General features: G+C 38.1%; 5 protein-coding genes across 5 annotated transcripts; 3 read left to right on the top strand and 2 right to left on the bottom strand.

Annotated features, from left to right (window-relative positions):
* Window positions 1–8556: 8556 nt before the first annotated feature.
* Window positions 8557–9030, bottom strand: LOC131942224 (zinc finger CCCH domain-containing protein 13-like). The gene has a single exon (XM_059301966.1). It carries the CDS (start codon window positions 9028–9030, stop codon window positions 8557–8559), a length of 474 nt encoding a protein of 157 aa, XP_059157949.1.
* A 25463-nt stretch (window positions 9031–34493) lies between these two features.
* On the top strand, window positions 34494–75131 carry LOC131942229 (LIM/homeobox protein Lhx3). The gene is made up of 6 exons (XM_059301973.1): window positions 34494–35047; window positions 58159–58333; window positions 70632–70834; window positions 71532–71689; window positions 72133–72274; window positions 73516–75131. The coding sequence occupies exons 1-6, from the start codon at window positions 34951–34953 to the stop codon at window positions 73947–73949; spliced, it is 1209 nt and encodes a 402-aa protein (XP_059157956.1). The 5' UTR covers window positions 34494–34950; the 3' UTR covers window positions 73950–75131.
* Window positions 75132–78738: 3607 nt separating this feature from the next.
* Window positions 78739–94976, bottom strand: LOC131942227 (myogenesis-regulating glycosidase). Its single transcript, XM_059301972.1, has 3 exons — window positions 94930–94976; window positions 80068–82003; window positions 78739–79193 (listed from the first exon to the last, which is right to left on the bottom strand). The coding sequence occupies exons 2-3, from the start codon at window positions 82001–82003 to the stop codon at window positions 78913–78915; spliced, it is 2217 nt and encodes a 738-aa protein (XP_059157955.1). The 5' UTR covers window positions 94930–94976; the 3' UTR covers window positions 78739–78912.
* On the top strand, window positions 82498–91763 carry LOC131942223 (uncharacterized). The gene is made up of 7 exons (XM_059301964.1): window positions 82498–82952; window positions 84153–84229; window positions 84780–84971; window positions 85683–85825; window positions 86438–89361; window positions 90295–90421; window positions 91748–91763. The coding sequence occupies exons 1-7, from the start codon at window positions 82727–82729 to the stop codon at window positions 91761–91763; spliced, it is 3705 nt and encodes a 1234-aa protein (XP_059157947.1). The 5' UTR covers window positions 82498–82726.
* A 498-nt stretch (window positions 94977–95474) lies between the features above and the next one.
* Window positions 95475–129682, top strand: LOC131942221 (laminin subunit gamma-1). The gene is made up of 26 exons (XM_059301962.1): window positions 95475–95969; window positions 98951–99252; window positions 104837–104967; window positions 105122–105300; window positions 106219–106401; window positions 107078–107195; window positions 107686–107793; window positions 108022–108158; window positions 110474–110596; window positions 111037–111351; window positions 112113–112340; window positions 112741–112926; window positions 113267–113399; window positions 114353–114603; window positions 115356–115508; window positions 116160–116297; window positions 119159–119350; window positions 119711–120020; window positions 120886–121023; window positions 121226–121400; window positions 121582–121704; window positions 123025–123139; window positions 124094–124290; window positions 125209–125367; window positions 125509–125664; window positions 127717–129682. The coding sequence occupies exons 1-26, from the start codon at window positions 95555–95557 to the stop codon at window positions 127924–127926; spliced, it is 4875 nt and encodes a 1624-aa protein (XP_059157945.1). The 5' UTR covers window positions 95475–95554; the 3' UTR covers window positions 127927–129682.
* The last annotated feature ends 14497 nt before the right edge of the window (window positions 129683–144179 follow it).

Below are 144179 nucleotides of genomic sequence, written 5' to 3'. Positions count from 1 at the left end.
AATTTTTAATCAATTTTTATTGACTAGTTACGTAATTTGATTATTTGTTTACTTTTTAATTAATTTTTATTGACCTAGTTACGTAATTGGATTTTAATGAGTTTGAATTTAATTTTGTAATTTTAATTAATTTTTATAAACGAGTTACGTAATTTGATTATTTGTTTGATTTTAAATTGTTTACTTTGTTTGTTTACTTGTTGTTTATTTGTTTATATTGTGTAATTTTTATTCAATAGTTACGTAATGTGATTTTAATTATTTTTATTTTGTTTATTTTTAATTTTATTTTATTTTATAATTAGTTAAATTATTATTAACTAGTTACGTAATTTGATTTTAATTACTTTGTTTATTTATTTATTTAATATATTTCTTTTCTTTGATGTTTAATTTGTTGGTTTGTTTGAATGTATGTATGTTTAAATAAAAGACTAACACTAGCCGTGTACTTTGTGAATAACATCCATTAAAGATAACGATCAGGCGACAGCTGTTACGTATCGATCCGCGATCCTTTGTTGACACACGCTGAGCGGTTTTTAATGGGCTTTATATTGATCGCAGCCGCTGGGCCATCAAATGGTGTCCCATATAATTAAAGTTAGTCACGCATCATGCGTTTTATGCGTTGTTCGCCGACCCGATCCCACCGGGGGGTATGATAATTAACGCAAAACCAGCGTTAAGTGTGGCGACAGATGTTACCAAGCGGGTGGTGGTGGTGGTGGTGGTGGTGGTGGTGGTAAATTTGCTTAAGATTATAAACTTCAAGTTTTAAAAATCAACAACGTTATAGTACGTCGTGTCAAATGACACACAGTTTAAAATGTCTACATTTAAATTTCACCAAAATAAGGATGTATAAACTAAATATGCTATGACGTTAGCATACATATCATTCAATCTAATCATTCTAAAGTACAAATCAATAATTTTTTATTGATTAAGTGGCCGTGTTCATACTAGGGTCGGTGAAGTTTTCACCGATGAGTGTATCGGGTGGTACATAGGTTTTTTGTTTTCACCTAGGCAATGTTTTGTTGTTGGTTGGTGTAGAGTTTATACGAGGGTCGGTGAAGTTTTCACAGAGGTTGGTTTTGAACTCGAACCATGCATGTTTAGGAATTGTTAGGGACCGAGTTTATACTAGGGTGGTATGGTTTTGGTTTCACCATGGATTGGTTCAAAGTTGTTACATGTATGCTTTGGAGTTGGTAGGTTTCAAACTAGCCTCGGTGAAGTTTTCACCGAGGCAGGTTACAAAGTTGATACAGGCATGTTTTGGAAGTGTTAGGGGCCGAATCCATACTAGAGTGGGAAGGATTTTGTTTTCACCGAGTGATGTTGGTACACGGATGTTTTGGAAGGGGTTGGTGTAGAGTCTATACTACGGTCGGTGAAGTTTTCACCGAGGCGTGTTTCAAAGTTGCTACATGTATGTTTAGGAATTGTTAGGGGCAGAGTTCATACTAGGGTCGGGGGAGTTTTGATAACACCGAGACATGTTGGTACATACATGTTCTTGGAATTGTTGGCAGCCGAGTTTATATTAGGGTCGGTGAGGTTTTCATCTAGGTAGGTTTCAAAGTTGTTACATGTATGTTTTGGAAGGGGTTGGTGGCTGGTTTTTATACTAGAGTCGGTGAAGTTTTCATCGATGCAATATTATTTGTCTTTCGGTGAAGTTTTCACCGAGGCAGATTTCAAAGTTGGATGTGGATGTTTTTATTTGTATATGGAAAGATTTAAAAGTTTGGATGGGAACATTGTCACTTTTGAGAGTAAATGTCAATGTGTTTAGGAAGGGGATATTCATTGGGGAGTGGTGTCTACAAGTTATGTATCCCAGTCTGTTGGAGTGGTTTCTAGGGGGTTGTGACATTAGTTGAATAAACACTTGTCTGTAAGATTGTCCTACATCCTTTGTCTGTCCAAGGAATAGTGTGGGTAGTGGTACGATCTGTTTATCTAGCGGTTGGTATTGAGGTTAGTGTGATGACGCAAGGTTGGATGGGAGAAGGGGGAAGGGGTTGCTGACAAAGGGAAGGGGAAGGGGGAATTGTGATAATGGTTGGGGCACCGATCAGAGCGGTAAAGGGATATTTCCAACTCGGATCCAGTATTTTAAATGGTTCATTTTGATTCCAGTCATACATCTTATACAGGATACCGAGTTACCTAACTTTCAGGGACAAGTAACAAAACAATAATTTACATCAAAAATTAAAAAAAAGACCGTTTATATCATAAGTTTTTATTGAATAAATACAACCCCATCAGCATACCGTCATGGTTCTGTCTTATTTACATATTTACATTAAAGTCTCGTTAAAGTCACGGTTGGTAAACTAAAAGGTCTTATATGTCTAGGGGAGATGTTGTCACGTTGTCTGCATCTACTTGTCTTTTAATGTAAAAGTAAGAAAGTGAGTTTCTGTGTTGGGTGTAAGTGTATATCCCCGTGTTGTATGCTCTGAACCCTGTGTTTGTCCCACCACTTGGTTCCTTTGTTGTGAGGACCTGCATGAAAGATTCTTTGCCTAGTGTGTTGTGATTTTTAGATAATCCTTTGGTTGATGTTTTATTATACTCGCCAAAACAGTGGTACGTCTTGCTACATAAAGATACCATCCCATCCCCTTCATATTCTAATTTAAACAACCCCGGTGTTCTTTTTTCATAAATTTTCCTAGCCCTACACCCCAGACAATGACTATCTACCGTGCCTTTGCCGCTTATAAATTGTGGTCTATGTGAGTCGCATACTTCTGAGGGGAACCATTTGTCGTAAATGTCAAAAAACTCGTGTTCTAGTCCCGGTCTTACGGCTTTTAACAAGTCATCGGTACTTAAGGCTAAGTATAAACTGTCAGTGTCCATCTCACATAGCTGAAAGTCGGTTCTATCTATATATTTGTCTATAAAGTCATAATAAAATTCTAACATCCTAAGTTTCGCGTACTGATAAACAAAAAAGCCTATCTGAAGAGGGAGATCCCAAACTATCTTCTTTTTTAACGTTTCTACTTCGTAAACAGCGTCAGTAAGTTTTGTCATTTTTTTAAATCGTGGATTATTAATACAATTCCCTATATCCCTATCACTACAGTAGGTCATGTCCGCATGTCGTGTTTTATCCGTCAAAGTTTTACCGTAAGCCGCGTTTCCTAACAATTTCATTGTTTCACTAGTTATCGCGTATTTGTCGTCTATGTCCCCCTTTCTTCGCGCGTCTGAAACTGTATCCCCAAATGTCTTAAAACATGCAACCGGATTATATTCAACGACTTGATAAATTTTACTGACTACCAACCCATGATTTAAATACCACTTTAAAAGGGGGGTCGCTAATAAAATTTTCTCCCCTGTAAAGCTACCGATTAAAGTCCGTCTACCGCTAGTTAATAAGTTGTTATCGATCGCGTATTGTCTCATAAACGGTCCGATGTCATCGCGCGTAACGTCCGTATTTTTAAAAATAGGTGTCATCTCACTAAAATGTTCTCTTAAACTATCCGGTACTTTAATGTCGCATTCTATCAGACCAAAACACGAGTCGTCTAAAACAGAATCGATGATCTGTTTTTCAGTCAGGGGCCATTTCTTACCATAGGTCGGTGTCGGTGTCTTTTGTGATTTGTCAATAGATTTTAAATAGTCTTTAATAGTTGGGTTCATTTTTTTCTGGTTCCCCCACTCACATTCCCACATTTCTACGACTTTAACGTCAACAGTATCTGTAAGGTACTTCGTAATTTCGTTTGTCTTTTTAAATAACTCAGTCAAGGGTCTGTTACTAATGGGGTTTACTGTTCTGTCTTTAGTTAAAGGGCAGTCAGGGTGTCCATGAAAGAGGCAGCCATGGAACTGATAAACGGTTCGAGTGTTCGCGTCCCACCCGTCTACTCTTATATGGCGAGATCCTAAGCTAACTTCGCCCCCATTAAACGCGGTTTTTAAAGTTACCCCCTTTGTTTTTGAAACCCACGATAACCACTGAAAGGCCTGTTCCCCATAATGATTCGTTTTACGCGGTCTAAACCCCTCCTCACTATTTCTAATAATCGGAAACCCCGTCGGCATTTTTTGCATTAAAGACCATAAATAAAGCGCGTTTGCGTCGTACCCCTTAATTGCCTGTACCACCTTATTACTATTCCCCCTAATGAACGTTTCACCCTTTTCGTGATGTCTATGAAAAATAATGGAGGGGCCCCCTACGATATTATTTCGGATTGTTTTATGTAACTCTGATTCGCGCTCGGAACACAAAGAAAAAGAAACGTTTTTGGGAAGTGTTTTGAATAAGTATTTTAAGGTTACCCCCGGGACAGAAATCGCATCTTTAAAAATATCAACCCCTAAATTTTTGTAAAAATTAGTTTGCTGCTCGAGCGCTTCGATAAACGGTTTTACATCGATATTGTTATACCAAATAAGATAATCTTTAAACGTTTGCATCCCCTTCTCTACCCAAATTTGCCTACACGTCGCGTACTCCTCGTCTGAAATGTTACAATTTTTTAATGATGAAAAAAAGGCCGAACGCGGAGGTAAAGACGTTTCATCTAAGACGGCTAAATTTTTGACATATTCGTACGGAAAAAATCCCTTGGTCTCTTTAACATTATATGCGGCGAGGTATTTACTATAGCTAAACCCCGGTGCTAGATAATTAACTATATCTAAGAATTTTAATTTATTTGTTGATATACACATAAAATTATTATTTCTTTTAACTACATATTTAAACGGTGTTTGTTTATCTTCTACGTCGTCTTCATCATCGTTACAACTAGATCTAGGTCCCTCCTCTAACCCCTCTTCTGTGTTTGAATAAGCTAAAAAGTACTGAATAAAATACGGCTTAACGAGATTTATATCATATTTTCCTGAATTAAACCCTATAACCGGCATTTGTCGCAAATACTCGTCTAATCTACCGCTAAGAAACCTATCAAACCCTTTGTCGTTCGACTTATTATCACTACCCCTAGCTTTAGGTGGAAATAACTTCCTGATTTGCTTAAAAACAGGCTCGAACTGTTTTTTCAAAATGCCATAAGCTGCCTCGGCGATTATGTGGAGTCTGTCAATAACCCTAGTCACTAATTCTTGAGGGTCACCAGTCGAAATAAAACAGATGGGTTCGAGGAACCCATCTACGTTTGAGGCTACAGAGCAAGACAAAGGCACGTGTTTGGCTACGCTTTTTGTAACTCTACCTAACGGGGGTAACTCGGTATGGTCGAAATAGCATTCGAAATCGTAAGTTGCTCGGAAGGGATAAACAAAGTTACTATCTACAACTAACCCATAGGACGCTAAAAACTCCCAGATTGTTTGCTGTGTGTGATAAAGCCCTCCCTTATACCTATCTACGGGTTTCCCCCCATTACACCCTTTCGCGTGTCTGTTCATTTGTTGAACGGTGGGCCATAATTTGTTACACACAGAACATGCGAAAGCGTGACCCGCCCCACCTATATTATTAATGTACATAAACTGATTTTGAAAAAATAAAAGATATACAGTCTCCCTAAACCTATCACTACTTCTAAGTTTCGGAGAAAGGATCTGGTCTTCGTTAAATTCAAAAATCTCAATATTTACACTAAAACAGGACTCTAAGAGGGGAATTTCGACCAACCTAACCCCGCTAAAATTATCCAAGGTCCCGAGACCTTGGTGCGCTTGCCACTGTTTCGCGAGTTTTAATGTTGGTTTTCTGAGATTTATTATGGATGCTCCTAAATGTGTGGCTAAACATCTAAAAAAGGAAAAATTGTCTGTGTAGGGTTTGGAATGGGAATCCTGTTGTAACATGTTGATGGCGTGATTATGTTTAATAAAGTCAGGAATGTCTGTAAGAAGGCATGTGGGTGAAGCTTTGTCTGTGGTCGGGTGTAAGTCTACTGCATCTCCCCTAAGGTCGTCTACCGGAAAAATAGTGGTGTGTGAATTAAGGTTACTGTCATTGTTAGTCTTTACGCGTTTGTTGTTTGATATGTCGTCATACGTCGTGTGTCGTTTTAAGGAGTTAGTGTTGGTCGCAGTGTGGTCTGTTTGACTCGCTGATGGGGGTTGGGCAGTATGTGTGTCGGTCACTAATGTGGGTTGGTGTGTTTGTCTGTTGGTTGCTGATGGGGTGTCGGTCGGTGATGTTTGGTTGTTGTGTGCTTTCGTAAAGTGTCTTGTCAAATTGTCAAGTCGTGTAAATACTTTCCCGCATGATGTGCAGGGATGTCTTTGTCGTCCATGTGCAGAGTCTTGGTGCCTTGACAAGTGATGTTTAAGCGTGAATACCCGCTCGCAGATCTCGCATGTGAAACGCCTTATGGCTGGGTGGCTGGTAGACTGGTCGGCTTCCATTATTGATGAAGTGTGTAGTAGTCGGATGCTTGGGTAGGTCGCTGGCTGTAGAATAAAAATAAATACATAAAATAAAAATCATAAAATAAAAAACATACTTAAAACAAAATTGAAAATTGAAACGTACCTCTGGGTTTGAACGTCTAAGCTGAACGTGTAGTTAACTGTATGTGGAGATCCGAAGTGGTGTAGTTGGATGTAGTTGGATCTTTGGTTCAGTGGATGCCTCAGGGATGGGTAGGTAGCTCACTGGTTGCCTTGTTGGGTCGGTTGTACACTAAAAAGGAATACAGTTGCCTGCTTATTTAGATACATATTTATTTAAAGGGTATTTTAATGGGGTTAGCGCCCTTAAAACAAAAGTAATATTAACCTTACCTCGGTGTACGATTCAAAAGTAAAGTAATTAATTAAAAGGTATTTGAATGGGGGTTAGTTCCCTTAAAACAATACGTACTATTAACCTTACCTCGGTGTACGATACAAAATTAAATACATGTGCGTACTTATTTAATAAGATTTGATTAAAGGTATTTTAATAGGGTTAGCACCCATAAAACAAAAGTAATATTAACCTTACCTTTAATAGAATAAACACGCACAAAAGATGTGGTCCGTGTAGGGTTAGGTAGATGTGATGGTTGGTAAAGCTGGCGTGGGTTTAGTCTTAGGAGTCAACAGAGGTCGCAGGCTGGATAAGTCGCGGTGAAGCTTGATTTGAAGTCCGAAGTCGAAGTGTTTAGAACACAATTTTCGCGGTCATTTATACGATTGCTCAGCGTAATTACACCACCAGCTGTCGCACAGCAGCTGTTGCATAATGACCTACGTGGTAACAGATGTTCCCACACTTAACGCGGAGAGGCACTTAATGTACGTCGTTAATTACCATAACCCGTCAACCGAGCAGGGAAAAAAGCCATTAATCATCATGACCTATCAAACCGAGCGGGGAAAAATCACTGATGCATAATAATAAATGTAATTAGGCGGGACATCATGCTGTGATGTCCCGTGGGTTGGATCAATATAATACCCATTAATCACTACGATGCGCGTGTCATGGTAACATCTGTCGCCACACTTAACGCTGGTTTTGCGTTAATTATCATACCCCCCGGTGGGATCGGGTCGGCGAACAACGCATAAAACGCATGATGCGTGACTAACTTTAATTATATGGGACACCATTTGATGGCCCAGCGGCTGCGATCAATATAAAGCCCATTAAAAACCGCTCAGCGTGTGTCAACAAAGGATCGCGGATCGATACGTAACAGCTGTCGCCTGATCGTTATCTTTAATGGATGTTATTCACAAAGTACACGGCTAGTGTTAGTCTTTTATTTAAACATACATACATTCAAACAAACCAACAAATTAAACATCAAAGAAAAGAAATATATTAAATAAATAAATAAACAAAGTAATTAAAATCAAATTACGTAACTAGTTAATAATAATTTAACTAATTATAAAATAAAATAAAATTAAAAATAAACAAAATAAAAATAATTAAAATCACATTACGTAACTATTGAATAAAAATTACACAATATAAACAAATAAACAACAAGTAAACAAACAAAGTAAACAATTTAAAATCAAACAAATAATCAAATTACGTAACTCGTTTATAAAAATTAATTAAAATTACAAAATTAAATTCAAACTCATTAAAATCCAATTACGTAACTAGGTCAATAAAAATTAATTAAAAAGTAAACAAATAATCAAATTACGTAACTAGTCAATAAAAATTGATTAAAAATTTAAAAAACTCATTAAAACTCATTAAAAAACGCATTAAAATTACGTAACTAGGTCAATGCTTACATCACAAAGTCACTAATTACGTCATAATGTTACTAATTACGTCACAAGGTCACCAAAAGGTGACCTACTTCCCCACCACCTCCGCCAACCCCAGTTGGGGTAGTATTTTACTATATGTCTTTGCGCCACCCCCCACATCCTGCTCACCCACCCTTACCCTCCCGATGCGCCAGGCTGGGAGTATTTTACTATATGTCTTTGCGCCACCCGCGCATCCTGCTCCCGAGTATTTTACTATATGTCATTGTTCCTCACCCTCCCCACCTCCGCCAAAAATGATAACCAAAAGCGACCTAATATACTACTTTCGATCCCTACACTACTCTCCATCCCTTCACCTTTTTCTCAATCTCCCTTTCTCTTTATCTCCCCACCTTTCTCTCCGTCTCTCCACCTTTCTCTCCATCCCCCCTCTCTCCACCTTTCTCTCCATCTCTCCACCTTTCTATCCATCTTACCGCCTTTCTCTCCATCCGCCTTTCTCTCCATCTCTCCACCCCTCTCTCCATCTCTCCACCTTTCTCTCCATCTCTCCACCTTTCTCTCCATCTCTCCACCATTCTCTCCATCTCTCCACCTTTCTCTCCATCTCTCCACCTTTCTCTCCATCTCTCCACCTTTCTCCATCTCTCCACCTTTCTCTTCACCTTTCTCTCCATCTCTCCACCTTTCTCTCCATCTCTCCACCTTTCTCTCCATCTCTTCACCTTTCTCTCCATCTCTCCACCTTTCTCTCCATCTCTCCACCTTTCTCTTCACCTTTCTCTCCATCTCTCCATCTCTCCACCTGTCTCTCCATCTCTCCACCTTTCTCTCCATCTCTCCATCTTTCTATCCATCTTACCACCTTTCTCACCATCCACCTTTCTCTCCATCTCTCCACCTCTCTCTCTCCATCTTTCTATCCATCTCTCCACCTTTCTCTCCATCCACATTTCTCCCACCCCTACACCTTTCCCCCATACCCCACCCCCCTCCCCTCCCCACTAAACCCTCCTAATAACCCTGTTGACACGAACATTTCATCCTCTTTCATTTACTTTAAGACTTCCCGTCCCCGGGTTCTGTCGGGTGAAAGTAATCCCCTGCTCGCTTTGTTGCTCCTGCCCGTACCGTTCCAATCGTCTTAGTCCTGTACGACATCTAAGACGCCGAGACCGGCAGAACCGGCCCCATGTTCCAGGGGCCGGCATTGTTGGTATCGATCTACGGTACACGGAGGGAAAATTTCATCCTGGTTGTTTTGTTCAGATGTAGCGCCATCTTGGACAACCTCATCCCACACACACCAACCACACATCCTAGCAGCAACCACATGTAGCGCCATCTTCGACAACCTTATCCCACACACACCAGCCACACAACTTGACAACAACCACATGTCGCGCCATCTTCGACAACCTCATCCCACACACACGAACCACACAACCCGACAACAACCACATGTAGCACCATAGTTGACAACCTCATCCCACCCCACACCAACCACATAACCGACAACAACCACATGTCGCGCCATCTTTGACAACCTCAACCCACCCATCACCAACCACACATTCCAACAACAACCACTATTCTACTCCCACTAGTAACATCTAATCAACCCTTACCATCCCCCCAATCTACATTCCCCCACCCCATCAACCAACCACTCCTTTAAATCAACCTATCGCTAACCCCAACTAACATCCGCCTTCCTTAAATACCTCCCCCACCCTCTCATATAACAGCCAGCATTCACCACCTTTTCCCATCACCCACGAACCTATACCCCACAAACACCAATCAACACACCCCCATACCTCAAATCTACACAGTTCATTGTGTCCTATGTTTCCTACATAAATCGTCGTTGATGCATGAAGTATGTCTTGTTGTCATTTATACACAATACATAACCTTGTATAAATATTTTCAGAGCAAAGCACAAATAGCACACACTAAATATAATGTACACACAGGAATGTGTTCGTCCCAGGGAATGATATTCCCCACCCTTACGTCTCAACTCCCTATCCTACAGCACCGATCCCCACCCCATACCTCACTATGGGTCATTTGAAGTCTACCGCCCTGCTAAAGCAATTCTTCCACCAATCGAGCATAAGGAGTTACTGGCCTTGATCTAAGTTTCTTCACAGTATAGTAATAGTGGATTAGACTGGCTCAGAAATATGGGCTACATTGTCTGTCATGGGCAGCTCGATTGTTTGAATGTAGGAAAATTATGTTTTTAAAACTATTTTCACTGTTGCGTTACACCTGGTGCCGCACGGGTTTGGTGAAGTGTATACAGTTTTCAACTAAATATCTATGTGTGCATGGGAACGCTATAGAACATCTACATAACATTAACCTTAACCACAACCACAACGACAAACCCAAACTTAATTATAAACAGAAACATATCCCAATCACATTAACTATTCTTACCCGTTATTCCTTATCACTTTTCTTATCCCTTTCCCTCATCCCTTTTTCCCCATCCTTATGTCTATTGTTGCAGCTATCCCTATCCCTTTTTTAGATATTGATGGTTAGCAAGCTCCGTGGAGTAATCCTGGTTTAAACTAAGAGTACTTTAAATTTAGTCTGAAGACAGTTTTAATAACCTTTAAGATGTAGATCCAGAGTTTCTTTCAGGCATATTTTCGGAGACGCAATGCCCCCCCCCTCCCCCCCCCCCCCCCCAGCGAGAGCACGTCTACTGTAACCCCGGACTAAAGAGATGAATACATAATTTATAAAGACACTATAAGTAAGCTTGTAAACAGTGTCCATCAGCTCCCCACTGGAACTTTAATGTGCCGCTCTTTGGAGAAAAATGTACGAAAGAAACGAGGGTTAACTGAACTGATATATATATATATATATATATATATATATATATATATATATATATATATATATATATATATATATATATATATATATATACCAAGTTCAGTCATTATTTAACTGGTTATTAGTTTGAATTTAGCTCTGGCTTCCAATAGCGTACAAGCTGTCTGAGGTCAAATTATTCAAAAATTGAATAGATTACAATGTTCTACACCAAATACATGCCATTATGTGGTGTGGTCACGGTTTTACAGCGCGTTCATTCATGCGTGTCCCTGTGTTAACGGTACCTTGCGACTGTGGTCACGGTGTGGCAGTGAACTCACGCAGACCGACACGCCCCTCCAGACATTTGACTTTTGAATCGAGGGTGGCGTTTGTCACGGTACGCTGCACATGGAGGGTCATGGAGACAGCACTCTAATTCCCCCCCCCCCCCTCCCTCCCTCCCTCCCTCCTCACCCACACTACACCCCTCCCCAAAAAATGATCAGCTTTTGAATTCATAGAGGGGATGTTTTCGCGCACTCTCACACAAATGACGCCAGCTAGAGCTATCATACATTTCACTCCTCCCCCCCTCCACCACTTGAATCGAGACGTTTGGTAACGAGGCTATGTCGCTAAAATGTCGCGGCAAGGGGACTATTTATCCCATCCCCGGGGTCCCTAAGGATGTGTGTTCAAGCCCCCAATCCCCATCATCACACCCCTCTCAAATATTTTTTAATGTTTTTTCGCTCTTCGTACACAAACTCCCCCCCCCCCCCCACGCCCCTCCGGAAAACGCAATGAATTCACTTGACGTGTTTGCTCACCAACACCCTCCGCACCCCCCACCCCCCACACCCCTAATGAAAGCACTCCACCCACCACCCCTTCTCGTGTATAAATAATCTCCCCAACCTCCCCCTCCTCCCTTAGCCGTCTCATGAGTTTGACTTTTCAGCCATTTTTTTTTCCTCCATAACTCCAAGCGCTCCAGTGGGACTTGGGGTGAAGGGAGATAATTAAATTAAACATTCATATTTTTTACTCTCTGGGTCTGGATGAACGAGAACACGTTGATGGCAGTGAAGCACCAGGCGAGTTTTGTGACGCAGCTAACCCACATAAATATCGACCACTTCAATGGCCACTGCTTCACTTTAAGGCTAATCCTATTATGCTTGAGGCTAATTTTCTCAGGTTAAAGGCTAAATTGTTCAAGTTGATGGCTAATTCTATCAAGTTTTAGGCTAATTCCTTCAAGTTTAACCCTAATTCTAACAAACCGAACCCTAAGTTTATAATGTTTAACCCGAATTCTATCAAGTTTAAATATAATTCTATTAAATTTAAGGCTCAATATATAGTTAATTTTATTAAGTTTGATACTAATACTATCCAATGAAATGCTAATTCTTTCCAGTGTTTCTTTCAGACTTTTTTCTTCGGGTGGGGGGTCCACATGAAGTTTTTATGCGGGGGGGGGGGGGGGGGGGGGGGGGGAAGAGGGCGGACTAAATTTTCCGGGGGGGGCGACGGGGGACAGACACTGGTAAAAGTATACATGTTCTATATATAAATACAAGGGACGCAGTTGGCTTTCTTTAGGGGCAGGGAGGGGTGGAAGAAACTCTGATTCTATCATATGTAGGCAATCATAAATAGATTAGGTTTAAAGCTATTTCTATCCAGTCTAATCTACTATGGTTCAAGTATATCCCATTTCTTTCAATTCTGTTATTGTTGCTATTTTCTTGCATAAAGGACAGATGAATTGAATAATAAAATAACGTTTAATCTCGAGAATTAAAAGAATTATAAAATAAATTTTCTTGAATTTCCTTCCAAGGAAGTAACAGCTATAACAATAACAGTAAACATTCTATCGAAGATAAATTTCTAAAAAGAAAATCAGTACGTTTGTGAAATAAGGTTTTTATATTATGTGTTTTCTTCCAATAATTATTCGTTTAGTTCAATATTATGCAAAAAAAAAAACATTCCTTAATTCGTTACTGTACCGGAACAGCGTTCACATACATAAAGCAATTAATCATAGGTTGTTGTTTGTTGTTTTTTATGTTGTTTTTTGTGTTGTCGTTGTTGTTTTGTTGTTGTTTTTTTTTTGTGGTTTTTTTTTGTTTGTTTTTGTTTTTTAGGTTATTTATTTTTGTAAAAAATAAAAATAAACAATGTAAAGAAAAGTTAATTTACTCGATGCAAAATAAAAAACCGGTATTAAACGGGAATTGCCGAAGAATATTTTTACATCCCCACCATACAATAGCTTATCCTTGAGAGTGGGCTCAAAATAATAAGGGAGAAAAAAAAATCTGAAAATCTTAATTTTGTTCAGACGACCATAGCCATTCCTGCGATTACCCGCACGTTGGACGCCACCAACTCGACCCCCCCCCCCCCCCCTCATCAGCTTATTTATGTTGCTAATTATAGCTTTTTACCCACACAGCCATCACACAGGCCAGCTCCGCTCATACCAGACTGATCTAAAACCCCGCGTCTCGGTAAACACGTTACCCCAGTTTGGCTCTACCCCGGGTGTCTTTGCGTTTTGGATTGAGCGGACCTGTTTGAATACACGGAGAAATTTAATCCCCGACCCCCGGGCGATGACGGCATCTTGGTTTTGTTGCCGCTGCCCGCACGCGGCCAGTGTCACGCCGCTTAGGCCTCGTAAAGCACAGAGTACAAGTGTTCCACGTGGGCTCATATTCATGAATACTTATAAGCCATTTGTGCGCTGTCTGCTTAAGAACTATTAAAGGATTTATGTTCCTGTGGACGGACCGCCACCGGGCAGGATTCGGAATCGACGTCGGATCGAATTTTCGAGGCGGTACGGCATGATAAATCAAATCACATCACATTTTTTATATAAGGAATAGGAAATATTTTTAAATTAAATTCTGTAAATCATACAACAAATTTGAATTTCAAAGTTCTAGAAGTTTTATTACCGTTGTGAAATATGACTATTTTTTTTTGTCGTGTGAAGGGGGAATCGACTACTGCAAGTTTCGGAATCGATATTTCTCGCTGAAATCCCGTGTAAACACACAAAGGTACTCATCGGCACGAGATTGAACGAGATGTGGCTCACACAGTAAAGCTAAGACGTGGGAAGATTAATTTTTCTTAGCTGTAGGCCGCTATCCGTATTTAGTTCCATTTCATGTTTTAAAATAAAAGAAAGCCAAGACGAAAAAAAAAAACTCCGCGCGACATAAAAGTCGGAGCGGTGATGAAACGAAGCGAAAGAAAATCGCGAACATAAAAATCGTATATTAAAAAACTGGAGTTAAAAAGGAACGGAGTGTGAATATTTTCACCGTCAACAATACATTGAGATTACGGCTAAGGAGTCATTCGTCAAACAGAGACGGTGGAAACTCGAAAAGTTTAGACCAAACAGGACAAAATTAAAAAAGACGTTAAACGAAACAGCGTTCAATGGAGTCGCGTTAAATAGGACATGGGTAAAAAATAAATCTTTTATTTTTTTAATTTATAAATATATATTTTGGGGCCGGCGTGGCCTAGCGTTAGAGCGCTAGACTGCTAACCCGAAAGTACCGAATTCGAATCCGGGCTCAAGTGAGTAGAACGTCCTACTCAGATGTCCAACTCAAGTTAGGGAAAGTAAAGGCGACTGGGAATAGTGCCGCTTACACTATCCCCCTTATAGATGTCACAGAAACAGGTGGACCCTACTTCTTTTGCCCCATGGGCCGTGTAGCTCGAAAAGGAAAGCTTACTTTACTTTTAAATATATGTTTTAGGTAGATGTATTTAGTTTAAGACCGTCAAAGAGTGATTGTGATAAATGTGTCTCAAGATTTGTGTAGATGTCTTTTAAGACACTGGTTATATATAACCAATGTGTCTTAAGACTATAAAACCATAACTTGTGTAGAAGATACTAGTTTTTAAAACTTGGTGCTTCAAATAGCAACATCAATGATATTAAAAGTAATTTGGTCTTCGTAGCTTTTGGGTTTACTTTGAACTTTGGCAGGATGTGATGAAATTGGGAGATTTTAGAGAAAATGTTGAAAGTAAATTTAGTAGAGGGAAAGATGTAGTACAAATAGAGTTAAGTTATAAATTAGGGGATCAAAACCAACTGTTAAATTTTTTTAAATTAAATTAAAAATAGGGGACGAAAGAGCTAACTACATTTATGAATACCGTTTATATATATATATATATATATATATATATATATATATATATATGTATATATATATATATATATATATATATATATATATATATATATATATATATATATATATATATATATACATACATATATATATATATATATATATATATATATATATACATATATATATATATATATATATATATATACATATATATATATATATATATATATACATATATATATATATATATACATATATATATATATATATGTATATATATATATATATATATATATATATATATATATATATATATATATATATATATATATATATATATATATACATTAATAGTTATTTTTTTAAGTTTAAATTTTTCTGCTAGATCTTATCAAGTACTTGAGGATTGGAAGCTTGACTATGATTCTTAGCTTGGTTTAAAGCTGATATATTTATTATTAAGAGATTTCTAGTGTATTCTCGGTTTTCACGTGATGGTACAAAAGGTAGATGAAATAAAGCTCAACTGCTTCTTTGTTCTTGGCATGTGATTTTGTGGTCCGTATATAAAGGGATAGTGTGGTCTGTTTATGAAGAGACTGGGTGTAATTAGTATATAAATCAAAGTTTGAGTGGTCAGTATGTGAATTATTTTGTGGTCAGTGTATGAAAGGAGTTTGTGGTCAGTATAATGAAAGAAATGTGTGGTCAGTATAAAGAAAGGTCAGTATGTAAAGGGATAATGTAGTCAGTAAATACCGGCTGACTCTACCACTTCCGTCTTGTTTCGGGTACCCATAATGAGCTGAGTGGACTCAGCGAAAACCTATTTAGCGGAGGCCGCAAATGTAAACCGAGACTTCAGGTTACCGATCAAGTTCTCTACCACACGACCACACCGTCCCATCACCAACTTCACGCATATTTGAACAACCCAACCCAACCCAACCACAAACCCTGGCCTTACCCACTCATCTGGACTCGTGAGTGCTGGACACCGCCACGCTAAAGCCAATGTCCTCCCAGTCCCATCTGGGGAGGGGGGACTTTGTTCACCAATCTTGTCAAACTTAACAGCCACTCACAATTCGTTTAGAAAAAAAATTATTTTAAAACAAGTCTAGTCCATATTAAATCTACTCACTAGATATGGTTCAAAGATTAAAACAGTTCACGCAAACATAAGTCTAAAACTAACTAAAACTTTTTCGAGAAACAATGTACGCAATTAAACTGTTTAGAAACAACACTCACGCAAATCTCTAAAATCACACATAGAATTGAATTCTCTAAATACAAAACCACATACAGAGTCGACACAATAAGCCTATGTAATCATACTAAATTTTTGGTAAAAATCTTTAAAAATAAGGCAATCGATAAAATTATAGTGACATTTGTAAAACTTAAAGCCGTTTGGGAAACATCGATTACACTTATTTTCATATTTTTGTATCGAATATCAATTTTTAAAAAATGATTTTTTTTATTTTTGTCGGACTTTACAAAAGATTAGGTGAAATTTATTTTTTAATAATTTTTTTCTTACCAAACATAAAAATTCGAAAGGCCAAAATATTTTGGTTGCTCACATTTTGTCACAAAAAATGTAAATAATATGGCAAAACTAGATTATTTACTTCAAAAAGTATCATTTTTTTAAAAAATGTTTCGGCAAAGTTTTGAGTACAAATTATTACAGCATAGGGTTTACAGAAGATCGATCACGGAGTTTCCGTCCATCTAATCAACACTTGTCTTACTGGAGTTAAACTGCATGTTCTAATTCAGGCTTGATGAAAATAAATAGAAATATAGCTTTAATCTCAAACACACATATTTTCAAGTTCTCTGCATTTGTAAATTTTATATCAATAATTTTTAAAATATATTAAATTTGGCAATTTAAGTTGTTGTTTTTTAATTTAATTTTTTGTAACATATAGGTTATATAGGCAAAAAGACACGATTATGAATCCAAGTCAATAATATGATTGAAGGATTTTTGTCAACTCGCTGATGTCCAATAAATTTGTTTTTTAAACTCGTAGAAAAATCTCAGAACCAATCACTAATTTTATCATGATCACGTGATAATACACGATAGCTTACCCTTAGATCTCAATGTTGTTAACTGTAGAATGTAAATAATGGGGCGGGGTGGGCAACAATACCATAATCTATGTCAGTTAAAATTTAAAAATTTTTTTAACATGAATCTTTTTTTTTTTAAACTAGAAAAGTAAACGTTTGTTTTAGCACTTTCAGAAAAATGTCGGTAAAACTAACGCAGTTTATATTGGTATATATGATTTGATATTTTAAATTAGAATCACGCGTTTCTACTTTAAAAAATTGTATTTGAATAAGCTGGTAATCTTTAGCGTTTGGGGGGGGGGGGATTTTTCTAATAGGCCGCGCGGGTGTGAGATGGGGTGCCAATTATGGCCGCGATCCGCTCCCTGTTATAATGTCCATTTAATCCAGTCCAGACATTAATCCAACCGCCCTGGTCAGCTTAGCCTGTGGCAGGATTTTTTCAAGACTGACCAATCAGTGTTATTAAATACAGAAAAAAATAAACTAATCTATAAATAACTGGCCGTAATTACCGGACTTGTGGCCGGACGGAGAATTAATTTTTTGACTGCTGGTACTGGAATCGCTAATCTGCCGGCATTTTGGATGGAATCGGACTAAATATCTAATCGATGAAGATCATCCCCCACAGCGGCAATCAGCGATTGGAGATTAATCAGCCGTGCCACGGGTGGCTGAACCCACAGGAAGTGACGAAACTAATCATTTTTATATTCCGGTAGGCCGAAAACGTCACGCTGTTACTTCCGGGTATGCCTCGGGCGTTTTTTTGGAAATCGGAAGTCGATGAACTAATTTTGAACGAAAATTAACCGCATGTACAATTCTGTTTACGTAAATTGTTTTTTTTTTTTTTTTTTTTTGAGAAAAAATATTTGAAGAGGAAAATTTTGTTTGCTCTCAAAATGGAATATGGAGACTTTTTTTTAGCAATTGTTTTTTTTTTTATTATTATTTCAGAAAAAGATTTAAAATTAAATATTACTACCCAAATTGATCTGTGGAATTTTATGATTAATAGCACATATATATATGTATATATACGCAAACACAAATACAACTCAAACACAAACACAAAAGAAAACACAAACAAAAGCACAAATGCAAACACAAACACGAAAGAATAAACAAAGGCAAACACAAACGCAATGCAAATATATATATATATATATATATATATTAAACACGAAGCCTGTAGTGACATTGATACTTTAATTAAAACTCGTCAAAGAAAGTATCTTTTTCGTATCAAACGAGATTTTTCTACAAACTGACCACAAGCCATCAGACTAGACTGACCGCATTATTCTACCATCACCCGACAAAAGGAGCCCACTGCAACTCTCATATATTGCCACTGCACATCTGGTCAATTGGAGAGAAAAAAAAAAATGTCATATTATATTTTATCCTTTTCTTTTCTCCGGTCCCACTTTTTTTGTCTCCCCCACCGTATTATTTCCTTATTTTCCTTTTACCTTATCTAAAGCAACCCTTCAGACCTGGCCCCTACTCGAACCAATCAACAATGGCCGGCGATCAAGCATTGACAAGGGGACGTCACACTAATCCAATTCGGTCTCCCCCACTCGTCTCGGTTTCCACCGACTCGTGACGTGTAATTGTCTCCCCTCCACGCATCCAATCTTCTAAATGGATGGCTTGATTCACTCGGTGGCCACTTCATTCTATCCCCCCCCCCACACACCAACCCACTCCACGGCACGTCCCTGCTTCCAAACCCATGACACCCCCGGGCCTGCACCCACCGAACGGCACCCAAAACCTAGTTATTGGGTATGTATTTTTGTATTGTCTCTCACCCCCCCCCCCTGTATTTATCTCATTCGCTGACACCTCTTCGGGTCACGAACTAACAAATCACACACAAGCTAATTAAAATACTCGATGCTTATATTTACATATATATATATATATATATATATATATATATATATATATATATATATATATATATATATATATATATATATATATTGTATCCCGGGTTACGAACACAGTGTTTCTTCAAGACTTTTCTCTCTGGGGTGTGGAGGGGGGGGGGGGTGGAGGTGCACTTAAAATTTCCGGGGGGGGGGGGGGGGAAATGGGGGCGGTCACTGGTAAAGTATATATTTTCTATATAACTTCTATGTAATTCGGGGGGGGGGGGGGGTAAACGTTTTTCGGGGAAGAGATGCCTGGAAGAAAGTCAGTTCGAACTTTATCTAAATTCAGATACAGTAGGTCCACCTAAGAATAATCAACTCACGTTTTAACCGTAAAGGTTTCAATCCTCACCCGGAGTCGATAAGTAACAAATGCACTTGTTAGAAATTCGTTTGAAACATAAATGAAATATTCATGAAACATAAATCATGCTGGTAATTTAAAATGTGTTAAAGATATTAGACACCACAATTTTTTGAATATTCTTTTCACATGTTTTTTAGCCGTCGTTTTCTACGTTCATATTCTTATAACCAGATCATTTGCAATCTCTTTACGTTAGTCACATTGTACAGTATTTGCGTTGTCTGTGGGTATGTCGTGTCTGTGGTCAAATCTTGTAGCCCAGGTCTGACCAATGTCCAGTGATCAATTACTCTCCGTCGGTTCTGGTCAGGTATTGCTACTGACTTGTAGCTCATGGTTGCTGAACCAAAAAGTCCTGAGTTCGAACCCCCGGGCAGATGAGGCTCAATAGCTGAGGATAGGGAGCTATATAGGAGGGACAACTCAAATATCTTTTGCTTTGTAGAGTGTGCTAGATTGGACAAAGCTGTGGACGCAAATACACAAAGAAAAGCAGGCTGAAATCAAAGTCAAAGGACTGTATGGAGCACACTATTTAAGTATGTTGGAGGAATTACCTTCCAACATTACAATTAACAACGAAGAAGAAGAATACAGAAATGTATTTTAACTTTTGCATTTGAATGTTTCTCCGATGACTGTAAAAGAGAATATACTATTTCAGTGTAATTTGATATTAGTCGTTTTTAATCAAGATGGGAGATAACTTTGTGGTAGTGACCACATGATCAGTCTATGTGCTAAAATAAAAGGGAAGATAATATTTGTGTGGATAGTTCAAGTGTCACAAGTTACGGGTCGCATTTCAAATCAAATATTTTTTCATTGTATGGGGTGTCGATTTGATTAGCAACGATCAGAATTGAAACTAATACATGTGAAACAGGGTTCTGTTTTTAGAAGTGTTTCAATTTCTTACTGCAACAAGATATATTTGTTTTTTCATGCTATTACTTTCATCAAAATCAAAGTGTAATCTTGGCCAGTACACCTTATACTGTTCCATCTTACTGAACGGTAACATTAAAAGTTGATTAAGGTTCTAAAGACAAGTATTATTGGTTTCTTTTACAGTTATATCAAGTGATTTAAAGCCGGCAGTGGCGTAGCCAGGATTGTCTCAAGGGGGGGGGGGGGGGGTTCCAATTTTTACCCGGGGACAAACTTTCGATTTGCACCCCCCGCCCTCAAACTTTCGATCAAACTTTCGATTTGCACCCCCCCCCCCTCAAACTTTCGATTTGCACCCCCCCCCCTCAAACTTTCGATTTGCACCCCCCCCCCCTCATACTTTTTATATATACCGAGGGGTCTATGGGGGGGGGGGGGGTTATGACCCCCCCTAACCCCCCCCCCCCCCCCCTGCCTACGCCACTGAAAGCCGGTTCTTGAAATAGTAGCGACGCAAGCTTTGACGCATAAACTGAATAGAACTGTATTTCCTTTTAGTGTATACTAGACGACTATGTCCCCCGTTGGAAAAGGGACTCTCGGCTGTACTATGCCATACAAACCACTCTTTAACTATAATCATTCCGATCACACACCCTGTTTATTTACAAGAACCAACTACTACATCTAAAAAAACTTACATTGTAAAAAATATTCCAAATTAATATTTCACTACATTTCACGATAAATAGAATGTTGAAATAGTTTGAAAATCATATTCATTTTATTATGCTACCCGGACGACCATTTGAAATTGTCTAATCGGTATGTTTAGCGCAATAGTAAAGACGACACATTTGAAGTGCCCTATTCCCAAAGCGCACATTTAAAAAAATTAACAATTATTTTTAATTTCGACTTGTAGGATTTTGGCACCTAATTTTACTGATAAATTATTATAGTGTCGGAACCTAATAGAACTACATGAATATATCCTAAAGCATAGTGCAGTATTGCTTTTTAACGTCAACTTTGCCGTGTTTTGGTATCGTTGTACGTTTTGAAGAGAACTATTTCCTGCGCGTTATAAAGTGAAGTGAAACTACGCCTTTGACTTTTATAGTGTTTAGTGTTTTACATTCGAATAAGACTTGTATTTTTATTACCGTATTTCATAAAATCGGCTGTAACGTTTATTTTTAACAGAATATTTTTCTCCGCGTAAGTTTTATTCTATATACGTTGCAGATTTTCAGATCTTGAAGACCTCGACAAATAAATTAATATAGGGCCTACTTGTAAATATTCAGGAACCTACTTTTGATGGCATGCAAGATATAAATAACAAACATTAACAGCGCTTTGGCCAAAAGATTTTTCCTCAACGAGAAAATAAGTAAATAAGTTATTATATGTATATAAATATATGTATATATATATATATATATATATATATATATATATATATATATATATATATATATATATATATATATATATATATATATATTTATTTATTTATTTATTTATTTATTTATATATATATATATATATATATATATATATATATATATATATATATATATATATATATATATATATATATATATATATATAAGTTTATTATTTTATATAATATAAATAGATATAAATAATTTGAATAGTATATAATATATATATATATATATATATATATATATATATATATATATATATATATATATTCCACCACTAAACAATGGCCACCAGGGAATCAGGATGACTTATATTTGATCGTGCATTGCTGCCCCATCTACTACCAGCTTGGTGAAGAGCACCCACCATTACGTACTAGACTCTAGACAGAAATAGAAGATTGTTAATAAAACGATATATGTTTCCACTCGGTAGCTTGTTGCTTTAACATCCAGAAAAAAAAACACTTTTAAAAAATTGTATGCCGTTTTCAGACACGAAACCTAATTTTTAAAGATATTTCTCAACTTTTGCTAAAAGAATTTTTATTTTTCAATTTGTTTGCCAGTAAGTTTGTCCATCTGTCCGGAGAGAGGCGCGTGCGATGTCGTATTGAGTCGTGGATCCCTAGGGGCGGTTTGAATTGGTCGGTATTGATATGGGTAAAGGAGGGGAAAGGGCGACAACTGGGGAGGGAAATACTCAGGGGAAATTAATGCGAGTGGAAGAAGGGAGCAAACTCTGGACGATCTTCCCCCCTTGGTTGAACAGGCCCGTGTCGTCTGGTTAGGGGTGTGGATAGATTGTTAGACTGGGGTGTGGATAGATTGTTAGACTGGGGTGTGGATAGATTGTTAGACTGGGTGTAGATAGATTACTAGAGTGGGTTGTAGATAGATTGTTAGACTGGGGTGTGGATAGATTGTTAGACTGGGGTGTGGATAGATTGTTAGACTGGGGTGTAGATAGATTGTTAGACTGGGGTGAAGATAGATTGTTAGACTAGGGTGTGGATAGATTGTTAGACTGGGGTGTAGATAGATTGTTACACTAAATGGAGTGTAGATAGATTGTTAGACTGGGGTGTGGATAGATTGTTAGACTGGGTGTAAATAGATTGTTAGACTGGGGTGTGGATAGATTGTTAGACTGGGGTGTGGATAGATTGTTAGACTGGGTGTAGATAGATTGTTAGACTGGGGTGTAAATAGATTGTTAGACTGGGGTGTGGATAGATTGTTAGACTGGGGTGTGGATAGATTGTTAGACTGGGGTGTAGATAAATTGTTAGACTGGGGTGTGGATAGATTGTTAGACTGGGGTGTGGATAGATTGTTAGACTGGGGTGTGGATAGATTGTTAGACGTGGATGTGGATAGATTGTTAGACTGACTGGGGTGTGGATAGATTGTTAGACTGAATGGGGTGTGGATAGATTGTTAGACTGAATGGGGTGTGGATAGATTGTTAGACTGGGGTGTGGATAGATTGTTAGACTGGGGTGTGGATAGATTGTTAGACTGGGGTGTAGATAGATTGTTAGACTGGGGTGTAGAGAGATTGTTAGACTGGGGTGTAGATAGATTGTTAGACTGACTGGGGTGTGGATAGATTGTTAGACTGAATGGGGTGTGGATAGATTGTTAGACTGGGGTGTGGATAGATTGTTAGACTGGGGTGTGGATAGATTGTTAGACTGGGGTGTGGATAGATTGTTAGACTGGGGTGTAGATAGATTGTTAGACTGAGGTGTAGATAGACTATTAGAATGGGGTGTAGATAGATTGTTAGACTGACTGGGGTGTGGATAGATTGTTAGACTGGGGTGTAGATAGATTGTTAGACTGGGGTGTGGATAGATTGTTAGACTGGGGTGTAGATAGACTGTTAGAATGGGGTGTAGAGAGATTGTTAGACTGGGGTGTAGATAGATCGTTAGACTGGGGTGTGGATAGATTGTTAGACTGGGGTGTGGATAGATTGTTAGACTGGGGTGTAGATAGACTGTTAGAATGGGGTGTGGATAGATTGTTAGACTGGGGTGTGGGTAGATTGTTAGACTGGGGTGTAGATAGACTGTTAGAATGGGGTGTAGATAGATTGTTAGACTGACTGTCGTGTGGATAGATTGTTAGACTGGGGTGTAGATAGATTGTTAGACTGGTGTGTGGAGAAATTGATAGACTGTGGTGTAGATAGATTGTTAGACTGGGGTGTGGATAAATTGTTAGACTGGGGTGTAGATAGATTGTTAGACTGGTGTGTAGATAGATTGTTAGACTGGGGCGTGGATAGATTGTTAGACTGGTGTGTGGAGAAATTGATAGACTGTGGTGTAGATAGATTGTTAGACTGGGGTGTGGATAGATTGTTAGACTGGGGTGTGGATAGATTGTTAGACTGGGGTGTGGATAGATTGTTAGACTGCGGTGTAAATAGATTCTTAGACTGGGGTGTAAATAGATTGTTAGACTGGGGTGTGGTTAGATTGTTAGACTGGGGTGTGGATAGATTGTTAGACTGGGGTGTAGATAGATTGTTAGACTGGGGTGTAGAAAGATTGTTAGACTGGGGTGTGGATAGATTGTTAGACTGGGGTATGGATAGATTGTTAGACTGGGGTGTGGATAGATTGTTAGACTGGGGTGTGGATAGATTGATAGACTGGGGTGTGGATAGATTGTTAGACTAGGGTGTGGATAGTTTGTTAGACTGGGGTGTGGATAGATTGTTAGACTGTAGATAGTTTGTTAGACTGGGGTGTGGATAGATTGTTAGACTGGGGTGTGGATAGATTGTTAGACTGGGGTGTGGATAGATTGTTAGACTGGGGTGTGGATAGATTGTTAGACTGGGGTGTGGATAGATTGTTAGACTGGGGTGTAGATAGATTGTTAGACTGGGGTGTAGATAGATTGTTAGACTGGGGTGTAGATAGATTGTTAGACTGGGGTGTAGATAGATTGTTAGACTGGGGTGTGGATAGATTGTTAGACTGGGGTGTGGATAGATTGTTAGACTGCGGTGTGAATAGATTGATAGACTGGGGTGTGGATAGATTGTTAGACTGTGGTGTGGATAGATTGTTAGACTGGGGTGTTGATAGATTGATAGACTGGGATGTGGATAGATTGTTAGACTGGGGTGTAGATAGATTGTTAGACTGGGGTGTAGATAGATTATTAGACTGGGTTGTAGATAGATTGTTAGACTGGGGTGTGGATAGAATGTTAGACTGGGGTGTGGATAGATTGTTAGACTGGGGTGTAGATAGATTGTTAGACTGGGGTGTAGATAGATTGTTAGACTGGGTGTGGATAGATTGTTAGACTGGTGGATAGATTGTTAGACTGGGGTGTGGATAGATTGTTAGACTGGGGTGTAGATAGATTGTTAGACTGGGGTGTGGATAGATTGTTAGACTGGTGGATAGATTGTTAGACTGGGGTGTAGATAGATTGTTAGACTGGGGTGTGGATAGATTGTTAGACTGGTGGACGGATTGATAGACTGGGGTGTGGATAAATTGATAGACTGTAGATAGTTTGATAGACTGTGGTGTGGATAGATTGTTAGACTGGGGTGTGGATAGATTGATAGACTGGGGTGTGGATAAATTGATAGACTGTAGATAGTTTGATAGACTGGGATGTGGATAGATTGTTAGACTGGGGTGTGGATAGATTGTTAGACTGGGGTGTGGATAGATTGTTAGACTGGGGTCTGGATAGATTGTTAGACTGGGGTGTGGATAGATTGTTAGACTGGGGTGTAGATAGATTGTTAGACTGGGGTGTGGATAGATTGTTAGACTGGGGTGTGGATAGATTGTTAGACTGGGGTGTAGATAGATTGTTAGAGTGGGGTGTAGATAGATTGTTAGACTGGGGTGTGGATAGATTGATAGACTGGGATGTGGATAGATTGTTAGACTGGGGTGTAGATAGATTGTTAGACTGGGGTGTAGATAGATTATTAGACTGGGTTGTAGATAGATTGTTAGACTGGGGTGTGGATAGAATGTTAGACTGGGGTGTGGATAGATTGTTAGACTGGGGTGTAGATAGATTGTTAGACTGGGGTGTAGATAGATTGTTAGACTGGGTGTGGATAGATTGTTAGACTGGTGGATAGATTGTTAGACTGGGGTGTGGATAGATTGTTAGACTGGGGTGTAGATAGATTGTTAGACTGGGGTGTGGATAGATTGTTAGACTGGTGGATATATTGTTAGACTGGGATGCAGACAGACTGAAAGAATGACTCGGTGTAGATTAACTTGCGGTATAAACAGATGAACAAACTGTTTCAAAATGTAGATAGACATATTTACTTTTGTGTACGACAATTCCTTGACTTTTCTTTTTTTTTTTTACTTTAATCATGCGGCTGTTACGGGATAGTGTTGTAATCGGGCATAAAAATTGATGATAAAATGGATGATGAAAATCAATGTTTTATTTTCCTTAGTCGGAAAGCCTCAGTTTTCTAATCGTGAGTGTACATGTGTGAGTGTGTGTGTGTGTGTGTGCCTTCGTGGCTGTGTGTCAGTGTCTGTATAAAGACAATAACGTGAGTACACTTTAAGTAAACGAAATTTAAAATGGATACTATATTTAGGTTTCTATCAGCTTCTAAGCGATTTCCGACGAACGGAAATGAAACATTCCTCTATTTCGAGTTTCCCCAAAACTATCATATTCTCACAAAGCAACATATTCTCAGAACTTTTCGCCACCATACATTAGTCACAAACTTACTTACAATTTCTATAGCCCTATTCCGATTGAAGTAGCATCCGAACCCTTGATGTTACACAAGAGTATACGAGTGAGATTAGGGGAGCTTACTCCCGCTGTTTCGATAACTAACATATCTGTTTAAAACATAATAAAATAATCAATACTATATATAATAGTATTAAAAGTCAGTGGTGTCGCTAGGTTGGGTGTCACCCGGTGTGTCACTTCGTGGTGTCAACCCCCCCTCCCCCCAAAAAAAAACCCCAAAAACAACAAAAACAATGTGTGTCACTCCCACTCCCTAGTAATAAATGTCGATGTGTACTTTAAAGACAATTTAACTTTAATTAATTATTAATGGAACTGATAAAAAAGCAAGCATATTCTTCTGTACATTTTGCAATTTTTTGCCTTGATGTCACCCGTTGCGGCCCGCAACCCCCCCCCCCCCCCCCCGCCCTCGCTACACCTCTGTTAAAAGTCAAAGAGATTTTATTTTTTATTTTTTGAAATTTTAGGTCAATGTATAAACGGGGTTTGTGTGAGTACGCATTAAAGTAAATAACTGATTTAATATTTGAAAAAATATTTTCATTTTGCCAAAATTTAAAATTAAATTTTTCGATAATCGAAATCTCAAATTTCGAACAGTATGATGTTACGCTAAACGATACTGTTGATAAGACACACAAAGGTTTATTTTTAATTTTAATCTTCGAATTGAAAAAAGAAATGTAAACCTCCATTGGGACATACTAGCCATTGTTTTAAAATTTTGAAAGTTTTGGATTACAGAAAGGAATATAGATAACTTTGTAGCATTATCTTTATTTGGATAAGCATATTAAATTTTGTATTTGTTGAAACGTAAATCCTGTATTCTTGTTTATTGTGTTTGTTTTTAGAAACGCATTTAGAAAAATTATTGGACGGAGTGGTCTACAGGTAGAGAGCTGGACTACCAACCCGTAAGTCTCGAGTTCGAATCCGGGTTCAAGTCAGTAGACCGTCCCTGAGTCCACCCAAATCTGATGGGTCCCTAACTCAAGTTAGGGAAAGTAAAGGCGGCTGGGCATAGTGCTGCTTCATATGCCGAGGTCACAAAAACAAGTGAACTCTACTTCACTTGCCCTATAGACCGTCAGGTTTGAGAGGGAAACTTTACTTTACTTATCAAAATATATTTGTAAAAAATAAATAAATAAATAAATAAAATTCAGCAGTTTTGAGCTTACAATATCGTCTAAAAAACTGTGCAATGCATTTCAAAGAAATGTATTTTGAAAAAGTCGAGTTAGAAGAACGAAAACAAAATGCATTGAGGGTGATGGGTTCAAGCTATAATTTGTTCCAGTGTTCTGTTTGGTTATGGCTGTCTGTATGATTGGTTACAGATTGTGTATGTTAATCTCAGGGTTTATAGTGGGGTCACTTAAGGATGGTCGAGGGATTATCGATTGGTAGCTTCTTGGACACTGACGTAAGACAGTAAGTGACACTGTCGTCTGTCACTATGACGTGAATACCACGTGACACAGTACACTGTCTTTAGTCACTTTGACATGCGTATCACGTGACATAGTCATATTTCTGACGTGTCAATGACGAGAATACTACGTGATACAGTACTCAGTTTTTAAGTCACAATAACGTGAATGTTAAATGACATGATACCCCGCCTTGTTTCACGGTGACGTGATCATTAGTTGTCGCGTACAATGTCGTATGTTCGCCGTGACGTCAACACCAGGTGTTACGGTCAGGGTTGAGTGGCTCTGTAAAAATGGCCTGGGAAATAAATAAAAGCGTTCAGCGACTATACAAAGGTGAGTAGTCATTATGGGGTAAACGTGAATGTCATTATGGGGTAAAGGTGAATGTTAATTATGGGGTAAAGGTGAATGTTAATTATGGGGTAAAGGTGAATGTTAATTATGGGGTATATGGGAATGGTCATTATGGGGTAAAAGTGATTGTCATTATGGGGTAAAGGTGAATGGTCAACATCGTGACTAAGGTGAATGGTAATTATTGGGTAAAGGGGAATGGTCATTTGGAAACAAAAGCGAATGGTCAACATCTTGACCAAGGCGAATGGTCAACATCTTGACCAAGGCGAATGGTCAACATTCTACCCACAGTAAGCGGCACAACAACACTAGCACACGCAAACATTAAAACATCATCTACGTATTGACACTTATTAGGTACTTCTAACTATGATGAAAATATTTGTCTACTCATTTTCATTTAGTCAATATCATCTCTTTAAACTACCTGTCAAAGACGCCTGAAATAGACAGCTTGATAACATTGTGTAGAATTCTTGTTCGTGTTTTGAAATAAACTTTAATATTTTTTTATTAAAACGTCCTTAAAAAAATCAGCAACGACTTAAAAAAAAAGCTTTTTACGGCGTTAGATTTTATGTAAACGTTTTTACTTCTCGAAGTTTTTTAAGATGTTTATTTTTAATTAAGTTACAGCTTATTTATGTAAAATGTAGCTGTAATGTTTTTAATTAATGGACTTGCCATAAGTAGTCTGTCTAGTTTTGATTCTGTCAGGGCACAACTTTGTTAGGGCATAAGTCTGCTAGGGGTATACCTCTATTTGGGCATATCTGTTTTAAGGCATATCTCTGTTATGGCATATCTATGTTAGGAAATACCTTTGTCAGGGCATACCTCGTTTTTGTATGCCTATAGTAGGTTATACATATGTTAGGTCATACATATGTTAGTTTATACATAGATTTTATCTATCTTAGGTTATTCCTATTATAGTTGTGTTGGTAACATAGCTTGTCAAGGCTATGAATCGTTTATGGCAATAGAATTCTACTTGGTCATTTGACAATTTGGTCATGTACCTATTTGGCCATATGGCAATTTGGCCTTATATCCATTTGGCAATATGATTATTGGCCATGTATCTAGTTGGCCTTATGACAATTTGGCCATGTATGTAGTTGGCCTTGGGTGAAACGGCCCTTTTTCTCCTCGGCCATATTTCATCTCCTTTAATCAATACATCTGTCATGTCTAGCCCTAGCCTGTTATGTGCTAGAACCTCAATAGCCAACTGGTAAGGTATTATTAAAACTGTTGTTTCTCTGGCTTACGTGGCTTATCATTGGTACCTGCAAGACATGGATTATCTCAGGGGCAAGGTTAGTGTACCGGCTACATGGTGACTGGCTGCATGGTGACCGGCTACATGGTGACCGGCTGCATGGTGACCGGCTACATGGTGACCGGCTACATGGTGACAAGCTACATGGTGACCGGCTACATGGTGACCGGCTCGGCTACATAGTGACCGGCTACATGGTGACCGGCTATATGGTGACCGGCTACATGGTGACCGGCTATATGGTGACCGGCTACATTGTGACCGGTTAAATAGTGACCGGTTAAATAGTGACCGGTTAAATAGTGACCGGTTAAATAGTGACCGGTTAAATAGTGACCGGTTAAATAGTGACCGGTTAAATAGTGACCGGTTAAATAGTGACCGGTTAAATAGTGACCGGTTAAATAGTGACCGGTTAAATAGTGACCGGCTACATAGTGACCGGTTAAAAACTGACCGGTTAAATTGGGGACACGTTAAATAGTGACCGGTTAAATAGTGACCGGTTAAATAGTGACCGGTTAAAATGTGACTGGCTACATGGTGACTGGTTAAATAGTGACCGGCTACATTGTGACCGTTTAAATAGAGACCGGCTACACGGTAACCGGTAAAATATAGACCGGCTACATTGTGAGCGCATAATTTGCAATAGTGTTGACAGTCCCGGTGATGTAAGCGTGACGTAAACACTCCACACAGCGCGCGTGAGTTTTTATCGTGAGTGACACATCCGCCCTTCCGCACGGTTGAACGTGAGCCGTCTAACGCTGACCAGCACAGCGCGAGACGTGTGCGAAATGCTAAGACACAGGGCGGGGCGGCTGAGGCTTAGCACGAGGCCCTCGACCCCACCCCCTAACCCGCCCATTCTGACACTGGCACGTGCGCTGGTAAAACGACGGTCCACGAATCGTGAGTTGACGGGCTGCTCACTCCCAGTCGTTGGTTGGTGAGTTACGCTCATTTTCATCCCCCCTTCCCCTTTTATTTTAAACACAGAATGTTCTAGAATCCAATCCCCCTTCATCTCCAAGGATCATGTTATGGTGGGGTAAGAATAAAAGGGGGGTGACAGCTTTTTAAACCAGGGGCGGAGACGGTCGGTGGGGGAAGAAAATCAATGAATGGCTCCTCGATCTTCTAACCTGTCCCCGTGCCACTGGCATTGTTGGCGAAGATGCGATCGATGAGAGGTCATGAATATTAAGCAATTATCGATCCAGGGAGCGGCTCGCGCAAGGCGCGCGGGGCCCCTGGATACAGGGGAGTGACGTGCTGGGTTAAAAAATGAGAAAGGGACGAGCATGCGAGGATGAGGACTGGACGGAGACTGGCCCCTCCAGAACAAGCTCACGCTGTATGAGTGATCGAAAACTCATTGACAGAGCGACGCGAGGACTCGTAAAGTTGCGGCGGAGTGAAAGAACGGGACAGTCGGACGCCTTGAGGATTTTCAGCCGAGGGTCATATTCAATGTGGCTCCCACTTCGCGTTGGAGTTGGCTCTCATTAGGATAATTGAATGTGTTTTAACTTGTGATAGGTGCTAGGGTTAATGTTTTTTTGCCAAACCTACAACGTCACGTGATACATAGTTAGTGAGGTTTTTGGTTCACCCATCAGTTTTATGCTGAGCTCGTTATCTCGATATTCATTAACTGCGTGTTGGAATTGTGAAATTTGATGTACTGATTTTAATTAAATTTACAATTTCTTGCGTTAGTTAAAAAATAGTTTTAAAATAAGTGTCAGACTTAGACTGGAATACTTTCTAGCGTTCAACAAGTGGTTGTTTAATAAGATTTATTTTTACAAAAAAATAGAAGTATTCTATTTTAAACTTCAACGTTATTTATGTTTTTTGAACCAAAAGATTTTATTTTTAATGTGTAAAAACAATATTTTAAAAGCATATCATACTATTGTTGGATTTGGTCGATCATTAGCCTATAGGACTTAGAGTGAGGTTTTATAAACTGTATTTATTTTAATAAGAAAAGGTCCTAAAACATCTGATAAGATTGGATCGAAAAGCTGGGACTCTCATATTCAACTCAAGTTCAGCTAGTTAAGAGTAATAATTCCAGAAGTATCGTAAAGTTTGTTTAGTTTGGTTAGCGTGTTGAAAACGTGGAGGCGTTTTATGTTTATCTAAAGTCGAGAGGTCTTACGCCTACTTCGTGTGATTAGTTTTGTAGATTTGATCTTTAAAGTGTGTTGATTGCGGTGTTTGCTAAACTTCGAGGATTATTTTACACGCTAATTTACTCTACGATTTAGACGGCATTAAATATATAACATATTCGGTATTAGAAAAAAATACATTTAATAGCAAAAAAAAAAAACCCTCATAAAACCAGGTACAAAATAACGTGATCTAGATTAGATGTAAGTAAAGTTAAATGAAAATCGCACAGTACAAAAGTAGCGATCAGCGCTGCAAATCTATACCGCCATCCGATACCTTAGTCTCAACCCACGTCGAAATCAGTGTCAGAAATATTTCTTAACTTACATGGTGACCACAAATATAGTTTAAAATTTTTAAAAAGTGAAGGTGTCATCGTATTAAGAAATTTTTTAAAAATACTTTCCAATAGCTGTATTATTTAGAAAAAAATCATGTTTGTATGGACAAAGCCAAACCACATGTGGTCAAAGCACTGCTTACCAATATATATATATATATATATATATATATATATATATATATATATATATATATATATATATATGTTCCCTTTTACAAAATAACGGAAGTGATGTCATTATTATCTTGATAAAAATCCCATGTAATAATCTTGTAATCAAGTTAATCTAACGATCTAATTTAATATTCAATATTTTTTTTTAAACCGGTCTTTCATTTCTAACTCTGCTAGGTAACAAACGAGCATTTCGCACATCTCATTTTACCCTTCATAAAAATACTTCCCATTTTACTGGTTAGAGTTAGAATGTTCAGTGTTTTGCGGTTTAGCGTAAAGGTTGTGAGAAAGGAAAAAGTATTATCTTCCGTTCGTGTAACGTTATGTTTTATTCTTCAGTCGCTTATAATACTTTGCTATATGCTCCTAAATACTAATCTTTATTTTCATATCGGCTTTTTTCTGTCAGTAAATACTTCATTGGTATATATCTTAAATCATTCCAAAACACCAAAGCAAACTTTGATGTTAATTTTAAAAAAAAAGCAGTAATATACAAAAGAATATACCAATAATATAACAATAAAAACACGTTATTTATTTGGCATAATGTTGATTCATGTTTATTATGTATATCTACTCAAAAGCTGCGTCTTTGTAAATTAAAAAAATTCGTCTTTAATAAAATCTCTAAACTAACATTAAAGTCCCGTGTAAAGAACTTAAAACGCAGTTTCTGTTGTTACGATTGTATGTGTTTACTTATGTCCAACTTATGTCGGGTACCCGCAGTAGCTTAGTTGACGTTGATATTTCTCTATTATCTGCCAGGCCGACTTAGAACGGCAACCACCAGGGTAGTGGCCACCCGCTCTATCAAACGACCACTTGTTTACGTTTGTTTTCTAACTGGTCAGGAGTAGTTAAAAAGAAATTAAGGCTTGCGTTAGTTTAACGACTGCGGCAAGGTTCAAATGTTAGTTCTAAAGAACATCCTGTTTATTACGCTAATTCTAGGGTCGTGTTCAAGAACGCTAGTTTTATAGAAGATTGTGTTCATGAAGAAAATTGTATAGAACATCGTAGTTATAACTCTAATTCTAATATCTTGTTCAAGAACGTAGTTCTTTAGAAGATGGCGAGTTAGCGATTCAAAATTTAGTTTGTAGAAAAAAAATTTATTCTCAGCGTCAATCAAAATCTATCAAAATCTTATTTAAAATATTTGAAATATAGGACTTACAGTATTTTAAAAATAGTTTTATAATATATATTTATATTTAGTTTATATAGGCTACACTTCCATTGTGTGGTTTAAACTGCTTTTGAAAAACAAAATACATAACAAGAGTTTCATCTTCTTGTTAGTATACAAAAATGCAATTAGCATGTAATTAGTAAATTATAAATTATTTTACGTGTAATTGCACAGCTTTAGTAATGAAATATTCATACAATCCATTTTTTTATGGAATTCAAAGTCGAAAATTATTTTTTTTATACGATAACCACTTGTTGATGTCGCTCTACATCATGTACAGACCAAATTTAGAACTGTAGTTTGATACTCGAAAAACGAATACATAAGAATTTTAAGCCTAGAATTTTTTTTTATTGTAAACAGATTGCGAACAATATTAAAATTAAATATACTGTAGCCAATATTTTAAGCTTGGTTTTTTATTAGTACAAACTTAAATGTTTAGCTATTATTAACTTTAAATTTTACATAAAATATAATCGTTCTTTTAGTGTTAAGATATATATTCACGAATAAGATTAAATAAAAGTTTAATTAAATAACAGCTTAAATTAAATTTAAATTAAACAATAGTTTAAATTTGATTTAAATTTAACAAAAGCTAAAATTTATCAAAAATAGATTTTAGACAGTTTTTTTTATGGTTTTAAACGAAATTCTACTTTTTGCCAGATTTTTTCAAATTTGTGTATTGTTTATCATAGAATCCGGTTTTAGATTGACCTTGTAATTTGGTGCTTTAAAATAATGATCTTTGTGAGAATCTTCTGGATTTTTCTTCTGGAATAAACACACCAGGCTATAGATCAGTGCTTGACAGGACTTTAGTCAGTGCCAGACTGCAGTTTGGTTAGTGCTAGACTGGTCTTTGGTCAGTGCTAGACTTCGGTTTTGGTCAGTGCCGGACAGGACTTAAGTCAGTGCCAGAGTGAGGTTTGGTTAGTGCTAAACTGGACTTTGGTCAGACTTGGCCGTTGTTATTGCCGGACAGGACTTTGATCATCACTTGGACCCCCAGTGCCCCAACTTGACCCGGAAGTCATCAGTCTGATGTCAGACGACAGGTGAGACCTACCTGGACTGACCACCACACCCTCCCCCACCCAGCAGCCTGCCGGTCTGGATATCTCACGAGCTCCGTACAGCAAGTTCGCCCACAGGTCCAGCAGCATGTGGGCCCAGATGTCCAGTGTGTGTATATCGCCCGGACCCAGCCCACCGGCCGCGGCATTGGCTGATATGATCACGAGGAGTCAGTTCTTAGAAGGTAATTCAGTGGTGTTGGTGGATGTGTGCTGGGGCTAGGGTAGGGGCTAGGGTAGGGGCTAGGGTAGGGGCTAGGGTAGGAGCTAGGGTAGGGAGTAGGGTAGGGGCTAGGGTACGGGCTAGGGTAGGGGCTAGGGTATGGGCTAGGGTAGGGGCTAGGGTAGGGAGTAGGGTAGGGGCTAGGGTACGGGCTAGGGTAGGGGCTAGGGTAGGGGCTAGGGTAGGGGCTAGGGTAGGGGCTAGGGTACGGGCTAGGGTAGGGGCTAGGGTAGGGGCTAGGGTAGGGGCTATGGTAGGGGCTAGGGTAGGGACTAGGGTAGGGGCTAGGGTACGGGCTAGGGTAGGGACTAGGGTAGGGACTAGGGTAGGGGCTAGGGTAGAGGCTAGGGTATGGGGCTAGGGTATGGGGCTAGGGTAGAGGCTAGGGTAAGTCATAGGGCAGGGGCTAGGGTAGGGGCTAGTGTAGGGGCTACGATAGGGTATAGGGCAAGAGATACGGCAGGGTAGGGGTTAGGGTAGAAACTAGGGCAGGGGATAGGACAGGGTTTAGTGTAGGGGCTAGGTTAGGGGGATACTGAAAAGGCAAGGGCAGGGGCTAGGACAAGAGCTAGGGTAGGGAAGAGGACTGATTAGAGGGGAGACTATGGCAGGGTTTAGAACAGGGGCCCGCGCATGGACTATGTATATGCTAAAGTATGAATTATATTATGAAATAGTGGTAGGAGCAAATGTACAGGATAGCACAGTGCAGTGGCTACATTAGAGGCTAGTTTTGGAGCTAAAGTAGGGGCTATGACAAGAGCTATGGTAAAGGCTAGTTTTGGAGCTAAGGTAGGGGCTAAGACAAGAGTTATGGTAGAGGCTAGTTTTGGAGCTAAAGTAGGGGCTAAGACAAGAGCTATGGTAAAGGCTAGTTTTGGAGCTAAGGTAGGGGCTAAGACAAGGGCTATGGCAGTGCAATGGAAAGTACAGAGGACAGTGCAGAAGCTAAAGGCCAATCCGCTCCAATTAGGGGTGTGTTAAGTATCTAGGGTAGAAGGGAGAATTATCCTACGCATAAACAGTATCTTTAGTACATCAACTAAAAATAATATTATCCATTATGTACCGTATAATAAAACATGCGTTACATGTATATAGATAGATCTCTTTCCTTTGGTGTATTGAAACTTGCTTCTAATTTTATAAAAAAGCCAATCCAAACATATGCGAGTTAAATAATGCTTATACACAGCGGGTTGTCGATTATTTAAGTTAGACTATCGTCCTACTATCAATAACGCGACGACGTATTCTTGCATTCATTTCCCTACATTTGATAACAGAGTTAATTTCAAATAGAATGGCCCGTCAAATTCCCGAATCTATTGAGTGGTCGGTAACATTTTGCCATTTTTGTGACTATTATTTCTATAGTATAGATAAGTTAACATGGAGTAGAAATAAAGTATAGGCCCACTTTTGTTTCCTGTAATTTATTATAGAAATTTTAAATAGAAAGTTAAGAATGACAAGAACATTTTATATTTCAACGCTGTATTTGGAAACACGCCGTCTACTTTTTGTAAAATACTGTACTTATTTGTACCTGTCGGATTGAAAGCAGTGTTTCTTTCAGAAATCTTTTTTGGAGTGGCATTCGTGGCACTTGAAACTTTCAGGCAGGGGAGTGGTGGTGGGGGGTGGGGGGTCGGACTTCCCAAGTGGGAGGGGATTCACTGGTAACAGTATATATTTTCTATATTAAAATTCATTTCGTTGGATAAAGGGGGGGGGGGGGTTGGGCGGTTGACTCTGATTCTTGTTTTAAAAAAAAGTATGTACATAGAATAAAAAAGTCTGTACTTTTTAAAATATATTTATTTTTAATCTAAAATATCCAGTTACCAAATAATAATAGTTTGGATTAGTTACACAACACTCATAGGTGACTGTGTACGTAATTGTATGGCATTTTTATACACACCATTATACCACTTATTTAGCATTTTGTATAATATATCATACATTTAGAGAAAATACATAAAGCTACTTTTTTATATAACCTCCCCCCCCCCCACTACCTGTTTACAAAATTTAAAAAAAAATTTTACCAGTGTCCTACCCCTATGCCTCTCTCCCCTATAGAAAAATGTGCGAAAGAAACAATAGCTACGACATTAAATTACGGGCAAACATAAAAAATTTTGTCACGACATAACAACATATTTATTCATTTCAAGTCGTTGCAGTATTATGTTACGCACTTTTTTTGTATACTGATAAAACATTACTGGGTCAATTATTGAGCTCAAATTAATTTGTATTAATAATCATTCGTGCATTTTGTGGTTTGTAAAATTCGTGCTTCATTTATTGTTTTTTAAACGCTAAAGAGTACGATGGAGAGACACCAAGAGAGAGAATGTGTGAAAGAACAAAAAATCGTTTAAGCATGGTATCTTCATGGTCGTTGTCTTGTTTCTCAAATAAAAAAAAAACATTCTCCCCGCTTGAGATATTCAAGATTGGACAATACCGAGGTATCAACGGGACTTCTTCAGTAGTGAAACCCTTACGCCGGCTGCCGGCTGCCGGCTTTGGCCCGGCTCTTGACTCGGCTAACTCTGCCGGCAGCTTGAGCGCCGTGCACACCTCTATGAAAAGGCGCCGGCACAAAGCCCAAGTTCACGGAAGCCGTTCAGATCAAATCGGCACTTCCGGTATTCGGTTGCCATGTGAATCCGTGCGCATGCGTGCAGCTCGACAACTAGCTTCCTGTTTCCGTCACTTTTACAAGCCCCGTTCTTCAACAACTTTAGAGATGTTTTTAACCGGAGACCGGCGGATACTAGTGCGGTCAAATACGTCGATGTAAAACATGTAAAAACACGGACTAAAGTACCGGATTTTTCCGGTGTATTAGAATACAGTGTATAACACGACCACCCAACTTTCGCTCTGTATTGATGACAAATTTTATATGGCACGGCCGGACATATAAATTGTTACCAACTTGTCTAGTTTAAATAGACTTTAGGGTATACTTACGCAATGAAGACGACTCCCGGAGTATAGAAGATTTTCCTGATAAAATGGTGTGTGTTAAAGAGTAAAACATGTCGGCGGGAGGGGGATTAAAAGATAAAATATACTGAAAAGTTTTTCGAGCCCATTTTAAATATGATAAATATCTGCATCAAGTGGATTATTTAGTTCGCGTTTTCAAAAAAAAATGGTGTATTTTTCTTTCTAATATCGATACCATTATACCGTCATTACATCTAACTGTGGCTTTAACCATAACCACATCATTAACATGTGTAACACCACACGCTAATGCTGGTCATAGCTTCTGAGCTTAGCTCTGACGCTAAAATTAACCATTACTGTAAAAAAAAATTAACTAGCTGATGTTATACTGTTAAAGTTTCTGTGCTTTAACTAGAATGGCGTTTTCATGAGAGCCTTGAAAAAAAACACAATTTTAGAAAAAATAATTACAAAAAAATGATGTGAATGTTTGTAAGTTAATGACAACATTGTTTGTTTGTACCATAGTTACAGTGAGGCTTGTAGGTTAATTAAAATGTTTGGATAATAATTATAATCAGGTTTTTAGGTTAATTAAAACGGTTTTCATATCCTCGTGAATAAGTTTCATCCAGTCCAGTTATCACTGATGTGCTTTGTCTTAATAATGTGTGTTTAGAAATATTAGCTTTCACAACATACATAAATACACACAATTGCAATGTGCATTGTTTTACGTGTAATGTGTAATTAAGAAAGATCACCCTCCAACACAACCACCACATACACACACATCCAAACGTCCACACGTCCACACGTCCACACGTCCACACGTCCACACGTCCACACGTCCACACGTCCACACGTCCACACGTCCACACGTCCACACGTCCACACGTCCACACGTCCACACGTCCACACGTCACACGTCCACACGTCCACACGTTCACACATCGACACATCCACACATCCACACATCCACACATCCACACATCCACATATCCACACACCCACACACCCACACATCCACACATCCACACATCCACACATCCACACATTCGAAATGTGCAGTTCATACGTGGTTAACTAAGATAATAAAAATACGTAACAACACGCACACACACAACACTAAACATTGTCTTTACATTTTGTAGTAAATTTATAAACAACCTACACACACTCTCACACACACGCCATCCTCACACACCACTACACACTTCCCTGCCCTACTTCTATTAACATTTTTTAAAGAGTAAGACGAATGAACTTTCACGAAATGGATATGCTTTGCTTCGTTCTGTAAACATAAAAATTGCGTCTTAAGATGAATGGTTGATTACGTCTGTGCGTATCGTATTACCGAGTTCAACACACTCGAGTCAATGTGTTTTAGTTGGATTTGTTGATGGGTAAACTAGTAGTTTATTCCAGGCATCTCTACGGGCGAGTGTTAGATCACTGGTCAGACCGACTTCAATTGGCGCCATCTCCGTAGTGAGGCCTTAAGTGACCCCCCCCCCCCCCAGAGAAATACTTTTACCAGTGTCTCACCCCCTCGGAAAAAGTCCGCACCCCCCTTCCCTTCAGAATATCTCTGTTTCCTACTACCTCTGTTTGCCACTAACCTCTATTGTTGTCACTAACCCCTGATTTTGCCACTACTTTGTTTGCCACTTCCTCTGGTTGCCATTACCTCTGTTTACCACTACCTCCGTTTGCCACTAACCTTTGATGATGCCACTACTTCTGTATGATATTACCCCTGCTGTAGTAATTAACCGTTGTCATTCTATTGATCAAAGAACACCACGAGTAAATGTTATGGTAATAAAGATGCGTTCACAAAGTAAATAATCTTCAAGCTAATCTGCAATCATAATAGAGAATACACGGACTGGGAAGACTTGCCTCAAGCGTGTAGTGTATCAGTTCAGTGACAGAGTGCCATTTGGTGTAGAACTGTGAGATGATCTGCTAGCAAAGACACAGTTGGGACAATCGGAAAAGTGAGGGGGGGGGGGGGGGGGTTTGATTTGTTGTTTTAGTTTTGGTTCAGTTGGTATGGAAGCTTGCAGCATGACTCGCAAGAGATAGGCAGAGAGAGAGAGAGAGAGAGAGAGAGAGAGAGAAGGAGAGAGAATGAGAAAGATAGAACGAGAGACAGGGAGAGAGATAGGGAGAGATACAGAGAGAGAGACAGAAAGGGAGGTAAATAGAACGAGAGAGACAGAGACAGTAGAGAGACAGGGAGAGAGAGAGACAGGGAGAGAGAGATAGGGAGAGATAAAGAGAGAGAGACTGAAAGGGAGGTAAAGAGAACGAGAGAGACAGAGACAGGGAGAGGGGGAATAATTTGAGGAGAAAGAGGACAGAGGGGGAGAGAAGAGAATGAGAGAGGCAGGGACAGGGAGACATAGACCGGGAGATAGAGGAGAGAGGACAGAGAGGACAGAGATAGGGGCTAGAAGAGAGATCAAGACAAAGACAGAGAGAGTAACAGATGAGAGAAATAGCCCAATGAAGACATACTAGTGATATTGGATCTAAAGACAACATCATTGTAGAACCGTCAAAACAAATAGTTGGGGGGGGGGGAGGGAATGAGGTGACAGTGGGAGGGTGGGGGACACTAATGCGACAGAAATCTGAAGCTCACTAACAGAAGCGGTGACCCGGAAGTTGTGGGGTTTTGTGGTTGTGACGTGCGGTACACCCTCCAGGCGTACACGCATGCGCAGTGTTTCCTATTTCGTCAACGTTCACTGTTTTGTTATCTTTTAAATTGGTTTGTTTTCTTTTTCCATTTTTAAAAAAAATATGCGTACTCTAAAAATATAAATCTCGATTTAACTTGAGTCGTATTTATATTTAAAAATTCTTAAACGAAATTACAGGAAAAAAATATAGTAGAAAAAAAAGTCTTAATCTAACAGAAAAATACTCTAATAACTGCTATTAATAGAACATAGTAAAAAAATGTAGTTTAATTTTTTTTAGAAGAGTAATGTAATAATAATGTCTTAAATATCATGTTGTGTCTAACAAATGTTACATATTTTGAACTTTTAAAGCGCAGATGTGCGAGAGGGATGATAGTTAGAGTTTGTAAACCTACCCGAAAATCTGGCCAATCGTCTTTATTCTCAGCTGGTTCTAGCATGTTACTAAAGTTACTAGTATTTTGTTCCTAGAGCTTCAGTGGAGTATTTTATGTCGTCGGTTGTAGCTTAAAAATGCGAAACTGTTAAATTGGTTAAAAGGTTACAAATGAATTTTTTTTAAACGATTTAGTAATACTTTCTAATATATTTTGTTATATTTTTTAAAAAACTCATGAGCTGATTCTATTATACCTTTTCAATACATCTTTATTTGTATTGACTTCTTATAATAATCAAAATAACTTTCGAACAAAAGATCGGGGGTGGGGGGAGCGTGGGTTAATTACACTGGCAGCTACACATACATAGTTTCGTATTTTTTAAAATATTAATGTATTTATATATATATATATATATATATATATATATATATATATATATATATATATATATATATATATATATATATATATATATATATATATTCCAATCTAATTTGAAATAAAATTATTAAAATTCAACGAACTTAAAATATAACAAAAATTAAATAATATCTATCTATCTATTAATCCCTGCATAATCCGATCCAATCATATTTCCCCATTGAAAAACTCGCTCCGTATGTAGGTTTGGAAACCCATCAGGTGCGCCTGTGATATGTTGGGTATGATGGCGTGTACGCGGTGGCCTGGCGTATTCCGGTAGTTGAACGGGAATCCCCGATTAGAGGAAGCCGTGCAGGTGAGTGTGGCTACTAATAGGATTGGGGAAAATCCGATTGTACGCGAGAGAAAAAGATAATGTCTGTCGTGAAAGGATTAGTGGGCGCAGATTGTGGGTTAAGGACAAGGGAGTCCGTGGGGACGGGGGGATCTAGGGACTGGAGGGGGGGGGGGCTGGGAGAATGTGGGGAGTGGGGGTGTGGGGACTGAGGGTGGTGACTGAGGGGTGTGGGGACTGGGTTATGGTATGTGGGAGGATGTGAGGACTGAGGGTGTGGGGACTAAGGGAGTTGGGGACGGGGGGGATGTAAGGACTGGAGGTATGGGTATTAAGAAGATGTGTGGACTGAGGGTGTGTGGGGATTGGAAAAATAAAGACTGGGGGATGTGGGGACGAGGTGGGGGTTGGGAGATGGGGCTAGGGATAATGTAGGAGAGAGAAAATGGAGGTGGTGGGAAAAAGAGAGAGAGAGAGAGAGAGAGAGAGAGAGAAATGCATCCAACCTTTATAGGTACTATCTGTACGATGGGTAGGCTACATGGGAATCCTTAATGCCCATTATTAGACTCTTGTTATATAATGATTGGATCCTATAATAGTTTTCCGGATATTAATTGTCGTATTTTTTTCTCCCCCCCCCCCCCTTGGGCGTGTTGATGAGTGCTGGTGTCCTTGTGTTGATATAAGAGTGAACTGACAGGATTTAGTAGGGGAAACAACTATGAACACGAACAAAGTAGGGGAAGCAACAATGCCCACGAACAAAGTAGGAGAAATAACAATGTACACGTCCCTAACAACACTTAGAGTTGTCTGATTTGTGTTGCTACAGGTTGTGTTACTCCTTGACCTCTGAACCCCGCTGACAAAAGTGGATGGTGTCAAGTATTGTTTTCTTCTTGAGTTGTATTCATATTATGAATAGAGGTCATTTTAGCTATGACTGTTTGAATTTATACGATTTTTATTAAAATTAATATTTAATATACCTTGGGTCAACGGATGGCTTTGCCTATTTGCTTGATTTTACATAAGTTATCTTAGTTTCGATTTTGAGCGAAGGCTTCGCTTAGCGGTAGAGAGCTAGACTGTTTAACCGTAGTCTTGAGTTCGAATCCATGTGTTGGGCACTTATGGGAAATTATGATGATGATGCTTCGCTACACAGATGTTACTTTAGCTCTTGTTCTTACGCAATATAACAATGTATTTAAACTCTTCTTGATTTTTTTTAGACATTTTTTTTATCTCTTTCTTACCTCACACGATGAATTTGGCTCTAATTTTTGTTACTATTTTATTCAAGTCTTCTTCCCAGGGTACAGTAAAAAAGTGCACACGCACACACATACACACATGTACAAACGTTCTCGTCCACACATACTCATGCATACTCATGCACACACACACACTAAGATGCTTATCTACTTACATATTATTATCTCGAGAGATCAAGTACACAGCGAGCAGATAAATATAGATCCAGATAACAATATTAATTTTATATACTTCATACAAATTCTTTTTTATCTTATTTGTGTTATAAGATACTTATGCCAAGTTACAAAACTGAAATGATATACCTTGAATAAACTAAATTTCCTTTAAACAATGGGGTGGTACTTCTGAATGAGCAGACACATTTATTACGACTAACAGGTATTGCGTGATCAAAGGGATTGGCCTTGAGGCAGGAGAGAAAGTTCGCACTTTACCAGACTCAGCGCGGAATCGTAGCGTGTTGAATTAGAATAGGTCCATGCGTAATTGTGGAGATTTTTTTTTTGGTTTTGTTAGATAGTTAGGTATCGAAGCGTGTTAGATTAGAATAGGTCCATGTGTAATTGTAAGGATTTTTTTGGTTTTGTTTAGATAGTTAGGTATCGAAGCGTATTTGATTAGAATAACTCCATGTCTAAATGTGGATTTTTTTTTCGTTTTGTTTAGATAGTTAGGAATAATAGAGTATTTGATTAGAATTGGTCCATGTGTAATTTGATTTAGGTATTTCGGTTTTATTGAAGTAGGTCAAGTGTGTGTGTGTGTTCGTGTAGCTGTTGATTTTGTATGGTGTTATAAACTGTGTATGTTGTTAAAGCAAACAAATAATGTTCAGTTTAACCGAATGGTGTTAGGTTTATGTAATGTTAAGGATGTTTAACAGACCTTAGACAAGAAGAGACTCTAAGAGATTCAAGCTCTAGCTTGGTGGATTCAATTTGTGAGTTGAATGTTATATTTCTTTGTGTGTTGGTGAGTAAATGTGTGAGTTGAGTGATCTAGATTAATGTGTGTTTAGAAAATTAAACACACAAGTTGAGTGTAGTATTTCCATGTGTGTTTGGTGAATTAAATGTGTGAGGTGAGTGTTAGATTTACTTGTGTAGTTGGTGAATTAAATGTGTGAGGTGAGTGTTAGATTTACTTGTGTAGTTGGTGAATTAAATGTGTGAGGTGAGTGTTAGATTTACTTGTGTGGTTGGTGAATTAGACGCACAAGTTGAGTTGTCTATATCAAGGCGTGTTTGGAAATTAAACACAAGTTTTGAGTGCAGTAGTCTCCTTTGTGTTTAGTGAATTAAACACAAGTTTTGAGTGCAGTAGTTTCCTTTGTGTTTAGTGAATTAAACACAAGTTTTGAATGCAGTAGTTTCCTTTGTGTTTAGTGAATTAAACACAAGTTTTGAATGCAGTAGTTTCCTTTGTGTTTGGTGAATTAAACACAAGTTTGAGTGCAGTAGTTTCCTTTGTGTTTAGTGAATTAAACACAAGTTTGAGTGCAGTAGTTTTCTTTGTGTTTAGTGAATTAAACACAGGAGTTAAATGCAGCATTCCCCTGTGTGTTTGGTGAATTAAATGTGTGAGTTGAGTGTTGGATTTACTTGTATGTTGTTGAATTAGATACAAGATTTGAGTGTCGTATTTCCTTGTGTTGTTGAATTAGATACAATATTTGAGTGTCGTATTTCCTTGTGTTGTTGAATTAGATACAAGATTTGAGTGTCGTATTTCCTTGTGTTGTTGAATTAGATAAAAGAATTGAGTGTCGTATTTCCTTGTGTGTCTGGTGAATTAAACACAAGAGTTGAATGTTGTATTTCCTTGTGTTAGTGAATTAAACACAAGTGTTAAGTTCTAATTTTCCTATGTGTTTAGTATTTGGTGAGTAAAGCGGCTTTACGAGTACTATACAACATTCAGTGAATTGACTTCACGAGTTGAGGACTGTATTGTCCTCTGTGTTGGATGACTTAAGCGCATGACTTAAAAGTTGAAGTTCATGGCGAGTTGTTTTATTAACTCGATTACCTCCCCTGTGTCGGTGCCCTTTCGCCATCCACAAAATCAATTCTTTCTAATCAAGCACCACGCTATATCGATTAATACTTTAAAGAGCCTGGCTCCTAATTGACTGCTACTTAACATATACTGCCCATGATGAATGTATTGTTTTTTGTCGGCGAACTTATGAAGATATTAAGTTAAGTTAAGAACAGGTAAATAAACTGAGTTTTTGTTGATTGGTTAGCAAAATAGAAATCAATATCATTTCAATTATTAAAATCATTTTGAAATAGTTGTTAATTATATTAAAAATAATTTGATTGAATCAATCAAAATTATTGTAGCATAATTTCAATCTATTTACTTTATAATAATTAGCAACAGCAAAACGTATGGAATTGGCAAACAAAATAAATTGGATAAAATAATATTTATTAGTTTTTATTGAATTTTATTTATTTTATCAGGAGTAAAATAAAATAACAGTTTTTTTTCTGTTGCTACTATCAAATAAATATCTGTCAAGAGTTTTACGTCTCGGGTATATAAGAGTCGCTCGTACAACGTATTGTGTGTGGGGGACTTAACTTTGGGGGGAGGGAGCGGACTAGATTTTCCTTGATGGGGGTGGGTGGAGAATGAAAAAAACTATGTTTTCTTTATAAATTATATTCCTTTATATACTAACACAGACAAACCTCTCCTTTATGTACTAATACAGACAAACCTCTCCTTTATATACTGCAGACTAACCTCTCCTTTATATACTGACACAGACAAACCTCTCCTTTATATACTGACACAGACAAACCTCTCCTTTATATACTGCAGACTAACCTCTCCTTTATATACTGACACAGACTAACCTCTCCTTTATATACTGACACAGACAAACCTCTCCTTTATATACTAATACAGACAAAACTCTCCTTTATATACTAATACACACAAACATCTCCTTTATATACTAACACAGACAAACCTCTCCTTTATGTACTAATACAGACAAACCTCTCCTTTATATACTAATACAGAAATATCCCCGTGCATATATTGACACAAAAAAACTTTATCACAGACACATACATAAATCTCCCTTATAACCTCATACACAGACTAACCTCCCATACATATTTAGACAGACCTCCTCTACATACAGAGATAAACCTCCCTTAAATACATACAAATACATACATTTCCCTTACATACCCAGACATAAACCTCGCCTACATACACAAACCTCCCCTACATAATATTCTGACACAGAAGAGCCTACTCTATAGATCCACCTACAGACGAACCAGCTACCAGCGCCGCTATAAAACCCGACCCGCGGGCCTAAAACAAAGGACCCAACCTGCCGAGGTAGACGCTCCCGTAACGTTGCGTGTTTCACTACCTCCCTCCCCCCCCCTCCCCGCGGTGCCGCTAATCCCGGCCATATGGGTGGGTGAGTAGAAGACACGGTTGACTGAGCACAAGTTTCCCGACATTTCAACTGAGTTCGGCGTCTCCCCATGACATGTGGTCTTTTGTCAGTCGCGTTTCACCCCCCCCCCCCCATTTTATCCTGGTACCGTACCGTTGCAGACGGACGTGTGTGTGTGTGTGTATGTGTGTGTGTGTGTGTATAATATATGCGCCACCATATGCCGTAAATGTTACACTTTGGAGACAGCCGACAGAATGTTGTTGTTTTTTTCTCTCTCGTTCCAGACGACAGCTAAAAAAAATATTAATTAAATATCTCGGTTTTATACTCCTATTTCGTCATTTCGTCCCGTTAAAAAATTAAACCTAAAATTAGTTTTTTTTTTCGTTTTATTACATTTTGTTATATAACAATACTGTCTATTTTTTGCGTTCTATATTACATCTTTCTTACAAAATATCTTTTTTGTATAGTAAAAAATGATATCATTATCCTTCGTGGTCTGCCATTAGATTAAATTAATTGTAGCAATGTTGATTAAATCTGGCAGTAGTAGAAACGATAGCAGGTCTGATTGGTAGGTCCTACATGCATTGAATACAGTGGCGTCACAAGGTCGGGTGCCACTTCGTGTGTTAATTTGGGGCGGCACCCCACCCCCAACTTCTCCAATAATTTTGTATTTTACAGTTGGGTGTCACCTCTTAAATGGTGTCTACCGGTGCGGACCGCAACCCCCTCCCCCGCTTCCCCTTATGTAACGCCACTAGCTAAATTTTAAAATAAACTATCTGTAGATACATTTTTTTTTTCTTTACTTTGTTAATTAATAGAAAGAGGAAACAAAAAGGTTAAACATTTTCACTGAGTATCCAACGTATACGGAGATTTAACGAATTTTTAAAGTTATTTGACTTTTAAATAAAACAGAATAATCTGACAAGTGACTCGATTAAACTTATACACCACGTTTACTGATCTACAATTTTGAATAATATCATTTAAAATCTTATGCATGTTACGTACCGCGTTGTTTCTGATAAAGGACAACTCTTCGTGACTATGTTCACTACTTTTATTCCGTCCAAATCTATATATATTCAAAAGTAGCCCTCGTCCTAATCGCTAGCAACTGACCCCTGACAATCATCCACTCCAGCTTTTATACCGCATTCGACCTTGGGATAACAATACACAAACACACCGGGGTTAACAATATACTAGGGTAAACTCAACTCACACACTCCCCTAATTCTAGATCATTCTATCCTATTCTAATCTAACCTACAACTGACCCGTAACAATGCATATACAGTTGAGTTCCATTGTCAGACCAAACGATACATTGAGCAAATGAATAATGTGTTTCTTGAACTCGGCTTATGAAGGGATAGCGTGCTCAGAATCATAGCAGGTCGAGTTTAGTTTCCGTAATGTGAGTCAGGTACTCGTCAGAGCTGGATGGACTCAGGAAGGTCCCTACACCTAGTCCAGACAAGATCCGAACTCTAGACTTCCGGGTTGACAGTCGAAAGCTCTACCCCCCCCCCCCCCAACCACGCCGTCCTGTCTGACTCCTGTTACATGACGCATATTTCCTTCTGTGACACCGAACTGCTATGTGTGACACGATCCAGTAACATTATTAGGCTCGGAGAGTAGAGTGGTGGGGAGCATTTAAGATTACCAAAAATATGTATATTCTAGTTTGTGTATGGTTGTGCGTACATGTGTTTGTGTTTTTGTTTTTTGTGTATATGTTTGTATGTGTGTATGTGTTTGTTTGTGAATGTGCTTTTATTCTGTGTAGGTGAGTATTCTTCAATTGAAGAGACGTGTCACTGTGTGAACGTGCTTTTGTGTGTGCTTGTATCGTCCTATCATACAAGGACATACACATATGTCGTGTATGTCAACATTACTGTTGTATGACCAACTTATCAGGGTCTTCACGTCTACCATGACAATTATCTCCCTGAATATATTTATCTGTGTACTCGTCTAAACATGGGGCGGCGTGGATTAGTGAGTAGAACGCTATACTGCTAACCCGATAGTCTCGAGTTCGAATCCAGGTTCAAGTCAGTTTAAACTACCTAGTCCACCCAGCTCTGATGGGTACCTAACTCATGTTAGGGAAAGTAGAGGCGACTGTGTAAAGTGCTGATAACTTCCTTTCATATGCCAAGTTAAAAAACATGAACTCTACTTCATCTGCCTATGGTATAAAGACGATTCTTTACTTTTTACCTGTCTAGACGGCTTTTTTTTTAAATTATATAATAACACAAAATGCGAATCCCACCCCTCCCCCCATGGCATTTTATATAAATAAAGTAACATGTGTTTAGCTGTGAGTTTATTACTCAGATGGTCTACAATTCAACACACGGACGTGTGATAAAATATTTAATTAACACATGAGTGAGTTCTTGCCAGACGGATAAAAAAGAAACCATAAAAAAAAAGAGTTCTATTACCACCTCTTTGCCAACATAAATAGAGGTTCTTATCTCTATTATGGTTCTTTTCTAACCGCATTTTCTTCTTTTTAAGTCTTTTTTAAACATTTTTTTTCTTTTTTCTTTAGTTTTTTTTTTTTTACATTTTTTAGTGTTGTTTTTATTTTGTATGTTTTGTTTTGTTTTGTTTTTATTACGTTTTTCTTGTTCTATTTTTTTTTGTGTATTTTTTTGTGTGCTGTTTTTATTATGTATTTTTTTTTATTTTGTATTTTTGTTTTTCTTTTTTAATTGTGTGTGTTTTTTTTGTTCATTTTTAAAAATATTACGTGTTTTATTTTTCTTTGTTTTTTAAAACCGTTTAGCAACAAACAAAAAATTCAAACGTTTTACACATTTTTCTCGAATTTTGTAGCTTTGGACATAATTTTCTACCCAACCAATCAAATGGCGTGTAATTATTACCGCCGTGTGCCGGCGCTATGACGTGAAACCACGAGAAAACAAGACGAACACAAGGCGAGGAAGGGAGGGAGGGAGGTGGAGAGAGGGGGTGGAGGGGTACAGACACGAGACCGTACGGATGGGTTGACATGCGCACAAGTAACTTAACAGCCCGACAGATGTGCCGCGGTCCGCCATATTGCGCATGACATTTCAAATGATATCACGCGACCTTAAGACGTCTAGATTGGGAGACTGAAAGGTGCAGGGGGGAGGAGGGGGGAGGGGTGTGAAAAGCATTGCTTGAATACGCGTACACTCATTATCTTAGCGGTGTTGAGTCTAGGAGAAGGGTGGGGATAGTGTGGGTAAGGGTGGAGGCGGGGGTCTATTTTAAGAGTGCCATTAAAAAGTTTTCGTGAGCTCGCCTAAGCCTCTTTCTGATGCCTCATCCCAGGAGCACCCGACCGGGACAATCGTCTCACCTGTGAAAGGAAAGACAAGGGCCCTAATCCTCAACATCTCACCTTGGATTAGCTCCCTTTTAATAGGGACACGATGGAGGTCACGTGCCGCCCGTCCGCTGGCCAGCCACGCCCACCGCGGGGGTAACATCAGCAAATATCCGGGTATTATAGCCTGCATATAATCCGGATTAACGAGTGATTTGTTGTTTTTTTTTAACCATAAAGATGGACTCATTAAGCATCGATATACCGACCTTAGTTGCACTCCAGGGAAGTTGAATGGTGTAATACATGTCATGAATTTTATTGGGGATAAGTGCGTGAATAGGGCTAATACTTCTAGGGTCTAGAGTGTGGCATTCGATTAGGCTAGTCAGCGTCGGCAGGGCATCTGTTAAAAATGTATTATTACGTAAAATCTAGCCTGTCGATACGTAAATGTGTGTCTATGTATAAAATGAATATAAAATTATACAATACATTGTATATGAAAGTAAATATATTGGCCTAATTAACTAGGCATATACACAACATAATATAGGACTGTATAACTAACCGTTACTTTTGTACTTATATACTTACATACTTGTAAATATATATTTTTGCGGGGTACGGCGTACCGGCACCTTTTTCAATGTTGGGGAAAAAATATTACTTTTCTTGTATTTTAACGTTCATCATTAATTTATATTATTAATTTGTTAATTGTTAATTTAGCATCTTTGCAGTTGTGATTTAGCTGGCAACGAGGTGCGAACTGGTAGTTAAAAGTTAGGCAATCCATCACTTAGAACCGGCACTAATTTTTCTACAAAAAAGCACTGTATATATATATATATATATATATATATATATATATATATATATATATATATATATATATATATATATATATATATATATATATATATATGTGTGTGTGTGTGTGTATGTATTTTTGATTCTTAAAATAATACCACTGAAACTTTATATATATATATATATATATATATATATATATATATATATATATATATATATATATATATATACATTTTACCGTTGAACATCAACCCGTAAAACTGAACTTTAACGCAGGACAATCAACATCCCACACTAACTGTTGTCCTTTCTTCTCTTAACAAAATTTAAAAGAAGAAAAAAAAAAATCGATGTAATCCCTCGATCTGATATTTTTATGAGTTTTTTCTAAAATAATCATCTTTAGAAGTTTACCCAACAAAACCCATCACCCCCAACCCTCCCTGAGTCTAGCTCTTCAAGAAAATATCAAAGATATGTCGACCTGGTCTGGTCCACCCCCCTCCCCCCCCACACACACCCACACACCCACCCCCTTAAGCTGATCTTGTAATCTTCACGAGCCTGAAAACAAATACCACACACGCTCCCGCCATTAATGCCGGTGTTGTTCCGTGTATCGACTTCCGGTAACCTTTGGTCGGAACTTTTCCCCGGCGCGCAAGCGAGCCCTCCGCGGGGGTCACTCCGGCACAAAACTGCCGGACCTTTTATTTCCCGCCCACCGGCGCGTGGCGCGGCCCGCCCTGGCGCGTGCTCGTATTATGACGTCACGTCAGTAATGACGTGGACGACATGGAAGTGACGTGCGGCCCCTTCAGGGGCGCGCGGGCGTCTCGTCGTGTGAGGGCGCGTGCGGGCCATCTGCGATCCGGGCGACCTTGTCAGAGTTACCAGCAATGGCATCTGACAGCGAATTTGATTGGTGGGTTTAAAATATGACAGTTCTTTTGATTGGTGCATTTTGAATGGGGGGACTAATTTTTGTGTTTAGTTTTGGAATAGTACAGAGTTTGCAAAGAAAAGGTAGTCTTAACATGTCTACACAACATAGCGTGAAACTTTACCGCCGTACTCTCCTTAACCAGTGTTTCTTTCAGACTATTTTCTCCGCAGGGGGGTATTTGAAATTTTCTAGGAGGGGAGGACTAAATTTTTCTGGGGAAGGGGGGGGGGGCGCAAACACTCGTAAAAACTTATATTTTCTATATAAATTATATTTTGTTCAAGGGAGGGGGAGGGGATCGAAAACATGCCTGAAAGAAACTCTGTCCTTAACTTATTAAGTGCTAGGCATTCGTAAAATTCTTGCTGGCATTTATTGTAGTGCGGTTGGTTTATCTTAAATCTACTGGCTAAGTATTGTATTATTTCGGCTACCTCCGATAGGCGATGTTCACAAAATAGTACTATAAACTAAACTACTTCTAACCAATGCAGTGTGTTATTGTTCTGGCCATCTAGATAAACTACCCAAAACCCTAACCAACTACTCACAACAGTTTACGTTGGAAAAACAAAACCGTAAAGGAAAACTATAATAGCCTATAGCTCTATTAAACCCAAACACTAGCTTGATAATTTAACAGATTTATAAAACTAATCGAAAACCTAATCATTATTGATACACAATTAGTATCTTTTCCTGTTAGTATTCAAGACACGTTAGGCAGATAAGGTAGAGTTTATCTGTTTTAATGACATCCAGGGATGCCTTCAGGCATTTCTTCCGATGGCCCCCACATCCTACCAATGAAATAATTTTTTAATAGAAAATATATACTTTTGACAGACTTTTGACAGTATCCGACCCCCCCACCCCCTCCTCCCCGAAATTTTCAAGAGCCTCCGGAGCAAAAAGTCTGAATGAAATACTGTAGAGCTCGGGATAAGCCTAGCCGCTTTATTATTCTCCGACGTCAGTCAGGTACCCATCATAGTTGGGCGAACTCGATGACGTCTTACAGACTTGAGTTCGAGTACCGAACCCGAGACTTTAGGAGTAGAAGTCATGTACACTACCACCTGACAATGCCGTCTCTAGTTTTGTTACGTAGAACACAATGCGGTGTCGGGTTTATCCGCCTGTAATTATCATAATCTTATAGACGTGACAATATCATCTGCACTATGTGGTATCACTAATGGAAGTTCCAAAACGTAATCAAATTAAAGCTAATTATTTACAGACACGACACCGTCAATTAAAAACTCCAAGACTTATTTAAATGTATTCGCTTTATATGTAGTCAAAGGGCCATGAATTATTACTTCCGCTGAAGAAAACTTTTCAAAAGCCGTAAGCGATTTTTTGTCAAAAGATGAGTATAAATTATGTAGAGCAATCCAACGCGGTGGGTGTCGGGCTTGGTGTGAGTATTTTTTTTTGCCCGGGACCTCGGGCCCGTGCACGTGCGTGAGTGCGCGTGTGGCAGGTTGTCTGACGCAACAGAAGGCCGGGATGTCGCGCGCCGCTGGAGGGTGACGGGTGAGCAGAAGGCCCGGGAGAGGTTAAGACGTTAACCTCAGGGCGTGGCGGGACGGGTGAAGGGTCGGGAGGGACACAGGGTCGGGGATAGGTAGAGGGACGGGGACGGGTGGAGGGTCCTAGACGCGTAGAGGGACGGGGACGGGTGGAGGGTCCTAGACGCGTAGAGGGACGGGGACGGCTGGAGGGTCCTAGACGGGTAGAGGGACGGGGACGGGTAGATGGTTATGGTTAGGCATAGGGTTAGGATGGGCAGGGGTCTGGTACGGGCAGAGAAACGGTGAAGAGATGTGAGTTGATATTTAGCAGTATAAAATTTAGTTGGATAGTTATAGGATTTGTAAATAGGTTACTAACTTCTCGTTTTCGTAGTTGCCAGCTTGTATTTTTTCAAATCAAGTGTGAACAGTTCGATCAAATCTCTAACAAAAATAGAAACGTTAGTTCCGGTCTTGTTATTTAAAACCCTCCTCCACCATATTCAAAAATTAAGAACGAAGAAGAAGAAGATTTAAAACCCTAAACAATGATTATGACAGACGTCGGTAGCTAGCTAATAGAAAAATATAGCCAACTTTGTGTTGTGATTATTTTTAAATAAGTGAACAATTTGTTATTATTGATTCAAATATGAAATATGTTGTCCCAAACTTAGATGTTATATATATATATATATATATATATATATATATATATATATATATATATATATATATACTTATACACACACACACATATATATATATATATATATATATATATATATATATATATATATATATATATATATATATATATATATATATATATATATCATGTTTTTGTTATTAATGTGAATCACTTTCGCAACAATTAATTTGGTTCGAAAATGTATATCCTTCCCTGGCCAACGAAATTTCGAATCGAGAGAGAACGGAACTTACAAGCCCTGTAGAAAGCATACTGAGTTTTTTTTTAATTTTTTTCTGGTAAAAAAAATATAGTCACGCAAGTGCGTGTTAGTGCGCGAGATTTTAAGGTAAAAAAAACATTGACGACTATTCAAAAAATTGGTCACTACTCTAGTCTTAACACACGCAAATACAGGTTTATTTTAACGGTTTGAATGTAAATGTTGATAGACATGGGAGGGAATAATTGCGGTCTGATTGTAATTGTACATTTAAATAAGTTTGTTTAAATTTTAAAAGATTGTGTTTGATTATATGTGTGTGTGTTAATCGAAGCTAGATGTTACACAAGGTGGTTTAAACATAAACAATATGTGAGTCTGCGTTTAATGTATCTGTGTGGGGGGGGGGGGTGGTTTTGGAGTGTGTGTGAGTGGGTGAGAGTGTATCTGTGTTCGAGTGTGTTTGATGGTGTATATACAAATGTGTGAGTGCGTAGGTATGTGAGTGAGTGTGTCTTTATGTGTGAGTGAGGGTGTCTGTGTGTGTGAGTGTGTCTGTGTGTGTGAGTGAGTGTGTCTGTATGTGTGAGTGTGTCTGTATGTGTGTGTGTGAGTGTGTGTGAGAGTGAGTAAAACAACACCACTGTAACAACGACTGGGTCCAACAAGAGGATCCCCAATGATGATCCCCCCCTCATGCATGTTTTAGCTGCCCCTACCGTAGGGCTCACGTGTTCGGGCCTCCCCTGGGGCGGGCGTAACTCGAGCGGCCATGAATTATGAACAGTTGCGTTGGTCGCCTGAAGGACGGGCGCACTGAAGCGGATCGGCCTGACTGGTGTCTGACTGGGCGTAGTGCACAGACAGTGCTCAACAGACAGTACTCAACAGACAGTACTCAACAGACAGTACTCAACAGACAGTACTCAACAGACAGTAGTCAACAGACAGTACTCAACAGACAGTACTCAACAGACAGTACTCAACAGACAGTAGTCAACAGACAGTACTCAACAGACAGTACTCAACAGACAGTACTCAACAGACAGTACTCAACAGACAGTACTCATCAGACAGTAGTCAACAGACAGTACTCAACAGACAGTATTCAACAGACAGTACTCAACAGACAGTAGTCAACAGACAGTACTCAACAGACAGTACTCAACAGACAGTACTCAACAGACAGTACTCAACAGACAGTAGGCAACAGACAGTACTCAACAGACAGTACTCAACAGACAGTACTCAACAGACAGTACTCAACAGACAGTACTCAACAGACAGTACTCAACAGACAGTAGACTTTACTTAACAGACATTACTCATCAGACAGTACTCAACAGACAGTACTCAACAGACAGTACTCAACAGACAGTACTCCACAGACAGTAGTCAACAGACAGTAGTCAACAGACAGTACTTAACAGACAGTACTCAACAGACAGTAGTCAACAGACAGTACTCAACAGACAGTACTCCAGAGACAGTAGACTATAGTCAACAACCAGCAGACTTTACTCAACAGACAGTAGATTTTGTCCAATAAATAGTACTTAATATACAGCAGACAGTACTTTATATGTATCAGATAGCACACAACAAAAAGCAGACTTTACCTAACACTCTAAAGTCTGCACTCAACACACAACAGACATCAGATGTTCTATATTGTATCTGTGTTGTCAACTCCACATTTCGGTTAGCCGTACACCTATAGCATTATCGTCGTGTGGCTTGCCTTGCAGTTTGGTACAATTTATTTCACTTTTTTTTGTATATTAAATTTAGCCGCTCAGAAAAACCGGAAATAGCTGATACGTGTTTTTTTTAATATTTAAAGGGCAGTAACCGAGATTAATCTTAAAAATGATTGTCTCCCTTGCAGATTGCTTCAAAAATTACTTTTCTTTCATGAAAAAGTAATGTGTAGCCAGGGGGGGGGGGGGGGGGGGGGGGGGAAACCTGCATGTGCTAAATATTATTAAAATGTGTGGTCGTACAGTTAAGTGTGTGTGTGGTGTATAACGAAGCTTGTGGCGTAACCACAAAACGATTCAAATCAGACACGTTTCAAAAACACATTTTCGTAAATGAATTTTAATAATCAAGACAGCGTTCCCCCTCATTAAGCCGCGTTTGTGCGATGCGGTTAATTACCTTCTTCCTCTGCAGGCGCCAATCCGCCCCTCCCAATCCTGCTCACCCACGAGGTCCACATGTGCTCACTGCCCCGCGCCCCACCCGTCCCGGGCCCAAATTGACAAGGCTCCAGCAGGCAACAGACCCCAATCCAATTTGCCATCTTGCGCTCCAAGCGTTAAATATTCGCGGCAGGGCCGGCGCCGCGCCCCTTTTTTAATCCCCGTTAATCCAATTGCTAGACAAAAACTTGACGACCTAACTCGGTTATCTCCGCCTGTCTCACGCGTACCGTGGCGGCCATCTTGGAACGCTGTGACCTGTTCCTTGACCCTTCGGTGGAGACCTTCTGAATCTCCGGATAAAAAGAGCGGAGCATTTCCGATTGAAAAGCTCATAACGCGATTTCAAAATTCCAAGTATTAAACCGAACAATACACATTGGTATGGTTTTTTTTTTATTCTTTAAAGATAAAAAATGTAAGTTCTCTATAATCAAAAACAAATTTTGAAATAAAAAGTAACAATCACCATGAAGTTTTGTCAGAAACGATAAAAATATACGAATAGCAGAAAAAAAAATATATTTGTGAAGGATATGAGTATAAGCAAAAGACAAATATGTTCCTAGTGCTGTTTCAAATGTATGTTGTCTCCGTACTAAATCTGAACCTCCAAGAATGACGTCAATAAATTCAAGTTTGCTGTGTTCAGATTGTTATTGATGATCTTGGAAATGCTAAAATGTATTTCGATAGCTAGTTTTTGTTTTGTAAAAATAAAATTAACATGAAAACTTAGGTAATTTTTGATTCAACGACATACTTTCGAGTATTCTTAGAGTGAAAGATGTTGTTTGGTGTATTTACAACTGAAATCCTTTAAAGATATATTTCTAAATTTTCTTTTTAATTTAGCAAACATGCGAACAAATAAAAAATATTGATTTTCCGCCAATTTTAAAGAACTTTATTAAAACTAAAACCCGAACAACGCCGGCTACTTTAGAAAGTTGTGACTGTCGTTGACTTCTATTCTTGTCATCGCTTGTCTCCCCTGGCCGTGTTGACATCCGACCCCAATTTCCTTGAGTCAATTAGTTGGTCCAGCCAAGTAACTCAAGCTGAAGGGCCGCACCGTCAAGTGTTTCTTCTAGTACCTTCTACTGACGGCCTGCCACCCCCCCCCCGTCCGTGGGGGGGGGGGGGGGGGTGGCACCCACGGGCGGGTCAGACCTGCGACTCGGGTCACCCCAACACCCCCACACAACCCCCACACCCGCACCGTGTTTCTTCTAGAACCTTCTACTGGCGGCCTGCTGTCACCCCCCCCCCCGTACTCCCACAGTAGGGTTAGACCTGCGACTCTGGTCACCCCCCCAGACCTCCCAATATATATATATATATATATATATATATATATATATATATATATATATATATATATGAATATATATATATATATATATATATATATATATATATATATATTCATATATATATATATATATATATATATATATATATATATATATATATAAATACATACATACGTATATATATATATATATATATATATATGAATATATATATATATATATATATATATATATATATATATATATATATATATTCACATAGATATTATATATATTTATATATATATATATATATATATATACATATATATATATATTTATATATATATATATATATATATATATACATATATATATATATATATATATATATATATATATATATATATATATATATATATATATACGTATGTATTTATTTATGTATTGATTTATTTATATATTTGCAGCTGTAACCTATCTTGCATGTTTTCCTCCATCCCCAGCCGCCATACCCAAATGTTCTGGCTGCGGTGACCACATCTATGACAGGTTTATCCTGAAGGTGCTCGACAGATCCTGGCACTCCAAGTGTCTCAAGTGTTCAGATTGTATGGCCCAGCTCAGTGATAAATGTTTCTCTAAGGGGGAGAAGGTCTACTGCAAGGATGACTTCTTTAAGTAAGTGTTGCATTAGTGAGCCGTTGTTGTTGATGTTGTTGTCGTTACTGTCGCTGTTGTTGTTGTTGTCGTTGCTGTCGTTGTTGTTGATGATTTTAGATAGGGGGGGGAGGTCTACTGCAGGGATGACTTCTTTAAGTAAGTTCTGCAGTAGTGGGCCGTCGTTGTTGTTGATTTTGTTGTTGCTGTCGTTGTTGATGATTTTAGATGGGTGCGGGGAAGTCTACTGCAAGGATGACTTCTTTAAGTAAGTGCTGCAGTAGTGAGTCGTCGTTGTAGTGGTGGTGGTTGTGGTAGTTGTTGTTGTCGTTAGAATGGTGGGGATGAAGGTCTACTGCAAGGACGACTACTGTAGTGATGTGTCAGGTTATTGTGGTTAAGGTTGTTTTCGGTGCAGTTTTTTTTTTGTTACTGTTGCTGTTAATTGGGAAATTGTACCTCAATGACTTTTTTTTAATCGAGGGCAGATTAGTCAGTCTGTTTGTTGTAATGATTGTGGTTGAAGTTGCTGCTTGTGCTATTGTTCTTATAGTGATGGGGGGTTGATTTTGTTGCTGATGCAAGAAGGGAAATGTACCGAAAAGAGAATTCTTTAAGTGAGCGCAATCTGTTCATTGATGTTGATGTAGATGAGTTATAACGTCCGTTCATGACGTCACACACCTAGTAGGGGACGGTGGTCGGCTTTTCAAACTATGGGGGGAAGGGGGGGGGGGTACAAGGTGATGTAGAATCGAAGTGTGTGGGAATTTTATCTTACGCCATCTCTAGATCTAAGATTTCTAACGAGTACAAACCTTATACATTTTTTAAATCGTTATTTGAAATAAAGAACTGATAAGCCAGATGGGGTTTTATAATATGATGAATGCACAGTACCGAACTCAGTAACCAATTTTTAAAAAAATCAATCACTTTAATGATGAGAGTCTGTATCAGCCTCACTCGCCCCCTAAACTGGCAGTCCCCTGTGGTACCCTCCGTGGGGTTCCTCTTTCTCCACCCGCACCACACCCATCGCGTTTTCGGGAAAACCCTCACGTGCGCCGACTCGCCTTAGCCGCCTCGTGTTTGTGTCGTCACGTAATCCAAATATGGAAGTTCTCGGAGAATCTCGGGCATGTCCGCGGCAGCCATGTTGAACAAACAGTGGTGACCATCTGCCCGTGATCTCTGCCCAGGATGGTCCATTCAGAGAGTCCCAGAGATAAAAACCTCATGCCCGCTTGAGGTCATCCACACGCTAAAAATAGATATCACGTGATTTTGTTTTTCTGTGTCTTTTTCAATACAACAAAAAATTCTATTTACTAGTAGAATTGTTGCAATATTTTCAATATTTTCCCGAGAAAATGTCCATATTTTTCTTACCATCTATACCTCCCCTCTACCCATAATTTTATCATCATCTACACCCTCACTCTACCCATAATTTTATCATCATCTACACCCTCGCTCTACCCATAATTTTATCATCATCTACACCCTCGCTCTACCCATAATTTTATCATCATCTACACCCTCGCTCTACCCATAATTTTATCATCATCTACACCCTCGCTCTACCCATAATTTTATCATCATCTACACCCTCACTCTACCCATAATTTTATCATCATCTACACCCTCGCTCTACCCATAATTTTATCATCATCTACACCCTCACTCTACCCATAATTTTATCATCATCTACACCCTCACTCTACCCATAATTTTGTCATCATCTACACCCTCGCTCTACCCATAATTTTATCATCATCTACACCCTCGCTCTACCCATAATTTTATCATCATCTACACCCTCACTCTACCCATAATTTTATCACCATCTATACCCTCGCTCTACCCATAATTTTATCATCATCTATACCATCACTCTACCCATAATTTTGTCACTATTTATACCATCCCTCTCTATCTCTACCACCCCCCACCCATGCACCAACCATCTCACCCCACCTCCTGCTCCCCGCCCGCCCCTCAGCCCAGGTCTCTCCATTGAATAATAGATGTCCCGCTCAGCTGGGCCGGGCAGGGCGCTCACCAGATGACACCCCACCCATGAATTTTTAACCACCCCCCCCCATGTTAGGGCTTCATTTTCTAGGCACATTTACGGTATGGTGGGGGGGGGGGGGTATTCTAGGCACATCTATGGTATAGTGGGGGGGGGGGTATTCTAGGCACATCTATGGTATAGTGGGGGGTATTCTAGGCACATCTATGGTATAGTGGGGTGGAGGGTATTCTAGGCACATCTATGGTATAGTGGGGGGGGGGTATTCTAGGCACATCTATGGTATAGTGGGGTGGAGGGTATTCTAGGCACATCTATGGTATAGTGGGGGGTATTCTAGGCACATCTATGGTATAGTGGGGGGTATTCTAGGCACATCTATGGTATAGTGGGGGGTATTCTAGGCACATCTATGGTATAGTGGGGTGGAGGGTGGCCTATTCTAGGCACATCTATGGTATAGTGGGGTGGAGGGTATTCTAGGCACATCTATGGTATAGTGGGGGGGGGTATTCTAGGCACATCTATGGTATAGTGGGGGGGGTATTCTAGGCACATCTATGGCATAGTGGGGGGGGTGTATTCTAGGCACATCTATGGTATAGTGGAGGGTATTCTAGGCACATCTATGGTATAGTGGGGGGGGGGTATTCTAGGCACATCTATGGTATAGTGGGTGGAGGGTATTCTAGGCACATCTATGGTATAGTGGGGGGGGGGTATTCTAGACACATTTATGGTATAGTGGGGGGGGGTATTCTAGGCACATCTACGGTATAGTGGGGGGGGGGGGGTAGGTATTACAAAACACAAACTGTTTTCTAACAATGTAAGAGTGGGCGAGTTATTTCTCCACATCTATTGTATAGGGGCTGGGGTATTTCACAGCATGTACTGTATAAGGGGGATGGCATTTCATCGTATCTACTATATTGGGGAGTGGAGTGTATTTATCAGCTGTATATAGATGGAAGGTGGAGATGGTGACATTTGACGATTGCGTAACTCCATGTAACAAGAATGCACTAGAAGATTGAAAAGGGTGAAAATATTTTATCAGATAATAAAAATCACGAAGTTATATTTGAAAACGTTCGAGCTTTTATAAATGTTGAGGTGATGAAGTACGGTGCAGTAGCGACATTTGTGGATTGTATTTACAATGTTAATGATGTTGGGGAGAAGGGGGGGCTTCCGTGACATAGATAGATGTGACAAAGATATCAACCAATAGGATTCTTCGACAAGCCTCGACCTCGGTCCTAAACAGAATGGAGTAAAATAATAAAGTATAAAGTTAGTAGTTCAAGTGGCGTGGTAGCTAGCAGTGTTAAATGTTTAAGCCGTTTTACAATGGAGCCATCTGATTTGAAAAGTTAGAAGAAAATATTTTAATTAAGTTTTTTTTTAATTAAGCAGTTTTAAAAAATCAAGTTAAAAATGTTAAAACGGGTAAAAGAAACTGCGTGGAGAACAAAAACCCTGATTACGCCACACGAGCTAGATATATAATCATATGTGTCAATTCAGATAAGTTTTTTGACTACGTCATAAATATTGAGTAAAATTATCAATAGATCGAACAGCTAATATTTTGAAATACACAATGGTCTTGCAAAGGCCGCCCCTCGTACCGTCTATTGTGGTGATTGTTTCATCGGATTGATATTCTGCACATCAATGTTTTTTCTCATCTTTATTGGGGTGTAGTGGTGTTGGCAGCGTATCAGTATATATATATATATATATATATATATATATATATATATATATATATATATATATATATATATATATGTGTGTGTGTGTGTGTGTGTGTATATATATATATGTGTGTATATATATATATATGTATATACATAAATACATATATATCGTTTCGGTATGTCCTGTCAGCACTCCTAACAGAATGTTCCGACGGCCCAATTGATAAAACAATACTGAAGCAATTTTTTAGAGTGCTGGGTTGCGTGTTATGAGGACGCGACCCGTTGTATTTTTTAAACTGAAACGACAGACCTACCCCAGGCTCTTCCAGTTATGGCCATCCCTCCCGCTGGGGGTTTCATCGTGGCCTTAATTAATCATGACCAACCAGATCCTTGATTAAAGAGATGCGAGGTAATTCTTTTTTTTTTAATGTCACAAATAAAAAGCGATCGCGCGCGACTCATCCGATGGTGCAGGTAAATCTTTCTTAGATTGCAGCACCACTTTCATAATTCAGTACCCCCGGCGCGGGTTTCGATAAAAAACAGAAGTTGGATATCTCTAAGCTTTGTTCCGTTTGCGTGAAAAATTTATTTCGAGTTTTTTATGTATCGCCGAGTGCCGGCCCAGCGTGCATTGTTGAAGAGCCGCGTGATTTTTAAAAGTGAGTGATTTGCTGGAGTACAGTCGCAGCAGTTAGAAATCGCATGTATAATAAATGGTGTTTATTTTTAATTACTTTAGCGGGTACCCGTCTCGGATCACGTGTTTTGGAATCGGTGGGGTCGGGTATCTGGTGGGGTGGGGTATCTGGGGTGGGGTAGGGTATCGGTTGGGGTGGGGTAGGGTATCAGGTGGGGTGGGGTAGGATATCCAAGGATTCGATGCGTTAGGCAGAGGGTTATTTTTTAATTAATTTTTTAAAGTTTTAATGCGGAGGTAAACACACACTTTGATAGTTTTGTGAAGTGCTGTCGTGTTTTTGTTGCGAATGTTAAATGATGGATACAAGATAATGGGGGTGATGTGGGGGGGGGGGGGGGGGCGGGGGAGGGAGATCATCATTACACTCAATGTGTTACGATGGAATAAGTGACATCTGTGAAACAGATTCTCAAAATGTTCCTATACTCGGCCCCCGTTACCCTAGCAAATATTTTGGCGACCGCTGGCGTTATAAAAAAAAAGTATTATGGATAAATATCTTGAACTTTTTTTTAATAACTTTATATTTTAATTATTTTCATTAAAATTATTAATTATAGATTAATACATACAAATGTCTAATTAATGAGTTCGTGTAATTAAACTTCCTACAGCTCTAGTCACCTCATCTTTCGTCATTTTTATCAGTGTAAAGTTTGACTGTTTTCTTAAAGAATACAACACATAGACCTTGGGTTGTATTGTAGAATTTAGCATGGGCTTCAATGTGTGAAATGCCGATTGACAGAGATTTGTCTAAAGGGACTGTTGTGTTAACGCTGTTTGATGATGTTAATGTTACCAAGTCGAAAAAAAAATTCACTTCAACTAGCATAAACGCAAGCTTAGCTGCTAACCGTAACCTTGTGTACTCACTCATACATACAGCACAATCATTCCTACACACATACACAAATCACAACCACTCCTACACACATACATCACAACCACTCTAACTCACACACACACAGCAGAATCACTCCTACTCACACACATACAGAGCAAAATCACTCCTACCCACACACACACAGCACAACCACTCACACACAAATGTTAACAGCACAATCACTGCTACTCACACACACACACACACATACCCAACACAACAACTTTCACTCTCAAACACACAAACACAACACCCCCTTCCCTACCAACACCTTCATCAACACATTCAACCATCATTAGCATAACCACACAACTGTTTTCCCAGACCTTCATCACCCCACTCAACCCTCCCATCCCACCAGTACTGTCCTATCACCCCTCCCCACCCCACCCAACCCTCCCATCCTACCAGTACTGTCCCCTCACCCCCTCCCCTCCACCACCCCCATCCTACGAATACTGTCCTCTCACCCAAACCCACACCCCACTCAACCCTCCAATCCTAGAAGTACTGTCCCCTCACCCCCTCCCTACCCTCAACGAAAACAAAAAGGCAAATGCACAACAAACACTAGCGTTCACGCATGATTGGGCAATTAACTTTCCGGGACAACCCAAATGGACAATTGATCGGATATTCCCACTGGAATGAAAACATACCCGGAACCTTTGGTTTGTTTGTTGTTGTTTCGTTTTATCCCCGGCAATGTTGGCCCACTTTTGGTGTAGTACTTTGTCTGAATCAACCAACACTCATCGTCGATGATTAGCTGGAGGTTTTACATTGAGTGTGAAATTATTATGTGGTGAGTAGGTCCCAATTAAACAACACTCATCTCAAATATTAGCTGGAGGTTTTACATTGAGTGTGAAATTATTATGTGGTGTGTAGGTCCCAATTATACAACACTCATCTCAAATATTAGCTGGAGGTTTTACATTGAGTGTGAAATTATTATGTGGTGTGTAGGTCCCAATTATACAACACTCATCTCAAATATTAGCTGGAGGTTTTACATTGAGTGTGAAATTATTATGTGGTGTGTAGGTCCCAATTAAACAACACTCATCTCAAATATTAGCTGGAGGTTTTACATTGAGTGTGAAATTATTATGTGGTGTTTAGGTCCCAATCATTAAACACTCTTGTCAATGATTAGCTGGAGGTTTTACATTGAGTGAGAGATTATGTGGTGTTTAGGTCCAAATCATGCAACACTCATGGTCAATGATTAGCTGGAGGTTTTACATTGAGTGTGAAATTATTATGTGGTGTGTAGGTCCCAATCAAACAAAATTCATCGTCAATGCTTAGTTAGAGATTTTACAATGATTGAGAAACATTGTGGGGTGTGTAGGACTTTATCAACTAACACTCATCTCAAAAATTAGCTGGAGGTTTTACATTGAGTGAGAATCATTGTGGGGTGTGTAGGTCTTTATCAACTAACACTTATGTAAAAAATTAACTGGAGGTTTTACATTGAGTGTCGCCCAGGACAGGGTGGAATGGCGGAGATTTGTTGCTGCCCTATACTCCACAGGGAGTGATGAGGATTAAGTAAGTAAGTAAGTTTACATTGAGTGTGAAATTATTATGTGGTGTGTAGGTCTTTTATCAACTAACACTCATCGTCAAAAATTAGCTGGAGGTTTTACATTGAGTGAGAGTTTATTACGTGGTGTCTAGGTCCCAATTAACCAACACTTATGTCAGTAATTAACTTGAGGTTTTACATTGTGAGAGATCACTGTGTCATGTGTAGGTACTTGAGAGTCTTGTTCTTGGCGCCATATCTAGGCTCGGCAGTATGCGGCTCCAGGGCCAGCAGATGCAGCTCTGTGAGATAATAAATTTGGCTCTTTCTGCAGGGCTTAAAAACACGTTGTTTATAAAAGCTCGCAAAGACTGTAAATGTAGCATTCTAATTAATGTGTTTTCTGCAGTTAATGGAGAAGGGGGGGGGGATAAATCATAACGTACTGTGAGGCTCACTAATTAAATTAGTTATGGCTGAAATCTTGTATTATTTGGACAACACTCGGTGTGTTAATGAACAGTTTTATTTCCAGTAAAACATGAAACTGTGAAGTTATGTATATATATATATATATATATATATATATATATATATATATATATATATATATATATATATATGTCTATTTCAACGTTCTAGTCACTCTACTACTCTACCATAATACCGAGTGTTACCTTATAGTAAACAATTTTCTGCAATGAAATATTTCATCAATTAACTTGTTACTATACAAACGTTTCGTGTATTTTTCTGTAGGTGCGTATGTCTGTATGTTTCTCTGTAGGTACGTGTGTCTGTATATGTTTCTCTGTAGGTGCGTGTGTCTGTATGTATTTCTCTGTAGGTGCGTATGTTTGTATGTGTATCTCTGTAGGTGCGTGTGTACGTATGTGTTTCTCTGTAGGTGCGGGTGTGTCTATATGTTGATAAGCTATTGTGTCGTGTTCAACACCCACATATTCAACACACCAAACACGACACCAAAATCACTTTCTCACCGACCTGTTAAAAATAATTTTACTGTCACCAATCAACATTTCTAAAGCAGCATGGTGTCGCTGCAAGCAGTGAGTGCCTCGTCCAATCAAAACCTCTGTATCTGGAGCTCATGCCCTAGGGTATTTTCTATTCTTATCACAACCACGACAAAAGATGTCTGCCAGTTTTCCATCAGTTTGGTGGCCGTTGTCCCTATTGCTCCCGTTCTCCAAAACATTTAATCTCTTTTATCGTCCGTCTGAAATATTATATCCATAAATATATTTCACGTTAATAAACAATATTTTTATTTATAATTTGGAGGTTTTTTTAGTTAATTTAATTATTTAATTATTTTTTTTTGTTTTTACAAAACTACTCGTAAGAAAAAAAAGAAACAAAATTGATTTTTTTTTTTTTTTTTTTTTTTTTTTTTTTTTTTTTTTTTTTTTTTTTTTGTAAGAAATATGAAACATTAGGTTTGAGAGTTCAAGCGTTCCCACTGATCAGGGATTTGATTAAATGAAGAAATTATAGATCAACATCGTGATAAATTGACAAAACATCGGGTTGAAAATTTCACCAGAGTTCAAGAAATAGAACACTCCTATCCAACCGGTAACGCCCGTGCTAATAATTCCGCTAAAGGACAGGAAACGCGAGTGCGCATGACATGCAAACGATGATTGGTTCTGACATAAAACGTCATCGTATCGCAGATAGGACGGCCCGGATGAAAACCAGACCGACCGTAAAAACAATTTGGTCAACATCATTATCTTCCACCATCTCTGCCGAGCTGGACGGGGTGAGGGGGTGGGGGGGGGAGAGGGGGGTCATGCTGGGATGGTCCCATCTTGATGCATTTGTTATGATTTTCGACAAGTTGGGTTTCCGAAAAAATAACGGGGGGAATGGGACGCCCAGAGCAGTCCAGCGTTAAAAAAAAAATGGTGATGTGTATCAGGGAATCGATTCGTGATATTATGGGATGGGCGTGGGCGTTTATCAACCTCAATTTTTGTCGCATATATTACCTTAAAGTAAATCAGGTACAATATATGTTGCGTAAATTATTTCGTTGGTTTTTTTTTATGTAAAATAATAAATTAACAACATTTTTAAAAATTCCAAAATAGTTAAGAAAAATGATTTTATGTATGCCTAATTTTTTTTATAAATAAATAATAAAATAATAAACACCGCAATTTATCAATTGGGCATAGTTTTACAAATGCTACATTAGAATGCGTATTAAGATAAAGTAGTAAAAGAAAATAAATAATTTATTAAATATAAGTTCTTAATGGCTTCTAATGTGTCCGAATTAATGTAATTTGAGCTCGTCTTTGATCGTGTAACTAAAAAAGTAAGAGTGGAGGTCTGCAAATGAGAAGATAAATGGGCCTAGTGAACCTTGTGGTCTTTTAAAACGTGAGAACCTTTGAAGTGATTGGTCCAGCCAGCTAGTGAATCAGTTCCTTCTATAAGACTCACCCTCACCCCCCCACACAAGTCTTTGATGGTAGATCCAGGTGTTTGCAGATGGACGAACGTCAGTCAAGGGGAAAGCCTAATCCATAATTTATGACCCGAGGGTGTGGGGGGGGGGGGGGGGGGTCACTGCCAGGGTTCTCGCACGTGCTTGGGGGGTATTTACCTAGGCTCATCCGACAACAAAGATGCGTGGACAGGCCCGCTAGCAACGTCACCATCAGCCGACCTAACTGGTTTGTTTTTGGTGCGGAGGGATGGGGGGAAGGGGGGTAAGCTTGTGTATCAACTGCGCGTGTTGTCGGTGTGGAGTGAGTAAACAAGCATGTGGATGTTGTGGATGAGTAATAAGAAGGTGCAGGTGCAGTAGAGTATTACTGTTCGATAGGTAGCTGCCATAGTAGGCACAGTGTCCAGCAAAAAGGTGAAGAGAAATAACATGACAATTTTACCCAACTTTGACCAAAGCATATCCAGCACAATGCGCATCACAATGACAACCACCAAACATTCCACAATGCCCAACACAATGCCTATCACAATGCCTATTGAAAGGAACATCACAATGCCCTCCACAATGCCCAACACAATGTCCATCCAATTGACCAGAGTGGACATCACAATACCTACCACACGCCTAGAACAAAATATTCTCCCTTCTGTCAATCACTGCTGGGCCTTAAACCAATAACGTTTAGAACTCGCCCGAGAACCCTACCCCACCCGACCACTCAGTACTGTAGACGCTGTAGGGAAAAAATATAAACCTGTTTATGCCCGTATTTTAACAAATTAACTAGTTCTTTCCGAACGTTGCTGTTGATAACAGTTTTAGAACGTATGTCTAAAACAACGTCCTGTCGCTCATTGTGTACTCAAGGATTAATTCATCACATTAAAGACCTGTGTTTATTGTTCACTTATACCACGGACGATGTCCCTGAGTCCACCCAGCTCTGATGCGTACCTAATTCACGTTAGGGAAAGTTAGAGGTGTGGCGAGGGTGGGCGGGGGTTACACCAAGGCAAAAAAATGCAAAATGTACAGACGAAAAATGCTTTTTTGCCAGTTCCATTAGTGATTAATTAAAGTTAATTAGTCTTTTAAGTACAAATTAACAATTATTGCAAAAGGGCAGGATATTATAATCCTATGTAGGCCAACACAAACACACACCACACATATTATATATATATATATATATATATATATATATATATATATATATATATATATATATATATATATATATATATATATATATATATATATATATATATATATATATATATATATATATATATATATATATATAAACTTTTTTCTTTGAGGGGGGGGGGGGGAGTGACACCACGAAATGCCGCACCGGGTAACACACGACCTAGCGACGGCACTGGGGAAAGTAAAGGCGGCTGGGCATAGTTCTGACCACATTATCCCTTCATATGCCGGGGTCACTAAAATAAGTTTACTTCACCTCTCCCAAGGACCGTAAGTTTCGAAATGGTATTTTTTTATACAAAATACACAAAAGATAAAGGTATTTTTTTCCGATTTCCTATGTTACTCTTTGTGTTCGACTATTAGCGAGGTAATAGATTGATACGTATTGACTTTAAATGAATGATTGATTTCTTTCAACCTGCTTCATCGATCTTTTTGACAGTAGAGGGGAGGGCGGAGGTGTAGGGCATGTAGTCATAAAGCAAACGACAAATACCTTTGATCTCACCCCCCCTCCCCACCCTTTGATGTGCCCCCACACCGTCAGGTAGGTGCCCCCGGGCGGGTGACGGATGAAACGCTCGCGCTTTCGCAGATGCACGTGCGCGCGAGCTGTCACAAAGGACTTTTGTGCGAGGTCAGTCGAGCGTGAAATTTATCTGTTTGTCATTTGGGGGGATATGTGATTTTCTGGTTTTCATAACGGAACAATTAACTCGCCAGAATAATTTGTCCGTATTCTGCACTAAATAATGTGTTGATGGTTGTTGTTGTTGTTTTATTCTCTTTTTACTTTTTATAATTTTTTTATGGTATAATTATGTGGTGTTTCTAAAGTCGGTATTTTTAGGGGAATGGTGGGTGAGATGTATTATACTTTTCTTTTTACGTTTATCAGTTTCTGTTGTGTTAAAGTCATGTGGTTTTTACATAAGATATTTTTTAGGGGAAGGTGGGGGATGACAAAGAATACATTTCTTTTTACTTTTACTATTTTCTATCTGTATTGGGATTGTGTTTTTTTTCTTTTTGATGTTTTTGTTTTCTTTAAGTTGGTAATTTTTTTTTTTGGGGGGGGGGGGGGGGGATAGTTGACATATATTATACTTTTTGTTTTACCATATTCTACTGTGTTAAAATTATGATGGGTTTTCTGTGTTCTTTTTTTTTTTTTTTTTTTTTTTTTTTTTTTTTTTGGAAGTGGGAGATATATTAAGTGAAAAAAAAAGTGATGTAGGTTTTACTGTTAGTGAATAACTTCATCGGTTTCAATATGAATTCAAACTGCTGGTTTCTTGAAGATTACATACAAAAACAAAAGCAGAGACCCAGGTTCTGTGCGCTATTATCTCCCCTCTATAGACGTTTCATAAACAACATCAAATTATCTCCATTTTCTAGAAGTTTCATTAAAAATATCAAATTATCTCCCTTATATAATCTTCTTATAAACATCATCAAATTATCTACCTCATATAATATTCTTATAAACATTATCATATTATCTCCCTTATATAATCTTCTTATAAACAGCATCATATTATCTCCCTTATATAATCTTCTTATAAACAGCATCAAATTATCGCCTTTTCTCTAGACGTTACATAAATAGCATCATAGTATCTCCCTTATATAATCTTCTTATAAACATCATCAAATTATCTCCCTTATATAATCTTCTTATAAACAACATCAAATTATCTCCCTTATATAATCAGCATCAAATTATCTCCCCTTCTCTAGACGTTTCGGCACCAGGTGTGCGAGCTGCGACAAGGGGATTCCCCCTACGGAGGTGGTGCGGCGAGCCCAGGAGAACGTCTACCACCTGGACTGCTTCGCCTGCCTGATGTGTGCCCGGCAGCTCAACACGGGCGACGAGTTCTACCTGATGGAGGACCGGAAGTTGGTCTGTAAGACGGACTACGAGGCGGCCAAGGCAAGAGGTACGGGTATGTTCCATGTCCATAGGCGGCGTGTTATAGGGGGCACCATGCTTATTGTTGGGGTTGTTTGTGGTGGGGGGGGGGGGGCTAAATATTTCAATGTTTTGGCATTAATACTTTTATATAATGGCCCAAATATTTCAATATCTTGGCCCAATATACTTGTATAACTGGCCTAAATATTTCAATATTTTGGCCCAAATACGTGTATTATATTATGACCTAAATATTTTAATATTTTGGCCCAAATACGTGTATACTATGATCTAAATATTGAAATATTTCGGCCTATTTATAACTAACTAATTGCTAATCTAAAAGTCTAAGCTCGATTGATAGCTACGGCGTTATCTAGGTTTCTTTCAGAAATTTTTCTCCGAGAAGGAGAGGAGGAAAGGGCACTTGAAACTTCCGGAGTTGGTGTACTTAAAATTTCCATGGGGGGGGGGGGGGGGCGGACACAGTCAAAGTATTTATTATTTATAAAATACTTTTTTTTTCTTATTCGACAGTGGGTGGACTCCCCCTATTCCCCACTACTCCTCCCAAAGTGTATCACATCCTCCTTAGCATATTTTCTAAATTCAACAATACATTTGGGTTGTTTTTATTTATTTTATTTTTTGTAATTATTTTGCTTTTAAAAATTTCGAAAGTCGAAAACTAATGTTTTATTGTCACCTGTCACCCCTGCTAGAGTACGAAATGGACTCGTCCAACAAGCGACCCCGCACGACCATCACGGCCAAACAGCTGGAGGCGCTGAAGCGTGCCTACAACGAGAGCAACAAACCTGCTCGGCACGTGCGAGAGCAGCTGAGTGCAGAGACAGGTCTGGACATGCGAGTCGTGCAGGTAACTGACACAGGCATTTTTTTTTATAGTTAGAATAATTCAACTCTAGATCCTGTACGTCGGCTTGTCCGACTGGACGCTTCATGCCAACCGTATGTGTAATGGTGTCAGGCATTTTTAAATAACTACAACAATGGAACTCTAGATCTTACATGTTGGATTCTCGTTTGTTTTGAGAATCCCCACTGAATGTAGTCCCTGCCCTCACTATTTGAGAATCCCCACTGAATGTAGTTCCTGCTAAAGATTTGAGAATCCCCACTGAATGTAGTTCCTGCCCTCACTATTTGAGAATCCCCACTGAATGTAGTTCCTGCTAAAGATTTGAGAATCCCCACTGAATGTAGTTCCTGTCCTCACTATTTGAGAATCCCCACTGAATGTAGTTCCTGTCCTCACTATTTGAGAATCCCCACTGAATGTAATTCTGTCTCCCCTGGCAGGTTTGGTTCCAGAACCGCCGTGCCAAAGAGAAACGCCTGAAGAAGGACGCTGGCAGACAGAGGTGGAACCCCTACTACAGGCAGATGAAGAGGGAGGGGGACCACGACAGCAGCCTCAGTGCTGACGACAGGAGTGATGATGGTGAGTACACTGTTTATTTTTTAATTTATTTTAAAAATTATGTGAAGTATATTCCAAAAAAAATAAACCGGTAGTGATCTCCCCTAAACTTTCTCGAATATTCTTATATAAAACAACAGGGGATGGTAACTGGGGATATAGTTATGATTTTTAATCCATTTTAAATACTTAAACTTTTAAAAATAGAATAGAATCTCATAAAAAAAACATTGCGCACCAAGCAAACGCCGAATAAAAACGCGTATTATAGTGCGCAATATTATTAGTACTTTAAAAATTTACATTAGTTTTTTGAGAAATCGGAAGTAGCGTAAATTACTACTTCCAGTCAACGGAAATTACTCAAAATTTAACAGAAGGTAGAGAATTAGATCTTTTACTTACATGTGAAATTTCATTTATCTATCTGAAATAGTACTCAAGTTATAGGCTTTTGAAAAATTCAAAGTAGGAAAAGTACCACTTCCGGTTATCGGAAATCGCTCAAAAGTTGATACGGATCTACGATTTTGATAAAATACTTATATATGAAATTTCATCAACCTAGCTGTAACGGTACTCAAGTTATCGTGTTTACACACGGACACACACACACACAGACACACACACACACAGACACACAGACATACGGACAAGATTGCAAAATTATGTTTTTCCGTATCAGTGAGGTGTAAAACGTCGAGATTTGTAAAAATCTCGATTTTTTTTTTTTTGCACGATTACAATACTTTCTCTATACTACGTATATACGAGAAAGTAAAAAGAGAGAAAAATCGAACATTTTCTAGTCATGAAGGGAAAATTTTAAAATCCAATGCATTATCTTCATCTAGCGTGATATTTCATTTTATTAAAAAAAAACTTCTGTTTTCTGAACTCTTCTATAACATGGATAGGATGAATATTTGAACGTAACTAAGCGTAACCTACTTCCTGAAATTATCTTTTAAAACATGGATTGGATAATATTTGATCGGACAATATAATGTAGCCTTCTTCTATTTTTCTTCTTATCCTGTGTAACTTCTTTCGCAAGTAGCCTCCGATTATGAGTCGTGATATAACAAATTTAAAATTTTTATCATTACGCTCATTTAGTATCCTAGGGTTTGTAATTTACTTAAAATAAGACTTGAGATTACATTTATCTTTTATTTATTTATTTATACTGCGGATTTTTTTTTTACGTAACTAAATATCTGTTTCTGAATGTCACCCAACTGAGTTGTCTTTTCCTACAGGCAGCCTAGACGACCTTGAGAGCACGAGCGGAATGTCAGGTGGCCGGATGTCAGGTGACGCCTACAGCCTAGACTCGGACATGTCACTAGGGCCCCTGGGCAGCGGGCCCCCGGGCGGACCAAACGACGGGCCGGGGCTTGAACCTTGGTCTCCCTACAGCGGGCCTCTGGGGCCAAACGGGCCCCCAAACATCGGGCCCCCACTTCCTGTGAACGGTCCCCTGGGGCCGAATATGAGCCCAGGGGGCATGCCCGGGGCGCCGCACCACTACCTCGGGCGTCACTCCCCGGGCGCTCCGTTGTCACATTCGCAGATGATGCCGTTGGATGCGATGGCCGGCATTCCTCGTCTACTGCCGCCAGGGGAGGATAACTCCCAAAGCTACATGGATTATCCCCCTTCATCCACACACAATCATGTTGAGGTATACTGAAAGAGACAATAGAAGCTGATCTCTGCTATAAAAGACTTGGACTGAAAATTGTGAAATTGTGAAAAAAATAAATAGAATTATTTTCAGCGACAATTTCTTAATGTATTAAACAAAAGAGAAATGAAAATATAAACATTGTATGGACAAAAACTAAAACTGAATGAAAAAGTAAGAAACCGTTGATGAAAATTCAATGACAAAGGCGTTAGTGAACAGTGTCAACCCATTAGGTATGAACAGACAGATACATTGTTTTCTCTGAAAAGTTCATAACTCATTGCAATACGCCTCTGAATTGTGCTAAAGGAGCGTCCTGTTGTTCGTTGTTTTGGGGTTTCTGCATAACTTAAGTAGCCGATATCATCGACTAAATAAAAACATTGGCCTATAGGCCTAGAGACAGCCAGAGGCGTAAGGAGCTGTTGACGATGAAGATTTAACGGTGATGTGAAATATGTGAAGCAGAAAACTGATCGTTATTTTTTAAAAAGTCATTTCGCTAAAATGTTCGTTCTGTTTTTATATATTTTGAGAAAAATGTTTTTTTTCAAGTATATGTAAAACATTTGTTGTCAAAGGGACATAACCCAGATTATTATTCTATAAATGTGGTTACCTCTCTTTATAAACTGAACACATTAACTAAATTCTGTTATAATAGTGATTAGAAGTTTTAAACTTTTTTTTTTCAACATTTATTGCTTTAATTTTATGTAAAGTTTGTATGCTATACATAATGTGTACAAATCATGTATGTATAGATGTATGTACACATATTTATTTGAGTTTTTTCTAGTCACCTGTTTAACAACAGTTCTATTAAATCCACTATACTGCAAGGACGAGTAGACCAATGACAAGGGGAGCCTACTCCTAGTTATGATGTGACTTTTACCGACTTTCAGGTTATGTTCATTATTTGCTGCTGAGTTAACTCAGTGCATATGGATACCAGAATCACGCTTGGGAAAATAAAGGCGGCTGGGCACAGGACTAACCATAAGCTGTGTTCACAGAAACAGTTGAACTCTACTTCACCTGCCTTTACTGGCCACAAGGGTAGCTTGACATTACTTTCACAATTATAAAAACCATCCTCTAAAACTCTCGACATCACCAGGAATGATCCAGAAGAATTGGTTTGAGTGTATACCATGCCTGTGACTTTTCCTTCGACTTCTGTGTCACACCGGTTTCGCTGCTCCTGACCAGTGGCGTAGGCAGGGGGGGGGTCATAACCCCCCCCCCCCCCCCCCATAGACCCCTCGGTATATATATACAAAGTATGAGAGGGGGGCAAATCGAAAGTTTGTCCCCGGGTAAAAATTGGACCCCCCCCCCCCCCTTGAGACGATCCTGGCTACGCCACTGCTCCTGACCAATCGACATTGTGTTCATATGTGCATGTGTACCTGCTAAAACTACCTGAAAACTGTGTTCACCTGTGCGTGAGTAGCCTACCTGCTGTGCTCACATTCAATGGCGTCATGTGTCGGGTGTCATCTAGTGCAGTAACTAATTGTTTAAACCCCCAATCCTCTTGAACATTTAACTTTTGTTTTTTTGGCTTAATGTCAACCCCCTCTTTCTTACTATTTTAACTGGAGAAAAACATTGATTTAACAGTATATTTTACCATTTTTTTAATTTGGTGTCACCCGTTGCGGACCGCAATTTTGTTATGCTAGTTTTATTTTATACTTCAGTAAAGACTAATATTGTGCTCATTTTTACTTGGTAAAGTTGAATGTTTTATATAAATTTGTTACTTAAACAAACATGCATTGACTAAACTCTGATATTTACCTGCTAACTTTATTCTGTTATATTTACTGTTTCCTCCACATTTGGTTTCTTTTAAAACATGGATTGGATAATTCTTTTGTCCTACATTGAATGTAACCTATTTGTTTCTTATACATGGTTTTTAAAACATGGTTTGGATAACTCTTTGAGCGAACAAGTGAACTTAACCTACTTTTCTTTTTTTTAAACATGGATTGGATAAATCTAAATCGAACAACTGATCGTAGGCCTATCCTACTTAATATATTTCCGATACGTTTTTTAAAACATGGATTGGATAAATCTTGGAACGAATCAGCTTATCTTTATGTTCCCTCTTGTCCTTGGCAATTGATTTCGCAGTAGTCTCTGCTCATGTGTTGTGATATTACAATTGGTTTTTAATTTATTCTCTTTCATTGTGTATGAATACAGCACAAGCTGTTTCATCTGGTGAAATGATTTATTTTATACATGTCTGTTTGTTATTTCATGAATAAAAGTTTTAAAATTTTTCTGTCTATATTTTAGTAAGCTAAATTGTTTGTAAAATGAATTTTAAAATGTCATGACATTGGAAGTTTATTTTAAGAAGTCTTGGATTTTTAAAATAAAGCTGTACAATAATAATTTATCAATTGTTTGAAATTGTGTTCGCTGAAGCGGGATAAGAAAAATATTTTTATTGCTCAGTGTATGTGTGAGTTGTGGTTGATTCAGTAATTATTAGAATGTGGGGTGTTTTTTTTTTTAAAGAATTAGAATGTGTGTTCTTGTTTTGTTAAACACCTCGAATCTAAGATAAGAGATTTTAACAAATTGAATCTACAGGATCAGATTTTAAACACCTTGAATCTAAAATGAGATTTTAAACACATTGAATTCAAAATATGAGATTTTAAACACATTGAATCCAAAGTATGAGATTTTAAACACCTTGAATCCAAAATATGAGATTTTAAACACCTTGAATACAAATTATAAATTTTAACTACCATAAACACCTTGAATCTAAAATATGAGATTTTAAACACATTGTATATAAATTATAAAATTTAATTTAAATACCATGAACCTAAAATGTGATACATCAGGGGAGATCAATCTTACAATTATTTGGTTGTGGTAAATGTTAATTCTAAAGCAGAGTGGTTTGACATGAGGACAAAATCTGACTACACTCTGTGCTGCACTGTCAATACAATCAGAAGTCTGGTATGTCCCTGGAGTCTACTCAGCAAAAGTGAGTACCTGACCAACATCTGGCAAGGGTTTCTATGTTATGTCTGTAGAAACTTATGATTCTCCTTATCGTTCTTTTCAAAGGGCACCCAATCTCAAGATTGTAGCTTTGCTACTTCTATGGTAAGTCTTGAAACTCTTTAAAAACAATAGTAACAAAAACAAACAATACTGATTATTTAGGATTATGACACTTTGTGGGGGGGGGGGGGGGGGGCTCATTACAAAATAAAAACTTGGTTATGAATGTGGGGGACTTGACAGTAGTGGTGGTGTACAGATGTTATTGGCCTGGTGTGTATGACGTGTCAGTGGTCAGGTATATTATGATGACAGTGGTGAGATACGTATGTGATGACAGTCCCAGAGACCCAAATAAAGCCTCACATTACAGTGAACAAAGTCCTACTCCACCTGGCCATATTAATCATCATCCCACCAAACTAGTCTACAATATTAATTTTTCAAGGTGAACAAAGTCCTACTCCACCTGGCCATATTAATCATCATCCCACCAAACTAGCCTACAATATTAATTTTTTAACGTATTTAAATAAAACTTATAAAATTTTAAAACAGCATTACACAGTTGGGAAACTATTAAAATCAGCTTGGAATTACTTTACAAGTCTTTTTCACACCATACAATGTTAAAATAATTTAGCAAAACAGATATTATTTAAATTACAGTTTATTAAAGATTTGTATCAAGTAGTCTAGACACGAGTTGTAACAAATATTGAAGTACACAAATAGACATGGGATCAGTTGTGGTAATCCTTTGTAATGATATTAGTATACTTGTCTTATTTTATCATAAAATATACTGAAGACTAATGACTTGTACTTTGAATAGGCAGTGTAGTTACAATCAAATATATAAATGTATATTAAAATTAACTGAAAATTTAATTTTATAAAATAGATGTAATAGAAAATTTGTTAAATTATTCTAACAATGAAAATTATAAGTACCATAAGAAAATAAAGTGATTAAAAACCTTAGATATGTTTAATCACAACACAGTACCATTTAACAAACTTGAGTTGAGGCTTTGATAGTTAGGAAAGTTATAACATTTCTGAGCGAAAGAAAATGTATGGTAGAAAATGCAGTGATTTAGTTTAAAACATTGCTTCATCCATACACATCCATACACATCTGGCTATATATCAGTGGAGAAAACATTTGCAACATACACCAACAGGGATATATTCACATAGGGCCTATATTTTATTTGGGCAAAAGGGAAACAATTCATTAAAAAGAAGATAGTTCGAGTTATCATCTTTAGTAAGTACAATTTCTATTTGAATTTCCACTTTTAATTTTTAAATTACAAAAAAATGCAAACATGGTATGATATATTACAATTACACACACTCTAATTTTATCTTGTGAAGAAAATTTTTACCTAAGTAACATCAAGTGTGCATAATAATAACAAAATTTAAAGCTATATTCAGTTCAATGAGATATATGAATGGAAGCTTTTAAAAAAACTGTGTTAAGAACCAATGTACAAAAATCTAAAAAACAAATAGGCTTAAACCATTGGAATGTTTAAATTTTACAAAATCAACTTTTTATAAGAAATTCCAAAATTATGCATAAAATATAATTACACAGTAGCTCATGAGCTAGAATATCAAACTTGGAAGCATTAAAATTAAAACAGTAAACATGTGTTTAAACCTTGTTCATCCCAATAAAATTGCTAAAAAACAAGATTTTCATTATTCATTCTGAAAAAGTTTGTTCACACAAATAAAGATAACCCATACAATAAAATGTAACTAGGGTTTTCAAAAAAATATATATATTATATTTTTTGTATAAAGATGAGTTTTATTGCAGTCACAGTTTTACCTTAATATAAACCACTAACTCAGTTTTAGATTTTAAAACTTATCTATAGTATGATCAAAGTAACTGCTATAAAACTTCCGTTTTTGGTGGCCTGCCTGGTGTGAATGTAGCTATTTCATACAAACCAACATCATAGCCTCTTAACCACTGACCACCTTCATGATAGGTGCCCCTAAGTTCATCTTTCCAATGAGGCCCTTTTGGTAAATACACATCTCTTTTTCGAGCTTCTGGATTCAAAACAGGTGCCACTAAAAGCATGTTGCTGACAAAAAACTCACAGTCTATGAACTGCGCAGTTTCATCCCATGGAGAAATAAACCAGAGAGGTCGTAATATTGGTGTACCTAGGGGGAAAAAGTTTTTATTATAAGCTTACATGTTGTCATTAGTGAATGTAATTAAGTATATTAAAAAACTGTAAAGCTGTAATAGTTACATTTTAGAGACAGTGTGGTATAATGGTAACCTGAAAGTCTCGAGTTCGGATCCTGGGCTTAAGTCTGTAGGACTTCCTTGAGTCCACCCAGCTCTGATGGGTACCTAACACGCATTAGGGAAACTAACTAGACTGGGCATAGTGCTGACCACATTATATCCATGTATGCCAAAACTCTATTTCATCTGCTCCATGTGTCTTGGGCACAAATGGGAAAAGAGGATGATGAATTACATTTTTAAATGTTTTGCAGCAATTACTTTTTATGACCTCGTGTGCAGTAACATTTTTAAAAATAATTTTCATTTTTAAAAATAAAACAAAAACAACCTAAGAGATGAATAATTAGTAAACCTAATAATAAGAATGGTGAATAATGGAATAAAAATAGCAAATCTAATAATAACAATAGTGAATAATGGAAAAAAACAACAAATTTTGTCATTAAGTTCCCAGTAAGCAAGCAGGACGGAGTGGTCTAGCAATAGAGAGCTGGACTGCTAACCCGTAAGTCTCGAGTTCAAATCCGGGTTCAAGTCAGTAGACCGTCCCTGAGTCCACCCAACTCTGATGGGTACCTAACTCACGTTAGGGAAAGTAAAGGCGGCTGGGCATAGTGCTGACCACACTATCTCTTCATATGCCGAGGTCACAGAAACAAGTTAACTCTACTTCACGTGCCCCATAGACTGTCAGGTTTGTAAGGGAAATTTACTTTTAATCAAGCAAAATAAAATTAAAATAATATGAAATGAGAACTATTAATCACAGTTTTTGCTTACCAACTTGCACCGCTTCTTGTACAGCACTAGACATATATTTAGGCCACAACACCTTACGCCTGTATTCCAAAAGTTTCCTTGTATAATTCACAACCTCCTCGCCATAGACCCAAGGCCCTGTGGAAAACTCAACCACAGGCAGAAAAATAGCAAGCTGAAGCCACCGAATGAAAAGCTCTTTCTCTGGAGGTGCAAAGTCATTTGTTGAGGACTGCTCACTGTTGATGGTGACACCCCCCACAGGGCCTAAGTTTACAAAGGGGTATCCCATGAGGCCGTAGGTCAGGACAGTGGGGATTAAACTTTTTATACCCTTGCCATGATCCCAGGATGCCAGCATAGGCCCAGCATCTGCTACTCTTGTTTCTTCCTGGCTTTTGTAGCCACTACCTAGGAAGCAGCGGTCACCAAAGTCACTGGCTATTTCAGCGTAACGTTGAGTATACAAATTGGGATGTATATTTTGTAAGGGCTGTTGTGTGTCAGTGTCTTCCATATTTCTCCATAAGTTGGTGTCTATACCTTGCCCACCTGAAAATCTAAAGCCTGTGATTGTCAATTCTTTTGAAATATCTTTCAAATGAGAAGTATACCAGGCTACAGCCTCTTTATTTTCTACATCTAGATAAGATGTATTTCTATCTAAATATGAATACAGTTTATTTTTCTTTGAAAACTTTTCCAATTCTGGAGTTGTCGGAATGTAAGGAAAAACTTCAGTGCCAACATGAAAATTTTCAAACGACGGGTTGAGCTCATGTTCCAGCTCCATAATAATTTGCTGTGAATGTGGAAAACGGTTGTCATTAAAATAGAAATTGCCCCTAGATTTGGAATAGTTGCCATCAATGAAAAGTTGACTGTAAGGTAACTTGTTTTGTTTTATATTTCCCACAAGTGACAACACTATAGACTGGTTAATGCTCTTGACATTTAAGCCTCTGGTACTCCATACTGGTTTATGAAACAGCTCCACTGGTGGTGACACTGTAGAGTGGGATAAAGCTTTGTTTTCTAATAAATGCCAATGCAATGTCTTAGCCGTTCTGTCTTTACATACTTGGTAGCTAAGAAGAGTTTTACTGATAGCTTTAGTTTGCACTGGACGAGAGTAAGGTGGTTTATAAGCAGAAGTGAAACACAATTTCTTATCCACATTGTGGTTTATAGAAACAAATAACGGTAAGTAGGAATCAACCATAACGACAGTCCCACTAGAGCTTATAAAATAGGGCTCAATAAAAGAATCAAAATAAACATCAGCATTCTCATTTGATGGGTACATTTTCTGAGTAATATATGGCTGCATATGCACATCAACTCTGTTTAATGGCCATCGCTGAACAGATAAACTGCCTCCACCATACCAGTTATCAACTCCGAAGTTGACGCAGTTGGTAACCTCTGTGGTCAAGTTCCTTGATACCCAGTGAACATTATGGCAATGAGCTCCTTCAAGATTATCCTGGTAAACTGCTGCATATAAGCCATCTTCAAAAGCTAAGCAGAGCTGTGGAATATTTTCAATAATACTCTCTCCTGCATCTGTCCTTTTGTCTTTTGGCTCAAAATTGAAATCAGAGTAAAAATCTTTACATAATTTTTTTGACCGCGAAAAATTCTTGAGCTTGTGAGGCAGGGAAATGGTAAGGTAACGTTCACTTGATTCACTATCAGAAAAAACTAAACTGTTTGAGAATTCATCAAATGCAACATTTCCTGTTTGTAAAGACAATGCAATGTTCGGTGCATTTGGTAAAGAACTTTTTCTTGATGAGAGGGACAGAGCAGCAAGAATAATCAAAATTATAGAAATGACAGCAACAATAGCCCCGATTTTCAGGACTTTGGTTATTTTGCGCTTTGGCATGGCCATTTGTTTTGGACTTCCTTCGAGGAGCGGTTCTAGGTCTAGATTTTCTAGATTTTTAGTCATCTGATTAAAACAGTTAGAATAACATTAGATAGGTTTTTTATTACTTTATTCTAGTGTCCAGTGTGTACGATTTGTATTGATATTCTCATTTCTATGCGTGGTTCATTTTAGTATTTTTATTCAGACATAATTTACTAATAACTACTGCTACACAGAAAATTAAGAGATCCGCTAACTAATCTTCTTTTGCAGGAGTTAAAGTTATCAACTATATAAAAATATAATTTCCCAATACTAAAGATTTTTTTTCAAAATAAATTCACGAACCAGGCCTAATTATTAAAAAAAAAAACAACTCCATCTATAAATTAATGAAACTGCTTTTTTACTATAAGTAGAAATCCATCTTCTTGAAAATGTTAAAATAAACAAAACAGAAAATAACAAAGTGTTTAGCAACGCTTGTATTGGGTTGCTACGTATGTGCGCATCAATGGGAAACTTAAATCCATGGTGCACCATACAGCACTATTATTACATTAGTTATCCGCATATTTGGACATATTGAGTGTTTATAAACTGTTCATATTTTAATTAAGATGTGGTATTTAAAATGTTAGCTGAAAATAACATTCAATGCATGTTCGCTTAACATGAATTGCTGCCAATATAAATGAGAAACAATTGCTATACAAATTTGGCTTGATAATAGGGTGCCTAATTACAAATAAGAAACAGTGTAGATAACATTATCATTAGCCATAGGTATTGTTTTGCTATAAAATGGATGAGAATATGTATGAAAACGATACGGACGGGAAACAAAACGATTCCATTGTAACAATAGAAATTGGTCCGCATTTTACTGCCGTGTACGTGATGTTATCAATAGTGTTGCTCAGTATTGCGGGCAACAGCCTCGTTCTGTTCTCCTACCTTCGAGATCGTAGACTTCAGGTCATGTTTAATTTGTTTGTTATGAATCTGTCAGTCGCCGATATAATAATCAGTGAGTATTTTATTTCGTATGCCCAGTAGCGGTAGAGGGGGGGGGGGGGAGGTCGATCCTCACGGGGTGCCAAAATTTAGGCGGTGACACCGGGAAATTAAAAATAACAAAATATTAAGGGGAGAGGGGCCGTTGACGCTGAACCAAAATGCAACATTTTTGGAGGAGGGTGGGATGACGTCCCCAGTTACCATTCCGGGTGACACCCCACCTAGTGACGCCACTGTGCAGGTCTACACCGTGAGACACCATTTTAAAAAATAGGTGGGGGGTTGGGATGACACCAAGACGAGAATTGTACAAAATATACTGACGAAACCATAGTAACGGTCCATTACAGTTAGTAACTAATTAGAGATAATTACAATTTTAAGTATAGATTGACAACTCCCACTGAGGGAGGGGGGCAAGACAAAGAATAATATTGACAATACAATGGGTTTTCTTTTTCAGGTTAAAAAATGAGAGCTTATTATACTTGTATGTGCAGATTGACAACTTTCCAAACACATATTGATCCAAATTAATGCCCCCCCCCCCCCCCAAAAAAAAAACAAACACACACACACACACACACACACACACACACACTATTCCCATACGACAGTCCTGCTACTTTCTGTACAAGATTAGACCTAAGTCAAAACTTCAGAGATGCCACTCTATCCACATGAGCAAAGAATTCGCAATCCTAGGCAGAGGCGTAGCGAGGGGGGGGGGCGGGGGTGCGCACCGCACCGGGTGACACCATTTAGGGGTGTGACACCAAGGCAAAAAATGGTAAAATATATAGAGAAAAATTTGAGGGGGGGGGGTGCAAATCGAACGTTTGAGGGGAGGTGCAAATCGAAAGTTCGAAAGGGGGTGCAAATCGAAAATTGAAAGTTTGTCCCCGGGAAGAGTCTCTACGCCTCTGGGGGGTGACACCATTTGGTGCTGCACCGGGTGACACCCGACCTTGCTACGCCACTGATGCTAGGCATTATACGATTACTTTAATTAAAAAAATATATAAAAAAACAGTAGGCTATTTTTCCTTAACTGCATTATGGCTTTTGCTTTTAAAAAAAATTACCATAAGCAAAAAAAAAGAAACCCCACTTTATTACCACTTTGTTACAGTTTGAAGTGTTAAATATGACGTTATTTATATATATAAAAAAATTTGAAATCTATACTAATTGCATTGAATTTTCCCAGGCGTGTTTATCATCTTAGAAATACTCATCCTGTTTACAAATGTGAACGTTTTGATTGGTGGAAGTATTTTGTGTCACGTGAGTATAGCTATACACATTTCAGTACTGACGTGAAACACGCACTTTGAACAATAGTAAAGTTGTTTTCTAACCTGACGGTCCATGAAGTGAAGATAGAAGTTCACCTGTTTCTGTAAACTCGGCATATGTAGTGACATGAAATATACAATGCGAACAATAGTTAAGTTCCCTTTTTGAACCTAACAGTCCATGAAGATAAGGTCATAGTTCACATGATTCCGTGACCTCGGCATTTAAATGGATTGTGTGATCAACCGCCTTTACTTTCTCTAACGTGAGTTGGGTACCCATTAGAACTGGGTGGACTCAGGGACGTTCTACTGACTTGTACCCGGATTCGAACTCGAGACTTTTGGATAAGCATTCTAGCACTCTACCGCTAGGCCACGACGCCCCATCGATCCAGATCACATACATTGATAGTCAAGACCACAGTGTTTTTAAATGACAAGCCAATTTTACAAACATTAATCAAAATCAAATGTTTTTAGTATTCATAGACAACCCTTAAATAAGACGTCACTAATTAAACACTTGTCCGATGCAGATGTTTGCAGTGGTCATCAACGCCATCCCCCTCGAGCAGCTCCTAATTGGCCACCTTATGTGCAGCGACAGACGGGAGGCCATCCAGAGAAGACTCAAGTATGGCCAGAGGTCACAGCAGTGCCAGGCCGAAGCGCTCAAGCTGGCCATCACATGGGCCATCAGCTTCGTCACGAGCTTCGTCCTGACCAATGTAAATATAGCTCGTCCATATTCGTCCTGACCAGTGTAAATATGGCTCGTCCTGACCAATGTAAATATACCTCGTCCTTATTCGTCCTGACCAATGTAAATATGGCTCGTCCATATTCGTCCTGACCAATGTAAATATAGCTCGTCCATATTCGTCCTGACCAATGTAAATATGGCTCGTCCATATTCGTCCTGACCAATGTAAATATGGCTCGTCCATATTCGTCCTGACCAATGTAAATATACCTCGTCCATATTCGTCCTGACCAATGTAAATATACCTCGTCCATATTCGTCCTGACCAATGTAAATATAGCTCGTCAAACTTCGTCCTGACCAATGTAAATATAGCTCGTCCATATTCGTCCTGACCAATGTAAATATACCTCGTCCATCTTCGCCCTGACCAATGAAAATATAGCTCGTCCATCTTTGGACTGACCAATGTAAATATACCTCGTCCATATTCGCCCTGACCAATGTAAATATAGCTCGGCCATATTCGTCCTGACCAATGTAAATATAGCTCGTGTTAAATGGCTGAGTTAATACCAGCTTTGTCCTGACCAATATTAATATGCCTCGTGTTTAGTGGATGGGTTTTTTAAAAAGTCAAAAGATGTTGATTAAAAAGTGAAGTCACGGTAGGTCTGTTTCATATAACTACAGTTCTGTGAAATGAACGGACTAATATTGGTGTTTTCTGCTCCAGATGATGACTATTTTTAGAAAGTCTGAGTTCCGGTATTGCTTCCTGCCTGACCGTTTGCTCATCATCAGCAAATTGGCGTACGTGTATGAGATAGTTCTTTGCTGGCTGCTCTTCTCCATGCTGAGACTAGTGCATGAGTTCAGGTGGGTGCAAATAGTTCAGGTGGGTGCAAATAGTTCAGGTGGGTGCAAATAGTTCAGGTGGGTGCATATAGTTCAGGTAGGTGCAAATAGTTCAGGTAGGTGCAAATAGTTCAGGTGGGTGCAAATAGTTCAGGTAGGTACAAATAGTTCAGGTAGGTGCAAATAGTTCTTTGGACACGTTTTAGGAACAGAATTACTTGCAGTTTTTAGGACGATCAAAAAGATGTTGAATTTCAGTTAAAATATTTTTTAAAAGGATTTTATAAACTTTGTCGTAGTTGTTTTAAAAATATCTTTTGTAGGTATAGAGGTGTGTAGATAATAATTTAAACAGTAATTTGTAGGGTTTTTTAATAGGAAAAGTAAATTTAGTTTGTTGTAATCTTAACATGGTACCAGTGATTCTTTCAAACTTTTTTCTCCGGGAGGGGGGGGGGGGGGCGGAGTAAAATTTACTGAGGGGGGAGGGGTGGACACGGTTAAAACTATGTACTTTCTGTATAAATTCCATTTTCGTTCGGGGGGGGGGTGGTAGACCCCGAAGAGATGCCTGGAAGAAACTCTGTATGGTACACATTTTCCTGATATGAAATATCGAAATTTTGTTTGTAGAAAACTCCGCATGAGAAGGCCCTACATCTTTCGACTGTTTGACATGGAACCGGAGTTCGGCCGCGTCTCCAGCACGCACAGTGGGGAACTGGGCAGCAAACTCTCATCCCAGAGCCTGATCCCTCGCAGCCCCATCAGCCTGTTCAGACACGAGGAACCCATCATTCAGTCGTACGCCATGAAACTCAGGAACGTGGCACCAAGCGTGGTGCCGATCCTGGAGCCGCAGGCTTTGTGCAAGACTGCAGATCTCTCGTCAACGCATGCGGAAGATGCCGTGCAGTCCGGAATTTCAAAATCTTCACCAAAATCTTTAAAGTTTTATTCGTATCAGTCGATTCCGAGAAACAGGAGCGAGAAGTGTAGCGGACACGTAGAAGAGATGGAGAAAGTCGAGAAACTTGACAGCAGTGAACTCAAGCAATTCTTGCTGTGGAACAAAGAAGAGCTTCAGTTTTTTCCACACGCCAAGATTGTTGACCCGATGTGTGGAGTAGAAATACAAAACTTGAATCAGCTCGAGGAAAACACAGTTGCAGGCAATGGGTCGTTGGAAAACAGCTGGAGTAAACCGGAAACAGAATCAACTTTGGGGAAAAATCAACTGCGCAGGTCATCGATTTTTGAGCGTGGCAAAGGCGAGTCCCGTAAGTCTGTACGCATCGCGGAACTTGACGAAAGTAATAAAAGTCTGGAATTGGATGTAGATACTGTGATCCCAAGCGAATGCTCTCCTTTGAACTCGTCGATATCGGAAGATTACCCCACGGATATTCCTTTACCGCGCTTCAAACCAAGGACCGATTCCTTGTACACGCTCAAGTCCTGTATGAGCATATCTGAAGAGTCGTTGAAAGACGAGAGGACTGACCCGACAGATTCTTTGCTGATCGACGCTGAGCATGTAGACACGACCGAGCCACACGCTGGGCGAGTGAAGGAGTACCAGCATGAGACGAAGCTGTTCACCATCGGGGATGCCAACGAAGACGAGCTGAGCCAGGTGGGGAACTTGAAAACGTCACCAGAGAGCACGCTGGTCTCCTCAACGAACGCGCTAGCAGACGACAGCTCCCAGTGTTCTTTGATAGCGTCCATCCCAACACACGAGCAGAGTAATGAAAGCATCGAGAGCATTCACCGAGAGAGTGACCCGAAGATCAATATCCTGAACGATGATGCTTCAGGTAAAGTTGGGACTAATCTCGAGAGCACCACGATACGGCGAGAAGAAGTGGGTGAATTTTTAAAAGATGTTTCTCATGCTTTTGTTTATGGTGTGCTGCAGGCTCGCGAGGCTGAAGTTCTGGAAGAAACCGTTCCAGAGTCTACTTCCACGGCAATGCCAGAGGGTATGAGTCGCCCCAACACAAGCCTTCAACAAACACCCGGCAGCATCAACCTGGGGGAAGAGATCACTCTGCAAGACACGACGCCTGGTGTCCAAACCAGTGACCCAGCCTCGGCAGTTGAAGGTGAAACAGGCGGTGTCGACACCAACAACAGCGCAGGTCCCAGCAGCCTGACGCCAGACAGGTACCCCAGGAGACAAAGGCAACAAAACAAACCCCCTCTCAATGGGACTCACCGCGTGGAAGAGTCCATTCATAACAAGGAGGTAGCAGATGCCGCGAAGGAATGGATCACTTTCTACAACGTCCGGAATGTACCGAAGCAGTACACGATTGATAGTCTAGCTCTGGATGTTGGGTTGAGTGGAGTAGAGACGATGGCGTCGACTAGTGAAATCAGGAGCCTCTCCAAGTTGGTAGCTGATCGCGAAGCATCGTTGCTGAAAAGCAAAGTTTTGGAGCAGATTTCTTTGAGCCAGTTAGAGCATAAAGAGTATGATCGAATTCATTTTTTCAAACGCAAGGCAGACGAGACAGGGTTGAAACGTGGATGCGATGAGGTTCAGCAAGCTGTGGATTCTTGGATGGAGTTCTACAGCATAGATCCTCGTAAATTTTCATCACGCAACGTCAAAAGACTTGCAGACAACCACAGCTGCCAGACTGATCCAACAGGTTTTGAAAAATCTAACATTGAAGATCACAAAGCGCCTGAGAGTTTTGAAACCAATCCAAGCTTGGATGTTGAGATTGATATTCATGCATCGTTTAATGGAGGCTCGTATGAGCAGCGTTCAGTACCCGAGAGGTGTGGCGACGCGCATGACAGGAACCAACCAATGGAATTGTCAGCCTGTCAGGAAACCTTAGACAAGTTTGAATTAAAAGGTGACAAAAACAAACGGCCGCTCGAACTCTCGGAAATTTGTCTTCAGTTGAAATCATCGGACGATGCGATACTTGGGGAATCCGCTACGTTTATAAATGAAGGAAATGATAAGTTTTCTCGGCATGAAGGTATGATGATGCAAGGAGAACCTGATCTGGGCACCCAACAACACTCTGGTGATCGCTCAGCGTTCGTTAAGTCTAGACCACCATGTCAACCGTTTGAAGGGGATGACTGGGACCAAAGCTTCTTCTTCGATAGGGACCTGCAGCTTCCCCTCATGTTTGAGGTCTCGAGTGATGGCACTATAAAGGAAATAACCTCTCCGGACGCCCAAGAAGACCGTGTGGAACACTCAGAGCAGGCCATGATTTCTGGAGATTATAAAGGAGCCTCAGCACAGTCGCTGGTAAACATGCAGGCAAAACCGACTAGGACCCAGAAAGAGATTCTAGAGAAGTTAAGTATGGGAAGACGGGCCTATCTGGCTGAGCTAGGCTTGTATGGGGAGGTTATAGCTGGTCGCTTATCGCTGAGTGAGGATATGATCAACACAGAGGAATGTAAAGTGTGTCCGCATTGTAAGGAGAAGGGGGTCGATGACACGAAGGAAGTGACGTGGAGGATCCCGACCGAGGATGTCTTTCTCATAGACCAGATGCTGATGTGTGACAGTGATCAGGGTAAGTACGGTGGGCATCTGCTGTAGCAGAACTCTTGTTTTTTGGAGACGGTTGGACATTTTCTTACGACTTAGCTAAACAAAGTCTTGTTTTTTGGAGACGGTTGGACATTTTCTTTCAACTTAGCTAAACAAAAAGTCTTGTTTTTATTGGAGACGGTTGGACATTTTCTTTCAACTTAGCAAAACAAAGTCTAGTTCTTTAGTGCCAGTTGTCTTATGACTTAGCAAAACAAAGTCTTGTTTTTTAGAGACGGTTGGACATTTTCTTATGACTTAGCAAAACAAAAAGTCTGGGTCTTATTTATACCATCATCGAGACAGTGTACGGCGAGGTTAACCAATAGAGCAGACGATCGAGTAGAGCAGACGATCGAGTAGAGCAGACGATCGAGTAGAGCAGACGATCGAGTAGAGCAGACGATCTAGTAGAGCAGACAATCGAGTAGAGCAGACGATCGAGTAGAGCAGACGATCAAGTAGAGCAGACGATCGAGTAGGGCAGACGATCGAGTAGAGCAGACGATCGAGCAGAGCAGACGATCGAGTAGAGCAGACGATCGAGTAGAGCAGACGATCGAGTAGAGCAGACGATCGAGTAGAGCAGACGATCGAGTAGAGCAGACGATCGAGTAGAGCAGCCGATCGAGTAGAGCAGCCGATCGAGTAGAGCAGACGATCGAGTAGAGCAGACGATCGAGTAGAGCAGACGATCGAGTAGAGCAGACGATCGAGTTTGGTTCCCGGATCGGCACCCGCACGACGTTCTAGTAGTGGTACTGTAAGGCGGCCGGACATAGTGCTGACCATACAGTATGCACCCCTCTATTAGGCCAACCACTAATTAATTTTATCTTGTCACTAAAGTCAACTTGGTTTTCAATATGTCAACATTACGAGTATTTGTGAGGACAAGATTTTGTTTCTTCTGCAGGAGTACATACGAACCGTACGGCAAATAACCTGCTGGACGGAGGGGGCAAGTCAGCGGTTGGACGCCCTAAAAATAACAACCAATCATCGGCGTTTTTCATCACGGACATCGATGATACGTTTTACGCGTATGTGAAGTTTACAACCTTTATTAAAGGGATTTATAGTACATTTTCTAAGAATTCGCTATACTGTAAAATTTACATTATAGTAAATTTTGTGTTCACACGTTTTACTCGTATAATATACATCCTGTACTAAAGGGATTTACAGTAAATTATGTGATAACACGTTTTACAAGTATGTCCAGTTCAGTGGCGTAGCGACCCTTCCCGGCGCCCGGGGACAAACTTTTCGATTTGCACCCCCCCTCGAGATTTCCATTTCCACCCCCCCCCCCCTCAAACTTTCGATTTCCAACGCCCTCAAACTTTCGATTTGCACCCCCTCCCCCTCGAGATTTCCATTTCCACCCCCCCCCCCCCCTCAAACTTTCGATTTCCAACGCACTCAAACTTTCAATTTCTTTTTCCAACCCATTTTGGCGCCCCCTAAGGTCGGCGCCCGGGGACATATGTCCCCCCGCCCCCCCCCCCCCCCCTCGCTACGCTACTGGTCCAGTTTACGTCCTTTACTAAACGAGTTGATAGTAAATTATGTCGGCACCAACGTTTAAAGTTTATAGATCTATAAGCTATTTTGTTAAGAGTCATTCAGTAGCGTAGACATGGCTATCTTATTTGAAACCAACTAATATTGGTCAAAAACATACCATTGCGATCGTCTTTTTTTTGTGCTCATAAAGGGCTAAAGCTGCTACCCTTCCCCTACAAACAAGCACATACACACACCTCCAGTTTAATTTTATTTTAACATCCGCAGCCTAGATGTAAGAATCCTAACAGTGTTTCTTTCATGCACCTCTCTGGGATTAGTGGGGGGTGGTATCACTGCCTCTCCCCCATTGAGAAATCTTCAAAGCCCCCCCCCCCCCCCTTTCCTTAGGAGAAATGTCTGAAAGAAACACTATATCCTACCTTACTGTGCCAGATTACAAGGCTGACCACATTTCGAGTCCGATAAATCCCACTCATTACATTATCCCACTCATGGCATTATCCCACTCATGGCATTATCCCACACATGACATTATCCAACTCATGGCATTATCCCACTCATGACATTATCCAACTCATGACATTATCCCACTCATGACATTATCCAACTCATGACATTATCCCACTCATGACATTATCCCACTTATGACATTATCCCACTCATGACATTATCCAACTCATGACATTATCCCACTCATGACATTATCCCACTTATGACATTATCCCACTCATGACATTATCCAACTCATGACATTATCCCACTCATGACATTATCCCACTCATGACATTATCCCACTCATAAGATTATCCCACTCATGACATTATCCCACTCATAAGATTATCCAACTCATGACATTATCCCACTCATGACATTATCCAACTCATGACATTATCCCACTCATGACATTATTCCACTCATGACATTATCCCACTTATGACATTATCCCACTCATGACATTATCCAACTCATGACATTATCCCACTCATGACATTATCCAACTCATGACATTATCCCACTCATGACATTATCCCACTCATGACATTATCCCACTCATAAGATTATCCCACTCATGACATTATCCCACTCATAAGATTATCCAACTCATGACATTATCCCACTCATGACATTATCCAACTCATGACATTATCCCACTCATGACATTATCCCACTCATGACATTATCCCACTTATGACATTATCCCACTCATGACATTATCCCACTCATGACATTATCCCACTCATGACATTATCCCACTCATGACATTATCCCACTCATAAGATTATCCAACTCATGACATTATCCCACTCATGACATTATCCCACTCATAAGATTATCCCACTCATGACATTATCCCACTTATAAGATTATCCCACTCATGACATTATCCCACTCATAAGATTATCCAACTCACGACATTATCCCACTCATGACATTATCCCACTCATGACATTATCCCACTCATAAGATTATCCCACTCATGACATTATCCCGCTCATAAGATTATCCCACTCATGACATTATCCAACTCATGGCATTATCCCACTCATGACATTATCCCACTCATGATATTATCCCACTCATGACATTATCCCACTCATAAGATTATCCAACTCATGACATTATCCCACTCATGACATTATCCCACTCATTACATTATCCCACTCATAAGATTATCCCACTCATGACATTATCCCACTTATAAGATTATCCCACTCATGACATTATCCCACTCATAAGATTATCCAACTCACTACCTTATCCCACTCATGACATTATCCCACTCATGACATTATCCCACTCATAAGATTATCCCACTCATGACATTATCCCACTCATAAGATTATCCAACTCATGACATTATCCAACTCATGGCATTATCCCACTCATGACATTATCCCACTCATGATATTATCCCACTCATGACATTACCCACTCATGACAAGCCACTAACAAGCTTCCCTGTTACCCCCCCCCCCCCCCATCAGCTCTAGAAACAAGGTGTGTACCCCCCGTCGGTGCCTGACTCACATGTGGAAGAAATGTAAACTGGTCAACTTTGAAACTGTGATGACGCGAGATCCCGAGTTGAGCATTCTACTTTGTTTTCTTTTCATTCTCTTCGTCCAGGTAAACTCTGTCTATGTGCCGATGTTTGGTTTTATATGTGTGCTGGTATGTATGATGTATGTTCGTATGTGTCTGTGTTATGTGTCATCGATGTGCTAGTATGTATTTTCGTATGTGTTTTCATTGGCCAGTTATTTTCTGTGTGTGTATGATTGGTGTCGTTATTGGCCGGTTATTTTCTGTGTATGTGTATGATTGGTGTCTTCATTGGCCGGTTATTTTCTGTGTGTGCATGACTGGTGTCGTCATTGGCTGGTTATTTTCTGTGTATGAGTGGTGTCCCCGTTACTTTTATGTATGGATCTGATAGGTTCAACTAAATAAAGATATGGTGTTGTATAACTTCACAGTTTACCTGTTGGTTTCCTATCACGACACTGTACATCGTGTACGACATCCGGGGTTTTCCCGTCATGATCACCAAAACTGAGATGATCTTCATGATCCTCTGGTGCGCGCGCATGGCCATCCAGCCCTTCATCTACGTCTACTACTCCAAGTGTTACCGGAAGAACTTTGTTGATTTGATTTGCTGTTGCTTTAAGCGATAGGTTACACCTTTGTTGTGGTTGGGCGAACACCCCACTGTATCGGTGACATTGTTGGAACAGTAAACATAATAGGCTGGAGAGGGTGGTGATTCTCATTGATATTAGTGTTCACTTCATGTTTCGTCATTAAAAGTTAAAAAAAAAACACATTTATTTTGATGTTTTGGATTTTGGTAACAAGGCTTCGTTCGTAGTAACTTGAGTTTCTTCCAAGCATCTTTTTGGTGGAGGGAGGATGGATAAAAACGGAAAAATTTTTTTATAAAGAAATATACCCCCCCCCCCCCCTCCTTCCGGAAATTGAATTGTGAAAGTATATAAATTCGGATTCCTGGCCCGTTGAACATCCCTGAGACGACCCATCTCTGATGGGTAGGCCTACTTGGCTTATGGTAGGGAAAGTAAAGGCAGGGGGCATAGAACTGACCACTCTATCCCTTTATATGCGCAGGTTACGGAAACAAATGGTTCTACTTCGTCTGCCCATGGACCGCCAAATACCAATAGTAATGTGCATTCAACTTCAAAACAACTTTCAAATACTTAAAACTGTCGTTTTATTTAATCTAAATTTTAAACTATGCTAACTTTTATGTAGGTCAACTTAAAATTAAATGAACTTTTAGTTATCACACGGGTTATTTTTAACGCTTTTAAAGACCACGCACTACCCATTGTCACACATTGTCGCACATAACTAGACACCTCCCCCTCCCCGTCCCCAGTGGCGTAGCGAGGTCGGGTGTCACCCGGTGCGGCACTTAATGGTGTCACCCCCCCCCCCCCCCCAGATGCGTAGCGACCCTTCTCGGGGACAAACTTTCAAATTTTCGATTTGCACCCCCCTCCCTTCAAATTTTTCTCTATATATTTTGCTATTTTTTGCCTTGGTGTCACCCCCCTAAATGGTGTCACCCAGTGCGGACCGCACCCCCGCCCCCCCCTCGCTACGCCTCTGCCCGTCCCTAAAATGACGTCTACTACCCGCATCAAAATTGCTGCTTATTTTTTTTTTTTTTCAAAACAACGATTTCTTTCTAATCTATTTACTGAGCTCGGGCAACGTTGGTATGTTAATCGATGTATTGATATAATTAGCATAAAAAGTCTATCCGGTTATTTCTGCTATTGCTTTAAACAAAAAGTGTTTCGTTACACGTTTTGACCCCCTCCCCTCTTTCCCGTCATAACAAGCCGCCTCTCCACCCCTATGAGTGTGAAACGTAAATTATTAGCGACACCCACGGACCTACCAATGAAATTACCATTTAGAGGCTTACTATCTATCTTACTATTACTATTTTGCTTTGAAAAAAAAAGAAGAAACAAAAAGACACCACCTCAACTGCCTCTTAATTTTTTTCGAAGCCTAATATTTCTTTGGTCTGTTTCCCACGTAGGCTTACATAAAGCCTCAAATTTACTAGTAATAATCCCAGAACCCTTTGCTCACAGACAACAGAATGACCAAATTGGCTTATTTAGGGCTATTTAGTTTTAAACCAAAATCTACCAACCATAAATTAAATACCGATAAAATATTCGAATAGCTCCAATATATATATATATATATATATATATATATATATATATATATATATATATATATATATATATATATATTATATACATCTGGTTTTAAATCAGTCATTGAAAGTAAATATTGCAGTCGATTAAATACTTCTAGTTGAATGCCTAATTCATTTTTACTTAATTTTAGTAACATTTTAATCGAACAACCAAATGAAAAAAATAGTAGTTTGTGTCAAATGTTTGTAAGAATTTTTGTAAGAAAAGATTTAAGTTAAAGAGATAATCTAGGTGTGAATTCGGAAATGTGTAAGTTGTCTGCTAACTTTAATAAACGTTTATCTGGCAACCAGGTCGGATGTATACGACGAGTGCTGTTAAAGTGAATGGGGGTCTTCCGGGAATGTGAAAGAAAGTGTTTGTAAAATTTATAGAATGAAAAAGAATCAAAACAAAATGCATCTATTTTACACTTTACTTGTGTTAGGAGTAGGCTCTGTAGCAGCCCAGAATTCGGGTGGGTCTCGTGTACCTTGCTATGATAGACAAGGAAATGCACAAAGGTGTCAACCGCCTTTTCAAAATGCTGCGTTTGGCAAAAATATTGAGGCCACCAATACTTGTGGCATAACCAAACCAACAGAATACTGCATGCAGACTGGTACCGGCGCCGATGTAAGCGCTGTTAAAAAATACTGTTATGTGTGTGATAATTCACATCCACAAAGAAAGCACCCAACATCTTACTTGTCGGATTTTAATAGCTTAGAAACTGTGACTTGGTGGCAAAGTGAAACTATGTTGGAAGGAATGCAGTATCCAACAGTTGTAAACCTGACGCTTAATCTCAGTGAGTATTAAACTACCAATTTCAAATTTGTATCTCAACTTAATAGATTTACCAGCATAATTGAAATCTGCTTTAAAAGTGGGGGATTACTAGATCTAGAGTAAACTGTAAAGTGGCCTCTGCAGATAGTTTCCCCCGTGCTGACGCCCTGCTCATTGCTGCTTTTCGCTTACTATAATAATTGTATGAAGTATGAATGTTTTGAATGACACTACGCATGTCCATTTTTAAACACATCTGGGTCAATTTCTTACATTTCACTCCTATAGGAATTTTATTGGAATTTTTTGAAGTTGCGAGGTATGACGTTTTATGTAGGTAACATCACCCGGATGAAGAGCACTAGGCCCCAGATTAGAGGAATAAATCGAACCAATCATAGCTTATAGAACTGGGTTAACTATAAATAGCTCATATATAGGCCCTATATATAGAATTAGAAAGCTATAAATATCATAGTTAAGGTTAATCAAGCTATCTTAGAGGAAAAATTGGGGTGTCCGCTTCAGGGATATACTTTTTGGAGGGTTAACCTTTTTGCAGACACTAACGAAAAATTAGAGTATATTACTTACACTTTAAGTAAAAAGGAGCTTTAAACTAATCTTGATACTCTAGATCTATATTTAAATCTAAGTCTAAATCTATAGGCCTAAGTTTTTTTAAAATGTTTAAAGGATTTAAAGATATTTTAGATCATCAATCTCTACAAACATGTCTACTAAGCAAAAAGTGAAATAAAATCTCTATCGGGTCCTGAGTTTCTTCCAGGCATCTCTTTAGCTTCGCCCCCAGAAAGTCTACAGCCCCCGCCACCCCGCGAACGAAATGGAATTTATATTGAATACAAATACTATTACCAGTGTCCACCCGTCCACCCACTCCTCTCCAAAAAACCAAGTGCCCCCACCCCCTCGGAGAGAAAAGTCTGGAACGCTGATCAGGTCTCACCTGACCCTGAAATTGTTAAAATTGCTGTAGCAACCATCCAATCCAAAATTATCAGTAAGGGAAGCAGCTTCCAAATTAGAATTCCTAGCTACATGTTTGATTACTGTAAATTGATGTTGTATTTCTACATCGCGGTTTAGAAAAATCTAGATCTAAATTTAATTAAAACTTATTTCATATTTCTTCATATTTTTTGTTTTCCGATATATTAATTTATAAAACAATCATCAACACTATTTATTATGTGTAACATATTTATTTCAATTATTTAAATAAGAAACAAAACGAACAAAATATGCTTTGTCTGCATAAGAATCAAGTGTGTGCATAAAAAATAACATTCCATAAAAGTCTGCGTGGAGTCTCACCACTAAAAATTTTAATATATCCAACGCTATTTCTGTCCACAGACGCCACTTTACTTTAGATCTAGTTATTTTAGGCCAGGCTAATGATCAAATGTATTATTTATTTATGTAACTAAGACTGCACTTCAGAGTAGACTTTCTAAATCACCATGTCTTTTGCAGAACTTGGTAAAATGTGAGACATGAAATGGTGAGAAGTGTGCAAAAACTGTCACGTGACATGTTTGTCTAGCATTTTCTATAACATATGCTTAATTAATGTGGGTAAATTTCGCTAATATCTGCGAAAATTTTATTCCCCCCGAATCCCAACATACTAAAAATTTACATAAATCTTGATGCAGACTTTAATATTTAAATACTTTATTTAAGTTGGTTAAGTGGGGATGATTATAGATACAGGTGTCCGATAATAGACTCTTCCATAAAATAGGTGTGTTGGGTTGTTAGTAGTATTGTAGTCTCGACTAATTTTATGGTTAGAAATTAGGGTTAGGGGCAGGGTTAGCATTGACATTAGCCAGCCATATGTGTATTTAGTTAACTACCAGTAACCTAACACCCCTTTTTTTAAAGAAGACTCCATTTTCGGACAGGATAGAGCAATGTAATTAAATTAGTACAATTTTGAGGGGGTGTGTGTATTTTAGATTGTACACATTCAGAACAGAGAGACACTGGATGGAGAAGAAAAATATTACATTATATGTTCTATACAGTAAATTTTTAAATAACAACTGGAAATGGAATAAATTTAAATAGACTTGAAAAAAAATTAATTTTATTAGTCTATTAATTTTTTTTCATCACAACCAATAGAACACAGATTTGTCATTAAGTAGTAATAATGTTGTCTTGCATTGTCATTGATTACTTAAGGATTTTTTAAATTACATAAATTACAATAATTAAACAGCTATACCCATAGACTGATGTTTACATATTTATTTGTATTATTTTATTAGTAGACCTGTTTATTACACCAGCTTTAGCATACTGTAAGAAAATGGTACAGCTTAATGGTTTGTGAACTAGGAATACTAGTCTATTTACTTAACAAAGTTGCTAAAATGAAAATAGTCATTCTAATTCTATGGTATTAATCATAATATATATACAACTATGTATAAATACTGCCAGCTTGCAGCAGCTGATGATAATTAAGTAATCTTTGACATGTTTTGTACTAATGGTACATCACATTATATTTGACAGCAGCTCTCTCTAATAGTTTATTGTTTTTATCAGCGTTTGCAAAAAAAAATAGTTAGCAGAGGCATAAACAGTTAAGATGTAGATCTAGTAGAAGATTGCTGGAATTGTGGGATTACGCTGGTAATGGGCTGTTTCCTGTCTTGAAGTGAATGTGCCAGTAAAGTCTGTTGTAGTGGTTACACTGCTGTTATTTTTTCTTCGTGTGATTGGTCTGTTTGGTTGCAATTTAACTATTTTAATGGATTTAAATGTTTTGTTGTGTTTTCATGATTAAAGCTTGCATTCTATTGACACTATTTTTTAAATTTTAGTAAATGAAAACTTAGCAAATGGTTAATAGTAATAGTCGTTAATATTTGATGGGTTTTAATCAAAATGTTTTTTACCTAAGATTTAGTTATTTGTTTAAAAAGATTTATTTACCACGATATACATTTCATCTTACAGAAAAAGCCTTTGACATAACTTATGTCAATTTGAAGTTCCACTCACCGAGGCCGGAAAGCTTTGCTATTTATAAGCGTACAACTGAGGATGGGCCGTGGATACCATACCAGTTCTACAGTGCTACATGTGAAGACACATTCCAGCTGCCCCGTAGGGGTATCATTACCAAGGCCACAGAGGACCAAGCTGTCTGCAGCAATGAGTTCAGTGATATCAGTCCACTGTATGGAGGCACTGTGGCTTTTAGTACACTTGAAGGCAGACCTAGTATGTTTGAGTTTAGCAACAGTACCAAGTTGCAGGTAACACTTTTTTTTATCATGTATTTTTAAAAATTTCACTGTTTAATTAGCTAGTGGCTTCACTAGGTTATTTGACAACCTGTGCGGTAACAGAGGGTGTCATTCCCCACCTTGGCTTAAGAACTTGTATAGGATGTACTAAAACTGTAGATAATTTGGTGTCACCCTATCCCTAATGATTAAAATAACTGTAATCAGCTCTTAAGCTAGTTGCAAAAACAGACTTCCTTATTCAAAATAAATGAACTATTTTTTTGTTTTGGTGTCCCTCCAATGGATGGTGTCACCTGATATGATCAGCAACCCCTACCACCCTCTTTTGATGCTACAGCAGTACTTTTCTTTTGTGGCAACATATATTGTCTTTTAATTATTATCAGCTTTAATCTGTAAGGTTTTCCTTGGGTAAAATCTATGGAGAAGGTTAGAATGGATTGAAATTGAATAGTTATTGGAATAAAGTTCACATAGTTTAGTCACAATAACTCTACTTCATATGTTCTTGTATAGGTGAATCTTGCTTTCCCTAAGTGTTGTCATGTATCCTTAGAGCATGAGGTCACTTATCATCTTGGCCCTAATGTGCCCCGGACACATTGGGCCTCTCATGTGGTCACTGGTGTGTTATAAAGCTTAATTACTAAAAGCTTCATCAATAAGACAGTGAGAATGTATATGATTCATGATGGGCGAAGTTAAAACCCAGCATTTCATAAAATGCCTGTAGGCTGTAGGGGGGGGGGCAGACATGGTGAATTTTATCAAATGAGTTTGTAGCTTAACCTAAACCATAACCCTATCTTGTGAGGTTTAAGGTAATTGACAGGTGGACAAAATGTCCAAACATAAGTTTTTTTAGCAATACTGATGCAGTTTCATCTTTTAGACATTGGACAATTACAATAATTTAAAAAGAAAATAGATTTTTCATTCCTTTTTAAAGCTAAGTTCCTCATTTAATGTCAAACTTGTACTTAATGGATGTATATTTGTCAATGAATGTCAAGCTTACACTGAATGGATGTATTTTTGTACAATCTAGTGGTCCTAGAAGTAAAATTGACTTGAATGGTTTAGTGTAGCTTTATTTTTTCCTGTGCTACTCCTTAATCCCACACAAACACTTGACTGAAGTTGATAACGCAGCTAATAAATGGAGCATCTGTTCAACATTAGAGCCGCTGACTACCCATAATATGCATCCATAAGTGTCCATATTCAAATAACTTTAATATAGGCATATAAGCTTTAGAACTAATTGACATTTTCAAGTACACTCTCATCAGTTTAAAAGTGTAGATCCACTACATTTTACTAAACAGATAAAATAGGTCTTTAATTGACACTCTATCCTCAGTATCTCCACTCAGCTGCTTTGACCAATTTTTTGTATTTTAAAGTTCCTGGTTATTAAATTTGTATTAATATTGGATATTGTTTATAAGTCAAATAAATAGGCCTTATATATGAATCTGAGAGTAATTTACTAAAGCTTCTTGAGTTTAAGGTGTCTTCGGATGCCTGTTTGGATAAAAAAAAAACGTCTAGAATTTCTTGATTGAAACCGGCAATCTCCCCCCCCCTCCTCCCTCTCCCACCCCCATGCCACGGGATATTTGTACTTCTACGTGCACCTGCTCACTGGTGTTCTTATTTAACTTCTTGTGTTGCTTTGTTCTAATTTCTCATTCCTTGTAAAAAAATTACATTGGAAAGTTTCCCCAAGTGGTTGTTGGTATGTACTGTGTCAACTGTACTTTTCTTTTATACATTCCACCCTTCTCGCCCCACCCCTCCCTCTTAAAACATGTATTAGCTGCTGACTTTTGGTCAGATGTCTGCTAGACCAGTGTAAAGTAGGTCAGCTAAATCTGGCCTGGAGGCGGCGTCTACCCATGTAACTCAGCACTTGAGAGAGCGTAGCGGGCCTGTCTACTGGACGGACACATTTTTTTAATCGTCGTGGTGGTAAGAGGGGGGGGGGGGGGGCGCGGCTGATTCAATCAGTCAATATGTTACCCTATGGTTCTCTCCCCTTTCCACACTGGTAAAAGCGGTCACCTTTAGCCCCTTGATACGGCCGTATTGTGTGCGGTAATGGCACTTGAAAAGTTTGATACGCTTTCTAGTTATCAACAATGAAATATGGCTGTGCTGGGCTGTTTAATTAGGCCTACAAGTTGTGGAATATGAGTGGTAGTTGTATCTTTCTCATCACATTACGCGATCGTAGGATCTGGCCGGATCGTTATAGAAAGAAAACCCAACAACGACTAATGATGTTTCAAGGTTAATTATTTTCTCAGATTGAGCAGTATCTGTTAACAAAGCGCTAAATATAAATGTTATTTTGTTTCCATAACGACCTTTCTTCTATTACGCAACTTTCTAGTACGAGTGAGATGATTTGCATGAAATATCCGCGCGATCTTTATTTCCTAGCGTCAAAAATTTTTTACTCGAGCGGAAGGTTCCATTCACCGTTTCGATTATCTAAGACAGATGATACCAGGTTAATTAACCTCTGACCTGACCCTTTTATCATTAGTCCTAATGAGGCTGTTTCCCCACCCTCATATTTGAAGATAAAATTATGACAATGTTTCGTCTGTATTACATGCGAAGTGTGGGTTCCATTTAAAACGGTGATTAGACAATACAATGTAGTTTCATGTGTTTTTTTTAAAATCTAAATAAACGATACTGTCATTCAGTAGCAAATAAATATAATGAAAAATAAAAAAAGTTTCAGTAAGACATTCCGGCGTTTTGTTTTTACCATTGTGTAATGGTATAACATATTTGAGAAGAGCTTTGAGCATTTGATTGAAATCTTCTGAAACTTAAAAAGACCACCCTTGAGATTTGGAGAGCATGCTAACGATTGTTTTAACGACATTAGTTCCGCTATTGCCCAATGTTATTGTTTCATTCAGTGGTTTCAGATTTTTTCTGCAACCCCCCCCCCCTCCCGCCCCCGTGCTTCCGGTATCATGCAGCGCTTTCAAATGTTGATCAAGCTCTCGTCTCACGTACGTCTGACTCATCATCACCGGGCACGCCGTGTGCCGTGGCAGTGCCCGTCCAACGTTGATTAGCATGTATCTACAGATAAACTCACCTACATGTCTGTAACATAGTCGGGCGAAAGCTGTTATATACCCACATACGGTATAGACCTTCAACTTACTCTCATGTCTTTAACTTATTTACCATGTCTTTTGTACTAAGGGGTCGTACATAAATGACGTCACACTCGAAGGGGTGGGTCCGGTCCGTAATTTTGTGACGGTGTGATGAGGGGGGGGGGGGAGTTCAGATGGTGTGACGTCACACTTTTGGATTATAAAAAAGCAATGTTAGAAAACGAATTGTAGCCGTTATTTCGCGTTTTAGAAAACTGTTTTCATAAATTGTAATCGGAATGGATTAAAATACTCTATGTTGACAGAGTTAGACAAGATTTTGGAAAAAATATCGATGTTTAAAGAACAATTCAACTGCAATTTTGAGGGGGGGGGGTTGTAGGCTGTAGTGTGACGTCATTTTAGGGGTGGGGGTCTGGCTTTTTGTGACGATGTGTGACGGAGGGGAGGTAAAAATCGTCAAAAAAGCGTGACGTCATTTATGGATGATTCTCTAAGAATTGTGGGATCTTGTCTAGATAATCTCGGCAAAAAGTTAAACTCGCCACACAGACAAAAAAAAAACAAAAAACAAAACAACGTGTACTTTAATATTTTATTGAAGGGTGAAATGGGACATGCCATTAATAATTAGCATGAAATGGTCTGTATTTCGGTTATACTAACCCTCAAGGTTTCGTGCGTGCACAAAGTTGGAGCTGGCAAAAAAGTGGCGGGGCTTAACTTAGTGTGCTTGCACTTTTTGCAGTAATTTCGGGGCTTATCTAGTCATGTCAGACTGTGACATTTCATGATTTGTCCCATTGTGCTGATACTCATTTTCTAAATGTAAAAAGCAGGGGGGCCGGTCTATATGAGTAATGGGACCAATTACCCGATCGGACCATGGAGAGGGAGGGTATGGTGGAGTTGGTAATTACTTATGTCACTCTTTCAGTGACCCCCACACATCTGATGTCAAAGATAATACAGTACTTCTTACTTAAGCTTTATCTTAAGTTAACATTTATCCAGGTGGTTGCTAAAGAATAGAAAAGTATAGTGAATATCCAGAATAAAGGGAAATCACTCTGAACTTCTCTTTGTGCTGAAATTATTAGCCTACAAAGAAAATGAGTTTTTAAAAACAATTTTGCAAGCATTGACAGCTGCAGCTGTACTGTTTATTAAAGAAACATTTCATTACTAAAAAGGTTTTAACATTTTTTCTTACATTGTTATTCTGATTAAACCACATTTTTATTACTATATATATAATATGCTGTGAAATATGTATAGAGCACAATTAAAATTTACCCCAAACTGTATATCAAATTTACTATGGGGGGATGGGATGGTGTACATGACTGATTTAACATTCATCTTGTGTATCCCTCTGTTACAAACATTGTGTGTGGGGGGGGGGGGAGGGTGGTGGTGGTGTACATGACTGATTTAACATTCATCTTGTGTATCCCTGTTACAAACATTGTGTGGGGGGTGGTGTACATGACTGATTTAACATTCATCTTGTGTATCCCTCTGTTACAAACATTGTGTGGGGGGTGGTGTACATGACTGATTTAACATTCATCTTGTGTATCCCTCTGTTACAAACATTGTGTGGGGGGTGGTGTACATGACTGATTTAACATTCATCTTGTGTATCCCTCTGTTACAAACATTGTGTGGGGGGTGGTGTACATGACTGATTTAACATTCATCTTGTGTATCCCTCTGTTAAAAACATTCTGTGTGGGATAGAGTTTATTTGCCTTGGTCACTGGGCACATTATTTCTGGTGAATAAACCCAATCAGGCAATGATAAACTTAGAGTGGAGCTTAAGATTTATTTATGGCTTATAGGCCTAAGGTGTAGGTCACCTAATTGGGCCAAGTATGTGATTACTCTGTGTTGCCTTATAGGTAACACTAATGGGACATAACTTGCTGTATTAGCCTGACTCACCACAAGTTCTTTTTTGTCAGAGTTGTCTTTTCATAACACATTTAAAAAAAAATACATATTTATAGTAGTACTGTAGGACAGTGTTATAATTTTTATAAAATAAATCTAGCCACTCATGGACATCTAGACATCTTTCTGAATAAGGGTACTATTAGCAAAAATTGAAACATTAATTAGTTATTATACATTAGTAACAAGAATATTAAAACTGTTACTCATTAATGAATGCTGCCAATAAAGTTCAATCTAACAGTAGGCCCTTATTCTCTTACCTTATATGTTATTTGAGACCGTTCATACCTATCTTAGGTTTCTTGTTCACTGTAGCTGTTGATTGTTTTATTACTGCTGTAAATACCTTAGGCATTGTTAATAAATTCTTATTTAAAAAAAAACAATACTCACTATGTAATCCATATTTCTGATATACCATACTGCTAGTTTTGATAGTTTAGAGTGTACAGAATTTGATTTTGTGTACTCTGCTAGGAATGGGTAACAGCTACAGACATCAGGATAGTGCTGACTCGAATGAACACATTTGGTGATGAAGTGTTTGGTGATGCTCAGGTGCTCAAGTCATACTTCTATGCTATTTCTGATTTTGCTGTTGGTGCCAGGTACTCTACTCTTTTTGTACCTAATGAATTCCTAATATGTATCACTAATTGTGTTGGTTACTTCCAGGTACCCAACATATAGAATGCCTAATTAATTGATTACTTTAAGTTTTTAGTGTCACTCGACTTAAAAAAGCTTCTGAAAATCTTGCAGGTGTAAGTGTAATGGCCATGCTAGTGAGTGTGCTTTAGTGAAGGGACAAGACCTACAGGACAGGCTGATGTGCGTGTGTGAGCACAATACTACAGGAGCTGATTGTGAGAAGTGCCTTCCCTTCTATAATGACCGCCCATGGGGGAGAGCAACTGAATTCAATGTTAATGAATGCAAGGGTGAGGTTTTCTCTTGAATTAATATACATCAGATGAATACTAACACAGAGATATGGGTTTACAGTTCTAAAAAAATGGTGGCTTCTCTATAGTCTAATATGGTAGAAGGTAACTGAAAAAAAACTGTTTAAAAACTAATGGCTACTATGTTTAGTATTTGCCTTAATTTTGTTGATCCACTTTTTACATTTGTCATGCAGCTTTCGGATTACTAAGGTAAGTTCCCAACATGCTCCTGGTGTTTTGGTTTTATTTACAGCTGTTTGAGGGTAATACAGTTTTTACAAGATATTTTTTACATTGTTCATGTTGCAAAAAATTGTGCTGCGATGCAGTTTTACACTTTACATTTTGAGTTTTAACACTTCAAAAAAAAAATTACTTTAAGTTGGCATTCTGTTTATATCTACTTTGTAAAATTACTTTAATTTTTTTTTTTACAATTTTTTTTTGCAGATGTTTGTTTCTTTTGTTTTCTATTGTTGGAATGTAGTTGCAAATATTTAAAATGAATCCATACATTTTTGTTTTCATCAATCTTTATTTCAAACGTGGTAAAACAGTGGTCTGTTTAACCATTCCCTACTTTCTTTTTATTAATCATATTTTGGAATGTTTTTTTTTTATACATAATTTTAAATTTATGGTTTGATTTTTAACTTTATAAAATGTTTATTTACAATTGCATAAACAAATAAGAGGTATAACAACTTTTGACCATCTTTTTAAAAAAAAGATTCTTAGCAATTCAACATTTAATTTACAACTGCTTGTAACATTAAACTCTATTTTAATAATATACTAATGATTTTTTTCCTTTGTTCTGTGTTCTAAATTAGAAGTGTAATTAATTAGTACAAGTGAGAGTAATTCTAGCATAAAGTAATGATTGATTCCCATGTTTGTTTGATTCTGTAGCCTGTGACTGCAATGGCCTGTCAGACACCTGTGAGTTTGACCCTGACCTGTTCCGTACCACTGGACACGGTGGCAGGTGTACCAACTGCAGGGACTACACTGATGGTGTCCACTGTGAGCTGTGTAAAGAAAACTACTACAGGCATGAGGGGGAGTGTCTGGCTTGTTCCTGCCACCCCATAGGTCAGTTATTTTTTTTTTTTTTCTGTGCTTACTGGGGTAGTGAAATTAAAACACATGATTATTATTAGAAAGAAACTAAAACTATTGGAAAGAAATGGTAAAATAGCATCGGACTGAAAAATTATGTAAGGATGTTGTAAATATTATCCTCTACAGAAGTCGCAGGACAGAAGCAAAATGAATTCTTATTTCATTTACTGACCACAGGGTCAAAAAGGGCAATCACACTTTTTACTAGAAATTTTGATGAATTACTGTACTCTGAATACAGTTACTACAATACTTTGAATGTCAGTATTGTTATAGTTCTACGGTACTATATGTTAATCCTACTGTAACTGGACAGCAGAAATATGAATATTTTGTTATATTTGAAATCTGATGTAATATGTTTTATTAAAGTGTAAAAAATGTGGTTGGCATTATGAATGTTTCAACAGGACAATACACTATTCTAAGTACTGCACAGTATTTTAATTGTAAACATTTTAATACTTAAATGTTTCCCTAGGTTCCAGATCTCTACAGTGACAATACTCTAAGTACTGCACAGTATTTCAGTTGTAAACATTTTAATACTTGAATGTTTCCCTAGGTTCCAGATCTCTACAGTGACAATACTCTATTCTAAGTACTGCACAGTATTTTAATTGTAAACATTTTAAAACTTCCCTAGGTTCCAGATCACTACAGTGTGACAACAGTGGACAGTGTCTGTGTAAGCCAGGTGTAGGAGGACAAAGGTGTGATCGCTGTCTGCCCAACTTCTATGACTACAGCGACAATGGATGCCAGTAAGTACCTGTCTCTATTATTTTATTCATGCTGAATATACATGGTTCTGTTCAACAGTGTGTCCTTAAGCTCTCATAGTCTTTTTCAGGGCTTGAGCTACATTTTCAAATTTAAATTTAAATTGCTAAAATCTAACTGAAATAACTCCTCATATTATTTGAAACACATTTTAGTTTTTCAAAATATTTTTTTATAAATTTTATTTGAAACATTTTTTAGTACCTCAAAACGACTGTATCAGGGTTTTATGAAAGGAGAATTCCTACTTTATGTAAGCAATAATCTAAAAGATTAAAAAAATTAGATGGATCAGTTGTAACAAATCTGTATTTGAGTTGATTTGCCCATACAGCCATTGAGTCAGCAGTTAAACATGTCTGTAGTATGCAGTAAAGATTTCTCTCTTGAGTTGATTTGACCATACAGCCATTGAGTCAGCAGTTAAACATGTCTGTAGTATGCAGTAAAGATTTCTCTCTTCCTCCCCAGACCTTGTGACTGTTTGGTTGCTGGGAGCCTGGACAACATACCTAGGTGCAACCCCACAACTGGCCTGTGTAGCTGTAAGGAGAATGTTGATGGCAGGCAGTGTGACAAGTAAGGGCTAGAATTTCTCTTGTGTTTATCTTGTGTTACCTTTGAGTTCATTTCAACATCATCATGTATCAGTGTCTTTTTATTAGCCTTTATAAATTAAAAATTTTTGTTAAGTGTATATATTCATTAAACTAACTATGGTTTTGGTTGATATTGATATTATTTTCAGCAATTACAAATGTTTTGATCACATTAGCCTCTGACAAATAACCTAATTTCTGTTTGTAGGTGCAAGCCAGGTTACTTTGGTCTGAGTGAGAAGGACCGTTTTGGTTGTATTTCCTGCTTTTGTTATGGCCATTCCTCTGAGTGTACTAGTGCTGAGGGCTATGTTGCCTCCAATATTACCTCCAACTATGACAGAGGCAAGTTTGAGTCTGGTTTAGTATTGTTTTTTTGTTTGGATTCATCAACATCTCTATGTTAAGCAATGAACTATTTATATAAAAAAGGAATAACTTTTTAATGTAAAACTTGAGGTTATTATTATAAAGGTATGACTTTCTATGAATTTTAGTTGTCTAAACCCTAATGCACGGCGCGGCCTAGCAGTAGAGAGCTAGACTGCTAACCCGAGAGTCAAGTTCGAATCTGGGTTAAAATAAGTAGAATGTCCCTGAGTCCATGCAACTCTGAATGCAGGGATGTGACTTTTCCGAACTTTAGCGGAAATCCGATTTTTCCGTTTCAGCTGCAATTTTCCTCCGCTGATTTAATCTTTGCCGAATTTTTCCGCCGATCTTCGATTTTTGCCGAAATTTTAAAAATTAGGAAAAAAAAATAAATAAAAAAAAAAACGAAAACGGCCGACCTGCGCATTCCATATATTATATTTGTATTTAAATCGAGAATTACAGTACTTAGGTCAAATATGCACATTTCTTTTTAATTAGACGATTGCGCTAGGTCTGACGGTGTTAGATTAAGATGAAATATAGATCTAGGTCAAGATTCAGAATTTCTGCGAATTTCAGTATTTTTCAGAACGCAATTTTTTGGTCCAAATTTTCCGCTGATATCAGTTGAATATTTATCAAAAACACGGGAAAAGTAATCTAAAATAATGCTCTTCTTCAAATGAAACTCGCATCTCACAAGCCTGGTAATCTAGCTATCGATATAGCATAATTTATCTTTCTGTATTTTAACCCACCCAAATCTACAGTTTCTCTCTGATTTTATTTTATTTAGCTATCTAAAATTAATATTAAAATCCTTGCAAAAGGTGACTATGAAGACTAGACTACACCCCCCCCCCCCCCCTTGTAGCAACCGTGGCTCTTGTGACCTCACCTTGACCCCACAAGTACGTGTTTGGTACTGCTTGTGGGGAAAAAAATTAAAATGACGTCACAGTAATTTCAAATAGCTGTTCCTGCAATACCTATGCTATAGGCCTACAGATTTTTAAAAAAAAAAACTGAACTCAACGTGACTCCAAAGAAAAAATACGATATGGACTGTTTTTAATAAGGGGTCTTCCATAAATAACGTCACTCTGGGGGGGGGGGGGGGGGAGGAAAGGAGGGTCCGTAATTTTGTGACGTGTAATGAGGGGGAGGGGGTCAGATAGTGTGACGTCATATTTTTTCATTTTAAAAAAGTAATGTTAGAAACTGAATTTTAGCCGATATTACGCGTTTTAGAAAACTTTAAAAAAAAATTGTAATACAAATTAATTAAAATACCCTACGTTGGTCGAGCTCAGTTAATATTTTAGAAAAAAAAACGATGTTTAAAAAAAATTCAAATTCAATTTTGAGGAGGGGGGAGCGGTTGTTGGCTGAGGTGTGACGTCATTTTAGGGGGGGGGGGGGTCGTCTGTCTTTTGTGATGGAGAGGAGAGGTAAAAATCGTAAAAAAAAAACGTAACGTCATTTATGGATGACCTCAAACAATTTACAGCCATTCCAAAAACAAAAATAACGATGTGGTTTGGCTATCGAAATGGTTAACTTTGGTTCACATATCAGACACTTTCTAATTTCAGCTAATCTGGTCGATTTCATTTTCCATCACATGTGCCCAAAACTTTCAAATAACAATTAATCTGAATCTAGGCATTTTCCAGTTGAAGACTAACATTTTTACCATGCCAATCTTTAAAAGAATATAAGGCATAATTTAAAATTGAAAACAAAAGTGTAACTAGACTAGATTAGTACACTTTAAATTAGCTAAATGTTGAACTTAATTGCCACTTTTGTTACATTGTAATTGTAATTTTTTTAAAAAAGTTGTTTATAAATTAAACATTAAATTGCAATTAGACAAGACTTTCAATATCATTTTAGAGTAACATAAACTTGTTTTATTTATAATATTAGCTATATTAAACGATTAATTAGAACAGTAATGGCGTGAGAATGCTTTAGCTGCGATTTAAAAAATAGATAAAACATATTGAGTTCTTGTCCGAAGAAAATTTCCTAATTTTTTTTCCTGGTCTGGTCACTTCCCTGTGAATGGTACCTAACTCACGTTAGGTAAACAAAGACGGCTGGGCATAGCGCAGACCACGCTATCCCTTCTTATACCGAGGTCTCTGAAGCAGTTGAACTCTACTTCATCTGCCCCATCTGTCTTGGGCACGAACGGGAAATGATGATGAAACCCTAATGCAGCATGTTTTTATGTATGTATTGTATGAAAATGAACCACGGTACAATGTTTGTTACAGGTGCTGAACGCTGGACAGCTATTACAAGAAGCTATAAAGAGGTGGAGCTGCAGTACAACAACATAGCCCAGAATGTTGGTGTCTCATCCAACACATCTGAAGCTGTTTACTTCTCTGCTCCAGGTTTGTGCCCCTCTCTAGCATATGTCTTGCTGTTTCTTCGGTGAATTTTTCTTACTGCTTAAAATATTACTGTTAAATTGATTATTATTATTTTACCTTATTAAATTATCAAACATCCTTGCAACCTAAACATTTCTAATGAATTCAATGAATTGTTAAATACAATTCACGATAGATAATCATTGAACTTTTTAGAGTAAAAGAAATAAAATAAAAATTCACTTTTTCTGTTACTTTATATGTTAACGTATGTCTGATAACATAGCAGTTTTTTGGCAAATATGGGTAAAGTAATTAGTTTTTAAAATAAGAAATATGGTTTGTCCTATAATTGAAATAATGATTTGTTTTTAGTGTACTTGGTTGTTAGAATAACACTGTCAGAGGTGATGTGAATTGAAATAAATGTATTAACCTCTACAATATTTTGTGTTTTACAGCCCGCTACCTAGGGGACCAACGCTACAGCTACAACCAATACCTTTCATTTGATTTCCGCATTGGTGATGCCAGACCCAAGCCATCTGTTGTGGATATCATATTAGAGGGTTCTGGGCAGTCAGCATCAACACACATATCAACACACATCTATGCCCAGTCTAACCCAGTTCCAGATGTTGTAGCCAAAACATATGCCTTCAGGATACATGAGAACAGCGTGTATCAGTGGAACCCCAGGCAGAACGCCCTGGACCTTATCAATCTGCTGTCCAATCTGACTGCCATCAAGATCCGTGCCACTTACTCTGATAAAGGTGAGAGTTGGCCATGCACTAAATAAATAGTATCTACCATGTTTGCTTAGGATCTCATCATTATTGTTGACATGGATAAAAAGTGTTTTTGTAAATTCTGTTTTTTTAGTAGACTTCCATTTTTTTTTTAATATTCAAATGAAAGATATATGGCCATTGATGTGTAAACTTGTGTAAACACACTAGGACCCCAGTACGCTTATGGCTGGAGGGAAATTGTTACGTCACAGCATGATCTGTGACATGACATATATTTCATGTGCCATATTAGGTAGGTCTACTGATGGCTACTGTGATCTCACAGTATTTCTTCCACCATGACTTGTTGTAGAGTGCCACCCTAACTTGTTGTGGAGTGGAATACCGGTAATCTTTAATTGAAGACTAAAGTTTCTCAGCTATAAAAAATGATAAGGTTTCCAAAAAAAACTTTATTTAGATCTAGGACCTATGTTGAATAAGACTAGGCTACTCAACTAGAGATTAATATCTTTGATGCATTTCTTTTATGAAACTTTGTATTCTAAAGATAATATAATTGGACTCATGAAAAATGTGTATGCTGAGTATAGCCATTTGTCAACAAAGTGGACTATGGGATGCTATCTAAATCTAATATCTTTAAACCTGGTGTATTTTTTTGTTCATACCAAGTTTTTTCCATGGTGTGTTTCATATTTTATCTAAACATTAGACCATATAGTTTTTCAAAATATTTAAACAAATTTTAATACCCAAATCTATTGTGCTACTAATTTCAGGTGTTGGTTTTATTGATAACATCCGACTGGGCACAGCAAGGCCGGGGTACCAGCCTGAGGATGCTGCCACATGGGTGGAGTCCTGCAGCTGTCCCAGAGGCTATGTGGGGCAGCATTGTGAGTCTTGTATTCAGGGGTTCAAGAGAAGCCCTCCTTTTGGTGGACCCTTCTCTAAGTGTGTGGCGTGTGAGTGTAACCAGCACTCTGACAGTTGTGACATTAACTCAGGTAAGGTGACACTGTGATTGTGGGTTTTTTTAAATAAATATTGATATACGTGACTTAATTGTTAGACAAGTGTATTTTGTCATTAGAAACACTTGATTTATAGCTTTAAACAAGGTTTTTATGACAGAACTTGTCATTGATTCTTATCACATTTGTATTTTCACTAAGCTCAAGTAAATACCTTACTGAAAATAATGACCATAAAAGGGGTTGAGCACAGTATCAATAATTAAAATAAAATGAAATGGAAAAGGTAGCCCTTGTTAAAAGTTATCTTGTTTATAATTGACCTATTGCCACTGTCATTAACTGTAGTGCTGTAAAGTTTTGTTGAAAAAAAATGTAACGATCAGATTGTGTATTTTAGTTTAATTTTGATTGTGCCACTGTTCTGTTCCAGGCCGCTGTATTTGTGGAGACAACACTGAAGGAGATTTCTGTGAGAACTGTGTGCGTGGTTACTACGGTGATGCCACCAAAGGTACACCTGAAGACTGCATAGCTTGTCCATGTCCAAATGGTGGGCCCTGTATTCAGTTACCTGAAGGAGACATTGTGTGCACAGAGTGTGAAGAAGGTTATGGAGGTAAGTTCGTATCTCATAGTTTTGATGCATTATGTTTTTTCTTGTGTTTATTAATTCAATTACGAATTTCCTAGTTTCTTGTAGTCAGGTTGTTTTTAAAAATACATTATCTACTTGAAAAAATTTTTGTATATTGTGTTAATTTCGCAAACACAAGTCAACCCTTGATATCTCTAATGTATTGGGATGTTCATTACTTCAACAAGAGTAAATTGTTATTCTGAAACTTGTTGCACACTTCTAAGTAGAAAACTTTGCTTTGGTATTTTTTCTTAACTGTAAGCTATAATAAAATTTCTTATGTTATGGGTTATTTATTGGATCATGTGCATATTCACAGGCAACTTGTGTGATATATGTTTGGATGGTTACTATGGCGACCCAATGGGCAGAGCCACAGGAAGAGTCAGTGAATGTAAAAAGTGTACCTGCAATGGTAACATTGACCCTAACGCTGTAGGAAATTGTAACAGGTCAGTACATGTTATAGTAAAAGAAAATAACTTCTCAACATGTCCACATGTTTTTGTAAAAAAGTTCTTAACAGTATGTTAACATGATTTTTGAAAAAAATACTTGCTTTTCTTCTGTTACTCTCAGTGCACCCAATGAGCAAGTTTTTTTTTAATGCACTGTCTGATGTTCTCAAATTATGTGAAGGACAATTATTTCTGCATAAGAAGCTGGCAACACAATTTTGACAATTGCTGAAAATAAGTTTTATTATTGTTCGTACTATCAGTTAACTTTCAAAGAAGTTAACTTTCAAAGATTTTTTAAGTTTGGTTTTTTCAAAGTGACTAGCAATGCAAAGAATGAAAGCAAAACTAACTTAAATTCTTCTGTGTTTGAATCTGGCTCATTTTATAAAGTCACTAGTGATAAATAGTGACTTTGAAATAGAAAGTATTTTTAAGAAACTTTTGAAGGCTTTAAAAAAAAATTTTGTTGAAATAACTCGTGTGGTTTTTCAACAGTTTTCTTGTTTTGATATTATTTATTGTTTGCAAATTATTAATTTAGACTAAAACTTAATAAACTATTTCTATTTTAATGTTTAATGCTTATTGTTTTAATTGTTTTTATCACATCACATTGCATAAAGACATTTTAAAATAATTCACCAAAAAGTTGTGGCTGAATAATGAGTTGTCATTTCACTTAACTATACGGGAAATAAAAACATTTACATGCCGAGACAGTGAAGGTTAACAATACATCGGTATATTTAACTAAAAAAGAATTTTCAACAATAGGTCAGAAATAGTATTAAATAGAAACAAAAAAATCCATCTTTCTTGTCTCTACCCAGTTTTTATAAATATAAACAAATATCTAAGTTGAGCTAACTTATCAGGAAATTGCACAAATCATTAATATTATTTATATGTTAAAAACTAAAGACCTCCTACTTTATCTTCTACAGTACCACAGGCGAGTGTCTGAAGTGTATCCGCAACACTGGTGGCTTCTACTGTGATCAGTGCCTGCCCAACTTCTTCAACAACACCAATGGCCAGTGTACACCATGCAACTGCTATGTCAGTGGCACGGTCAGCCAGCCTGGCACCAGTGGCTGTGATCAGAAATCTGGACAGTGTTTGTGCTTGCCTAATGTCATAGGGAGGAGATGTGAAGAGTGTGAGATTGGCTATTGGGATATCACCAGTGGCAATGGTAAGTTAGTTTATGAACTAGGCCTATGTATAATACAGTTGAATTAATTGATAAACAATTAACAAGAAAAAAAGAAACATTACTCCATGTAGTTACTGATTAGCTGCTAATTATGCAACAGAATGTAAAATATACTACCATTGGGTCAGTATGTGAAATGATACACCTTCTTTAACCCAGCATATTTCTGTAAATAAATATTGTACAATAAACTCATCTGCACTATTCACATGTGCTAAAAACTGAGATTTTTCAATTAAAAAGAAATAAATAATTGTCTAGCTGTATCTTTTTTTAAAATTATTTTATTTTATGTTTATTTCTGACATGTTGACTTTCAATTTTTAATTAAAATGATTTAATATTAAGTTATATGTTGAAGCTTGATGGAATTAAAATTAGACTGTTGTAAAGTTAAATCTTTAAATATCAAATGTGTAGTGTTACTGATGCATTCAGATTCAAAGCTAGACTTGAACCACAAACTTACATCACTAGCTTGACCCTAAACAATAAATACTGCAATAAACACATAGTAAATGCTATGTTTTCATTGATGTTAAACAGTTCTTTGTTCTCTTGTACCTTTTGTGAATTTTTATTATAATGCAAATAATAAGCGTATTTTATAATTTATTTCAATTAAAAGTTTAGCACCTGAATTAAGTTTTATTGAAAGACATAAGTAGTAAATTCATTAATGCCATAAATGAATGAAGCCTAATTAAACTTTTATTCCACTTATTTTTCAGGCTGCTCACCTTGCCAGTGTGATGTGATTGGTTCCCTCAACTTTACCTGTGATTTGACCACTGGTCAGTGCCAGTGTAATAAAGGCATCACAGGGCAGAAATGTGATGTCTGTCAAGAAAATTACTTTGGATTTTCTTCTCTAGGCTGCACAGGTAATTCTGGATACAATTTCTAGCAGAGCAGTTCAGTTTATACACAACTACACAATATCTGATGTTTTTTTTTCCTCCTAGTATAGCTGCTAGTCAAGCTTGGAATAACATAAAGCTTGTGATACTACCAATAGCCATTGGCACTTAATATGCACTGATAACATTAATTACAATAGGCTCACATAGAAAGTTTTGCATTGATTGCTGATGACTGTTGTAATTTGTTTATGTTTTCCAGTCTTGGACTTGGAACAACATCAGGGTTGTGATACTAGCAAACTATTGACACTTAATATGCCTTGTTGTATGCGACGGCATGGCCTAGTGGTAGACAGCTAGACTGCTAACCCTAAAGTCTATAGCTTGAATCCAGGTTCAAGTCAGTAGAATATCCTTGATTCCACCCATCTCTGATGTGTGCCTAACACACGTGTGGGAAAGAAAAAGCGGCTGGACATAGCACTGACCACACTATCCCTTCATATGCCGAGGTCCTCGAAACCGACGAACTCTACTTCATCTGCTCTACATGTCTTGGGCACCAAAAGGAAAAGATGATGAAGCCCTGTTGACATAAGTTAAATACAATAGGCTCACATATAAAGTAGTACATTGATTGTTTATGTCACTGTTGTAATTTCTGTTTTCCAGCCTGCAACTGTGACCCTGTGGGATCCACCAGTCAACAGTGTGATGCCTATGGCTTCTGTCCATGTAAAGACAATGTGGATGGTAGACACTGTGACAGGTGTATGGAAAACAAGTACGACATCTCTGCTGGATGTCTAGGTAGGTTTCTAGGCCTCAGACCAGTTGTTGAACTCATTTGCTACTTAAGTCAGTTTCAAAAACTTTCCTCCAGACCCAAGGCTAAGGGAGACAACCCACCCACTACTTTTGTTACAAATTATTTTAAAAATATGTTTATTGTTTGCTTTATTTTTTCAAAAGTCGCAAAATGTATTAACTTAAAGCATAAAATTGATATGCTTTTGTCTAGCAGTAGGGCCTAGTACTTATTGTTTAGGGCTAATTTAGGGATGCAACTAAGTGGTCCTGAGTCTGCCACTGAGTGTCTCAATAACATTTCTAATATTTAAAAAGTTATGATTTTATAATAGATTGTGATTGCTAATTCTAATAGCTTAAATATCTAACTTAATCTAGAATCTATTTTAATATAATAAAAAATGGTAGAAACTTCGGTTTTATATTTAGTAAAAATAAATAGCGTAGAAGCTCTTTTTGCATGATAATAATGTAATAGCAACACAAAAGGCAGTAATGGATGTCCCATTTTGTTGTATCAATAGCAACAAACATTTGTCACATTTACTACATTAGTTGTAAATGTGTTAACTCCTGTCCTAACGTTTAGCTTCCATAGCCTTTGTCCAACAATCTCAAGGCAGCAGTTGTTTTTGGAGATTTTTAACCTAAAGATTGCCTTCAGTGCTATAACTTCTTGACTAGCCTCCTAAAGTATATAATTATGTCTGCTTCAGATTGCCCTCACTGCTATAACTTCTTGACTAGCCTCCTAAAGTATATAATTATGTCTGCTTCAGATTGCCCTCAGTGCTATAACTTCTTGACCAGCCTCTATATAATTATGTCTGCTTCAGACTGCCCTCAGTGCTATAACTTCTTGACTAGCCTCCTAAAGTATATAATTATGTCTGCTTCAGATTGCCCTCAGTGATATAACTTCTTGACTAGCCTCTTAAAGTATATAATTATGTCTGCTTCAGATTGCCCTCAGTGCTATAACTTCTTGACTAGCCTCCTAAAGTATATAATTATGTCTGCTTCAGATTGTCCTCAGTGCTATAACTTCTTGACTAGCCTCCTAAAGTATAAAATTATGTCTGCTTCAGACTGCCCTCAGTGCTATAACTACTTGACTAGCCTCTATATAATTATGTCTGCTTCAGACTGCCCTCAGTGCTATAACTTCTTGACTAGCCTCTATATAATTATGTCTGCTTCAGACTGCCCTCAGTGCTATAACTTCTTGACCAGCCTCTATATAATTATGTCTGCTTCAGACTGCCCTCAGTGCTATAACTTCTTGACCAGCCTCTATATAATTATGTCTGCTTCAGTCTGCCCTCAGTGCTATAACTTCTTGTCTAGCCTCTTAAAGTATATAATTTTGTCTGCTTCAGATTGCCCTCAGTGCTATAACTTCTTGACTAGCCTCTTAAAGTATATAATTATGTCTGCTTCAGATTGCCCTCACTGCTATAACTTCTTGACTAGCCTCCTAAAGTATATAATTATGTCTGCTTCAGATTGCCCTCAGTGCTATAACTTCTTGACTAGCCTCCTAAAGTATATAATTATGTCTGCTTCAGATTGCCCTCAGTGCTATAACTTCTTGACTAGCCTCCTAAAGTATATAATTATGTCTGCTTCAGACTGCCCTCAGTGCTATAACTACTTGACTAGCCTCTATATAATTATGTCTGCTTCAGATTGCCCTCAGTGCTATAACTTCTTGACTAGCCTCCTAAAGTATATAATTATGTCTGCTTCAGACTGCCCTCAGTGCTATAACTTCTTGACTAGCCTCCTAAAGTATATAATTATGTCTGCTTCAGACTGCCCTCAGTGCTATAACTTCTTGACTAGCCTCTTAAAGTATATAATTATGTCTGCTTCAGTCTGCCCTCAGTGCTATAACTTCTTGACTAGCCTCCTAAAGTATATAATTATGTCTGCTTCAGACTGCCCTCAGTGCTATAACTTCTTGACTAGCCTCCTAAAGTATATAATTATGTCTGCTTCAGATTGCCCTCAGTGCTATAACTTCTTGACTAGCCTCTTAAAGTATATAATTATGTCTGCTTCAGACTGCCCTCAGTGCTATAACTTCTTGACTAGCCTCCTAAAGTATATAATTATGTCTGCTTCAGATTGTCCTCAGTGCTATAACTTCTTGACTAGCCTCCTAAAGTATAAAATTATGTCTGCTTCAGACTGCCCTCAGTGCTATAACTACTTGACTAGCCTCTATATAATTATGTCTGCTTCAGACTGCCCTCAGTGCTATAACTACTTGACCATCCTCTATATAATTTTGTCTGCTTCAGACTGCCCTCAGTGCTATAACTTCTTGACTAGCCTCTTAAAGTATATAATTATGTCTGCTTCAGTCTGCCCTCAGTGCTATAACTTCTTGACTAGCCTCTTAAAGTATATAATTTTGTCTGCTTCAGATTGCCCTCAGTGCTATAACTTCTTGACTAGCCTCTTAAAGTATATTATTATGTCTGCTTCAGATTGCCCTCACTGCTATAACTTCTTGACTAGCCTCCTAAAGTATATAATTATGTCTGCTTCAGATTGCCCTCAGTGCTATAACTTCTTGACTAGCCTCTTAAAGTATATAATTATGTCTGCTTCAGATTGCCCTCAGTGCTATAACTTCTTGACTAGCCTCCTAAAGTATATAATTATGTCTGCTTCAGATTGCCCTCAGTGCTATAACTTCTTGACTAGCCTCTATATAATTATGTCTGCTTCAGATTGCCCTCAGTGCTATAACTTCTTGACTAGCCTCCTAAAGTATATAATTATGTCTGCTTCAGATTGCCCTCAGTGCTATAACTTCTTGACTAGCCTCTATATAATTATGTCTGCTTCAGATTGCCCTCAGTGCTATAACCTAGTCCAGGACGAGGTCAACAGACACCGTGGCAAGCTGCGTGACCTGGCTATCCTCATCAACAAGACCACTAACAACCCGAGTTTGTTCAATGACTCTCAGTTTGTAGCCTATCTGACCAGTGTCAATTCTTCTATTAATGTTCTGCTCAGAGATGCCAGAAGTACCTCCAGTAAGTAACTGTTTTTTTTTATCATTACAAGCTTAGATAACTGTATGTCTTAAAAATTGTGTGATGAACAATATACATAAATAAATGGATTTTTTTTCTTCAAATATTGTGAATGCTTATTTTTAGCTTTCACAAAAAAAAAATTAGGTTAACTGAAGTTCTGTTTCACTACAAAATTTTTCCATGGTTATTTTTGGAATAGTTTTTTGTGTGTGGATAATTTGTTTTTATTTTTTAATAATTAATTTACACTTCATGTAAGTTTTTTTATAAATGTATTAATGATTTATAAATCTAAAGCTCTTGTCAAAATAGCCGTGTTAGATCAGACCATGTTTTTTTTTCTCCCTACCTAATCAGCTGGGGATGGCAGTGTCAACAAACAGCTGGAGAACCTCGGCAAAAGCCTGAGAGATGCCTTGGACAAGTGCGCTATTATTGCGGCAAACATTGCAAATATGAACAAAGCTGTGGAGACCAGCCAGGATGATATTAAAGCTGCTGAGAGGGCCCTGAACAATGCAGAAAATGCTCTCAAGATGTCTGAGGACTATATAGATCTAGAGGGTAGAGCTGCCCTCAAGCAAGCTCTAGAGGCTTTGAACAAGTTTGGACAGAACAATCAGCAGATGACAGAAATAGCTTTAAATGCCACCAATGAAGCTAAAAGGTATTTGACACATGGTAAAAAAGTATAACAGGCTTGAATCACTGCAAGGAAAGACAAACTAGAGTTTAGGTGTTTGGTTGATAACTGCATATGAATGAGTTTTCTGGCACATGTTCTTTTGATGACTGGTTCCATGGGACTGAATAATGGATAGCATGTTATTTGTTTCACTGCCCAAACATGCCATTACATTTTGTGTTGCGCTGTTATGATATTCTTGGTTGTCCATAAGTTTTTCTACATATTGCATTCTACATATTGTCATGGTTATACAGGGTAAAAGTACAGTATTTTTCTCATACTTGTCTCTTAAAGTTCATTGACCCAATGGCTGGGCTGTTTTGCTCTTGTCATGGTTATACAGGGTCAAAGTTCAGTAATTTTCTCATACTTGTCTCTTAAAGTTCATTGACCCATTGGCTGGGCTGTAGTGCTCTTGTCATGGTTATACAGGGTAAAAGTTCAGTATTTTTCTCATACTTGTCTCTTAAAGTTCATTGACCCAATGGCTGGGCTGTAGTGCTCTTGTCATGGTTATACAGGGTAAAAGTTCAGTATTTTTCTCATACTTGTCTCTTAAAGTTCATTGACCCATTGGCTGGGCTGTATTGCTCTTGATTGTTAACCCAACAGTTTCAAGATCAGATACAGATTGATCTGAGTCCACACATCCCTGACAGGTGTACCTGACACATTAAGAAAATTAAAATAAGTATTGACAGAAACTCTTCTCTTTCCTATTAACCATCAGATTCTAAAGAGAAGCTTTGTTTAACTCTACATTTTTCTCATTTTTGTCTCTTAAACAGTTGCTGGATCTGTAATATAATTTTCCATATTGAATGTTCAATTTTTTCTTTAATAGGCAAACAGAAGAGGCTAAGAGAATTGAAGACTTGGCAAAGATTGCTTTAGACACTTCAAGAGAAGCCTATAGACTGGCCAATGAAACTCTGAGTATGCCTTTAAAAACATCACAAGAAATAGATAATCTTAAGAGAGAGTAAGTACATCTACATTCCATTTCTCTATTCTTTATGATGAGCTTATGTAACTACCAAATCAACTAATAAAAAATATGATATATGCTATGAATGTTTATGAAATAAAAGTTATGAAGAGATATTACCTGTAAAAAAATGTGAACACATATGGTGCCAACTTGTTATTAAAAAATCAAACAAATAAAAAATGTGTTTTTTTAGGTATGATGATGCAAGCCTCTTATACCAAAACACCAAAGCAACAGCTAATAGAACATACAATGCAGCATTATTAGCCAAAGATGAAGCCTTGAACCTTTTCCAGCTAGCCAATGACCAGTTACCCAGTCTGGATGTGGATATGTTGAAGAAAGAGGCCCAGAGAATCAAAGATGAGGTTAGCTTTCAATAGTTTAGCTTCTCTTTTGATTTCTTGTTATATTTTAGTGTACTAGTTTTATTACACTTATTTATAGGTATAGATTCGTTAGTTTATGCTTTGCTTAATTTAAGAAAAATGTTTATTAATATTAATATCTAGTATAAAGAACAACATTGAATGTCAATATTGTTTGTAGTCTTTAGACATAAAAGAAAAAGCTAAGGGTTTAGTGAAGCAGAATGAAGAACTTTTAAGTTCCATTCAAAAGCAAAGGGAAGAAGGAGAGCAGCTTCTAAAGGATGGTGAAACATATCGTATGGTAAGTGAAATACACTTTATAAGATTTAAAATAAAGGATGGTGAAACATTGTGATAAGTAAAATTAGATACAATGTTTAAGATTTTAAAGTAAGGTGAAACATTGTATGTTAAGTGAACTTCGATACAATATTTAAGACTTAAAATAAAGGATGATGAAACATATCGTGATAAGTGAAATTTTATACAATATTTAAGTCTTATAAAATAACCAACAATGTAATTGAACTTAATTGGGTTTTACTGAATAGTAAAAATATAACAATAATAAATAAGTAATAAATATTCCTGGGGACGGAGTGGTCTAGCGGTAGAGAGCTGGTCTGCTAACCCTTAAGTCTCGAGTTCGAATCCGGGTTCAAGTCAGTAGACCGTGCCTGAGTCCACCCAACTCTATCTCTTCATATGCCGAAAGTCACAGAAACAAGTGAACTCTACTTTACCTGCCCTATAGACCTGCAGGTTTGAAAAGGGAACTTTTAATAAATATTCCTGCAACCTTTATTGGGGTTGTTGGGCATCACAGAGTGATGTGTCCAGGGCTAAGTGTCGCAAGGCGGCGCCGACACCTCTCCATGCCTGACCACAGCCAGATGCCTCCATCTAGTTGGCTCACCTTTGTCATGAACATGTGACTGTTAAAGTTCATCTAGGAACTCTTGCGCCATGGCTGGTGACTTTTGCTGGAAGGCCATACACTCAGTGATGCTGTGTAATCAAGTGTTTGATGTTGAAGTTTCCTCTCCTTGATAAATTGCTGTCACCAGCTATCAAACCTTATCTGCCTGGGGGGTTTGACATATCTGTTTAGCAACCATGAGCTTTACCGACCTGATCAATCCAACCCCAAAAAATATAATGTTGAAAGTCAGCTTCATTGGTGTTTTTAGATAACAGGGATCAGGTGCTCAATGAACCAGAATTTATTTTGTTAAGCTTTTTTTTCAATTAGAAATATAAAAACTTTGATTTCTCATTTTCACTATTTGCACATAAAGTCTTGTCTTAATGCAAATCCTCTAAAATCTTTTTTTTCTCCGGGGGGGGGGGGGGGGGAGACAGACACTGTTAAAAGTATATATTTTCAATATAAATTTCATTTCGTTGGGGGGGGGGGGGGGAGAGATGCCTGGAAGAAACTCTGGATCCACTAGAATTTTGTTACTACACTTGTTACAATTTTGATCCACTTTGTTACAATGTTTATCCACTAAAATTTTGTTATAATGTTAATCCTCTAGAACCTTGTTACAATGTTGATCCACTAAAATTTTGTTACAATGTTGATCCACTAAAATTTTGTTACAATGTTGATCCCCAGGAAATCGACAGTTATTTAGCTGAAGTTCACACTGCCAGGCATGAGGCAAGGGAAGCTGTTGCATCAGCTGAGAAGACCCTGAAGGAGGCCAACGCTACACTGGAGACCCTCCAAAGTAAGGCAGCTCTGGGTGATCTCACTACCCTGTCTTCACATTCAGCATAAAATAATCACACAGGATATTGGATACTGTTCTCACTAGTTAATCAGTGTCAATTTACTTTAAAGTTGTGACATTGTAGGAGCCTTCTGGTTGATACATTGGGCCATTATAAATATTGGGCCATCAGAAATTTCGTGTCTTTCGTCTTCTTCGTTCGTAATTCTACTGTTGGAAGGTGTTCCCTCCAACACGATTAAGTATTACTTGTCAACTTGTTATGCCATTGACCTAGTGTCTTGTCTTAATATCAAGGACGAGCCGACCCGCTGCGTATCATACGCCGCTATTTAGTGGTTTTTTTTTTTTTTCTACTTTTCAGTAATTTATAATTTGTGAATTCGACAGTACCAATGCTGCCACTGAAAATATTTGCTTAAAAACACTAAACCCCCCTCCCCCCCCCCCCCCCCCCCCCCCCACGTGAAAGCAGCCTCATCTTAGTTACCTCCTCTAAGTTTAAAATCGTTTCAAACTAAATTATCTGCCCCTAATAGCCGTCACCAAACCCGTCTCTATGATTGTAAAATGTAAACAGAGTGAACACCGCTCACCAGATCATGTGGGGGTGGGGTTAGGGTGGTAGTGATAGTGATAGAGAGGAAGAGAGGGGACTGCAAAGGCGCGCTTGCAGCTTGTTTTCTAACTGATCCCAGAAGAGAATTATATATATAGATTGCTTAAAAATGTTTTGTAACTCAAAGATGAAGCTTCATAAACCTTGCATAAGAAACATGTGCAAATGGTATTTTTAAGCTAAGCCACTCTGATGATTCTTGGTAGAACTTCCCTTTCTTTTTCAGTCTTCAAATCTTGCCAGTTAATGTTAAATCTATAAGACATGTAAATTGATTGTCCAATTAGTAGTGCCAACTGTTCCCTTGGTAACAGCTTGTTGAAATATTTCAGAGTTTGACAGCCTGATAGCAAACAAGGAGGCAGCCGAACAAGCCATGGCCAATGTGTCTGACATTCTCAAGTTGATAGAGGAGGCCAAGGCCATCACAAAGGAGGCCAGGGATGCCCTGCAGAAGGTCCACGCTGATGCCATCAGGGCTCTGGAGATAGCCAAGGATGCTGAGAGGAAGGCTGGGGAGGCTTCAACTGTTAGTCTTGTTTTCTTGTCGAGTACTATATTTCTCTTTAATTTTCATCAGCTACTTTTGTAGAACGTCACTGAGTTCACCCAGATCTGGTGGGTACATGACTTTTTTTAGGGAAGGTAAAGGCGGCTGGGTATAGTCCTGATCGCGCTTTCCTTTCTATGTAGAGGAAGGATACTACATTTTTTAACTTTCTTGTGAACAATGCCACACCCTCTTAGTCTTTTTAGCATCATATATGTTAAGTGTGAAAAAATGTTTCGATTTCAGGTTTTAGTTAACGAGGTAAAAAATAAAATTTATATAAAAATCTCAACTAAAAGTAATAAAATTTATTTTCATTTTAATGTTTTTAATTAATTACCTTTATCATTTATTAGCTAACTTGATGTAAATCATAATTGTTTCTTAAAGTCATTTAGAATTATCCTACAATGATCCACGTAGACATAAAAATATGTGGAGAGGGTGGGGATTTGCTGGAGAACGATTGTGTGTGCTTTCGTCCAAAAAGTTGTTGCTCTAAGGATAAATCAGATATAATGGTGGAAGTGCTTGACCAGGGGTGGGGAGCGGGGTTAGTGTTACATAATAGGTGGTTTGAGGGAGGGGGGGTTAAAAGTATAAGGGTGGGGTTTTTATGAGCTCTTTTGCATACAGGTCCATATGTAATAGAAAAGATTGGTTAGCTACGACCTGGAATGATACATCATTTATTGTAGAAAACTAATATCCCATATCCATAAATTATCCTACATGTACTCTAGAAAAGAAATATCTGTTACCCATGAATGTTTCAACATTATCTATACATTGTAGAAAAGCTATAATATCCCATATCCACAAACTATCCTACATTATGTGTTGTAGAAAAACTATGATATGCCATATCCATGAATTATCCAACATTATGTGTTGTAGGAAGCTGGTCGTATCCGCGATGAAGCTGGTGATACTCGCAGTAAGTCCAGCAACTTGAGGAACGAGGCAGAAATGTTGTCCGACAAAGTGACCAATGCTAAAAAAGATGTGGAGAACTACGAAGGCCAAATTGGGGAGGATGAACGTCTAGCCAATAAAGTCAGTGTTTTCTATTCATTTTTCACATTTGAAATTAAAAATAAAAAAATAAAAAACTAGACATTTAAATTGTTTTTTTTACATGGATCAATTGAACTGTACTGTCTCTAAGCATTACCTGAGTATTGTTTGTATCTCCAGGCATTACTTGATGCAGCAAAAGTGAAGCAGAGAGCAGAAGATGCCTACAGACAGGTGGATGAAGCTCACAGACTTATCATGTCCATCAACACAGAACTGGACGTGGACTCAGTGGACATGAGCCGTCTCAAGGCACTGGAAGCTCAGTTAAACCTGGTAGGTGGAAGCTCAGTTAAACCTGGTAGGGGGAAGCTCAGTTAAACCTGGTAGGTGGAAGCTCAGTTAAACCTGGTAGGTGGAAGCTCAGTTAAACCTGGTAGGTGGAAGCTCAGTTAAACCTGGTAGGTGGAAGCTCAGTTAAACCTGGTAGGTGGAAGCTCAGTTAAACCTGGTAGGTTTTTTGTTTATTCATGGTAGGTGTAAGAGAGTTGACCAGCCACCTGTACCAGTGCTAGTACTAGTATTTATGGTAGGTGTAAGAGAGTTGACCAGCCACCTGTACCAGTGCTAGTATTTATGGTAGGTGTAAGAGAGTTGACCAGCCACCTGTGCTTGTACTAAAGAAAGCAAGTTTGTTTTTCTTAATTTTAGTGGATTTCAAAGCTGATAATAATACTTTAAAATTTTTGTTTTAATTACACCCAATCCCTTGATTCCATCAGTTGTATGGAGAGAGGGACCTGAAACATATGTGTCTGGTCCTTCTCATCCTTCTAGGCCTTGTGCTTGGATTTTTAACCCTTTGAGCCCGGGCCTCCCTGGCCTAATTTCTCCCATTTCCTGAGCTCCCGGGGCCAAACCAATTTTCACTTATCAGCTTCTAACTTTGCCTATAACTTTTGAACCGTTTGAGATAATCAGACAAAATTTGGTATCCAGACTCAGGATCAAACATCAAAGCAGAAAGATTCTGAAATTCTTTATTTTTTTACAATGTATGAACAGAACAATGTATATAAAACGAACACGTAATTATTGTTTTGATAGAACATAGAAGAAACAAATTTACATTTAGTGATTGTTTTGTTATTATTGATACCTGGCCATACTAGTTCATCGCCAGAAGTCCACTTTTGTGTGATAAGTTTCAAAACAGTTATCACTGCCTGACCCTATGCAAAGAAAAACTTCGCATGTTTTGCACCAGTAAACAGTTTTTTTTTTCGTTTCGGCAAGTCTTTGTCCTTGGCACCACGTGCATCATAACGTACTTGAACAGTTTCGTTGTCACTGTCAATTTCAATGTCACTGAGTTCAGTCTCATATTCAACGTCACTATCATCTTAATATAGATCAGGAATATTATCTTCTTCATCAGAATCAATAGGTAGTGGTATTGCCTGAGATGCAGTCATTCTACTTCTTTTGTTGATATTTTGGTCTTTTGCTTCATCTTTTGCACAAACTTTATGTGCTGAAGTCGATTGCTGTGGCTCAGCTTTTCGTTTCGGAGGCATTGCTACGAAATGTAAACACTTTCGCTTTTCCTAAAATCTATTTTTAGAATCATAATCACGCACTAAAAAGACATATGCACAGATTTAGTCAGTCTTCCGCTAATTATATTTAATTAGACGGTAAACCGGCCGCTAGGAATATGACGCTAGATCATCGGGCCGGAAAACCGGCTTTTCGGACATATATGCCTAATGTTGAAGCCGGTTTACCGGCCTGGCGGGCTCAAAGGGTTAACACAGCATTTACACTCATGACATGTATACTATACATGTAAAAAAAAACTTGCATAAAGCTAATGTTATATAAAAACAATGTTCCTACTGAATTTGTATACTTACTGGCTAGGAGTTTTTTCCTAGATACATTTAGTATCCATGTTGCAAAGTAAATTTAGTGTAAGTTGCAATTATCCAATAGTCTAACTAAACTATGGAGCCGTAATTTTTAAATTTTATTTACTGAATCAGTTAAAGTATTTGTCAATAACTTACATGTTTACATTATGGTCTACAAGTATATGTTTTGTCCTAACATTGCCTGTAAACTTGTCCTGCTGTTATTGTCCTGCTGGTTTCAGATTGAGGGTTTTTACTATGGTCTATGTGTTGTGACAACTTTGTCCTAACATTATTGTACTGCTATGGTCTATCTGTTGTGACAATTCTGTCCAAACATTATCCCACTTGTTTCAGATTGAGGGTTTTTACTATGGTCTATCTGTTGTAACAATTCTGTTCTAGCATTATTGTCCTGCTATGGTCTATCTGTTGTGACAATTCTGTCCTAACATTATTATCCCACATGTTTCAGATTGAGGGTCTGCTAGATGAGCCTGGGATTGAAGCCAAGATGCAGGAGCTTCAGACAAAGAACTCCCAGATTGAGGACCAAGTGGCCAAGTTTGAGTTTGACATGACGGAACTCCGGGCCGCAGTGGCCAACATAGCTGAAATAGCAGGCTCCTTACCTAACGGCTGCTACAAGTCTATACCCATAGAGCTCAATAGTAATGTAGGCTAGAGCAAAGAACCTACAGGAGCATTAGACTCTGATTAAATGGCAAAATATCTTGTTGCAAGATTTAAATTTTTTTGAATATATAAGCTCAAGTCGGTATTTTTGTTTGTAGAAAAGTTTTTTTTTTTTAAGTAAAAGTTTTTGAAGACCAATGATCATCTTGCAACAGACATGAAGATCTGATGAATGTGTTCATCTTAAATTTCTGGTTTCATTTATTTTAAATTGTATTTGAAAAAACAATTTTGGATATCATGAAGAAACATTTCTTTTAAATAGGTTAATTTATATTATACTTAAATATGTTAATTTATCCCATAATAGTTTATTAATATCAGTTATTTAAATTACATTTTTTTTCTTGTCACTTTTATATGGATCAAAATTTTTAAAATAACCTGTTTATTGTAAAACTGGCATAATCTTCCAATAAGTCTAAAACTTCATATCTTGGTAAATAATAACTAGTTGTGGTAAGGTTTTGTAACATATGTAACAAATTGTAAAGGGTAGTTAGTCCATCAAAAAGTTTGCTCATATAATTTAACTTTTGTACATAAGTACTCTAGTGCTGCACAAATGAAATGGTAGCCTTGAGAGCACATCTTATCTAGGCATATTGTTGTTTATTGGGCAAGTTCTTCATTTGTGTGCACACTCAATCTGGGCACTAAGACCTGGCCAGTTTTTTATGTATTTGTACATCAAATCTGGATACACTGATATTTTATTGGCCAATTCTTCATTTGTGTGCTAAATCTGGAAACTTTAAAATAAATTTTGCCAGTTTTAATGTGTATGTACATCCAACCTCAACACATTGATATTTATTTGGCCAGTGTTTTTTTTTTCATTTATGTTGTGGTTGTATGCCTCATGTTTGCATCAATTCCAAGTTGTTTTTTTTTTAAAGAACTAGTATAATAATTGTATGTGCTACTTTTGATGTAAGTGTAGTAGTACTACATGTAAACTGTGTAGCTTCTCCCTGTATATTGTATGTATCCTCATCTAGCAAAGTGTGGCAGCACAACACCAGCCCATGTGTTACGTGTATACAAGCATCGCATGTTAACAAGTGTAGTGATATCTAACCATGTTTCCCTCCATGTGCGAATGTGACCAGGTTCTGAAATCCAGTGGTGGTGTACAAAGTTGGATGCAAGCTCTCTCACCTAATCAGCATTCTTTTCATTACTTAGCTTTAATGACAGCTTGGGTTTTTTATTATAGGAACATTGATATCGACCTTAATCAAGGTTATTAAATAGTCGATTAAAAATAGTCTTAAAATATATTTAAAATTTGTGCCATCTAAAAATAGACAATTGCAGTGTGTTCAGTATAGCAGTTGATCAAAATGAATATATATTGAGTGTTGTATAATTTTAGCTTTGGATTTAGGGCAAGTAGAAATTTAAAAAAAAGTTTCTATCAGTCTTGCTAATATCCCTGTAAATCTAGTCATGACTAAAATATTTAATTCTATAAATAACACATCAGATTCTAATATATTCAAGCATGGATTGTGATAGTTAGCACACCAGCAGGCATATTGTACCTATAACTACTTGCTTTAAAGAAGTTGTCAAACAGAAATAACTTGAGTGAGAGTGGTGTGGGTGATGTGTGACAGTTAACATTAATCATAATACAATTGTATTCACTTTTCTTATACTTTTTGTAAACCATTTTTTTATAAAACATATATAATGTGCATGCTTCGTATATGAATAAAAAGTAAATAACTCGTTTAGTATTGTGGGTCTGTTATTGATTTGTTGTTGTGATATTAGCAATAATTAATTTTTTCACAGCAGGGTTATTGTTACATACATAGGCCGACATGGAGCAGTGGCGAAATCAGCCTAAAGTGTCTGCCCCACCCCCCGCCCCCTCTCCCCCAATTGGTGGGTTCTTGCAGTAGAGTAGTTCTGTCCCTTGGAGATGGATGGTGGTTACTCTATATGGGGGTTCTATCAGTGTTGTAGCCTAGATGTAGAGCGTTGACTGTTGACCCGAAAGTCTCGAGTTTAAATCCAGGTTAAAGTCAGTGGAACGTACCTGACACAATATACATTCCTTCATATGCCGAGGTCAAGAAACGTGAACTCTTCTACTTCATTTGCCAATTGAATCGTTAGGTCAAAAGAGGAATCTTTACTTTATCGGGATGATGCTTTGATAGATTCGGGTCGAAAAAAATGGTTTATTGACGGATGTTGCACGCTGTACAAGTATTTTATTTTAACAAAGTGTCACTATCAAGTGCTGAATTACGCTTGGTGTATGCAGTGACAGATTCACGTCTAAACAATCTATAGCTTATGGATCCGGCTTTCTTGACCCCCACCCCAATGTATTTTTAAAACATTTATACATAGGTTTTTTTTCCGTTACAGTTTTAACATACCTTTAATATTTTGCACTAACATACGGTATCTGGAATTAAAGGCCCAATAAAAAATAGCTTAGGCCTAATTAAGTCTAAATCCGGTACTGAATATATGTCGTTAGTACTATAAATAGTAAACGGTGCATTTTATTAGGTACGCTACTTAAATACCCATAGACTTTTTAAAAATACTTTTATTTTCAAGAAAACAAATTACAACATGTTGATGAATGTCTTAGTTCTAGAAGCAATCAGGAACTTTACAGCAACACAATTTACATATACAAGTGGTAAGGTAATAATTATTCACATAATGGCAAATAGGTAATGTAGCTAAGTTTGATATGTACAAAAATAATAGGGAGAACAATGATGAAGGGTTAAATTAAAATAAAGAAATACGCGAACAACAACACAATATGCAATATTGTGGTCTAGGCATGATTCCATTTTAAAAAAAAAATTATGGTAGACTTTATACCACAGTTTCCTTTAAACTATGTAGTGTTTGATTTAAGCAAATATTGCATGGACAGTATGGTCTTTACTATGCAAACATGACAAAGTTCACTGTTGTTTGATACCTCCGATATAAATAATATCAAGAACGACGAACGGGAAGAAGACTGCATAGAAATATTAACAAAAAAAACATGGCAAGTTGCGTAACATAAATAAAGATTGTCCTTCCTAAATGTAATTTTATTGGACAATCCAGAACCCCAATACACCCTAGTTGTCGCCCCTTCCCCACTCCCAAAAAATCGCTTACCACAACAATATATCACACTGTAAACCCAATCACATTAAAAACCACCTTGCAACAATGATAGATGGATGGAATGTCGGTGAGGACAGACGGTTGAGAGGGGGGTGGGGGTGGGGGGTAATGGTTTCTGGGGGCAAGGTAGAGAATTTCCCAGTCATTTAAGGTTTGTAGCGAGGCTTGTAAATTTGGCCGGATGCTAATCTCACAAAAGAGTCAATGCTCAAGTTTATTTATATTCTAATGCTCTCAACTGTTTTCCCGACCATGCAACAACGCCTATAGTGTTATTAATATCGATGGGCTCTATACGACCCCTCCCACACCGAATGCCACTACCTCTACCGTAGGAAAGGTCTGGGGGGCATTTTTGGAACTTTTGATTTTTTTCCTACAGTAGAAAAGAAACAGGGGCGGAACTACAGTGCCGCCAGACCCCGCAATGCGGGGGGGCCCAGACCGATTGGGGGCCCAAAAATCCTGGCTAAATTATTTAAAAAAAAAAAATTAAAAAAAAAAAAAAATTAGGTGGCGGTCGAGTTATCTTTCTTCTACAGTTACAAACAAACACGATAGTCGGCAAACGTCTTTGATAAAAATGCACAGACTATAGCTCGAGAGACCGCCAGACATAAAGTCAACTTCAAAGACGCAGCCTACCGTTCTTTTTAGTGGCGTCGACTAGGAGAACAAAAAAGCATTGTTATATTGTTTACATTATTAAAATACATATCTATGATTGTGTGTTTAAACTACTGGCCTGAATTCTACAAAAAATATAATTATTTATTTCGATCTCGTACATTTATAATTGCGTTCATTTTTACTTTAACAACTGTATCAATAAACTTGTAAAAGTTTAAGTTATCTCCCTTCAGCGAAGCATCTGAAATTTGACTGTGCCGGCACGCTTTGAAATCGGGCTGGGGAAATGTTGCGGCGACTATCCTGGTCTTCTAGACGACCGGAAAAAGTCGGCACTATTGATGTAGATGTTCATCGGCGCTTTCTTGTCCCCTTCCAATGAACCTTCCCAACTCTCTTCCCTGCCCCCTCTTACCCCTACCCCTCACCACACCCTTACTCTTACAATAAGATGTAATGCATAGATTAACGAACCGTCTATGAACTACTGAACTGTAAACTGACCACTCCTGCACATTTTGTTAAAGACACTAGTCAGTAGTTGTTCATTTACCTGATGAACAGCGACGGAACTACAGTCCCGCCAGACCCCGCAATGCGCGGGGGGGGGGGGGGGGGGCAGGCCGTTTAGGGGCCCACGGCTGACCAAAATTAATATTTTTTTAAATTTTGAATTTAATTTTCGTGCATTTTTGCCTTAATATTTGGTTTGTAAAAGAAAAACACTAGCTGCGGTACGATTATCTTTATTTTACAGTAACTATACCACGCTCTTCCGCAACAGATAAAATCCATTACACAAACTACAGTGTAAAATATAGGCAACTCTTCAAATTTGAATGACTTCTTTGACTCGTTGCCCCCCACCTCTTTAATAGCTAAATAGAGGACACGTAACTGTTTAACCGATCCTCCAAAGTGTACTGTCGCGGATTAGGCAGGGGATGGGGACCAAAAAGGGGGTTCAAAAATTGTCGAATTTTTTTTACATATTTTAAACAGTTATTTATAGTTGTATTTTTTAACCATTGTCAAGGCCGAGTTCTATTTCCCTACAATCAAACACACGCTGTCGTCGGCAAAATTCTTTTTAAAAAACAACAAAGTCCATAGCACGAAAAGCCGCTACATATGAAGTGGGCTTTCGTCTTTGCGGCATTCGTAAGGGACCCGAAATCCTTTGTACATTTTTCAATGTTAATGTGTTTGTGATAGTGGTTGAATTTGTATCTTGCATCCTACAAATAATAAAAAAATAATATAATACTATACTAGAAACTTCAGTTTTATATACGGTTACTTGTTTTTGCTTTTACGAGAAATATCATAGTAAACTTTTAAAGTCTATACTTGGAATAATCTCCCCTGAGTAAGTTTTACAATGGGCGATGCTGACGTACATAGATCAAGGCGTTTTGATGTCGCTTTCAAGTTTTTTTCCCGAGCCGACCCCTATCCCACCCCTCTTTCTCAACCTCACAAGTATCGAGGAGATAAATGTATCGTTTATGAACTACTTCCTAACCGTACGATTCAACACTTCAGCACATTTTGTCAGACACTAGACAGCACTAGATCTAGATCTAGATCTAGTCAACAGATATTAATTTACTTTCATAGTATTAGGCACATCTAATTCACAAAACAGGGCAGGTAAGATTATTTTTATATAATTATTTAGAAATTAATTACGTTTAGAATTAATTGAACATTATTAATAGTCAATTACTATTTATAAATGACGTCATTGAGGTGGGGGTGTGTGAGGGTCTGGCTTTTTGTTAGTCCCCCCCCCTCCCCTAAATCAGAAGGTTATCCAACGCGTGACCTGGCCACATACAGTTGTACATGTGAAAAACATTTTTCTGTCTATTTTGCATTACTGCACCATTCACCCAATCGCCATGAAAACTTGGGAAGGTGTTGAGTACAGCCCCGCAAAAGTTTCTGTCATAGGCCTAACATTTGTACATATTGGAGTGGGGACTCCTAACGGAAATATGTGATTTAGCGCCCCGTGATCCTGCATAAACGGATGAGGTTACTACTTGAATACAACCGGCGGCAGTGGCATCCTGAGCGCATCACATATGAGCAAGTTGGCCCCCCACAGACAGTCGTTTAAAAGTTCCCACAACACTAGGAATAAGTCTCGCTACAACACTCGATGACTAAATCTAATTAGGTGTCGCACCAATGTTTCTTCCTAGGTAGACTGTTTTCGGAGGAGGGGTGGGGGAGGGGGGAGCTCTGCCGGAAGAAACAATGTGTTGCACCCATCACCCGTGCAGTAATGTAACCGGTAGCTCCAAGAGCCCCGTGACTCCCCTGACACCTGGGTCGTCGCCGAAGCACTTACAGCATGCCTTGGCGTGTCTAGTTGGTAGTGTGGACAAACCCGCGCCCTAAGATCCAAGAAATGAACTGCCGACATTGTTAACATTTAATTCAACTTCTGGAAAACAGGGCACACGGTTGGTAACGTTTTGATGAAAGCCTCATAAAAACCTGCGTCAGTTTGGAGTGTTGTACTAGATTTAGAGAGTCCGTGCTTCTCACATGGAAAACTGAATGGGGCCAGCTCGTGTGTTGGAAAACCTCTGATTTATTCGGGTACCGGATACATTTTTTTTTTTAATTTAGTGCGACCTTTGTTTTCCATATATATATATATATATATATATATATATATATATATATATATATATATATATATATATATATATATATATATATATATATATATATATATATATATATATATATATATATATATATAGGGGCCCAAAAAAAAATTCTGCGGGGGGGCCTTTTTTTTCTAGTTCCGCCACTGAAAAGAAACTGGATTTCCATTTTCTTTTTAAAATTATTTTTATAAAACAAATATTAAAATTCCAATGTAAAAGTTTTAATTTTCTTTAAAGAGGGAAAAGGGTCCCTATTTTCCTTGGGCCCCTGTGCCTTGCTTATGCTAGCTTTTTTGTAGCTATGCCCAGAGGTGTAGCGACGTGGGGTGGGGTTGGGTAAATATCTCCCAGGGTGTCAAAATGCGTTGAAAATATTAAAAGCTCATTTTAGCTGCAGTTTTGAATTAAAATATTTAAAAAAAATATATATATGTATAGGAGGGGGGGGGGGGCAAATTGAAAGTTTGTTCCCGGGCGCCGGTAGGGGTCGCTACGCCTCTGTCTACGCCACTGATTATGTATCACGAAACCAAGTATATTCGTTGCTGTCTTTTTACACTCCATGTTGTTGATTCTCTTGACATTATTTAACCACGCAAAGTCTAACAAAGTGACACGTATTAAACTATCAGTAGAAACACCTGTAGTAGATGGGCTGTTTGTATACCACCATGTGTTATTATTGCAGCAGCTGATCATTCACGCAGAACATGTTTGGTTTGGCGGGAGGTTTGACGTTGCTGTCTTTTGTAAGCTCATCTTTGTCACGCTAAGCCACCTTGGACGCCTTTGTTATACCCCATCGGCCACCGATGACATGCCTCATTGACCGCCATTGTTACGCTTCCAAGACCGCCGTTGCTATGTCCGCCTTTGATTGCCTAATTGGCCGCTATTGATATTCCTCATTTGCCACTAAAACATTTTGGTGGACATTTTGTAAACATGTCTGATCTAATTATCAATTGTAATTGAGTCCCTGTGTCACCCAAGTCACGTGGGAAGCTGTCTGTAGGCTACTATATAAACTCGCAAGCTTTTTCACTTTATAAAATTGGTTTTACATAGGTGGATGAGCATCGCTGTGTAAACGCCAAACGCTTCACAGATTTATTAGTTCGGTCCACGATTTGCAGTGTCTGAATTTTTTTATAGCCGTGTTCTATTTGAAACGTGATCAACTTGAAGTGTGAGTACATAGTTTTTTGCCGTTAAATTTATCAGTAGATACATTTGAAGTGTTAGCTTGTTATATATACAAAAACTGTTTTTTTTCAATTTGGTCTGATATTTTTAATAATAATAAATGTAACTACATTGTAGAAAATGAGACTGAATAGATTTGCGAGTTATTTTTTAAACTTCATTCTTAAAAATTTTTCTAATATTTTAAAAAATTATAAATGTAACAAAACGTATATATTTAAAATATGTAAGTTAAATCAGATTTAAACCAAGTGAATTTGCGAGTTATAATTAAATTAGATCATAAGCCTTTTCTAGTGTTCATTTGCAATTTAGCGGGACTCACTGTTGCTTTCAACGTAAGAAAGCATAGTTAATTAATTTAATAATAAATCAATTTGATTTCTCTGATCAAATCAACGATAGCCTAGGATTAGATCTGGCTGAATCTGCCAATAGCACGTTACAACCCTTAACTACCCCCTGCTAAGCATGACGCCCCGACACATACACCCTTTAAAAGAAAACGTTTTTATAAATGTAATATAAAATAAAATTAAATACACTGTGTCAAGAGCGAATCTATTTCAAATTTGTTTGGTCTCGCTGTATTTATTCAAAATTTAATACATGTTTTTAATATTTTCTCAAAGTGGGCATAAGTTAATATTTAAATGTAAACAGTCGTTGAATTTTTACTGCTTTAGTTATGCCCTATTTAAGTGGTATCCCTTATATATAATCACCAAGAAAGTTTACTAGGTACCCTACATACATTAATACCTACAGACGCTGCATTTTTAAAAGTACATTTTTGCCTAATTAATCACACAACATTTTTAGGTGGAGAGGGGAGGGGGGCATTTAAAAATTATTGGGATCACGTTCCTTTACTATCGTGAATGACAATGTTTCTAAAAAGTCCAATTTACTTGCTATATCCCCGGTACATTAGTTCCCATGAGTACAGCCATCCCTGTGTTATATTCAGTATTAGCTAAGCCTAAACTATTTTACACCATTGCAGCAGATTTTACCCCTGTAACTGCTTGTTAGTCTCTCGAGTATTATCCCACACCTCATTTATTATTCTGCTTTTTATTCTTTTGTATTTTGAACAATCGTAGATGTAGGCCTATATACAATCTTTTAATAATTTAAATTTTCTTTCCACAGTGAGTTGTGATCTCAGCAGAACTTTAACGTTACTTTGTGTAAATGGCCCACGGTTTTCAGCAGTGTCAGCTGACAAAGCTTTTGGACAACATCAAACAACATGACGTACCACTAGAAGACAGCGCCTTAATGATGAACAACATCATACATGGTCTAAACATCAACTCCGTCTGTTCTGAGGGCAAAACACTTTTAATGAGAGCTGTGGAGATGGATGATGTCCATACTGTGACGTCACTGCTAGACTCTAAGGCTGACCCTGACCTACGTGATTTGCATGGCGACACAGCTCTGATGTACGCAGTCAGAGGTCAAAGGCTATCAACTCTACAGGCACTTCTTCAGTACGGATGTGACGTCAACGCCGTTAACAACAAACGCCAGTCAGCCTTAGACATTGCCTGCATGCTAAACCTTCCAGAACATGTCGTAAAAACTTTGTTACAAGCTGGGGGGAGATTTGTACCAGGAGGGGAGGTGTCGGACAGTTTCTCTCATTGCCTGAAGTACCTCAGACACCATGGGATGGTCAATGTTAAAGACGGGCGTGGACGTATTGCCTTGTCGTATGCGGCCGAGTACGGACTGTTTGATGAGTTCCAGAAGCTGATACATTCTGCTGGTCTTGGTCAAGCTGCTGGTGTAGAAAGATTTCTCCCGTCTGATCACATAAAGTCCAGTACTAGAGACAATGTTGACACATGGGAAGACAATGTTGACAAATGGGAAGAAAATGTTGAAAGATGTGAAGACAATGTTGACGATAGTGACACTATTTGGCTTCACATGTGTTCCCATTTTACCCATAACTGCCGGGCTTGCCTTAATCTTCAAGATGTACGCCATGAGTTCAAAGGTCATGTGACCATCTCAAAACACCAGGAAATCAACCCCACCCACCTGAACAGGGGACTCGATGTTGACTGTCCGGATAATGAAGGAAAAACTATCTTGATGCACGCTCTATCAGGTTCTAATCCCTCCAAGTTTGCCCAAACTCTACTTCAGCTAGGAGCCGACATCCATGCTACTGACACTCAAGGTAGAAATGTTTTAACCTACGCCATTCAATCCCGTGTGTCAGATGCATTCTGTGCTAAACTGGTAGCAAATGGCACTGATGTAAACAGACGGGACGTCGCAGGTCTCAGCCCACTCATGCACGCCATTGGGTGCCAACGGTCCAAACAGTTTTTATTGATGGCATTTTACCACTCACAACCACAGTTTGAATCTGAGTTTGGATCTCGCGCCAGATTTGGTGAGTTAATTGATGGTTTGGTACAGAACATTTGTAATTACTTTGAGCACCATGATTGTAAACTTAAGGTTCAACAAAACTGGAGAAAATCAGTTTTGGAGTTTTGTGTTGCAACAGATGTAAACGTGAGACGTGAAGAATCGTATCGTCGTTCGCATTTTACCTGGGAGCGAGTTGGTCAGATGGAGCTATCAAGTAGCAACGTTCTAGGTCTCTTTGAGTTGTTGAGAGAACTACGGATTGTGTACACGCTCGTGGAGCCAGACAGCCCTTTAGATTTGACAAGAAATGTTTTAAAAAATGGCATCAACTCTCAAGTTAGTGACCGAGCATGGCACGACTTAACTAATTACTTCATGAAGTTCAGAGGTGATCTGATTAGGACATTGGTTTTAGACAAATTACTTTTACGATTTTTGGTGTGTAATGGGATCGTGTGCTTCCTACGAAACAGACGGACATCTATGTCTCACTTTCTTGAAGCCGGTGGAGAGGGAATCTTCCGATATCTTATGGCCAGCTGTTGCCTGAGTGTAGCTGATTTAGCCTGGATGAGAGACCAGGATCCAGAGGAAAAAACCAAAAGAAAATTAAGCGCACCTGTCAAAGCTCAGATCAAATCAGCCTTGTCCAACCCTTGGCCTCTTGTAAAGCTGTCCATGATTGCTGTGTCTACTGGCATAGGGTACGGCCTTGACCGAAAACAGAAGATCGAGAGGACTGAACTACCAGCAACGGTTAAAGACAGTTTGATGTTTAGAGGGCCGTTTGCAAACATACACGAGGATAAGTGGGCAGACATTCCTCTCACATTTGATCCTTTGAAGTATGAAACATTGGACAGTCCAAGACCTCTACTGGACTGTTGGCCTGTTGGGAACTATTTAGTTTAGTGTATGGTAGTTTTGTATGGAAATATGTATGTATGTAGTGCAAAGTTGTATGGAATTAAATAACATACTGTTGAAGAAACGTACAAAATGGAAGTTAACAAAATTATCTTTAGTGTGAATAAACTTGATGTAATGTAAATCTAAATCCTGAAATAAATTAGAATGCTATTATAATGTTTTTATTAATTAAAAATGTAATTGAGGATATTGTTCTAAATAATGTAGCTTATGAATGCTTTACGTATTTTGTAACCTGTATTTTTAATAAGATGTTGTATTGTTTCTTTGTTAAAGAATTCATCATTAAAATATTGGCAAATGACAAGTTGTTTCGCGTTTTCCGTTATAATTTTCACCAATCCCTACTAATCTATAACATTCTTACTGTTTTTTTTGCGAACATCATCTATAGCTGTATATCTAAACCATTAAACTTCTCTGATGTTAACAGATGTAATGGCGTAATTTCAGCTGTGACGTCACCACTTTGAATAAATACCCAAAGCATTTATATTTGAAAGGTAATACGTCAAAAAAAAAAAAAAAAAAAAAAAAAAAAAAAAAAAACAAACAACACTACAGCAGAATGTTCAAAACTGAATGTTACAATTCTATTTTCAAGCTCTCTTCGTTCGTACATTTTATTTAATTAATTGATTTTTAATTTAAATTTAAAAAAAAAAGAAAGTTTAAATTTTACATTTTTAATAATAATCCGATCATGTAGAATTGCCACTTGTGTTGATTTATTTATCCAGCCATTTTGATGGCCAGTTGCGATACCGTATGGAGTAGCAGGAATATGCAAAACTAAAACCTTAAAGAATGTTACTAATTTTACCTATACCTCAACATACCTAGAATCTATATATCATGAAAAAATATAGCACATGACAAACTGTCTCTTTTGCTTTGAGTAGTGTAATATGTACTTGATAAGATGATAACTTTTAGTTTAATCTCGTCCACTGGTCACTTTGGTTTAAGAATGGAGGTGGTCTAAAATGTATCAACAATGAAAAAATATTTTCATTTTCTTTTAGTGTTAACTTGAAATATACATAATTATAAGAGACACGAATTCTACTTAGGTAAGGTCTACACCCTCCTCTAAACATTTCCTCTTTAAATATTTTTGCAAAACCAGAACACGATTCGTCACTGAAAGTATACAGCTTCAGCTTTATAAAAAAAAAAGATGCTCTCCCCTTCTTTTCAATAAATCTTGTTTCACTTTCTTCCTTGCTTCGCCTCTGGAACCCAAAGACTCCGCCCACTGATAACGAAGACTCCGCCCATTTATGTCTTGTATAAATCATCCAAATGGCATTATGTCTGTCTTTATCCCCACATAACCCCATTAAAATACGTCTTTTTGCTTTAGCAGCCGTACAGCAAGCACTCTCGCCATTTTGGTGAACGTACATATTTATATTTGTAGAGGGGGTTCTAGGTTAGGCCCCACACTACCGTACACTATTTTTTACATACTTACTAAAGATAAGTTGAAAATATCCTTTTATCCTAAACAGATACACACTGTACTGCATGCAATGTGCTGTAACAACCATACATGAACACCGATGAATGGTGAATCGAATATGTTGTCTAGATAACTAGTTATTAGTAAAAATGTTTTTGTACGTAACAATTAGTGTAGGCCTACTTATCAAACTGCGTAAAGGAAAAATACAAGAACAAAAATGTCACCAGAGCAAATCATTCGCAACAAGTTGTTTACAGAACACACTGTTTACGGCAGTAGTTTAGACTTTAAGAGCGCCCACAATCCGACAAATAACAAAATATTTATTTGCTTAATAGACTAGAGGTTTTGTAAAAAAAAAAAAGATCTACTACAGCACTGTTTGTTCTACACTAACTATACGCTGTTGCATAGACAAATAAAAACACACATGAACTGTAAGGTAAAAAATTAACAAGCCTTTAAGCCACTTCCGTGACTTATTGCTCCTCTTTTAGTAGTTTATTAGGGGTGCCCAAAATGCTCATCTTAATAATTCTGTACAAAGCACATTAAAAAGCAATGTTTTCTATAAATTATTATTACAATAAGGCATACAGAAGAATAAAATAGCTATAGAAAGGGATGTATTCAATTTATTTATTTAAATGCAAAAAAAACAACAACAAAAAAACAACAACACAAGAATAACACAAACAAGGGAAACCATCACGCATATAAAACCTCTGTGATACTTTTGACCGACGTGTTTGTTATAAGTTACGCTTTTTGCGACTTTGGGTGGGTATAAAAAAAAAATGAGATAGAGACTTATTTTGTAACCTGTATTTTTAATATGATGTTGTATTTTTCTTTCTTAAAGAATTCATCATTAAAAAAATTGGCAAATGACAAGTCGTTTCGCGTTTTTCGTTATAATTTTCACCTATCCCTACTAATCTATAACATTCTTACTGTTTCTTTGCTAACATCATTTATAGCTGTATATCTCAACCTATAACATCTCTGATTTTAACAGATGTAATGACTTTGAATAATTATCCAAAGCATTTATATTTAAAATGTGATACGACCAAAAAAAAAAAAAAAAAACTAGAGCAGGATATTCAAAAGTTAATGTTACAATTCTATTTTCAAGCTCTCTTCGTTCGTACATTTAATTTAATTAATTGATTCTTAATATAATTTAAAAAAAAAGAAATTTCAAATTTTACACTTTTAATAATAATCCGATCATGTAGAATTGCCACTTGTGCTGATTTATTATACATAATTATAAGAGAAACGAATTCTACATAGGTAAGGTTTACACCCTCCTCTAAACTTGTTCCTACTTAAATATTTTTGCAAAACCACAACACGATTCGTCACTGAAAGTATACAGCTTCAGCTTTGTAAAAAAAAAGATGCTCTCCCTTTAATAGCGGAAGACATAATTAGCTCCCCTTCTTTTCAATAAATCTTATTTCACTTTCTTCCTCGCTTCGCTTCTAGAACCAGAAGACTCCGCCCATTGATAACGAAGACTCCGCCCCTTTATGTCTTGTATAAATCATCCAACTGGCATTATGTCTGTCTTTATCCCCACATACCCCCATTAAAGTACGTTTTTCTTTCTAACTCCGCCACTACAGCCGAGGCTAATTAGCTAGTCGTGAAGTTAACACAAATGTTGAAGATGATGACACAAAATAGAAATAAACTCTAAGATTTCATACAGCAGGTTTGTGTAGTCGAGACGTTTGTTTTGAGGGAAAATCGAAAAGTTTTTGTGTTGACATTTAATCTGCGCATGTGTTGACATGGCGCGGACACGACAACGCGGAGGGATATTTTGTCAGCCAATCAGCGTCAAGGGAGAGCTGTACGTTCCCACGGTCCGGTGGGTGCACGGGGGAGGCGGTGAGTTGTTTCTGGTGTCGGGTGTTGGTCAGACAATCCAGTGAGCGGAGGGGGGGGGGTCAGCGTTAATAAATGTTAACCATCACTAACCACCTTATTATATTGGAGAAAGAAGGCATGGGGAGTTGCTAATGTGGGTTAATAAAATAGCTTCGGTTTTTAGCTTTGGTTCTCTGTTTCTTTGAGAAATATTTCTCCAGGTAAGTGGGTGCGGGAAGGGGGGGGGGAGGCAGGTGTGTTGGGGTGGGGGTGGAGGGGGGCGCCTTTGAAACCTTTTGGGTACAGGGGATGCCATAATTATGTTAACAGCAGTTTTATAAGCTGTACACTTTCGATTGTTAGCTTGATCTGAAAAAAAAAATACATGACAAGGTGTGTAAAATAAATACAAATTGTCCTTCCTAAATGTAAGTTTAATTGGACAATCCAGAACCCCAATACACCCTAGTTGTCGCCCATTCCCCACTCCCAACAAATCGCTTACCACAACAATATATCACACTGTAAACCCAATCACATTAAAAATCACCTTCCAACAATCATAGATGGATGGAATGTCGGTGAGGACAGACGGTTGAGAGGGGGGGGGGGGTAATGGTTTCTGGGGTCAAGGTAGAGAATTTCCCAGCCATTAAAGTTTGTAGCGAGGCTTGTAAATTTTGCCGGATGCCATTGCCAATCTCACAAAAGAGTCAATGCTCAAGTTTATTCTAATCCTCTCAACTGTTTTCCCGACCATGCAACAACGCCTATAGTGTTATTAATATCGATGGGTTCTATACAACCCCCCCTCCCACACCGAATGCCACTACCTCTACAGTAAGAAATGTCAGGAGGGGGGGGGGGGGGTTGGAACTTTTGATTTTTTTCTACAGTAGAAAAGAAACTGGATTTCCATTTTCTTTTTAAAATTATTTTTATAAAACAAATATTAAAATTCCAATGTAAAAGTTTTAATTTTCTTTATAGAGGGAAAAGGGCCCATATTTTCCTTGGGCCCCTATGCCTTGCTTATGCTAGCTTTATGATAGCTACGCCCAGAGGTGTAGCAACGTGGGGGTGGGGGTGGGTACATATGTACCAGGGTGTCAAAATGGGTTGAAAAAATAATCAATAGCTCATTTAGCTGCAGTTTTGAATTATAAATATAAAATATATGTATATATATAAAGGGGGGGGGGGGGGGGCAAATTGAAAGTTTGTTCCCGGGCCCCGGTAGGGGACGCTTCGGCTCTGGCTGCGCCACTGATTATGTATCACGCAACCAAGTATATTCAATGCTGTCTTTTTTACACTCCATGTTGTTGATTATCTTGACATCATTTCACCACGCAGTCTAACAAAGGAACACATATGTCACCACCTGTAGAAACACCTTTATTAGATGGGCTGTTTGTATACCACCATATTTTATTATTGCAGCTGATCATTCACGCAGAACATGTTCGGTTTCGCGGGAGGGTTGACGTTGTTGTCTGTTGTAAGCTCATCGTTGTCACGCTAAGCCACCTTGGACGCCTTTGTTATACCCCATTGGCCACCGATGGCATGCCTCATTGACCGCCGTTGCTATTCCACCTTTGCCGCCTTTGATTGCCTAATTGGCCGCTATTGATATTCCTCATTTGCCACTAAACCATATTGGTGAAAATTTTGTAAACGTGTCTAATCTAATTATTAATTGTAATTGAGTCATGTTGTCACCCAAGTCACGTGGTAAGATATTTGTAGGCTACTATATAACCTCGCAAGCTTTTTTTTTTTCACCGTATAGCATTGGATTTTACATTTCTGGATGAGCATCGCTGTGTAAACGCCAAACGCTTCACAGATTTATTAGTTCGGTCCACGATTTGCAGT

Source organism: Physella acuta, unplaced genomic scaffold (assembly GCF_028476545.2).
Source record: "Physella acuta isolate Inbredline_101_S28 unplaced genomic scaffold, ASM2847654v3 ptg000396l, whole genome shotgun sequence".
Lineage (NCBI taxonomy): Eukaryota > Metazoa > Mollusca > Gastropoda > Physidae > Physella > Physella acuta.
The sequence above is the reverse complement of the archived record's forward strand: the minus strand, read 5'-3'. Positions and strand labels throughout refer to the sequence as shown.

Bases quoted from the DNA above. Each gene is read 5' to 3' on its own strand.
- LOC131942224 (XM_059301966.1), bottom strand. From the start codon at position 9,030: ATGGAGAGAAAGGTGGAGAGATGGAGAGACAGGTGGAGAGATGGAGAG.
- LOC131942229 (XM_059301973.1), top strand. From the start codon at position 34,951: ATGTGGGCCCAGATGTCCAGTGTGTGTATATCGCCCGGACCCAGCCCA. The intron at 58,334-70,631 runs GTAAGTGTTGCA...CCCCTTCTCTAG, and splicing joins TGCAAGGATGACTTCTTTAA to ACGTTTCGGCACCAGGTGTG. The intron at 70,835-71,531 runs GTACGGGTATGT...CACCCCTGCTAG, and splicing joins CGAGGCGGCCAAGGCAAGAG to AGTACGAAATGGACTCGTCC.
- LOC131942227 (XM_059301972.1), bottom strand. From the start codon at position 82,003: ATGACTAAAAATCTAGAAAATCTAGACCTAGAACCGCTCCTCGAAGGA. The intron at 79,194-80,067 runs GTAAGCAAAAAC...TTTTCCCCCTAG, and splicing joins ACAAGAAGCGGTGCAAGTTG to GTACACCAATATTACGACCT.
- LOC131942223 (XM_059301964.1), top strand. From the start codon at position 82,727: ATGGATGAGAATATGTATGAAAACGATACGGACGGGAAACAAAACGAT. The intron at 82,953-84,152 runs GTGAGTATTTTA...GAATTTTCCCAG, and splicing joins AGTCGCCGATATAATAATCA to GCGTGTTTATCATCTTAGAA. The intron at 84,972-85,682 runs GTAAATATAGCT...TTTCTGCTCCAG, and splicing joins CGAGCTTCGTCCTGACCAAT to ATGATGACTATTTTTAGAAA.
- LOC131942221 (XM_059301962.1), top strand. From the start codon at position 95,555: ATGAAAAAGAATCAAAACAAAATGCATCTATTTTACACTTTACTTGTG. The intron at 104,968-105,121 runs GTACTCTACTCT...AAAATCTTGCAG, and splicing joins GATTTTGCTGTTGGTGCCAG to GTGTAAGTGTAATGGCCATG. The intron at 114,604-115,355 runs GTAAGTTAGTTT...CTTATTTTTCAG, and splicing joins GGATATCACCAGTGGCAATG to GCTGCTCACCTTGCCAGTGT.